At 44.8% G+C, this 121896-nt stretch overlaps 1 protein-coding gene across 9 annotated transcripts; it reads right to left on the bottom strand.

The window, feature by feature from the left end:
- Nucleotides 1-3038: 3038 nt before the first annotated feature.
- Nucleotides 3039-85121, bottom strand: PPP4R1 (protein phosphatase 4 regulatory subunit 1). Of its 9 annotated transcripts, none has more exons than XM_077270199.1 (20): nucleotides 85027-85121; nucleotides 81536-81580; nucleotides 64048-64132; nucleotides 54748-54854; nucleotides 54460-54602; nucleotides 53928-54074; nucleotides 52811-52918; nucleotides 52226-52291; nucleotides 51989-52147; nucleotides 50424-50557; nucleotides 48899-49422; nucleotides 32692-32864; nucleotides 23753-23848; nucleotides 23483-23668; nucleotides 22793-22954; nucleotides 21465-21565; nucleotides 17949-18069; nucleotides 16949-17083; nucleotides 14277-14418; nucleotides 3039-4117 (listed from the first exon to the last, which is right to left on the bottom strand). In XM_077270199.1, exons 3-20 carry the CDS (start codon nucleotides 64104-64106, stop codon nucleotides 3954-3956), a joined length of 2727 nt encoding a protein of 908 aa, XP_077126314.1. In that variant the 5' UTR covers nucleotides 64107-64132; nucleotides 81536-81580; nucleotides 85027-85121; the 3' UTR covers nucleotides 3039-3953. The 9 variants fall into 9 exon arrangements, with proteins under 9 accessions (XP_077126314.1, XP_077126313.1, XP_077126311.1 ...); XM_077270198.1 differs by having other exon boundaries at nucleotides 64048-64183; nucleotides 85027-85078; XM_077270196.1 differs by lacking the exon at nucleotides 85027-85121 and adding an exon at nucleotides 84798-85016.
- Nucleotides 85122-121896: the final 36775 nt, after the last annotated feature.

Genomic DNA, 121896 nt, shown 5'->3' with positions numbered 1-121896 from the left:
GTCCCTGAGGGAAGGAATGTCCTTATTGGGATCCCTTTCTTCCTGTACTCCAGCTGTCCAGTGGGCACAATTCCATACCAGAACATTGCAACACCAAATTCTTCGGGAACAGAAAAAACTCCTTGGCCACCTTGAATCTAATATAACCTTATTGCAAGATGTTCTAGCCTCCCTGATATGGTGGATAGTAGACATTTATCGGAGGGGGTCCCTTGGGTAATTACACCATCCCACACGTTAACTACTGATGCTAGTCCTCACGGGTGGGGCGCACATATAGGAGATAGTTTCTGCCAGGGAATATGGAATGAAGAAGAAATTCAATATTCATCTAATCTGAAAGAACTAAATGCGGTAAACTATGCATTACGTCAATTTCTTCCACAGCTTCGAGAAAATCACGTCAGAGTCTGTTCAGACAACACTACGACAGTGGCTTACTTAAACAAACCAGGCTGTACTCTATCAGACGCTCTAATGTCTTCTGCAGAGAACATCTTGATCCTGGCTGAAAAACATCTGTTGTCTCTCTGCCCTCCACATCAGGGGAGAGAACAATCAACAGGCGGACTTCCTAAGTCAACACACTCTATATCAGAATGGTGCCTAAATCCTCGGTCCCGTGCAGATCACCCAGACGTTCTAGATGCTCTTCAAATACCCTGGCAATTCAATCTAGCATATGCCTTTCCTCCGATAATTCTACTACCTCAAATCATACGGAAAATCAGAGAGGAGCAGGCCAGGATAATATTAATAGCACCATTTTGGCACAAGAGACCATGGTTCTCGTGCCTGCAATCAATGTCAGTGACAGACCCATGGGTCCTTCCCTCAATCCCAGACCTACTCTCTCAGGGACCTTTCTTCCACCCCCAAGTGGACAGCCTCCACTTGATGGCCTGGAATTTGAAAGGCAGATACTAAATTCTAGAGGTTTTTCAAGAGGTCTAATTGATACACTCCTGCTTAGCAGGAAACCATCTACTACAAAAATCTATACCAAAATATGGAAAACATTTCTTCAGTTCCATACAAGTTCCGACCCCTCAGAAATTCCAATAAGACCCATCTTAGAATTCTTACAAAAAGGGAAAGAGTTAGGTCTTTCTGTTAATATGCTAAAAGTCCAAGTATCTGCTCCAGGCGCCCTTTATGGCCATAATATTGCAGGGAATAAATGGGTGTCCCGTTTTATCACGGCCTGTGAACGAGTTACTCCTGTCCACATCCCTAGAGTATCTCCTTGGGATTTAAACCTAGTCCTAGACTTTCTTACAGAACCTCCGTTTGAGCCTATAGATACAGCGTCTCTAAAACACCTATCGTTAAAAACGGCCTTCTTAGTAGCACTAACATCGGCTAGAAGGGTCAGCGACATTCAGGCCCCTTCAATAGATCCACCTTTCCTTTTGACTTTTCACGACAGGCTAATTTTAAAACCAGACCCCTTATACCTCCCTAAGGTAGCGGGAAAATTCCATAGATCATAAGAGATACATCTTCCAACTTTCTTTAAAGACCCCTCTACTCCTGAAGAACAAAAATTTCACACTCTAGATGTCAGGAGAGTAGTTTTACAATATATTGAAAGAACTAGTAGTTGGAGGCAGTGTAGGGCTCTGTTCATATCCTTCCAGAGCAAAAAGAAAGGGTATGGAGTCACAAGAGCCACATTGTCCCAATGGATGAGACGCTATCCGGCTGGCCTACTCCATGAAAAATAAGGAACCTCTGGAGGGTATTAAAGCACATTCCACCAAAGCTATGGCATCTTCCTGGGACAAAAAGGGAAACGTTCCAATAGAGGACATATGTAAGGCGGCAACGTGGTTGGCTCCTTCTACCTTCTATAACCACTACAGGCTTGATCTTTCATCAACTTCTGACCTATACTTTGGCAGGACTATCCTCAGCACGGTGGTCCCCCCCTAGGTGTTGGTCTCTGGAAATCTCTCCAGTGGGTGCTGTCGTGGCGAAGGGTAAATAGCCGGATTACTTACCGGTAATGCTCTTTTAATGAGTCCACGACAGCACCCAGTCACATCCCTCCCTAATAAATAAAACATACCAATTGAATTACTTCCTTTGTAGAGTAAATAAGTTTAAACTATATATTGTAAATATTTGCCTAATACTGGCAGTCCTCCGGGTACTCTGAAAATTAAACTGAGGAGGAAAGGCAGACCGCCCCTTTTATTCTTCTGTAGGTTTCCTGTTCCTTGGAGCGGATCCCTATCTCTCCAGTGGGTGCTGTCGTGGACTCATTAAAAGAGCATTACCGGTAAGTAATCCGGCTATTTATTGGTATCTATTTTTATTTTTGAAATTTACCAGTAGCTGCTGCATTTTCCACCCTAGGCTTATACTCGAGTCATTAAGTTTTCTCAGTTTTTTGTGGCAAAATTAGGGGGTCGGCTTATACTCGGGTCGGCTTATACTCGAGTATATACGGTAAGAATATGAGTTACAGTGGTCTGTCAATTACTGAGCTCCATTCCCTCAGTATCCGTGGATGAATGCCATCTGGGCCAGGGGATTTGTAAATGTTTAATTTGCTCAGACGTAGGTGTACTTTTTTGTGAAAACGGATAAAAAGTGCCCGTTTAATATCTCTGCCTTTTCTTTGTCCTCTATAATTATCTTGTTATTATCGTCTTTTAAGGGGCCGAAACTGTTTTTTTTTTCTTTTTGGAATGAATGTCTTTATAAAAAAATTTTGGGATTTTTAATGTCGCTGGCAATTTGTTTCTCTGTGGATAACTTTGCTTGCTTCATTTCTTTCTTTATTACATGTCTTACTTAGATCTTTATGCAACTAAATTGAAACAATTTAGGTAGCAAATTTGGAGAACCAAGATCCGTGTCTGCGCCTATTGAGAATACACTCTAGCTGATTATCCCAGGGCCTGTAGACTGGGTTTTAGAGAGATCTTTTTTAGTATCATCCATCTTCTAGTAATACAAAAAAAAAAAAAAGAGAAATTCACATTTTCATCCCCTCAAATAAATCAAGCACACAAACGAGAGGAAAGATGTACTGAAACTTATTAATAAATTTTATTCAGACAAGCAGATAAACTTGTTTTACAACTGAGCTTTAAACAGCATGATTAAAGACTGCAGTACTCTAGGGAGTACAACAGATATGTACATTTATATGAAGACCAATAGTTAGGCACCTCATAGCTGATCCTGATAAAGTTTAAAAAAAAAAAAAAACTTGACTTGAAGCACATGAATCAACACATATCCTTCAGGTCATGACCAGCATGAAAACAAATTAGAATAGAGGTACTTAACAGCAATGTTGCCTGCCTATAAGTACAGCAATATGCTGCATTTAAGAATTAAAATCAGTATCTAATGTAGTGTTAGCACTGAGCCCTTAAGAAAGAAAAAAAAAGGGTTTACTCCCCTTTATTTCTCAGTTAACACACATCTCAAGAAGGAAACTATTCACACATTAAGAAAGTGATGGAGGAAAACCTGTAATAAAAAACCCCATTGCCCCTAATACTGGAAATTCTCTACAATAATTTGGAACAGATTAATAGAAGTCACTGGATTATGGCCCATAGATACATAACAGTGCTATAGGATATGGCAAGCCACATTAGTAGCCATTCATAAAGACAAATGGCGCATTATGGCACAAGACATATACGCAAGCACTTTAGTACCAGCTGCAGCAGTGAAAGAATTCATAAGTGAACCTTCTGAATGATGACACCCTAGAGCAGACCTTTATGCCCTCACAGATATAACGTTACTCATCAGCAAGTTCAAGTTTCATGACAGCTCAGGAAGACAGAAGACTTAAGGCTTTGGTGGCAATCCTCTGAGTTTATAGTTACTCTTCCCTCCTAAAGTAGAGTAGGAAAAACAATACAGAAAAGGCCAATAATGTGGTCAAGGGTTTGAGTTAAACCTTTCTTGGAAATTAATGCCTATTAGTAGGTGGAAGAAGCAGTGCTCATTGCATCATCTGCAAGTTTGGTGCTAGCAGGGTGTATACTGGCAAAATACTTGACATCATTATCATAATCCATCTGTAAAGCCACGATCGTCTGCTCCACAGCTTCTTGGTGAGAGTTGGCAGAGGTTAAGAAATATTCTGGGGATAGAAAAAAAATTATATGCATTACATTATAAAGAAGCTGCCTGAATTGGCAAAAATTACCCGATACCAATATTAGAAAATATAATAAAAAGAGCACAGTGGGTAACCCATAAGTATCCATATTAAAGTGTAAATTCCTCTTTACCACCAAGGTTTTGATTTTTTAGATAACAATAAAACATGGAGAAGAAATTTACCAAAACCCTCTGGCGGCTAGATATTATTAATTAGTGAACAAACCTCTCTGGTATGATTTTAAAGTGAAAAAAAATATATGTTTTTTAACCTATGAGAAGTAAATAAGCGAGTGACACAATGAGCTCTTTTATATCTGGACGATGACCATATTTGCATATCCGGAGACGTGTGCACATTTACTGCAGGCTTGTTAATATGCTCAGTGCGGGCAGGTCAATTACAACTATTAACACCACACCTAGTTTTCCCAAGTTTGATTATCAAAGAGAAAGGTGCACCATTTTAACGCAGAGTGATTTCCTGTGCAGGTTTCACTACCAAGATAAAGGCAGTTTTACAATCAGATCAGGAGTGGAAGGATGTACAGCACTAAAAAATGGTTGTGCATAATAATTTGGAACACAGTGTAATGCAAAGAGTTTAGGAGTAATAAGGTTAGAATTTTTTTGTTTGTCATTTAAACTCATTGATGGTGATGTGTGTCAGGGCTCTTTATATCACTGAAAGCAATGGCAGATACCTGTGCAAATTAGTTTGTCAGGTGTGTCCAAATAAAGGCAAGACTACTTAAGAAGGCTGTTCCATATTATTAAAGGGAACCTATCACCCCGTTTTTTAAAAATTAGATAAAAATAGTGTGAAATAGGGGCAGAGCTGGGCTTTACATTACTGCCTTTTTGGTGCCTTTACACCCCCGTTAGGCTGCCGAAATACCTTTGTGAAGTGGCCGTTTTCTGCTGTCACTCAAGTTGGTCAGGTCGGATGGGCGTGGTCACAGCGCTGTTTCTCCCCCAGATCAGGCTCATCATTACGTTGGTGGCGTAGTGGTGTGCGCATGTCCAAAGAGAAGATCCACTGCCCAGGAGATTCAAAACAGCGCGGTCTTCGTTATTCGCCGTTTACCGGTGGGCGCGGCCATCTTTCCTGTGGCTGCGCGTGCGCAGATGGAGCGCTCTGCTGCCCGGGGCTTCAGGAAAATGGCAGCGGGATTCCGCGCGTGCGCAGATGGAGATCGCGGCGGCCATTTTCCTGAAGCCCCGGGCAGCAGAGCGCTCCATCTGCGCACGCGCAGCCACAGGAAAGATGGCCGCGCCCACCGGTAAACGGCGAATAACGAAGACCGCGCTGTTTTGAATCTCCTGGGCAGTGGATCTTCTCTTTGGACATGCGCACACCACTACGCCACCAACGTAATGATGAGCCTGATCTGGGGGAGAAACAGCGCTGTGACCACGCCCATCCGACCTGACCACCTTGAGTGACAGCAGAAAACGGCCACTTCACAAAGGTATTTCGGCAGCCTAACGGGGGTGTAAAGGCACCGAAAAGGCCCTAATGTAAAGCCCAGCTCTGCCCCTATTTCACACTATTTTTATCTAATTTTTAAAAAACGGGGTGATAGGTTCCCTTTAAGCAGCCTACATTTTTTGCCAAAATGGGAAAGAAAAAGCATGTGTCGGCTGCTGAGAAGCAACAAATTGTGGAGTATTTAGGTTAAGGCATGACTACAATCAACATTGCCAAGACACTTCATCGTGATCATCGCACAATCAAGAAGTATGTAGCTGATTCCCAGCACACACGTGTGCGTGCTGATAAGGAAAAATTGAGGACTCTTTCCAACAGGCCATTGCGTAAGGTTAAAAGAGCAGCTGCAAAAATGCCTTGTCATAGCAGCAGACAAGTTTTTGAAGCTGCTGGTGCCTCCAACGTCCCCAGAACAACAAGATGCAGGGTCCTTCAGAGGCTTGCAGCTGTGCTTAAGCCATCCTGTCGACCACCTCTATCCACTGCACACAAGCAGAAACGGCTCCAGTGGGCTAAACGATACATGAAGACTGACTTCCAAACTGTTTTGTTCACCGATGAGTGCCATGCAACGCTGGATGGTCCAGATGGATGCAGTGGAGGATGGCTGGTTGATGGACACCCCATGAAAACACGGCTAAGGCGCCAACAAGGAGGAGGTGGAGTAATGTTTTGGGCTGGCATCATAGGGAGAGAGATTGTCGGCCCCTTTATGATCCCTGAAGGGGTAAAGATGAACTCCATAATCTATGTGGAGTTTCTAAAACAACACTTCCTGCCATGGTTCAAGAGGAAGAACCGTGCTTTCCGCAGCAAGATCATTTTCATGCATGATAATGCACCGTCTCATGCTGCAAAAAACACATCTGCATCTCTGGCTGCTATGGGCATAAAAGAGGACAAACTTATGGTGTGGCCACCATCTTCCCCTGACCTCAACCCCATTGAGAACCTATGGAGCATCATCAAAAGGAGTGTCTATGATGGCGGGAGGCAGTTCACATCTAAGCAACAGCTCTGGGAGGGTATTCTGTCCGCATGCAAAACAATTGAAGCAGAAACCATCCAAAAACTGACAAATTCAATGGACGAGAGGGTTCAGAAGCTTCTTTCGAACAAGGGGTCCTACGTGCAAATGTAACATCACCTAAAATAAAGTTTTCACTTGAAAACTGTTTAGTTTCATTTTGTAATAAGCTGATAATGCTTATAACTTCACAATTGACCATTTTTTTGTTCAAAATAAAAAAAAGGTTGAAAACTCTGCTGTGCATAATAATTTGGAACATGCATTTTGAGTGTTTATTTTTTTTTTTAAAAGATACTGTTTTCATAGGCAGTTTGTTCCAAAACATTGCAATTATACTAGAATAGTAGATGACTGGAAAATAACAATGACTGCAATTCAGATAGGTAATTTAGAGAAAATATGAGGAAATATTATTTGCATAATAATTTGGAACACAGTGTAAGAAAAGACATGAAATTTCAGATACCCCAATATTAAAAACATGAGACTTACATAACCACACGACTGTGGTCACTAAAGGGTTGCTATCAATGTGGGAAGTGTATTTGTAGTGAGAAAACCTTTAGGGTGTGTTTCCACGGTCAAGAAACGCTGCGTAGAGCCGCAGCGTCAAACACGCAGCGTCCAGATGTCACAGCATAGTGGAGGGGATATCCTGAAATCAGAACGCAGCATGTCTGTTTACAATGTGGCGACGCTCCGTCGCTGCACCGTAAATTTCCCATAGATAATCATTAGATGCGGTAAAATCGCATCTAATGATTAGTCACATGCGTAGGAACTGCGTAAATGCAGCTTACTACGCATGTCTCCTAATTTAAATAAGCTCTTACCTGTCCCGCCACCAGAAGTCCCGCGTCCACTGCAGTTCTCGCGATAACTTGGCTTACCGTGAGAACTGCCGTGCACGTGACCGGGGGTTATCTCCGGTCACTAGTCTGATCAGCTGATTGTGAGAACGCTGCAGTGTAGGTGATCGCTTGAGAGTTATCTCCGGTGGTCATCTACAAGCTCTGCTATGTCTGGATGTCAGGCATCCAGATGTAGAAGAGCTGGACTCTTCGTGGGACACTCGTTATTAAGGACTCAGGGAGTATACTGTTGGTTTATTTATTTTTTTCCAGGAGATGAGGGCATCGCATGGATTGAGCGTACAATAAAAATATGGTCACAACTGTGTGGTGTTTTATTTCATTAAAATACTTTATTCTACATGTGTGTGTTATTAACCCTTTCACAAGTATAGGATTAGTAATGGTAGGTATCTTATTGACGCCTCTCCATTAATAAGCTGGCTTAATGTCACCTTACAAAGCGGACATTAACCCCTTGTGCCATTTTTGGGGCGGCTGGTATTTGTAGCCGGGGGGGGGGAAGGGGGGGGAGTTTAATATCCATGGTCCCTTCCTAGGCTGTGAATATCAGCCCGCAGCTGTCTGCATAGCCTTTTTGGCTATAAATTATAGGGGGACCCCACGTCATTTATTTTGGGGGGGTCCCCCTATTTTTATAGCCAGTAAAGGCTAAATATACAGCTGTGGGCTGATATTCATAGCCTGGGAAGATCCACGGTATTAACCCCTTCAAAGGCTACAAACATCAGTCCCCCAGTCGTTGGCTTTCCCTCTCTGGAGCAGAAAATTGCGTGGGAGCCCACGCCATTTTTTTTTCACATATTTTTTTTTTAATTAAACAGTTATTGCTTTTAAGGCCGGGGTCATATTTGCGAGAAACTCACGAGTACTCGGCACTGCCACCGGCGCGTTCAGCAACATAGAAATACATGCAGACGCACACTCCGGTCCCTCGTGCCGGCGGCAGTGCCGGGTATTGAGGCGAGACTCCTGTGAGTTTCTCGCATGTGTGATCCCGGCCTAACTCTTTATTAACATTTTATTAAGTTTATTACTAAACATCGAGCTTGGTATTATCTATCTATCTATCCATCTATTTATCATCTATTATCTATCCATTGTATCATCTATCTACATATCTATTATCTACCGATATATCTATCTATAAATATATCTATCTATAGATAGATATATCTATAGATAGCTAGATAGATATATCGATAAATAGATACAATAGATAAATACGATAGATCTATACCGTATCTATCTATATCGATCTATCTATCGCTCTATCGTATCTATCTATCTATAGCTTTATCTATCCATCTATTATCTATTTTCTATCTATCCCATATCCATCTAACGCTTCTATTCTTCAATGTGGTATTTAAATGAAGAGGTTGGACAAGAAATGACATCACAATTTATTTAATTTTTTTTTGTATTACTTTATTTAGCTTACAAAAACACACACAAATCCGCATCAAAAACGCATGTAAAAATGCATCACAAACGCAGGTGACCTGCCAGTCCAGTGACCTCAGGTGCAGATTTGACCTGCGTCAAATACAGACCGTGGAAACATACCCTTAGGGTATGTGCACACGTTGCGGATTTGTGTGCGGATTTTTCCAAGCAGATTCCCAAAAATCCGCAGGTAAAACGTTCTGCATTTTATCTGTGGATTTACAGCGGTTTTTGTGCGTATTTCACCTGCGTTTTTACACCTGCGGAATCTAATTATGAAATAGATGTAAAACGCTGCGGAATCCGCACAAAGAATTGACATGCTGCGAAAAATAAACAGCAGCATTTCCGAGCGGAATTTTTCGCAGCATGTGCACTGCGGATTTGGTTTTCCATAGGTTTACATGGTACTGTAAACCGCATGGAAAACTGCTGCGAATCCGCAGCGTCAAATCCGCTGCGGATCCGCAGCCAAAATCCGCACAACCCTTGGAGGGACGAATTTGGAGAGAGATTTTGTGATCCTGGACTTTATTAACTGTCGAACACAGTGTAGTATACAAGGAGACTTGTCATTGCTGACTCGAATATATAAGAAAAACAAAGCAAAAGCTCAGACAAAAAAATCTTTTCATTAGAGATATGGAGCACAAGAGGGACACCCCACCATCTACACATATTATTGAAGTTAATGGAGTGAATATAACGTTAATGAGGTTCATGGGCATCGAAAAAGTTGCAAAACCACTGAGAGGAGGTGATTGGGATCGATTGATCCTTCAAAATGAAAAAAGGTGGATCTATCACCTCAACACAATGTCACTACAAGGCTTGAATGAGCTTTGGATGTTTTGTCTGATTCAGATACTTGTCCTCTGCCCTTATTCTGTATTCTAGTCATATCCCCTTTACCCTCGCTAAAAGAAAGTGGATCATCTGACATTAACTAACTTATGAGCAATTCATTTTTGGATGCTCTAACTTCGATATTCACCCTCTGCTCTTAGGGTACTGTCACACTCTGCAACTTTCCAACGATCACGACCAGCGATACGACCTGGCCGTGATCGTTGGAAAGTCGTTGTGTGGTCGCTGGAGAGTTGTCACACAGACCGCTCTCCAGCGACCAACGATGCCGAGGTCCCGGGTAACCAGGGTAAACATCGGGTTACTAAGCGCAGGGCCGCGCTTAGTAACCCGATGTTTACCCTGGTTACCAGCGTAAAAGTTAAAAAAAACAAACCGTACATACTCACATTCCGGTGTCCTTCAGGTCCCTTGCCGTCTGCTTCCCGCTCTGACTGAGTGCCGCCGTAAAGTGAAAGCAGATCACAGCGGTGACGTCACCGCTGTGATCTGCTCTTACTTTCCGGCCGGCAGTCAGAGCGGGAAGCAGACGGCAAGGGACCTGAAGGACACCGGAATGTGAGTATGTACGTTTTTTTTTTTTTTTTACATTTACGATAGTAACCACGGTAAACATCGGGTTACTAAGCGCGGCCCTGCGCTTAGTAACCCGATGTTTACCCTGGTTACAAGCGAACGCATCGCTGGATCGCTGTCACACACAACGATCCAGCTATGACAGCGGGAGATCCAGCGACGAAATAAAGTTCCAAACGATCTGCTACGACGTACGATTCTCAGCAGGGTCCCTGATCGCTGCTGCGTGTCAGACACAGCGATATCGTATGGATATCGCTGGAACGTCACGGATCGTACCGTCGTAGCGATCAAAGTGCCACTGTGTGACAGTACCCTAACTCTGCATACTATTCACACCTCCTTGGTAAATATTAGGCGATCTGCTGTCATCAATTAACTTCTCTTTGTTTACAATTAGTTCCTGACATCAATTAACCTCTCAGCTATTACCTCGTAACAAACTGCCAAAAATTCCTTGTAAATGTGGCCAGTTTTTTCATCAGTGTATATATTTAAGGAACATACTTTTGGAAACTAATTCATAGTCCCCTTTCAATATTGTTTCCTTCTGTACTTATTATTCAGCCTTAATAATAAAATAAGTCACTAATCAATCAATGCCATTTTATTGTAAAGAAGGGTGATATTTACCTTTAAATGCGAGAGAGGTCAAAAGATCTTATTTAAATGCGGATCTGCATTCACCATGAGTTCTATTCACGCCTTTGTTAACTAAAGAATATATTTGTTGGTTTTAACATGTCAGAGAGGTGCCAGTGACTCAAGTCTCTCCAGATTCTGGAGATGTATAGTGTAAAGGTACCTTCACACTAAACGATATCGCTAGCGATCCGTGACGTTGCAGCGTCCTGGCTAGCGATATCGTTTAGTTTGACACGCAGCAGCGATCAGGATCCTGCTGTGATATCACTGGTCGTTGAACAAAGTTCAGAACTTTATTTGGTCGTCAGACCGGCGTGTATCGTCGTGTTTGACACCAAAAGCAACGATACCAGCGATGTTTTACACTGGTAACCAGGGTAAACATCGGGTTACTAAGCGCAGGGCCACGCTTAGTAACCCGATGTTTACCCTGGTTACCAGTGTAAAATGTAAAAAAAACAAACAGTACATACTCACCTTCGCATCCCCCGGCGTCCGCTTCCCACACTGACTGAGCGCCGTAAAGTGAAAGTGAAAGTACAGCACAGCGGTGACGTCACCGCTCTGCTGTTAGGGCCGGCGCTCAGTCAGTGCAGGAAGCGGACGCCGGGGGACGCGAATGTAAGTATGTACTGTTTGTTTTTTTTTTACATTTTACGCTGGTAACCAGGGTAAACATCGGGTTACTAAGCGCGGCCCTGCGCTTAGCAACCCGATGTTTACCCTGGTTACCCGGGGGCCTCGGCATCGTTGGTCGCTGGAGAGCTGTCTGTGTGACATCTCTCCAGCGATCAAACAGCGACGCTGCAGCGATCGGCATCGTTGTCGCTATCGCTGCAGCGTCGCTTGATGTGAAGGTACCTTTAACTGGCTCACGGTGATCTCAAGTGACACTGTGTGAATAGGTGATCTGCAGATCTGTGAAGAGTGCCACATGACAGGAAGGGATGCCATGATTGTGGGGGTCTAATCTAGTGGCATGCATTTGCATATTAAACCACCGGAAATGATGTGCATAACAATGCATGGAGCAAAGGATAGTGTATCTAACTAGACGTCAGGGATTGGCTCATTGTGTTGCTTCTCAATTCAAGCGTGCACTCCAATATACAGGAAGCCGCACACATGGCATGTATAGGGTGCTTATCATGCACATGAAAACTTCATTGGAGACTAGTTTGGGACAAGTCTCCAATTACATAAGTAAGGTGTATTTATTTATATATGTGTATGTATGTACGTACACACACATATACACATAAGTGGGCACGGAAAGTTTTCAGACCCCTTTAAATGTTTCACACTGTTTCATTGCAGCCATTTGGTAAAAATCAAAAAAGTTCATTTTTTCCCCTCATTAAATGTACACTCTGCACCCCATTCTTGACTGAAAAAAACAAAACGAAATGTAAACATTTTTGCAAATTTATTAAAAAAGAAAAACTGAAATATCATATGGTCATAAGTTTTCAGACCCTTTACTCAGTACTGAGTAGACGCACCCTTTTGCGCTAGTACAGCCATGAGTCTTCTTGAGAATGATGCAACAAGTTTTTCACACCTGGATTTGGGGATCCTCTACCATTCTTCCTTGCAGATCCTCTCCAGTTCCATCAGGTTGGATGGTGAACAGTGGTGGCCAGCTATTTTCTGGTCTCTCCAGAGATGCTCAATTGGGTTTAGGTCAGGGCTCTGGCTGGGCCAGTCAAGAATGGTCAGAGTTGTTCTGAAGCCACTTCTTTGTTATTTTAGCTGTGTGCTTAGGGTCATTGTCTTGTTGGAAGGTGAACCTTCGGCCAAGTCTGAGGTTCAGAGCACTCTGGAAGAGGTTTTCTTCAAAGATATTTCTGTACTTGGCCACATTCAAGTTTCTTTAATGGCAACCAGTCGTCCTGTCCCTGCAGCTGAAAAACACTTCCATAGCATGATGCTGCCACCACGTTTCACTGTTGGGATTGTATTGGGCAGGTGATGAGCAGTGTCTGGCTTTCTCCACACATACCGCTTAGAATTATCACCAAAAAAGTCTATCTTCGTCTCATCAGACCAGAGAATCTTATTTCTCATAGTCTGGGAGTCCTTCATGTGTTTTTTAGCAAACTCTATGCAGGCTTTCATATGTCTTGCTCTGCCATAAATGCTCGACTGGTGAAGGACTGCAGTGATAATGGACTTTGTTGAACTTTCTCCCATCTCCCTACTGCGTCTCTGGAGCTCAGCCACAGTGATCTTGGGGTTCTTCTTTACCTCTCTCACTAAGGCTCTTCTCCCGTGACTGCTCAGTTTGGCTGGATGGCAAGGTCTAGGAAGATTTCTGGTGGTCCCAAACGTCTTCCATTTAAGGATTATGGAGGCCACTGTGCTCTTAGGAACCTTGAGTACTGCAGAAATTCTGTTGTAACCTTGGCCAGATCTGTGCCTTGCCACAATTCTGTCTCTGAGCTCCTTGGCCAGTTCATTTGACCTCATGATTCTCATTTGGTCTGACATGCACTGTGAGCTGTGAGGTCCTATACAGACAGGTGTGTATCTTTCCAAATCAAGTCCTCTCTGTTTAATTAAACATAGCTGGACTCCAATGAAGTAGAACCATCTGGAGGTGGATCACAAGGATATGGACAGCATGTGTCTTAAAAATGAGTGTCTGAGCAAAGGCTCTGAATACTTATGACCATGTGAGATTTCAGTTTTTCTTTTTTTAATAAATTTGCAAACATTTCTACATTTCTGTTTTTTTTTCAGTCAAGATGGGGTGCAGAGTGTACATTAATGAGAAAAAAAAATGAACTTTTTTGAATTTACAAAATGGCTGCAATGAAACAAAGAGTGAAAAATTTAAAGGGGTCTGAATACTTTCTGTACCGTGCGTGTATATGTATCTCATTTGCTAAATCTTTTGACCACCGTCAAAGTACTCCCACACAGGGACATAGACATTCTCAGTCTTTGTTTCTCTATATATTTGTTGTGTTTATGTAAGTGACATTTTTAATATTAGGGCATCCTGAATTGTAATACTTTTGAGTAAAAAAAAAAAAAAGTTACTTTTTATCTTTGCTTTTTTTGCTTTGTACTCTCTTGACGCATAGCAAAACATTGTATTGTACTTTGGATTGACAACTTGACTCCCCCAGATTCTGCTTTATTTCAATTATGTCATTAAGACATGACATGCCATAATTTGCATTATTCCAAGGTCTTCGCTCACCTTTCTCTAACAGTGTTTGCTTTAAGGTCTTTGCAAGGAGGACTCTGACATTTGGTACTCTATCAGAGGCAAGCTGCAGAAGATGAGGCATTAAATGCATAGCAAATTGCTCCATAGGAAGACAGTCATCTTCAATGAGAGCCTGTTAAGACAAAAATGACAAGTTACAGTACATGACATATTAATAGAAGAAAATACTTGGATCACAAGCATCTCATCTGCCTCTATCCTATTTTGTCACAACATTAAAAAATAGTGAAATACTACAAAGATAAAAAGCTGCTCCAACACAATGATCAACTGGAATTGGTTTAGGTCTACGTGGTAATACAGACATGCTGAGTATGTGAAAGAACAAAAAACAGAAGTAAAGGGTTGTCCTGAGCTAAATTTATCATAAATGCCAATCAACCGCAACTTTTAGACAGTCTGTCTAAGGGTACTGTCACACAGTGGCACTTTGATCGCTCCGACGGCACGATCCGTGACGTTGCAGCGTCGCTTGATTATCGCTCCAGCGTCGTAGACTGCGGTCACACTTTGCAATGCACGGCGCTGGAGCGATAATTTCATGACGTAGTTGCGATGTAGAAGTCATACGGGACATTGGGAATATCGTGCACACCTTTGTTACACGCTGCGATCATGCCGCCACAGCGGGACACTTGACGACGAAATAAAGTTTCAAACGATCTGCTACGACGTACGATTCTCAGCGGGGTCCCTGATCGCAGTAGTGTGTCAGACACAGCGATATCGTAACTATATCGCTGGAACGTCACGGACCGTGCCGTTGTAGCGACCAAAGTGCCACTGTGTGACAGTACCCTATTATTTGCTTTTGTCCATATAAAGGGGACACGCACTTCTAACTTGTGAAAGCATGAATCCCACAAGACCAAAAGATTCTCCCAGCCTCACACTCCTCTGTCTTGCCCTTTTCCTATAGTGCACCGTCTCTGCTAGGTAAGTGATGTACACTCATTTAAACGTCCACACGATATAAAAGAAAATTTCAACTATCACACCAGACCATCTTTCATTGTCCTATGGTTCAGTTCTGCAGCTTAGAAGCCTCTTTCTAGCATAGCCAACATAACTAGCGATTTGGGCTACAGAAACACTTATCGTATATACTCGAGTATAAGCCGACCCCCTAATTTTGCAACAAAAAACTGGGAAAACTTATTGACTTGAGTATAAGCCTAGGGTGGAAAATGCAGCAGCTACCAGTAAATGTCAAAAATAAAAATAAATTCCAAAAAAAGTAAAATTAATTGAGACATCAGTAGGTTAAGTGTTTTTGAATATCCATATTGAATCAGGAGCCCCATATAATGCTCCATACTGTTCATTATGGCCCCATAAGATGCTCCATACAAAATAGGCCCCATATAATGCTCCATACAGTTCATTATGGCCCCATAAGATGCCCCATATAATGCTGCATGCAGTTCTTTATGGCCCCATAGATGAGCCATATAATGCTCCATGCAGTTCTTTATGGCACCATGTAATGCTCCACATAATGCTGCATGCAGTTCTTTATGGCCCCATAAGATGCCCCATATAATGCTCCATGCAGTTATGGCCCTATAGATGCTCCATATAATGCTCCATGCAGTTATGGCCCCATAGATGCCCCATATAATGCTCCATGCAGTTATGGCCCTATAGATGCTCCATATAATGCTCCGTGCAGTTATGGCCCCATAGATGCCCCATATAATGCTCCATGCAGTTCTTTATGGCCCCATAGACGCTCCATATAGCATTGTGCCACATGTAATGCTGCTGCTGCTGCACTAAAAAAAAAAAAAAAAATATGACATACTCACCTCTCGTCGCTGCCCGCTGCTCCTCAGCGTCCCGTCTCTCCGCACTGACTGTTCAGGCAGAGGGCGGCGCGCACACTAATACGTCATCGCGCCCTCTGACCTGAACAGTCACTGCAGAGGACGCGGAAGACAAGGCGGCGGTGGAATGCGGAAAGGTGAATATGAAATACTCACCTGCTCCCGGCGCTCCTGACACAGTCCCTGCATGTCCCACGTCTCCGGGAGCGGCAGCTTCTTCCTGTAGTGAGCGGTCACCATTACCGCTCATTACAGTAATGAATATGCGGCTCCACCCCTATTGTGAGTGGAGTCCATATTCATAACTTTAATGAGCGGTACCAGTGACCGCTGAACAGGGGAAGAAGCTGCCGCTCCCGGAGATGTGGGACATGCAGGGACCGCATCAGGACCGCCGGGAGCAGGTGAGTATTTGACAGGCGTCGCTCCCCCTCACCCGCCAACCCCCCGCCTTCCATGACACGAGTATAAGCTGAGAGGGGCACTTTCAGCCCATTTTTTGGGGCTGAAAATCTCGGCTTATACTCGAGTATATACGGTATATAGTACTGGTACAGGCCAACCTTCATTCCCATGCAAAATAATGAAAAATGAGAGTCCATATCCTAATATCTGCAAACTCAGTTCAACCCACAAGACCTACTTTTTCTAGAAAGATACTTTGACCAAGCCCTGTAGCCATCACAAATTAACTCAATGTCAACACATCAATTTCATCATCTGACAAGTCACTTGTGCACTATGGCACCTTTCGAGGGCTGTCTATGTTTTACATGTTTTCTGTAGCATACCACATTTAATGAGATGTGCACCAACCTGGCAAATGAATACAAATGATTGTCGTCCTGACCATTTTGAGCTCCTGCAGAACTGCTCCACAAGCTTATTCATGAGGTCCAAGGCCAAGGTTGGGCTGGGAGCCAAGTACAACTTCTTTACCATCTCGCTAACCTGAAAAGGGAGTCATTTATAATATATTGTCGTACTGGATATTAGAGGAGCTTGCATCATCAAAAGGAATGCCAAATGGAAACATATATTGCCGGGGTGAGCAGCCTTTTAACAGCATTTTCCTCCACCCCACAATTACATAACCTTTTTTTAAACCCTTACCCTTTGCAGCTAATTTTGATTACTTTCGTTTTTCTCCTCCCCTTCTTTCAAGAGAGAATTTAATTTTTCCATCAACATAATCCCTCATCTGGTTGTTTTATTTGTGGGAAGAACTGCAGTTTTAAAATTTGACCATTCAATTTACTAATAGATTTTGTTTCCTAGAGTGAAAGTAGAGTGAAATGTTGGAAAAAACAAACAAAAAAAAAACTAATTGTTTTATTTTTGGTATTGATTTTATGGTGGTCATTGTTTAGTTAAAATGATCTAGTAACGAGATTTCCTTGGACAGTATGATTACAGTGATACCAAACGTGTATATTATTGAGAGATTTTTAAAAATGAAAAGTGGTGAAAACAACAAAACCAGATACTTAGAAAAAGACAACAAACAATTTTAGTTTTAGAAGACCGTATAAGACATGGTTATTTTTCAGTCGATGGACTTGTGTGAAAAAGGGACATGGCTTATTTGGAAAGGGGCATGACTGAAGACCCCAATAAATCGGTTTAAAATTAACCCAACTAAGCGGCGTTACGTAGTCTAAGCTTACACCATCTATATATATTAGACACGATTAGCAAATCCGATCTTATTGCTTATTTTTGGCACACTAGATAATAAGCTACCCACCAGATCTCAACAAAAGAGTCCATGTAAAAAAAAGACAGTGGATGCTGGCTTGGCAGAAAAGACACTCACCAGTTTATATGATATCCAGCGGACCGACGATACTTTGTCCCCACAGAGAGTTAAAGCAATTGGTAGTAAATAGTCAAAAATATCTCTGGCACTGTACAGCTCAAGTAGAAGAACCAACTGCCTAGAAAGAACAATCATACAAGCAAGACATGAATAGTCTTTTTATTCAAGCATATCATGCAAGGACTGTATGCTAGCAAGGCTATGGAGACCAGACCATAAAGTAGAATAATAATATCATACAGCAATATCTAAGCTCCAGATGTTCAGGAACTACAACTAACTGCACGTAAGCCTGAGTTCCATCACATCTCAAGAGCACTCTATTCCAATGTGGGAACATATGAAAAAGCATATGGTGTGCACTATACAATACTACAGCAGGCAAACATGCATGATGTGCAAATCATGTAGTGGCACTCCATTTTTTAACTATATTAAAATCATTATGTATGGCGGGCAAAGGGCAGATGCCGTGGAAAAGCAGGGAACTGTTCAGCAGCAGCACTTTGAGGCCCTTTAATTGTTCCTTGAAATGCAAGCATGCTCCTTTCACTAGTGAATACTGCGTGACATGCCATGAAGGATTATGTCCTGACGCTAGCCAATGCCAGAGTCAGGACATACTTTGTGGGAGGTGTCAGCGGCACCGGCAAAGAAAGCAGAGGAAGCCCCAGCGTCTCCTGTGATGTACAGTGAAGGAAAGAAGTATTTGATCCCTGCTGATTTTGTAAGTTTTCCCACTGAGAAAGATATGAACAGTCTATAATTTTAAGGGTAGGTTAATTTTAACATTGAGAGATAGAATATCAAAAATAAAATCCAGAAAATCACATTGTATTATTTCTATAAATTTATTTGCATTTTGCTTTGAGAAATAAGTATTTGATCCCCTACCAACCAATAACAGTTCTGGCTCCTACAGACCAGTTAGAAACTCCTAATCAACTTGTTACCTGCATTAAAGACAGCTGTCTTACATAGTCACCTTTATAAAAGACTCCTGTCCACAGACTCAATTGGACAGACTAACCTCTACAACATGGGCAAGACCAAAGAGCTTTATAATAATGTCAGGGACAAGATCATAGACCTGCACAAAGCTGGAATGGCCTACAAAGCCATAAGTAAGACGTTGGGTGAGAAGGAGACAACTGTTGGTGCAATAGAAAGAAAATAGAAGAAATACAAAATGACTGTCAATCGACATTGATCTGGGGCACTATGCAAAATCTCACGTCGTGTGGGGTATCCTTGATCATGAGGAAGGTGAGAGATCAGCCTAAAACTACACGGGGGGAACTTGTTAATGATCTCAAGGCAGCTGGGAACAGAGTCATCATAAAAACCATTGGTAACACATTACGTCGTGTACCGTAAAATCCTGAGTGACAACCTCCTTCCCTCTGCCAGGACATTAAAGGGAACCTGTCACCCCCCAGGCGTTTTTAACTAAAAGAGCCACTTGTGCAGCACTAATGCTGCATTCTGTCAAGGTGGCTCTTTTAGTTCTGGTCCCTGCAAACGCTGAAATAATCGCTTTTATAATGTGCCCCTCATACCTGAATTTGTCAGGGGGGCATGTCTTTTCCCTCTGACACAAACGCCTCCCAGCCATCCCTCAGGGCTTCCGTGCGCCACCTCCATTTCCTTCATGAATGTCCCCGGTGCCTGCGCTGTAAGTTTTTTTTCTCCCGGGCATGCACAGTTTGCGTTGCCCTTCGAACTTACAGCGCAGGCACTGGGGACGTTCATGAAGAAAATGGAGGCGGCGCCCAGGGACCCGGGTGACGGCTGGGAGGTGTTTGTGTCAGGGGGAAAAAGACATGCCCTTATTTCAGCGTTTGCAGGGACCCAAACTAAAAGAGCCACCTTGACAGAATGCAGCATTCGTGCTGCACAAGGTGGCTCTTTTAGTTAAAAACGCCTGGAGGGGGGGGGGGGGGGGGGGGGGTGACAGGTTCCCTTTAAAAATGGGTGGCGGCTGGGTCTTCCAGCAAGACAATGACCGAAAACAAAGCCAAGGCAACAAAAGAGTGGCTCAAAAAGAAGCAAATTACGGTCATGGAGTAGCCTAGCCAGTCTCCAGACCTTAATCCCATAGAAAACTTATGGCGGGAGTTGAAGCTCCCAGTTGCCAAGCGACAGCCTCAAAATCTTAATAATTTAGAGATGATCTGCAAAGAGGAGTGGACCAAAGTTCCTCCTGACATGTGAGCAAACCTCATCATTAACTACAAAAAATGTCTGACTGCTGTGCTTGCCAACAAGGGTTTTGCTACCAAGTATTAAGCCTTGTTTGCCAGAGGGATCAAATACTAATTTCTCACTGCAAAATGCAAATAAATTTATACAATGTGATTTTCCGATTTTATTTTTGATATTTTATCTTTCAATGTTAAAATTAACCTATCCTTAAAATTATAGACTGTTCATACCTTTGTCAGTGGGCAAACTTACAAAATCAGCAAGGGATCAAATAATAATTTCCTCCACTGTATATGCTGTGGTGCTAGTGCATGATTTATGAACAGCAATCTCCGTGTCTTCTATGTGATGTATATAGAGCAGCCTCAGCATCTCCTATATGATGTATATACTGCAGAACTCACACTTCTTGACTTATATAAATGTAACATGAGCAGTGATGAATTTCCCACTGTGAGGAGACCGGCAGTGGAATATACATCTGTGTTCAGAACTTACAGCTGAGAGTTTTTTTTTTTTTTTAATTCATCCCAAAGAGTCGACTGCGCTCCACACTGATGCAAATCTGCAAAAGCAGGTACGCATAGTACCATTACCATCTAACACAGACCTGAGCAAAGTGCATGCTGTATATAAGGGGCTTTGGTGGGGTTCAAAGATATATAGGGTGTGTCAGCATACTTAATTATGCTCAATATTAAGTGATACAATTAATATTAATACATTAATATGGAGTAGAATTAATTTTAAGCTATTCGTTCGGCCCTCCACAACAGTCATGGTCTCTCATGTGGCCCCTTGGGGAAATTAATTGCCCACCCCTGAGCTAACATCATATGCAAGACCAAAGATATGCGGTTCCAGGCATCACATTAAGGGGGAGTTAATTTGGTTTGACCAAATATAGCAAGATAAAATTATTTTAATAATTTTGTACGGCTTTCAAATGATGGTATAAATATCCAAATGGCCCCTGGCAGGAAAAAAAAAAAGGTTTCTACCCCTGTTGGTATGGTATGGATATTTAAAACTCTTGCTGCCCGCTACAGACAGGAGTAAACTCATGTTGTCGCTCTAGATGCATTAAAGGGCTAAACAACACACTAAACTCAAAAGTGCAAAATAGACAATGTGGAAAAAAGCTTGTGTTTTAACTTTTAGTGAATACTTGAACTAATATAATATGCAAATTGCCTCTTCTGAGAAAAAGAGGACTTCACTCTATAGCGCCACCTGTTGGAAGTAGCGATCCTACAAGTCACAATCAAATGAACTATTATAAAACATTTAGTTCCTAGATGCACATACTCTGCCAATTCTGCCCTGAAACGCCAGTTCCGACAGTTATCAGTCACCAAGAATTCCTGCAGTTGATAAAGGTATTCTCGTCTCTTGTCAGACTGAAGAAGCTAGAAAAAAAATAATAAAAGATATATATGGTCAGATCAGTATGTTTTTGAAGGTGTAACATTTTTTTAAAGTGAAAATGTCATTGTATTGATTTATTAATAGCTCCCATCTATAAGCTTAACATGTCCAAAGTGAATGCCTGGGTTCTCTCATGTAACACCACTTGCCTGTCTTGTTTCTAGTTCTGGGCCTCATGCAGGCTGAGCTTTTCATATTGGATGCTACCAGGTTCTCTGATGAGACCATTCAGTCTTGGTGACAAAGTCCAGCTCATTTCACTCAAGTGCCATGAAAATGATAAAAAGACTTCCCTACATCCTGTATTGACTACTACTAACTAAAATCTAACCAAGGATTATTTTCTGTCTTTAGTATATGCCTACCACTGACTGATGATCGTGTGGTCTGCTGCTGTTTCTAGGTTGTTGCATGCCCTTTAACATTACTGTGATACTACTGTAAGATTACTTGCCTTCAATGGGGAGATGTTTAACATGATTTTTTTAAATGATTGTTTATATAAAAAGAGGACCTGCACCAAACTATGCATGTTGAACTAGACGCACAATGTAATAGGTTCAAGCCTCTTCAATAATCTGGGTGTCTGATTAGTGCTGTGTGCCAAGCCACATATCCTACTCCATGCCCTCTAACTTTGGTAAGATTTCTGGAATCGAAACGGCCACAGTGCATTCTACCACTCCACCTTCACCTATTTCGGCAGAGCTGGGAGAAACTGGTGTAAAAACAAAAACTTTTTCGACTTTTCAATGCAATTTACACCAAAACACTGGCGAGATTGCTTTGATAAAACAAGGCCAATGTATTAGTTTTTCAGGTATTGTCCGCAGCATGTGGATGAATTTGGTAAATCCTTGCTGCTACTGTAATACTTAGATTTTCTGCCCCCAAATCCAGAAGATAAAACTGAATCACTTCTGTGTAATGTACTGACTGTGAATGGATTAGTGATCTCTGCATAACACGCAATGGATTTGTTTTCTTTTTAACATGGTCTGGCCATTTCCACTTAAGCTACTGAGCAGTCAATTATGTGCCTTTATAGGTTATTTCCACCCCACCTTTCTTCCTCATACACCTTGTTTCATTTTTTGGCCTCTTATTGTGTTTTATTTTGAACATACAAAAGAATTAAGGAGTTTTGGTAGTCTGTGAAAATGTAAACCAAAACAAATTTTGACATTTTTTAGAATGCACAAACTCACTTTTAAAAAATCATAGAGGTGTTTTAGGACGCCTATCCTGACTTCATCAAGGTCTTTTAGAAACCCATTGAAGATTGGCAGCAAGTCTGCAGCAGTAAGGGAATCACCAAGTATTAATGCTAATTCATGAATGGAAAAGGCCAATGTTCTTCGCACCTTCCACTAATCAGGAGAGAAAAAAAAAAAAGACATAAGAATCAATGACATTTCACTTGGTGCATTAGAGGGGGATGTTCACTGCTCAAGACACCCCTTCTGAAGCCGTATGTTTATTCCCAGTAAAATAAACACTTAATAGTATACTCTGGTACCATTCCATCAGTGTTGGCACTGACTCTCCCGGGGATTGCATGACATTGTTATGTCGTGCAATCCCAGCAGCCTGTCAGCGCCGGCTTTACTCCTGCATCCTTTCAATAAATCAAAACATGTGCAGCTTTCACTTCTTCCGGATGTCAATTACATCTGTAGGAGAGGAGAGTGCCTGCACTGAATGGCAGCATAGATGGCGTGACGTAAGGTCACGCTATCCCTGGGAGAGCCAGTGCAGACACTCCTGGAATGGCGCCGGAAGTAGAACTTATTATAGAGAGAGAGAGAGTTTCAGAAGGGGTTGCTCGAGTAGTGGACTACTCCTTTAAAAGTATAGCAGCGAACAGAGATCTGATATGAACGCACACAGTTATGTACCTGCATGTCTGCTGCTAGTGTTTCATAAGTGTCCCGGAGACAGTGCCAGTTTTGTCTACCCAGTGTGAGGGCCACTCCTGGAATGCTATAGGCACAATGCTTGGCAATCTCTGTGTCAACAGTCTGGGCACGGGAAGGGTCAGTCATTGATAAATACTGATCCAATAAGGCCTGAGGTACAACATCCTAGGAACACAATAGAGCCATGGATTAATATTTACTCTCTAGTTATTAGAAATGCACATGATCAAAAAGCCTCTGTCCACACACCTGCACTTTGGACTTCTTTTCCTCTTCAGGGCTATAGCTGCTACTAGTGCTCAAGTCGGAATCATTGTGGATGTAGCGCAGGGTGGACTGCATGCACTGTACATGGTCATCAAAGCCATTTTGGAGGAAGGAATAGGATACGATTAATTTGCCTTTGCACTCAGTAATTTGGAGAGCATACCCCTAAAGAGTATCCCACTTAATGTATAAATAGATGAGGGGGCTGTCACCATCTATAATTTAGGATACATACAAGAGATTTTGCTAAGGAGCTCCATCTGGTTATAGATTGCTACAGTACTATAGACAATAGGAATCACAAATGAAAGCTTTTGCTCATTAACCTTAAATGCATGCTCCCCACACTGCGTGCAGCATGAATCTGAGCCTGCCTGCAATCATGCAGCCAGCTATGGTTTTCGCTGAATCACTCCGGCACTTAGGAGAACATGTACTTTAAACCACCCGGCTGGAGACAGGACTAGTGAGGCTCTATCCCTGGCCAGCTTCTCTCAGTGCCACCCTGGTAACCGACAGGTCTCTCCCATAGTGAGAAACCCGTCAATCACCTGCAGCTGCGATGGGAAAAGCCAGCAGAGGGTGGGAACGCACTAGTCTGGTGTCCGGCTATAATCCCCACCCCAGCTGGACCTTTAAAGTATACATAATCGGAAATGCTGGAGCCTTTCAGAGAAAATCAGTGGCTGCTTGATTGCAGTCATGGTTCATGATTCCCGTGATTTGGGAAGTATGAATCAAGTGACAGGTCTGCTCCTTAAAGGGAACCGATTTGTTTTTTTATTGCCGCATTCCAGAAGGCACATTTAATCCCCCCCACCAATGTTGCTGTATGAGGGCTTTTTTTTTTTTTTCTTCAGATGAGTTTTGTCTGTGGCACAGCTTTATGAGTGCATACAACCCAATACCTATATATGGAGGAAAAATAAAAAACAAAACAAAAAAAAACACCATGGCAATTTTTTCTCCACATTTCATGTGCTAGAAAAGTAGGGAGTTAACTTTATTCCATGGCTTAGCATCATTATGGAATACATGCAATGTATATGCTTTTCTAGTACTTTTTGTGCAATAGCTGGTTAAAAAATAAAACTAAAAAATAGGTTTTGCATCATTCTGAGCGCCACATGTTTTACATTTCCCATCAACAGAGTGGTGTGTTAATTTTTGCTTGAGAAAACAAAAAATTAAACATTTTAATCATTATTCACCATTCAATACAAGTTAACAAGCAAATATTTTGGAAGTAAATTCAAAAACCGTACCAAATACATATTTTATTAATTGATTTTTTTTTTACATTTATTACTACCTTTAAAAACAAAATAAAACCACACGAAAAAAATCTTTTTGGTAGTCATATTGTTAGACCCATTACTTAAAGTGTGTGAGGGCTTGTTTTTGGCATAACAAGACGCATATTTATTGGTACCATTTTGGAATACATATGAGTGGCAGTATTGTGTGTTAACAGCATGATGTATATCTGTCATGGAGAACTCATTAACAAGTGCTCATTAAAAGGGAACCGGTCACACAATTAACGAAGCCCAAACAATGGGTAGCACGAATCAGGTCCAGGCTGCAAGACTGCAGTCAACTAGGGCTGTGGAGTCGGTAAGCCAAACCTCCGACTCCACAGAACTGCCTCAATACTGAGCATTGAGCATGTACAAAAAGTTAAATACAAGAAAACATGAAGTAACAGTAATTATTTTTGTGCAAATATATTATTTTTATTGATTGAAAAGGCACAAACAGGATTTTAAAAAAAATTGTATAAAAAAAAATGTGGGTCTCAGTCTGTATCATGTAGAGAGGTGGGAGGAGCAGTCATGAAAAATATATATATATATCTCCTTTCACAAAGTGCTAGTGCTTAAAGTGACAAGTGATATATACATATCATACACACACACACACACACACACACACACACACATACATACTGTACATACATACATACATATACCGTATATACTCGAGTATAAGCCGAGATTTTCAGCCCAAATTTTTGGGCTGAAAGTGCCCCTCTCGGCTTATACTTGAGTCACGGTCGGCGGCAGGGTCGGCGGGTGACGGGGAGAGAGGACTGTCGCATACTCACCTAGTCCCGGCGCTCCCCCTGCCCGTCCCACGGTCTCCGGGTGCCGCAGCTCTTCCCCTGTTCAGCGGTCACGTGGCTCATTAAAGTTATGAATATGGAATCCACTCCCATAGGGGTGGAGCCGCATATTCATTCCTCTAATCAGCGGTAACGGTGACCGCTGACAGAGGAAGAGGCTGCGGCACCCGGAGACAGCTGTCCGGGATAAGGAGCCAGGGACGCCGGGAGCAGGTAAGTATGTCATAGTTACCTGTCCATGTTCCACCCGCTGGGCGCCGCTCCGTATTCCCGTCCTCTTGCTCTGACTGTTCAGGTCAGAGGGCGCGATGACGTACTAGTGTGCGCGTCGCCCTCTGCCTGAACAGTCAGTGCGGAGACACGCCGAGACGGGACGCTGAGGAGCTGCGGGCAGCAAGAGAGGTGAGTATGTCGTTTTTTTTATTGCAGCAGCATTATATATTGCACAGATTTATATGGAGCATCTATGGGGCCATACTGAACGGTGCAGAGCATTATATATGGCACAGCTTTCTATGGAGCATCTATGGGGCCATACTGAACGGTGCAGAGCATTCTATATGGCACAGCTTTCTATGGAGCATCTATGGGGCATACTGAACGGTGCAGAGCATTCTATATGGCACAGCTTTCTATGGAGCATCTATGGGACCATAATGAACGGTGCAAAGCATTATATGTGGCACAGCTTTATATGGAGTATCTATGGGGCCATAATGAACGGTGCAGAGCATTATATATGGCACAGCTTTATGTGTAGCATCTATGGGGCCATAATGAACTGTGCAGAGCATTATATGTGGAACAGCTTTATATGGAGTATCTATGGGGCCATAAAGAACGGTGCAGAGCATTATATGTGGCACAGCTTTATGTGGAGCATCTATCGGGCCATAATGAACGGTGCAGAGCATTATATGTGGCACAGCTTTCTATGGAGCATCTATGGGGCCATACTGAATGGTGCAGAGCATTATATGTGGCACAGCTTTATGTGGAGCATCTATGGGACCATAATGAACGGTGCAGAGCATTATATGTGGCACAGCTTTCTATGGAGCATCTATGGGACCATAATGAACGGTGCAGAGCATTCTATATGGCACAGCTTTCTATGGAGCATCTATGGGACCATAATGAACGGTGCAGAGCATTCTATGTGGCACAGCTTTATGTGGAGCATCTATCGGGCCATAATGAACGGTGCAGAGCATTATATATGGCACAGCTTTATGTGTAGCATCTATGGGGCCATAATTTACGGTGCAGAGCATTATATGTGGCACAGCTTTATGTGAAGCATCTATGGGACCATAATGAACGGTGCAGAGCATTATATGTGGCACAGCTTTATGTGGAGCATCTATGGGGCCATAATGAATGGTGCAGAGCATTATATGTGGCACAGCTTTATGTGGAGCATCTATGGGGCCATAATGAACGGTGCAGAGCATTATATATGGCACAGCTTTATGTGGAGCATCTATGGGGCCATAATGAACGGTGCAGAGCATTATATGTGGCACAGCTTTATGTGGAGCATCTATCGGGCCATAATGAACGGTGCAGAGCATTATATATGGCACAGCTTTATGTGTAGCATCTATGGGGCCATAATTAACGGTGCAGAGCATTATATGTGGCACAGCTTTCTATGGAGCATCTATGGGGCCATACTGAATGGTGCAGAGCATTATATGTGGCACAGCTTTATGTGGAGCATCTATGGGACCATAATGAACGGTGCAGAGCATTATATGTGGCACAGCTTTCTATGGAGCATCTATGGGACCATAATGAACGGTGCAGATCATTCTATATGGCACAGCTTTCTATGGAGCATCTATGGGACCATAATGAACTGTGCAGAGCATTATATGTGGCACAGCTTTATGTGGAGCATCTATGGGGCCATAATGAATGGTGCAGAGCATTATATGTGGCACAGCTTTATGTGGAGCATCTATGGGGCCATAATGAACGGTGCAGAGCATTATATATGGCACAGCTTTATGTGGAGCATCTATGGGGCCATAATGAATGGTGCAGAGCATTATATGTGGCACAGCTTTATGTGGAGCATCTATCGGGCCATAATGAACGGTGCAGAGCATTATATATGGCACAGCTTTATGTGTAGCATCTATGGGGCCATAATTAACGGTGCAGAGCATTATATGTGGCACAGCTTTATGTGGAGCATCTATGGGACCATAATGAACGGTGCAGAGCATTATATGTGGCACAGCTTTCTATGGAGCATCTATGGGGCCATACTGAATGGTGCAGAGCATTATATATGGCACAGCTTTATGTGGAGCATCTATGGGGCCATACTGAACGGTGCAGAGCATTATATGTGGCACAGCTTTATGTGGAGCATCTATTGGGCCATAATGAATGGTGCAGAGCATTATATATGGCACAGCTTTATGTGGAGCATCTATGGGGCCATAATGAACGGTGCAGAGCATTATATGTGGCACAGCTTTATATGGAGTATCTATGGGGCCATAATGAACGGTGCAGGGCATTATATGTGGCACAGCTTTATATGGAGCATCTATGGGGCCATAATGAACGGTATGGAGCATCTATTTTTATTTTTGAAATTCACCGGTAGCTGCTGCATTTTCCACCCTAGGCTTATACTCGAGTCAACAAGTTTTCCACGTTTTTTTTGGCAAAATTGGGGGGGGGGGGGGGGTCGGCTTATACTCGAGTATATACGATAAATATATATATATATATATATATACTGTGTATATGTTTTCACGATTATTTGACCCCATGGATCCATTATATGTCCATTTTGGAAGCCGGCGACAAAATCTCGCCATACGGATGTCACACGGATGCTTACATGTGAGAAAATCGCATCCTCGCACTGCACACGGATGACACACGGATCACTGTACAGGGAACATTTCTGCAATTGTCGTCCGTGTAAAACGGACCGATTTTTTATATGTTGTGTGTGACTCCAGCCTAAAGGAGATCCCCCAACATTAAACATAATGGTATTTTACTTACTGATCAGAAGGGGTCCGATTGTCAGGACCTTGTAAAAACAGGGGCAGCAGCATTTTTTCCCCTCCACAGCAGCACTGCCATCTATCTGCAGTGTAGGGAAGCGCAACACAGCCCTATGTATGTGAATAGAGCAGCTCCCTGTACAGCAGTGCCACTTACACAGTAAAGATGATGTAGGAGAATTGACCCCATAACTGAGCGTATTTACACCATTGTACAATAATTGGGAATATCCCTTTAAAAAAAAAAAAAAAAAAGTCGTATCTGCAGACTATTTTACCTTTTTTTTTTCGCCCTTAAGTTGGATTTTTTTCTCTCCAATTTTTGTAAGGTTGTTTCCACTAATCTGTCCCATCTGGAAACAATGTACAGACTGAGTTATGTCAACGCTGCAGTTTTTTTTACTTGGAACCAGAGGTGACTCCAGGTCACCAATAAGCTGCAACCTTAGAAGGAAGACAGAGTTTTCAATGACTGTCCAATAATACGGAAAATCTGATGGTTCAGAACCTGTCCGGTCCCTTGAAGGCTGCATTCATTTATATCTTCAGTTTTAAAGTCTTAAACAGGTAAAGTTTTACTTTTATTCTACCTCCACATATGTAGCAACTATTTTATATGCACCTGCCTGAAATCGGCCGGGCAAGGAGTTTAGCAAGCTGGAAAGCCCCCAAGGCAAATGTTAGGATTTGTTTCAGCTTTGTATTAGTATGCTTTTAGGGTAGTGTGGTGCCACCTGCAGGTCATTTTTCCTTACTGCAGTTTTATGAAAATTAATGTTTAAAGTGTATTTTGTGATCACATCGTGGATGTGTGGCTTGTTTGGCTATTTTCTTGCTGAAGGGTCAAGTTTACCTTTCAAATGGTGTATCATCTGTGTGTGTGGGTGCAGTATGAACGGAGATACAAAATAATGACCAAAAAACAGTGTTTTGAAATAATATAGAAAGATTTATCCTGACTGCTCCTTCCACCTCTCTACATGATACAGATTAAGAGACCCACATTTTGTTTATCCATTCCCTTCCATATAAATGGCCTTGTTTTGATACAAATTTTTTTAATCATGTTTATGTGCCTTTTCAAATCAATAAAAATAATATATGTTGCACAAAAATAATTGGACAGTTACTCCATGTTTTCTTGTATTTAATGTTATTGAGGAGTGTCCATATGAGTATTTCCCAAGTCCTATGACTAGAGGCAGAGGACTCTAACTGATATGGTATTATAATCTACTCTGTTCTGATTTGTCTTCACATGTACATAAAGTGCAGCACAGATTCATCTCTGCTAAACGATCAGGAACAGAACACACATTTATAGGGCATTTCATAACTTTCCCAAATTCTTATGAAAAAATATTCAGCACATCCTGCATTGTACTACGGTACCCAATTTATTATATCTTTTAGGAGTTGAAGTCGGTCCTTTTCAAACCAACAGACTCCACAGCCGTGCAGTCAAGTACATCCTACTGAAACACTCTAAACTATGTCTTCTCTGTAACGCTAAAGAGTCCAGAGACCATAGGGAGAGACGAGTCCAATGCTGTGCCCGTCTGAATTATCTCCCTCTTGATTAGCTCTCTCATCATGTACACATTGGACTCTTCAAACTAGGTTTTCTGCTAAACAGAGTGTTTCAGAGTAAAGGTTCCCGTTAAAGGATACATATTCATGAATACTGATTTATCTGCAAGAAATAGTTTACCAACTATACCCGACAGACACCAGTGACGTCATGTGCGGGGGCGGCACTAGTTCTCCTGCACACCGGGTATAGGGATACCACTATGCTGCTGGCTTATTACTATTCAGACACCAGAGTGGACGCTGCGCTCATTGCACAGGGCAATGGGGGGGGAGACACTGCACAAGGGAGACAGTCGGGGACAGAAGCAGGGACCAATCCCTGGAGACAAGAGGCAGTGATGATGCTTCGTTGCAGGGTGGCAAACGAAGAAAGAGGCATGTCGGGATGTCCCAGCCTCCAACCCACCTGATGACGTTTCCAATCAGCGAGAAAAGTGCCTTTCTGCCAGCAGATGACTATTCATTTCAGTATCCCATCATGCACTGGGGATTCTCAAAGAATTGTCATAGGAAGTGGGTAATATATATAGAGAACCCCAAGTTGCAGTACAGAATGAATGGTGGGGAATTTTATCATGACTTTAAAAACTGATAACTTGTCATTTAAAGGGAACCAGTCAGCAGGATTGTGCACAGTAACCTACAGACCTTGTCAGGTTGGTGCCGTTATGCTGATTAAAATGATACCTTGGTTGATAAAATGCATCTTGTGGTGGTTGTTTAATTTTTATTTTCAGTTTTGAGTTAATGATATGCTTGTGCTCCGGGGCACCGCGCGTGCGTGAAGAGAGGGTCTACGTGGTTCTCTGATTAGGTAATAGGTATTCACCAGTATGGCTTCTGACAGGTCACTGATCCCTCAGTGACCTGCCCCCTATTTTACATAATGAATATAATATGTTTTGAGAAAAAAAAAAATTCACATCCAGCAGGCAGGTGGCAGCACTGTAGCATGATAGCGTCTATAATATCCACTTAATTATTTTATTTGGCGATATAAATGTGATCATGCTACAGAACAGGCAGAATGTGATTTTTTTTTTCTTCAAAACATTGTATTTAGTATGTAAAATAGAAGGCAAGTCAGAGAGTGATTAGTGACATGTTATAAGCCATACCGATGCAGATATAAGCAGAGCACCACAAAGCCCCGCTAACAGGCCACCCCAGAGCACGAGAATCTCTAACTGAAAACTATAAGGCCATGTTCACACTTTGCGGTTTTTACCGCGGAACCGCGGCGATTTTGATGCTGCGGGTCCGCAGCAGTTTCCATAGCGTTTCCATTTACATGTAAACCCTATGGAAACCGCAAACCGCTGAGCACATGCTGCGGGAAAAATCGCGCAGAAACGCAGCGGTTTAAAACCCGCAGCATGTCACTTCTTTGTGCAGAATCGCTGCGATTCTGCACACATAGGAATGCATTGAACCGCTTACTTCCCGCATGGGGCTGTGCCCACGTTGCGGGAAGTAAGCGGTTAATGTGCGGGTGGTACCCGGGGTGGAGGAGAGGAGACTCTCCTCCAGGCCCTGGGAACCATATTTGGGGTAAAAAAAAGAATAAAAATAAAAAATCATGTTATACTCACCTCTCAGCGCTGCAAGCGGCCGGCCGGTCAGAGTTGCTGTGCGAACAGGACCTGCGGTGACGTCGCGGTCACATGACCGTGATGACGCCCGGGTCACATGACCGTGACGTCACGAAGGTCCTTCTCGGCACAGCATCTTTGGAACCGGAGCACCGCGTGCAGCGCCGAGGAGATCCGGACATCGGAGGGTGAGTATAACCAATTTTTATTATTTTTAACATTACAATTGATGCTGCATATGCAGCATCAATAGTATAGGAGTAATCCCGCAGCGGAAACGGCGGAACAAACCGCGATAAATCTGCAGGGATAACCGCAGCGGTTTTGCCCTGCAGATTTATCAATTCTGCTGCGGGAGAACCCGCAGAGGGACACCGCAAAGTGTGAACGTGGCCTAAATAAAGATTAAACAACCACCACAAGACAGATGTCATCAACCCAGGTATCATTTTGATCAGTATAATGGCGCCAACCTGACACTGTCTGTAGATTAATCAGCACAATCCTGCTGACAGGTTCCCTTTTAAAAAGAAAAAAAAAACAAACAAACAAAACAAAAAAAACAGACTTCCTCACCTCTACAGAATCACTGATTAGAGGGATGGAGTCATCTTGTGAGACTCTGCAGTTTATCCTCCCAGACTCCATTGTGTTCTTGCGGTAGATCTGATTCAAGCGAGAGGATATTTTATCTTCCTGAGTTTCTAAGCTGGATGCTTTAAGGGCAGCAGTGAGGACATCAACTTGTGCTAGAAGACAAATGAAAATCTATATTCAATGTATTGTAAACTCTCCAGAAATCACAGGAAATGCAAGCATCTACGAAACAACCATATTAGGATGCATGACCAGTGTCTTTTAATAGATGCATGCGAGTGGTGGCTTGTTTTTCCTGCATTCATCAAACATTCTCAAATTTAAAAGGAAAAAGAAAAAATCTCCAGCATGGATCTTCTAAAAGTCAATTTATTAGAAACACTTTAAAATGCAAACATTTGCAAAAAAGAGAGATGGGGGTCGGCGTTGACCACCTGGGACCCCCATCTCTCTTTTTTGCAAATGTTTGCATTTTAAAGTGTTTCTAATAAATTGACTTTTAGAAGATCCATGCTGGAGATTTTTTCTTTTTCATTGCTGGCTCTGGACTACGCCCTTGACCAAGGCGGCTCCGTGCGTGGACATCATTGCACTGTTGAGGGATTGGTGAGCTGACTTATTTTCTTCCCATTTTTTCCTTTTTCCCTATTTTCAAATTTAAAAGGGGTCTCCTTTAGATTCCCATTAGGAGGGTTGTTCACCCCATAGGTTAAAGTCATCAAAAATCAGTTTGGTGGGTGTCCAACACCTTCACCAACGAGCTGTTGAATATTTGATTACTCAATTGAATATTTGCTGGTCAGCAGTACCCGACAGCAGCTAAGTATATGGAGCTGTGCTGTCCTGCGCCATACACCGCTTACATTCTACCACCGTTGGAGCGGATATAAGCGGATTGATGGGCGTGCCATATAGGAGACCCACACCGCTCTTATAATGGTGACCTACCTATCTCTCTCAAATATAACCTTTCTGCCAGGTGTCATTTTTGGACAGGGGTGTATATATTCTGCAATAATACAGAATATAGTTTAAAATCTCTCCCTCCTTTGAAGCTCCGCATACAGTGGCTTGCGAAAGTATTCACCCCCTGGCATTTTTTCATATTTTGCCACCTCACAACCTGGAATTTTCATTGTTTTGAGTGTTTGTATCAGTTCATGTAAAGAATATGCCTACAACTGTGAACATTTGGTTATCTTTATTTGTAAAGCAAAAACAACTAATAGGACAAAATAACTGAAAACTTCAGTATGCATAACTAGTCACCCCCCTAAAGTCAGTACTTAGTACAGCCTCCTTTTGCAACAATTACAGCTGCAAGTCACTTTGGATAAGTCTCTGCACTTTCCACATCTTGCCACTGGGATTTTTGCCCATTCCACAAGCCAAAACAGCTCCTTCAAGTTAGACGGTTTCCTCTGGTGAACAGCAATCCTCAAGTCTGACCACAGATTCTCAATTGGATTAAGTTCTGGGCTTTGACTAGGCCGCTCCAAAACATTTACACGTTTCCCCTCAAACTACTCAAATGTTGCTTTAGCAGTATGCTTTTGGTCATTGTCTTGTTGGAAGATAAACCTCCATCCCAGTCTCAAATCACAGACTGAAACAGGCTTTGCTCAAAAATATTTCGTATATCCATCTTCTCCTCGACTCAGACCATTTTCCCTATCCCTGCTGCCGAAAAGCATTCCCACAGCATGCTGCTGCTTCCACCACGTTTCACTGTGGGGATGGTGTTCTTGGTATGATGAGGTTTGTTTGTTTGGCACAAGACATGCAGTTTACCTTGGTGGCCAGAAAGTTAAATTTTTGTCACATCTGATCACAGCACCTTCATTCATACATTTGGGGAGTCTCCCACATGTCTTTTGGCAAACTCAAAACAAGCCTTATAATTTTTGTAAGTAAAGGCTTTTTTCTGCTTTTTCTTCCATAAAGCCCACCTCTATGGAATGTACTGCTTATTGTGGTCATATGGACAGATACTAGAGTCCCTGCTTGGGAACTCTGCAGCTCCTTCAGGATTACCTTTGGTCTCGGTGCTGCCTCTCTGATTAATCCCCTCCTTGGCCAGGATGAGACTTTTGGTGAGCGGCCCTCTCTTGGCTGGTTTATTGTGGCACCATGTTCTTTCCATTTGATTAGATTGAGATTAGAGGATATAGATTTTTTATTTTATTTTTTAATATAACCCAACCCTGACTTGTACTTCTCAACAACTTTGTCCCTGACTCATTTGGAGATCTCCTTGGTCTTCATGGTGTTTGGTTAGTGGTGCATCTCTGTGGCCTTTCAGAAAAAGTGTGCATATACTGACAGACCATGTGACACTTTGTTCGTGTCCCATAAATTTAAGCCTAAATTTTTCTCACTTCACCAACTTAGACTATTTAGTGCTGATGAATCACACACAAATCGGATTACAAAAATATTTAAAATACGTAAATGTAACAAAGATAGGTAAAAAGAATACTTTCATAAGGTATTTTATAGCCGAGCTTCAGTGGTGTACGAAGACGGCAGTGAGTCGGGCCCTCAGCAGGTTCATGAATGCCAAGAGAAACACCAAGGTTACTTACCGTTAGCCGGTTTATCCAGAACCCATGACAGCACACCTGAGAGATCTTTGGAGAAATGAGGGAGGGGAGGGGGAGGGACCACCGCTTGCAGCACCTTCTACCAAAGGTCAACTCAGCAGAGGAGGACAGATTCAGTCTGTAGTGTTTAAAGAAAGTAGATGATGAGGACCAGATCTGATCAATTGATACCCCCGCCTTTTCTGCCTATGAGGTAGCCACGGCCCTGGTGGAGTGAGCCTTGATGCCTTCAGGAATCAGAGCACCACTCGAAGAGTAAGAAACTAATGGCATCCCTGTTCCATTTGGCAATGGTAATATTAGGCACCCCATACCCCAAGTTCTGCTATCTTGAAAGGCCATTAATAGGGACTGGTCCTTTCTCCACTGACTGGTCATGGACATATAATCTAACATGGACCTCCTCATGTCTAATGTATGGAATTTTTCTTCCCCTGGATTTTTATGGTAATTACAAAAGGAGGGAAAAGTAATGTCTTGGCTCCTATGGAATTTAAGAACCACCTTGGGAAAATATGGTGGGTCCGGCTTTAGAACAATTAAGTCGTCATACACCTGTGTGTAGGGGGGACATATGTTCAGGGCTTGTATATCGCTCAACTTGCGGGCTGATGTTAGGGCCACTATCAAAAACGTCTTAAGTGTGAGGAAGTTCACAGATAAATCCCATATGGGCTCAAATGGATCCTTTGTTAGCGCCTCTAAAACTAGGTTCAGGTCCCATGGAGGAATTTTTGGAACTATAACCGGTCTTGATCTACTACATGATCTTATAAAACAAGACATCCATCTATTTGCTGCTAGGTTGCAATTATATAAAGGCACCAATGGCTGACACCTGCACCTTGAAAGTATTAGTTGCTAACCCTAGTTGCAACCCCAACTGCAGAAAATTCTAGAATGGGCCCAACCGGGGCTCCATTACCTAAGGTCTGCCCTAAAAATTCCAGGAATTTTTTCTATGTTCTACCATACGTTTCCTACTTTTCAACAGGGTGGAGACTAGCCCTGGTGAGAGCCCCTGCCGACTCAGTAATGCCCTCTCAAATTCCATGCTGCCAGATGAAAGCCCTTCACTTGAGAGTGGCACACCGTTCCCTTGGTAAGAAGATCCGGGATCTCTGGTAGAATCCATGGGTCGGACACGGACATTAGTCTTAGAAGGGAGAACCACAGTCTCTTCGGCCAGAATGGAGTAATGAGAATTACCCTTGCTTGATCCTCCCTGATCTTCCTCACGACTGTTGGAATCATCGCTATTGAGGGAAATGCATAGGCTACCCTGAACCTCCAAGGAATCTGAAGTTCCTCACTTTCCAGTTGTGTAAGCTGGCAAACAGATCTAGCTCTGGCTGTCCCCATGCTCGCACTATCTAATGGAAAATGTGGGAATTTAGAGACCATTCTCCCTGTCTCAATTTCTTGCAAGGAAGTCTGCTCTTGTGTTGTCGATTCCCCTTTTTTGACATGTAGTAAGGGACAGTAGGTGTTTCTCCGCTAGCTGGAGTAGGATGTTTGCTGCCATCATTAGGGTATTAGACCTTGTTCCTCCCTGATGGTGACCTGACTTGGACATGGCAACCCCGGAGGATGGGGGAAAAAGTGTCTCAAGGCTCTTTCCACAGCCCACAGGTCTTTTAAGTTCAAACCCTGACCCCTTTCTAGACGATACCAGGTCCCCTGCACTGAATAAGACCTCAGATGTGTCCCCCATCCGGAATTGCTCGCATGCGTCGTGGTAATGTCCTCCACTGGCCTTATCCATTGAACTCCTGAGGACAAATGTTCTCTTACTGTCCACCAAGACAGGGAATCCATTATTGCCGAAGAAAGATGTAACTTTCTATCTAAATGCCCTTTTAACAATTTCTGTGCAGACAGGACATCCCACTGTAGCTGCCTGAGGTGAAATTGGGCCCATCTTACTGCCAGTATACAAGATGTTAGGGGTCCTATGAAGAACATAGCTTTTCATAGTGTCATTTTCGGCCGATTTATCGCTCACAGTGCCAGGGCCATTATTTTGGCTACTTTGTCCTCTGTTAGGATAAAGATCTGGTGCTTGGAGTCCAACACAAACCCTAGAAAGGATTAAATCCTTTCCTGGTTTTAGTCTTGATTTAAGGTTATTTACCATCCAGCCCAACTCCTTCAGGACCACCGTCACCTCCCTCACCTGCTCTGCACAGTGATCTTCTGACCTTCCAACTATAAGGAAGTCGTCCAGGTACGGGATAACGGTGTTCCGAGAATGAAGGCAGACCATCACCTCCGATATTACTTTGGTAAATACTAGTGATGAGCGAGTGTACTTGTTGCTCGGGTTTTCCCGAGCACGCTCGGGTGACCGAGTATTTGTTAGTGTTCGGAGATTTAGTTTTCATCAGGCAGCTGAATGATTTACAGCTATTAGCCAGGCTGAGTACATGTGGGGGTTGCCTGGTTGCTAGGTAATCCCCACATGTAATCAAGCTGGCTAATAGCTGTAAATCATGCTGCTGAGGCTATGAAAACGTAATCTCCGAGGAGTCAAACACTCGGAGACCACCCGAGCGTGCTCAGGAAAACCCGAGCAACGAGTACACTCGTTCATCACTAGTAAATACTCTAGGAGTAATTAACAGTCCGAATGGAAAGGCTGTATACTGGTAATGCCTGACCCATCCCTGGACATACAGAGCCACCCTCAGGAATTTCTGACGGCCCCAATGGATTGGCATGTGATAAAAGGCATCCTTTAAGGGTACTGTCACACTCTGCAACTTTCCAACGATCATGACCGGCGATACGACCTGGCCGTGATCGTTGGAAAGTCGTTGTGTGGTCGCTGGAGAGCTGTCACACAGACCGCTCTCCAGCGACCAACTATGCCGAAGGCCCCGGGTAACCAGGGTAAACATCGGGTTACTAAGCGCAGGGCCGCGCTTAGTAACCCGATGTTTACCCTGGTTACCATCGTAAAAGTAAAAAAAAAAACCAAACAGTACATACTCACATTCCGGTGTCCGTCAGGTCCCTTGCAGTCTGCTTCCCGCTCTGACTGAGTGCCGCCGTAAAGTGAAAGCAGAGCACAGCAGTGACGTCACCGCTGTGCTCTGCTCTTATTTTCCGGCCGGCAGTCAGTCAGAGCGGGAAGCAGACTGCAAGGGACCCGACGGACACCGGAATGTGAGTATGTACTGTTTGTTTTTTTTTACTTTTACGATGGTAACCAGGGTAAACATCGGGTTACTAAGCGCGGCCCTGCGCTTAGTAACCCAATGTTTACCCTGGTTACAAGCGAACGCATCGTTGGATCGGTGTCACACACACCGATCCAGCGATGACAGCGGGAGATCCAGCGACGAAAGAAAGTTCCAAACGATCTGCTACGACGTACGATTCTCAGCAGGGTCCCTGATCGCCGCTGCGTGTCAGGGTACTGTCACACAGTGGCACTTTGGTCGCTACGACGGCACGATCCGTGACGTTCCAGCGATATCCATACGATATCGCAGTGTCTGACACGCTACTGCGATCAGGGACCCCGCTGAGAATCGTACGTCGTAGCAGATCGTTTGAAACTTTCTTTCGTCGTCAAGTGTCCCGCTGTGGCGGCATGATTGCATCGTGTGACAAAGGTGTGCACGATATTGTATACGATGTGCGCACAGTAACCAATGGCTTCTACATCGCAAATACGTCATGAAATTATCGCTCCAGCGTCGTGCATTGCAAAGTGTGACCGCAGTCTACGACGCTGGAGCGATAATAATACGACGCTGCAACGTCACAGATCGTGCCGTCGTAACGACCAAAGTGCCACTGTGTGACAGTACCCTTAGACACAGTGATATCGTATGGATATCGCTGGAACGTCACGGATCGTACCATCGTAGCGACAAAAGTGCCACTGTGAGACAGTACCCCAAGTCTTTCACAGCGGCAGCCACGAAACAATCCTGGAATAACAGCTGTATAGCTGTGTTCACTCACTCCATCTTGAAGGAATAATTCACAATCCATCGGATGAGCTTCCTCAGGCTGATGGTAGTCCTCAGGGAACCATCAGGCTTCTTTATCAAAAAGAAGGGGGGGAATAAAATCCCCTTCCTATTTCTTCCTCCGGGACTTCGCACAGAACCCACTTTTGTAAGAGTCTCAAGTTCTCTGCCTCCAGTGACAGCTGTTCTAGTGATTTCCTGTGGGGTGCTAATACAAAGGACTGGCTAGGTGGTATATTCAGACCGTCTTCGATGATACTTAAGGTCCAGTGGCTGGGGGAGATGTTCACCCAGGTGGGGAGAAAGATGGTGAGCCTTCCCCCCTACCTCTGAGCTGATGTCATTGGGAGGGGGTGTCTTTTTAGAAGATGTAGTTCTGTCCTTGAATTCCCAGCTATTCCTTTCTCCTGGAGGACGTCCCCTATTAAACTTCCTCCTCCGAAAAGAAGGCCTCCTAGCTTCCACCAGGAAACAAGAGAATCCTCTCTTTTTGTCGCCTGCCTTCTCCAAAAGGTCTTCTAGCTTTTGTCTGAAGAGAAACTGGCAATCACATGGGATGCAGCAGAGTCTATGCTTTGAATGCAGGTCTCCCGGACACCCCTTCAGCCATAAGGTCCATCTAGCCACATTGGATAAGCGCCGATGTAGCCGCTAACCACACAGTCTGCTCAGGTGTCTGCTAGAAAGGCCGCTGCTCCCTGCAACAGAGTCATACTGGCCAAGATCTCATCTCTCGGGACCTTACTCTTAAGTTGCTCCTCCATCTGTTGAGGCCAGACCATAAGGGAGTGGGCAGTATAAGACCCAGCTATTGCCAACTTCAGACCCCCTGCGGCTGCCTTCCAGGTGTGCCTCAGGAACCAGTCAGCTTTTTTATCCAACGGGTCTCAAAGTGCTCCGGAATCCTCAAAGGAAAGGGCTGACCTTTTAAAGAGGATTTCACTACTGCCCCGTCGATTTTAGGAATTTTATCCCAACTGAGTCTCTTTCTTCAAAGGGGTATCTCCTTTTAGAAGATGACAGCAGGCTACCAGATCTCTCTGGCTTCTTCCACTCTTTATCTATGGAATTAACAGGAAAGGTGCACTTCCTCCTTTCCTCCAGGCCCCCAAACATAATATCCTCTAGGGATTTAGGTGCTTTCTCCTCCTTCAGGCCCATTGTTGACCTGACTGCCCTAAACAGTCTACCGTATCTTCGGCCGGAAAGCAAGGTCGGAGATCGGCCACCTATAATCACTGTCAGAGGAGGAGGAGGACAGGAATTCACTATGATATTCCCCTACAGACTGTAGAAAAGCCTCGGATTCCGTGATGACAGGATTCGGAGGCTGATCAGGGATATGCAGCACCCCAGAGTCCTGGTCGTTGCAGTACTGTGGCTCCGCCACTAAGGGGAGCTATGGTACGTCTGATGGCACTGAAGGAGTTCATCTGACCAGGTATCACAGACACCAATACATTTCACAGCCGGGCCTCCAGGGGGAGCTAAGGGTTCTATTCATTAGGCCACTCCTCACATACTGGTAAAACTGGGGGTCAGGCAGGAAGTTAGAACAGAAAGCTGACTGGGTTGGAACCAGGCAACACCTTGTGGCAGAGGGTGTTGTGGGAGAAGATTCGGTAGGGTCCCTGTCAGGGGTGGGATCCTGACAGAGGCCTGGCAACTTGAGCGAACGTAACGGGACCGTGCCTGCTCAGTATAGCGGCGGTGCCCAAGGAGGGATTGGAAGCGAGATAGATTGTGCTGAGTGAGAAACGAGATCAAAGCAAGAAGGAGAATACCAGTAGGAGTCGTGCTGTGAGACCGAGGCAACATCCTACTGAGGCGCACAACCGGCGGCCGGAACGCCGAGGGAGTATTACAATATTCAGCTTCAGGCAATACTTTAAACCAACGGCAGGACAGTCAGTCTAAGGCGGGCTGTCTCACCTAAATCACCTATGCAGTCTTGGGGGGCAACTTGTGGAGAGGGGCGACTCTAGGGTCCCGGAAGAGCTCCGAGCCTACCCGTCATACGGGTGCCGTCCTAACCGTAACATCAGGGAGGGACGGAAGATTAGTAGAACATCATCTAATCGAGTTGTGAGGGAACTTAAGAAACAGACACAACAGTTGTGGGGACTTTCCGTAAGCACAGCAGGGAAGGACCGCAACACCTAGCGCTAGAAGGAAGGCACAGATTTCCACCTGCTAAGAGAACTCTGGAGGTGCCATTGGACCGGCCGGACTTGTGCAGCCTGGTTATCCGGATTCCGGACTTAGGACCCAGAGATCTTTAGTAAAGAGGTAAAGAGACTGCAACCTGGTGTCCTCGTTATTTACTACAATCTACACTGCACCGCAACATCACCGTCTACATCTATCACTGTACGCCCCTCAGCAGGGTCACGGACCGGGCCTAGCCACCGTGACAACCCCAGAGCAGAGACTCAGAGGCCCGGTACCGGGTACCCCTCGGCCCTGCAGCAGCGGGGGCGCTACAGATACATACAACGTCCCTCCTGGATACCGTGGAGTCCTGTGAACTCTGATCGGGACGGCTGCCACTTCTGACACTCGAGCAGCTGTTCCCTTTAGTGCAGACGAGCTGGTGACCAGGCACAGATACTGTTGATTGCTGCTGCTGAAAAGGCTGCAGTAGCTGCTGCTGCTGCTGTCGTCGTCCTCCTCCATGATGGGAAGCTTTGGACATAAGCGCATCTTCTGTGGTCATCCGTCCTTAAAGGGATCCACTGCGCTTCCCGCCTCCTCCGATGCGCCTCCCCCCTCCACCGGCTTCGCCATGACGCACCAAGTCTCCACGAGTCCTAGCTGCCTTTTTCGCCTACAGCACCGCCATCTTGGCCCGGAGCACCCCCCCTGATGTCACGCCCATTCCCGGCGTGTTTTGCGCGCCACGTCAGCGGAGCGTGCCCCTGGAAGTCAGGCTCACTACAGAGCTGCGGCACGTAGGCAGAGGAGGGAGAGCAGAGCGGTAGATGGAGAAGAGCTGCCTGGCCAATGACTGTGCCACCCATGCCCGCACGTGCTCCAAGGCTCACTGGACCCGCGGACAGCGCTTCCAATACCTTACGGCCGGCACACAGGCGCTCTTGCCTGTTCTTCCAGTGCCAGGACAGAAGTGGGTAAAGTAGATGAAAATAATAAAACCTTCAACCCACCCGGGTCTCAGCACGAGGGTTCCAGTCAGGACAGGAAACCCAAATGAAGCGGGGGAGAGGTACCGCCCTTTTATTTCAGGAGGTTTCCTGTCCTGGCTGGGCAGATCCCGCTCTCAGGTGTGCTGTCATGGGTGAAGGGAAAAACAAAGATGTGCATTACATTCAAATGTCGCTGTCAGAGACTGGCATGTTAGAATGATGCTAGAGACAGATGCCGGTTATCTAACATAGCCAGTATTGGCCAAGCGGACACTGCTCAGGCCCTGAACCTACTCCATGCTTAGTTTCTGCAATCACAGACACATGTGTTAATTAATTCTGCACTAAGGCAACTTTATACCTATAATGATATCAGAATATAAAGGAACCAGGAGAAATCAAACACATGTTCAGTAGTTCTAAATAAAGATAAACTGCATGGAAAATCTACAACATAGCACAAAGTAAGGCTAGGTTCACATTGCGTTAAAGCAGCCTGTTCAACACATGTGTTAAACGGACTGTGTTAACTCAAGTGCCGAAATGCGATCGCGCTAGCGCAGATAGAGCTAGCAGATGCTCTATCTGCGCTAGCGGTGACGGACCCGGAAACACTGCAGCCCACGTCCCAGGGTCCGTCACTCAATGACAGCACATCGCTAGCGCACGCCCATTATGACATGCGTAGGCAATGCGCCCAAAATAGGGGGTTAATGGCAGCGCTAATGGACTGCGTTACACCGCGTTATGCCGCGGTGTAACGCAGTCCGTCTAATGGACTGCCAGAACGCAGTATGAACCTAGCCCAAGCCATTGAATGGCATCTAGTGTCCAAACATACACTTAGGAGACTTTTTGAACACAAGACAAAATTCATAAAAATATTTCAGATCATTAGTAAGAAGCAATACTAATGTCATGGCTAGTCGTCAGAAGAGAGAATTTAAATTCATTGCTAAAGTAGCGAGTTTTCACTTCAAAATGACAACAATATGGCTTACAAGACTGACAATTGTTAAACTGCTTTATCTTATTGGCTGCCAGGACAATTCTACTAGTATAACTGTTCATACTGCTTTCCAACTTCATACAAGTGTTGTCCCTAGAATAGTGCAAGAAGAACATCTCAGTGTTAAATGTGATGCCGGCATTCAACCTGAGGCCCTTATATTCTAGTAGCGGCAGGCATTTAACTCCTCGACTTGTGAGGTCATAGTACATCACTCATCTGGTGCTTGTGTATGGAGCAGACGCAGGAGTTAAGTGTAAAACAGGCAGCATCTGCCTCACTATCAGCACTTATAGCGGAGTTATGAACATTGCTATTAACCTCTTCATACTGCTGTCAATCTCTGACAGCAGCACTTAAAAAGAGGACATTTCACAACTTTTATGTGTAACTGCATACCTCATCATAAAGGGGGTGAAGAGCTGATTAAAACTCCCCCCTCATTTTGGTGTGGAGATCTGAACTTCTAAATTTTACTGTGTCCAGTATTATTATAGCAACATTTATTCCATGGCGCTTTACATGTGAGGAGGGGTATACATAATAAAAACAAGTACAGTAATCATAATACAAGTCATAACTGGTACAGGAGAAGAGAGCAAGCTGCCCGCGAGGGCTCACAATCTACCATGGATGGGTGAGGATACAGTAGGTGAGGGTAGAGCTGTTCGTGCAGCGGTTTGGTCGATCGGTGGTTACAGCAGGTTGTAGGCTTGTCGGAAGAAGTAGGTCTTCAGGCTCTTTTTGAAGGTTTCCATGCAAATTTTCACCCTCAGATGAAGCTGCCAAATCATAAGGCGGCAGCATCATACAGGGGCAGAAAGCCAAAGCCCACAAAATGGCAAAACATGCATTTTCAACATGGTTTGGTGAGATTGCTCCATCTACCCTTATCACACAGCAGTCTAGCTCCCAATGCTTACTGTCATTACAGTGCCATGGAGAGGCAGATAACGTCAGTGTGAAGCGCAGGACATTGAGGAGAAGCTCTTGTCACACACTTGTAGAAGTCCGAGAGCACTGCATGTTACAAACTCTGCTTGCACTATGCTCTTTACCGCAGCACTCCTCTCCCACCGCTGGAACAGGAATCAACTTGAGTGTGAACAAGTGAGACATCGGTCTCCCCAGACCACGCTGGAAAAGAGTTTTCACCTTCTTTGTGGGCATATGCTTTTTTTTAACCCCTGTATGATACTGTCTTCATATGATTAGGCAGCAAAGAAAAAAAAAAAAAAAAAAAAAGGAAGCGCCCCAGAGAATTCTGTCAACTGCCTCTTGGCTGAAGGAGATTTGCACACTAGGAGCAGTGAAATTTAGCCGCTCGTATCTCCACAATGAAGTGGAAAAAATAGAAAAAAAAAGGTTTTAAACAGCTCATTTGTAATGAGGTATACCGCTCGTTGCTTACACGGGAAGAGGAGACATTACCATTACACCATCATAAAGCCCACTGTGGTCTGAATGGCTTCAGCAGCACACCAGAAAAAATGTTTTTTGATGATGCACTAAAGTCATCTAAGCACTGACGCCAATCATGGCTACACCAGCCCCAATAGTGGTATAGTAATGTCGCACAGCTAGGAGAGTACCAGATTGTTATTCTTTACTGCACCAGTGAACTTTTCATTTTGCCCAGACAACTGCTTTAATGTACGATTTGTACTAAAAGGACTATTTAGTTTCATATATTTTATTAGAGATATCAGAGTTCTTTTATCTTTTGGCTGGAGTATAGACTTCAAACACTTGTGGACCTGTCCTATAGTACACAGACAATATATTCCTGTGAATGAATAATGTATAATCTTATAGTTTCCTGCTGCGCCACTAACAGGGACATTTATCTGTCATATGTCCCCATAGATTACAGGAGAATGTTGGAGATCCCAGCAGGGAAGGGAAAACACTGACAAGCGCTGTCTGATAAAATGTCACTGACAAATGAGAATGTAATTTCATAAATTACAACATTTTCTTACAGCCATGGACAAAAGTTGAGACTCGGACAAGTTTTGTTTTTCCACAAAGTTTGCCGCTTCTGTGTTTTTAGGTCTTTTAGACAGATGTTTATATAGTATACTGAAGTATAATTATAAGGTCAGTCTGTCCTTGATGTCCTTCTTGGAGAGAAGCAGTTTTTTGCTTCCGTTCTTGACACCAGGCCAGTCTCCATAAGTCTCTGCCTCACTGAGTGCCGAGGCACCGACACCTGCCTGCTGCCACTCCTGAGCAAGCTCTGCACTGGTACTGAACCAATCCCATAGCTGAATCTTCTTTAGGAATTGATCCTGACACTTTCTGGACATTCTTGGAGACTCTGAAGCCTTCTTTAGAGCAATTGAAGCTCTCTGAAGTTACTGATGATCCAAAAAATGGTTTATTTAGGGGCAGTCATACAAGCAGCAATGTCCTTGCCTGTAGAGCACTTTCAATGCAAAATACACGACTGCACGTTTCCTTGGAGGTAACCATGGCTAACAGAAGACAATGATTTCAAGCACTAGCCCTCTCTTAAAAGCAACAAGTCTGCTCTTATAATTCTATCAACAGGACAGTGTTATCAGCTGCTTTGTCCTCATTAACAATTTCTCCAGAGCTTAGGAGAAAAAAAAAACACTGAAAACTTGTAGTAGGGCTGAAATTCTGTTGACATTGACATGGGGATTTTCATGGCAAGGAACGACTGCAATATTTTGCAATTTAACACTTCATATAAATCTAGAGTTAGTGCAAATTGCTACTATATATAGTAAAACGGAAAACTTTGTGAAAACCAAAATTTGCATCAGTCTCAAAACTTAACCATGTATATACAAGTTACAGTTTAGAGAACAAAGAAAATAAGTGAACAAATGGTTGAAGCATATGCCTTACAGGAGCAAAGCCATGCTCAGATTTTCCTTCTCCACTGTTGGCAATATGTCTTCACATCACTAGTATTCATAAATACTTTGCTTCAAAGCAGTATAGTCATATCACACCGTCATATGCTGCCTGTATTATTTACCATCCAGTTCACTTCATATTTTGAAACACTGAAAACTTCACAATAAGATACGTGGAAATGCCAGATATTATACCTGCCTTTAAGTATCTTCCAAAAGTAGGTGCTTAATAGATGAATTACAGTTGCACATAAAGTTTTTTTTTCTTTTGTTATCTACGATTAAATGCTTTTCTCATCACTTTTAATTGGGGAGCTACAGTAGTTAAAGGGGTTATCTGGTACATTTATATTGATGGGCAAATGTGAATAGTTGTGGGGGTGCACAGCTCAGTCAACCGCATTGTGGCTGATGAGGCTGGGTACTGCACGTTCACCCTTATTTGTAGGAATAGGGGGTGCATCTGCAAACCAGAATTCCAGCCACTTTGCAGGTGATGGGGCTGTGCTGTTCTGCAGCTAAGCACATCTGGTCACCAACAGCACCAGTAACAGCTAATCAGCGGGGCTGCCAGGTGTCACATCGCCATCGATCTGGTATTGATGACCTATTATCTTACAGTGAGAAAACCTGCTAGAAACAAAGTTTATTAGCTATGCATTAAAAGGAACCTAAAAAAGTGGCCTCATAAGAGGGACAAAAGGAGTGTATGATAAAAATATGTAACTGGGGATTATTGCCTGTCTGCAAAAAAAGAGAAGGGAAAAATCCCTCTACTGAAAACTGATGATATTAACCCCTTCATGACCGTGGGATTTTTCGTTTTTCCGTGTTCGTTTTTCGCTCCCCTCCTTCCCAGAGCCATAACTTTTTTAATTTTCTGTCAATTTGGCCATGTGAGGGCTTATTTTTTGCGGGATGAGTTGTACTTTTGAACGACTTCATTGGTTTTACCATGTCGTGTACTAGAAAACGGGAAAAAAATTCCAAGTGCGGTGAAATTGCAAAAAAAGTGCAATCCCACACTTGTTTTTTTGCTTGGCTTTTTTGCTAGGTTCACTAAATGCTAAAACTGACCTACCATCATGATTCTCCAGGTCAGTACGAGTTCATAGACACCTATTATTTTTTACCTAAGTGGTGAAAAAAAATTCCAAACTTTGCTAAAAAAAAAAAAAAATTGCGCCATTTTCCGATACCCGAAGCGTCTCCATTTTTCTTGATCTGGGGTCGGTTGAGGGCTTATTTTTTGCGTGCCGAGCTGGCATTTTTAATGATTCCAATTCGGTGCAGATACGTTCTTTTGATCGCCCGTTATTGCATTTTAATGCAATGTCGCGGCGACCAAAAAAACGTAATTCTGGCGTTTGGATTTTTATTTTCGTTACGCCGTTTAGCGATCAGGTTAATGCTTTTTTTTTATTGATAGATCGGGCGATTCTGAACGTGGCGATACCAAATATGTGTAGATTTGAATTTTTTTTTTATTGATTTATTTTGATTGGGGTGAAAGGGGGGTGATTTAAACTTTTATATTTTTTTCACATTTTTTTAACTTTTTTTTTTTTTTTTTTTAACTTTTGCCATGCTTCAATAGCCTCCATGGGAGGCTAGAAGCAGGCACAGCACGATCGCCTCTGCTACATAGCAGCGATCTGCTGTTCGCTGCTATGTAGCAGAAAATCAGGTGTGCTGTGAGCGCCGACCACAGGGTCTCAAGGACCTCTATGGTTACAATGGAGAAGCATCGCCGACCTCCGATCATGTGACGGGGGTCGGCGATGACGTCATTTCCGGCCGCCCGGCCGGATGCGGTAGTTAAATGCCGCTGTCTGCGTTTGACAGCGGCATTTAACAAGACTCTCGGCAAGATGATCAGTTAATATTTGTACAGAACAAGCTCCGTGAAATATGAGTACATAAAAAGAATACAACTTGTGATCCATTAGAATGGTCTAATCGGGAGGGGAAGTTGTCTACTTTGCAAGCAGGAGGCCTATGAAGCCTAACCGAGACCATATGAAGAACAAATGTCTGAGGAACAAGGTCAATGCTCCTGCTATAGAGAAAAAACCTCATGTGTGGGAAGAGCAGACAGGGAAGGATACCTTGTCCTAGGTATCACAAAAACAAGGAAGCAAATATTTAAGCACAAGATTAAATGAAGGAGTAAGAGGAAAAGTGCTGGTAGCAGTGACTGTAGCCACACTGGCACACCAATAGGACTGAAAGCCAGCATGACTTTTTTCTTTTTACGGTTGCTGCACTGTACAGCAGTTGGACAACTTCCCAACACTATTAACCTGCAGATTAACTCTATATCCATAGGTAAATGGAGTTATCCATCCTGATAGTTTCCCGTTAACCACTTATTGTCAGCCTCCTAGTGGAAGCAGCTACAACCTAGGCTATGTGCCCCAATGACATGGATGGGAAAACATGGCTGACTGCTTCAGTGAAGAGTATGTATTGAAGCTGCATGCAATATCACACAGCTTGTTGATAGGTTTGGTAGTGTTTTTAGAGACAGAAAAACTAAAAAGAAGCCTAAATTGATTACCTTTAACATCAGGATCATCTGTGTGCGGCTCCAGGTTTTCGATCATCTCCTCCAGCTCTTTTCTGGTAGCCATAGCTAAATTGGGAGAGCCGGGGGATGACACCTTCTGAACTCCTGCCTTCTTTTCTGGGCAGTGTGCTTCAGCTTGTGAATGCCGAAGTTCCAGATCTATATCGATTTCAGGAATTGGAGTCCTCCAGTAATGGAACGAATTGAATAGCTCTTGCTCAGTAACAGGGCTCTCCTGAAATTGCAAATCTAAAACTTTCGATGCTTCTGCATCAGGAGAACCCTGTTCTGGTTCAACAGAGTCAACTGAATTCTCCAAAGTGCAATGTGGAAGAAAGTCTACAGAGTTATTGGTGACCCTAAAGATTTCATCGGAAGCTGGATCATCATCCAAATTGGTTTCTAGCTTCACAGTGAAGGTAAGAGGGCTGTGGTCTGTTTCAGACCCATGTGCTGCGGCTGCATCTTCTGGGGTAGCACTCTCCGTATCTTCCAGAAGACAACTGTTCGAGGATCTGTTAAAAAGAAATACAGGGATATCAGCATTTAAGACTGAGGGAGGGAAACAAAGTAATATTGACTGTAGTGAATTGGAGAGAATAAAAAAAAAAAAGTGACTAGGACCTGCACTTTGTACCTGGTACACTCCGAGACGAGGCAGTGTTAATTTGTTTTCTTTTAAAGGGAATCTGTTACCCTCCAGGACGTATATGACATTAATATGGGCATACAGGTTATAGAAATGTTAAACTAGTCCTACCTGTATGCCTCATATCAATGGTATTGTTGCCGAGAAATGTTATATTCTTTCATTATATGCTAAGGATTTGTCCCCGGAGCCTGGAAGAAATCCTTGCCTCCCGTCTTCATTGTAATACTACTCCCATCCCATGCACGTCAGTTATGACCCCGGAATCCTGCACCCTTGCAATCCCTTTACAACACATACCTCTTCCTCCCTTCTGTGGGTGCTGCATAGTGACAGAATAAGTATGTACATTTAATGTCCCCCAATCCCCAGAGTTCTAAAAAAGCATTTGTTCAGACTGGCCTACCGCCTCAATGCATTAACCTATCACTGTGTGGCCCATACATATAAGTTAAACCATAATCAGGTTCCTCGCATCATGTTCTCATACACTTTATGCAGTTAATAGCACTCTGTGTCTGTACTTTTACATACTTAGGCTGTTAACTGGTTCATGCAGCTTTACATGAACACCCGATCCTTACACTATGGCTGGTCCGAACAACGAAAGCAATTGTTACCATCCACCTCTCGTGTCTCCCCTTTTCCTCATAGATTGTAAGCTTGTGAGCAGGGCCCTCATTCCTCTTAGTATCTGTTTTGAACTGTGATTTTTGTTATGCTGTAATGTCTATTGTCTGTACAAGTCCCCTCTATAATTTGTAAAGCGCTGCGGAATATGTTGGTGCTATATAAATAAAATTATTAATGTTATTATTATTATTGTCAATCTGCACCACCATGCACACAAAGAACTGAAGGACAAACCTCTCACTGGCTTCATCTGGCTTTACATCCTCTGCGGTTTTACATTCTTCTTCTTTAAAGTATTGACCAGAACTTGATGGATTTGCAAAAGTAGAAATAAAAGGCCCAAGAGATTGAAAGGCAGCTTGGCGTACCTGTATTAATAGAACGCAATGTTAATGGCACTAATCATTTTCTTAACTACTTTAAGTATAGTTTTCACTTTTATTGTATAATTCAATAGTACCTCTATTACAACATTGCATAGTATCATATCTTACTAAAGTAATCTTATTCCTCCTGGACTGATTGCTCTTGCTGTTAATTTATGGGTCAGATCTGCATTAGAGGGAACCTGTCAGCAGGCTTGTGCACAGTAACATACAGACACTGTCAGGTCGGCGCCGTTATACGGAATAAAATGATACCTTGGTTGATGAAATCCATCTTGTGGTTGTTTCTTAATCTTTATTTTCAGTTTTGTGTTAATGAGATTCTCGTGCCTTAAGGCGGGGTATGTGGTGCTCTGATTATATATTCATACTGAAGACTGATGACAGGTCACTGATCCCTCACTGACCTGCCCCCTAGTTTGCATAATGAATATACTAATGTGAATATTTGAAAAAAAAAATGTCACTTCATCAAAATGGTGGCGCATGTTCATTATCACTTGTCAGTTAGTGCCTATTACATTGCTGTGCTGAAAAGAGAAAAAAAATCACCATCAAAATGGTGCTGTCGGCTGCGCATTAGCACCTATCACGTTCAGATAGATGCTACTGTGCATGTGTAGTCACATCAGGGAACACAGAGGAAAGACAAAAAAAATAAAATACTATAGAGGGTAAGGCAGGGCATTAAAGTAATGAAAGCTTAGTTACTTTCAATTTAATGCCATTTATAGAATTCTATTATGTCTCTATGTAACACTTTCAGGTTAATTTATTTGACTACTTTTTTTTTTAGTGTAGATTCCTTTTTCTTTCATAAAATTAAATGGATCCAGTCACCAGATTTTCCCTATATAAACTGTCTAGATCATCATTCTGCTGTCTAAGCACTTCTCCCTTAATACCCAAGAAAACACTTTTTATAATTGTTCATCTTCATAAGCTAATTGTCACTGAGCAGTCCAATGGGCGTCTCCAACTGTTCAGCACATCGTCTATCCCCACAATAGCTTTTTATCCAGCCTTGATTGATGTGGCTGATGTCATCCCCAGTGTCTACTGTGCATCTGTTGCTATTGGACTTTTCAGTGCAGGCGCGGGAACTGAACAGATTGGGGATGATGCAGGAGATGTCAGCCTCTTCTATCAAGGCTGGCAAGACAGCGATTGCAGGGACAGGGGAGGCATTGAGCATGGTCTTGAAAAACCATTGGAACATTCGGCGCTGATTAGCATTTTCTTAGGTACGCAAGGAAGCTGTAATCTAATGAAGAGGTTGTGGGAGTGCTATTGAAGGTCATTGAAAGGTGGTGGGGACTGTTTATTAATGGAAAAATCTGGTGACAGGTTCCCTTTAAAACACAAAAAGATGACGGGTGTTCAAAATGTCAAAATGCAAACCATTAAACTTACCCATCTAGATGGGTCACTTATTAAGTTAATAAAGAGGGCAGAGAGCCTAGTCCGACGAAGCTCTTGGGAAGTCGCACACGACACAGCCATGAAACACTCGGCACAGGCTTTCCGTACACCCCATACATTGTCTGAGCACAGCTGGATAAAGCGAGGCAACTGAAACAGAGAAAAAAATAAGATGTGTTACAGATACATAACCTATAGTCACAATCATACAACTGTTATCAAACTCACCAGCATCTCCTCGGTGACTTCTTGGCCAACAACACTGCAGATATCCCCAAAATTGGCTGCACAAACCTTAAAAAGGCAGAGATGCATGTAGAAAAACATTTTGCTTGTGTCTACAACATAATTGGTATAATTAGAGTATTGGATATCATATAATTTTGCTTCTCAACCAACAGATTTCATTCTGCATTGTATCGGATTAGCAGGCTATACCTCTTTGTCAAGAGATTGCAGCCCGACTCCAAAGTGACCAAAATGCAGGGAAATGGTTGAATTGTCACACGCCTGGAAACCTACCAAATTTTATATAGGCAGCTCCCTGTAAGGGCTGAATCCTAACTGGGACATTACAGTAAGTCTACCTGTTATGCCGATGTATTACTACTTTATTAAACGGAGATTTCTTCAGGTCCTAAATTGAACAAAAAACAGGTATTGGTACTAGGGAGCTACTTCTCCTTGTAAGGCTGTGTTACATGGGACTGAATCACACCGACTGAAACAAATTTTACTTGTGCCATATGCCAAACATAGAAAACACACTGGAATGTGCAAAAACGAGCAAGAGTGAAAGTGGCGAGAACATACCTTACGGACATGAAACATTCTGCATTCACAACACATTTCACAAAACCGAGGACGTATCAGCCTCTCGGTTATATCTTTACCCACCATTGAGGCCATTTTGCACATTATCTATGAAGGAAATTATACAAAAAATGGATTACAAACTGTCACATAATTATAAAAACAAAACAAAACCCAGCAACAAAGACATCCTTACATTCACCCACTACTTTTATTGAGATAGTTGGTGAACATGTACAGGGCACATCCAAAATATACAGTATTTTGTTCTGTTTTACTAGATTTGCAGGAACGATAGGGTAGATGGACACCACACTAAGGTAAAATAGCAGTTAGCTTTAAAAGCAGGATAAGAAAAATATAGTGTAGATCTGTCCAAACAATACATGAATCTTCAGTTTACAGTCAGTTAAAAGAACTGCCGCTTCTCACGCTACGCAGAAGGTTCTCACGCTGTGACGTCAGTAATGTTACAGCAATTTAGCAGCTGTGACCTCCAATAACCTTCCTGGCCTCACCGCTTGTCCCAGCAGAGCGAGAACCGGTAGTGGCTGCAGCTCCAATCTACAGAGACTAGACAAAGGGACGGGGTTGTCTTCATGTGGTGCTCCAATAATACATGTTCTGGATGTTATTCAGCTAGAAAAAAAAAATCCATTTGAAAATGGCACCTGCGCAGTAGCAGCTATTGGTGTATAAAGCTGTGATCCGATAGCTGCTACTGCGCATGCGCTGGCGGCGCCATCTTACTGGAGAGAAAAAAAAAATTCCTCCAAGATGGTGCCGCCTGTGCAGTGGCCACTAGCTTATTTCCGGTTGTTGTTTTAAAATGGTGATGAGGGAATAAGGCCTCTTAGCGGCTGTCGTTTTAATGCGTAACGGCGGTTGTTAAGAGGTTAAGTGGCTACACTGCAAAAAATGAACCAAACTGCAGTTGCAGCAGTTACAGGCAGATGCCAGCTAAGTCACACAGCTGGCATCTGCCTGGTAATAAGCCAGATCATCTCCTGAGCTGGTTTCATATGTTCCTTACTGACCCATGATGAAAATGCATGTCACAGTTACACAAGGGTAAATAAATTATATATATATATATATATTTTATCTTAAAACTCACCGCTACGGCTTCAGTCTTGACATCATCATTGCTATCTGGGGCAGTGAGATCGATGAGCACCGGACACACTTTATTCTCCACGTCTGACCTTTCAATCAGCTCCTGTTCAAGTAACACCAGCAAAGCTGCTTGACTCGTCTTTCTAACCTGAAGCAATTATATTACACACTAGGTTAATAAAACCCAAGAAAATAAAGCCAAGAAACATTGTAGCATAATCTAGAGGTAAGCGCTATAAAATTGGAAGCCAGTATCCACATGCACTGCAATCAGTGGTGTGAAAGGCCTGGCTAGTCACTGAAAATGCAAAAGAAGCAACCATTCTATAAGAACACACTAGTACTGGCACCATCAAATTAATCACAGCAAACCCACCGTCCCTAGATTATTGCTCCATAAACAAACAATGGTCACAGAGTGTTGTGGAAAACTCGGCTGGCAGAGCAGATTAAGAAGTATGCAATTTCTGAATCTACATCTTCAACCTTAAACACTTTAAAAAAATGTATACAAAAGAAAATAAAAGTCAAACCTGGTTATTCTGGTCAGCGAGATACCGCACTACAATGGGTAGCAGATATTTGGAGAAAGCATGGGGAATTGATGGCCTGTTTTCTTGGCAGAACATAGCAAGGTGAGGCACTTGTTCCATGAGTTCAGCTCGTACTGTGGGCTCTGCACAGGAATAAGAGTATCAGTATTACATAATGGGGATTGTGTCACGTAAGTGGTCAGGAATAGGAAATGACAAGCACAATTCAAGCGGCACATATATTGCAGGACAGCTTAGAAGTGTTCAATGTCATAAATGAGCACATACCAGAATCTTCTGAGAGTTTTGTAACCCTTTCTAGCACAGCGATACAATCCTTCTCATCATCACTGACTTCTTTTAAGGTGTCCAGTAAACTTCGCGCAACCATTTGTCTGCAAAGCAAAGCAGGTAAAATTAGAAGTGTACAGCTATAATAAAAAAAAAAGGGAAAGATAAAAATTCGACATTAACCCCCGGAGCTTTTTTTGGTTTTGCGTTCTCGTTTTTCGCTCCTCTCCTTCCCAGAGCCATAACTTTTTTATTTTTTCCGTCAATATGGCCATGTGAGGGCTTATTTTAGCGGGACGAGTTGTACTTTTGAACGACACCATTGGTTTTACCATGTCATGTACTAGAAAACGGGGGGGGGAAAAAAAAAAATCCAAGTGCGGTGAAATTGCAAAAAAAAGTGCAATCCCACACTTGTTTTTTGCTTGGCTTTTTTGCTAGGTTCACTAAATGCTAAAACTGACCTGCCATTATGATTCTCCAGGTCATTACGAGTTCATAGACACCAAACATATCAAGGGTCTTTTTTATCTAAGTGGTAAAAAAATTAAAAAATTCCAAACTTAGATAAAAATAAAAAAAATAAAAAATATTGCGCAATTTTCCAATACATGTAGCGTCTCCATTTTTAGTGCTCTCGGGTTGGGTGAGGGCTTATTTTTTGCGTGCCGAGCTGACGTTTTTAATGATACCATTTCGATGCAGATTCGTTCGATAGCCCTTTATTGCCTTTCATTGACAATGTCGCAGCAATAAAAAAAAAAAAAAAGTAAATTCTGGCGTTTTGATTTTTTTCTCACTACGCCGTTTAGTGATCAGGTTAATTTTTTTTTTTTTATTGCTAGATCGGGCGATTCTGAAAGCGGCGATACCAAATATGTGTAGGTTTGATTTTTTTTTTATTGTTTTATTTTGAATGGGGCGAAAGGGGTGTGATTTGAATATATATATATATATTTTTTTTTTTTTATTTTTTTTTTAACTTTTGCCATGCTTCAATAGACTCCATGGGAGGCTAGAAGCTGGCATAACCTGATCGGCTCTGCTACATAGAGGCAATGCTCAGATCGCCCCTATGTAGCTGAATTACAGCATTGCTATGAGCGCCGACCACAGGATGGCGTTCACAGCAATCTGGCATCAACAACCATAGAGGTCTCCAGGAGACTTCTGGTTGTCATGCCGATGCATGATCACGTGACGGGGGTCAGTGGTGCGCGCATTTTCGGCCAGATGGCCGGAAGCACTTGTTGAATGCCGCTGTCAAGAGTCTGACAGCGGCATTTAACTAGTTAACAGGCGCGGGTGGATCGCGATTCTGCCCACGCCTACTGCGGGCACATGTCAGCTGTTCCAAACAACTGACATGTCGTGGCTTTGATGCGGGATCACCGCCGGAGCCCGCAAAGCGGGGGTTCTGCCATCGGATGTACTATTGTTTGATGACAGAAAGGGGTTAAGCTAAAAAAAATAAATAAAAATTATATGTGCACAGATCTAATTAGGAACAGAGTGAACATCATATGCTGCTACACGCATTCCCACCCCACCGACAGGCTCATAGCTTCAAGGGAACCTGTCACCCCCCCAGGCGGTTTTAACTAAAAGAGCCACCTTGTGCAGCAGTAATGCTGCATTCTGACAAGGTGGCTCTTTTAGTTCTGGGTGCTGTAACTGCCGAAATAATCAGTTTTGTTATTTGTCCAAAATACCTTTTCTTCAGTCAAGGAGGCAGGCCTTTCCCCCCTGCTGCAGACGCCGCACAGCCGTCAGTCATGTCTTCTTGGCGCCGCCTCCTCGCCGCTGTTTTGAAATCAGCCGGCGCCTGCGCTCTTGGGATTCACAGGCGGGGCTGGGATTCACAGGCGGGGCTGGGATTCACAGGCGGGGCTGGGATTCACAGGCGGGGCTGGGATTCACAGGCGGGGCTGGGATTCACAGGCGGGGCTGGGATTCACAGGCGGGGCTGGGATTCACAGGCGGGGCTGGGATTCACAGGCGGGGCTGGGATTCACAGGCGGGGCTGGGATTCACAGGCGGGGCTGGGATTCACAGGCGGGGCTGGGATTCACAGGCGGGGCTGGGATTCACAGGCGGGGCTGGGATTCACAGGCGGGGCTGGGATTCACAGGCGGGGCTGGGATTCACAGGCGGGGCTGGGATTCACAGGCGGGGCTGGGATTCACAGGCGGGGCTGGGATTCACAGGCGGGGCTGGGATTCACAGGCGGGGCTGGGATTCACAGGCGGGGCTGGGATTCACAGGCGGGGCTGGGATTCACAGGCGGGGCTGGGATTCACAGGCGGGGCTGGGATTCACAGGCAGGGCAGCCGCACAGGCGCAGTCAGCTAGACTGCATATGAGCACAGAGGACGGGCAGCGCTCACTGCGCCTGCCCAAGGCAGGAGAAAAGAGTGCAGGCTGATTTCAAAACAGAGGTGAGGAGGCGGCGCCCGGCGCAAAGAAGACATGACTGACGGCTGTGCGGCGTCTGCAGCAGGGGGGAAAGGCCTGCCTCCTTGACTGAAGAAGAGGTATTTTGGACAAATAAAACTGATTATTTCGGCAGTTACAGCACCCAGAACTAAAAGAGCCACCTTGTCAAAATGCAGCATTACTGCTGCACAAGGTGGCTCTTTTAGTTAAAAACGCCTGGGGGGGGGGTGACAGGTTCCCTTTCACATTATAATTTAGTGCACATTCACAATGAAGATCTTACAAAGAGAAAGGATGCCCATTTCTTGGCACAGGAGAAATCAGCTGGTCTGAGGAGAACATTTTATCCTCTTTGACCATGTAAGCTGCTTTACATTCTAACCTCTCCATGTTTTCTTTGGCCTTTAAGAGAAACTAACAGGCTTCCTAATATGGAAGAAATCAATTCAATGTCCGCTATTATTATTATTTATTTATATAGCACCATTGATTCCATGGTGCTGTATATGAGAAGGGGTTACATCAAAATACAAATATCACTTACTGTAAACAAAACTTACAATGACAGATTGGTACAGAGGGAAGAGGACCCTGCCCTTGCGGGCTTACATTCTACAGGATTATGGGGAAGGAGACAGTAGGTCGAGGGTTGCATTAGCTCCAATGGTGTTGAGGTGGCCGTGTGGTCATTACAGGTTGTAAGCTTCTTTGAAGAGATGGGTTTTCAGGTTTCTTTTGAAGGATCCAAATGTGGTGGATAACCGGACGTGTTGGGGCACAGAATTCCAGAGGATGGGGGATATTCTGGAGAAGTCTTGGGGGCGATTGGGTGAGGAGCGAATAAGCGTGGAGGAGAGAAGGAGGTCTAGGGAGGACCGGAGATTACGTGAGGGAAGATATTGAGAGATTAGTTTGGAAATATACGGAGGAGAAAGGTTATGGATGGCTTTGTAGGTCAGTGTTAGTAGTTTAAACTGGATACGCGGGGAAATTGGGAGCCAGTGAATGGATTTGCAAAGAGGGGAAGCAGGAGTGTAGCGAGGAGAGAGATTAATTAGTCGGGCAGCAGAGTTAAGGACGGACTGGAGGGGTGCGAGAGTGTTAGAAGGTAGGCCACAGAGGAGGATGTTGCAGTAGTCGAGGCGGGAGATGATTAGGGCATGCACAAGCATTTTGGTAGAGTGAGGGTTGAGGAAAGGATGGATTCTGCAAATATTTTTGAGCTGGGGGCGACAGGAGGTGGCGAGAGCTTGGATGTGCGGTTTGAAGGACAGGGCAGAATCCAGGGTTACTCCGAGGCAGCGGATTTTGGGGACAGGGGAAAGTGTGATTTCATTTATTTTGATATATAGATCAGGTAGGGAAGATACGCGAGATGGAGGAAAGATAATTAGTTCAGATTTGCCCACATGGAGCTTGAGGAAGCCAGAGGAGGAGGAGGATGATATGGTTGATAGACACTCGGATACTGGAGAGCAGAGAGGTGACATCTGGGCCAGAGAGGTAGATCTGAGTGTCATCAGCATATAGATGGTACTGGAAGCCATAGGACCTTATAAGTTGTCCCAGGCCGAGTGTATAGATTGAGAAGAGTAAGGGCCCAAGGACAGAGCCTTGAGGGACACCAACAGAGAGGGGGCGAGATGAAGAGGTAGTATGGGAGTAGGAAACGCTAAGTGCGCGGTTGTTAAGGTATGAGGAGATCCAAGATAGGGCAAGGTCTTTGACCCCAAAGGAAGAGAGGATCTGTAGTAGGAGGCAGTGGTCAACTGTATCGAAGGCAGAGGACAGGTCTAGAAGGAGGAGTATAGAGAATTGTCTGTTAGCTTTGGCTGTAAGTTGTTAGTAATTTTGGTCAGGGCAGTCTCAGTGGAATGGTGGGGACGGAAGCCAGATTGTAGGTTGTCGAAGAGAGAGTTAGATGCAAAGTGAGAGGAAAGTTCAGCATGGACGTGCTTTTTCAAGGAGTTTGGATGCAAATGGGAGCAAAGATAAGGGGCGATAGCTGGACATAGCGCTTGGGTCAAGTGATGGCTTTTTGAGGATAGGTGTGATTGTGGCATGTTTTAAAGCAGTGGGGAAGGTACCAGAAGCTAGTGATAGGTTGAAGAGATGGGTTAGGGATGGGATTAGTGTGGTGGTGAGGAGGTGGGATGGGGCCAAGTGCACAAGTGGTGAGGTGTGATTTGGAGAGAAGATGAGCAAGCTCCCCTTCAGTGATTTTGGAGAGGGAAGTTATGGGGTTTGGCCATTGGTCTGGTATACAAAGGGGTTGTGGTGGTTTGACGACAAAGATTTGCCTTGTTTGGTCGATCTTATTTTTGAAGTGCGTGGCAAAGTCCTCGGCAATGATAAGGGAACTCGGAGGGGGCAGTGGTGGGCGGAGGAGGGAGTTAAAAGTGTTGAACAACTGTTTGGGGTTGTGGGATAAGGAAGATACGAGGGTTGTGAAGTGGGCCTGTTTAGCAGAGGTGAGAGCTGATTTGAATGCGAGTGTTGCTTGTTTGAGTGCAGTGAAATCATCTTGCGAATATGTTTCCAACACCATTCTGCAATTCTGGATACTTGCCGAAGCTTTTTAGTGATGTCATTGTGCCAGGGTTGTCTACTGGTTCGTCGCACTCTGTTATGCATGACAGGGGCGACCATGTCAACAGCTGATGCAAGAGTGGCATTGTAGAAATCAGTGTGTCGTGGAGTGAGGATATGGATGTTAGTGGTAGGATAGAGTCAGAGAGTGTGTGGGTGTCTAGGTGTGCGAGGTTCTTGCGTGGGTGCGCATGTTGCTGGACAGGGGTGACAGGTGAGGAGGACAGGGATGAGAAAGTGAGTAGATGGTGGTCAGATAGAGGGAGAGGGGAGGTGGTGAAGTTAGATAGGGAGCAGAAACGGGTGAAGACAAGGTCTAATGTGTGTGAGTCTGTGTGGGTGGCTGAGGAGGACCACTGAGTAAGTCAAAAGGATGAAGTAAGGGACAGGAGTTTGGAGGCTGCTGACTGATGGGTGTCAATGTGGATGCTGAAATCACCCATGATGATGGTGGGAATGTCAGCAGAGAGAAAGTGAAGGAGCCAGGTGGAGAATTGGTCAATAAAGGCTATATAAAATACACTTAAATATGCATATATGTGTAAGGCTTTTTTTTTTTTAACAGAAACCAGGCACACTGGACTGGACAAGGTTTGTGAGCAAGGGTCGAATGGTCTTAGATATTTCTGAAAGCAACTTAAACTCCAAGTTAGGCTATATTGCACAGTGAAAGGAGCTTTTTTTAAGAAAAAAAAAAATATATATATTCTACCAAGGTTCAGAAGTTGCTCAAAAAATAAAAAGCACCTACTTGCCTACTGATCCTCTGCCTGGTGTCAGTTCTTAGTGTTGCGACCCCATGACCACTACACCCAATAAAACCAATCAGTGGTTGCAATGGTGATCAATGAGTCATTGCTGCGGCTACTGACAGGCTACATCGATCATGCGCTGGCCACTCTTGAAAAGGGTAGAAGGGTGGAAGACCTGGGCAGGAGATCAGTCTGTGAGATGTTCATTTTTGAAACTGCCCTTGATAATAATAAATACATGCAGTCCCTGACAGAAGTTATGTCGCTTATCCATATTATGTAAATAAAAGCTTATAACATTGGTTGTATAAATTATTATTTTGAAAGCTGAAACCCTCAGAAATGTGGTTTAGGTTAAGAAAATAAATTGGCATTAATACAGAAATATTGATCAGTTAATGAACACAGAATGGTCAGATTTTGGCAAGACAAACGTTTTGTCGCCTGGTCATATAATGCACACAATCCTAGTTTACATCCTCACCTGTGCTCAGTAAATGATCGGTTAATTAGTGTGTGTATAAAAAGAAACCCAGCACCCCAGCCTTTCACTTGAACTGCAACTTGAGCTCTGACAACATGCCAAAAATCCACCCTGCGACCAAAGCCTGGATGATCAAGAGGCTGAAGACCAGATCCACTGCAGTGGTGGCTGGCACCTTTAATATGTCTCAGCCTCAAGTACAAAGAATTAAAAAAAGATTTAAAGAGATTGGAGATGTGTTTGACAAGCCCAGGTCCGGCAGACCCTGCAAGACAACTGCTCAGGAGGAACATTTGTTGGTTAGAAAATCCTAAGCAAACCCCTCTTCCACTGCAGCAGAGCTCCAACAGGCCTGGTCACCCCAAGTTCCTGTGTCAACTAGAACATTTTGTAGGATTCTGTCTCGAAATGGCCTCCATGGTCGAATCAGTGCCCAGAAGCCAGCACTAAACAAAAGGCAAATAAAAAACCATGTGGCATTTGCAAAGTCCCACAGCCTGCTAAACAGATGGACGCTGGAAAAGGGGCAGAAGGTGGATTTGTCTGATGAATCTTCAGTAGAATTACACCACAGCCACCGCAAATGCTGCAGGAGACCTACTGGAGCCCGCATGGATCCAAATACACCCAGAAAACAGTTACATTTGGTGGTGGAAAGACCATGGTCTGGGGTTACATTCAGCATGGGGTGTGCAAAACATTTGCAAGGTGGAAGGCAATATCAATAGCCTAAAATATCAAGAAGTATTAGCTACCTCTTATATTCCAAATCATAAAAGGGGTCAAATTCTGCAGCAGGATGGTGCTCCATCTCAGACATCCATCTCTACAACAAAGTTCCTCCAGGAAAAAAGGAAAAAAAAGATCAAGGTGCTCACGTACTGGCCAGCCCAGTCACCAGACATGAACATCATTGAGCATGTTTGGGATAGGATGAAAGAGGAAGCTTGGAAGACAAAACCATAGAATCTAGATGAACTCTGGGAGGCATGTAAGACTGCATTCTTTGCTATTCCTGATGACTTCATTAATAAATTGTATGAATCATTGTTGAACCACATGGATGCAGTCCTTCAAGCTCATGGAAGTCACACAAAATATTAAATATGACTCTAATAGCACCACAACTTCATTCACCAAAGTTATGCAACATATCTGTATTGTAAGTTAATTATTTGTTTGAATATCACATTACTTTCTGTGGGCGACAAAACTTCTGTCTTGTGAAAATCTGACCATTTCTGTGTCCATTAACTGATCAATATTTCTGCATTGATGCCAACTTATTTTCTTAACCTAAACCACATTTCGGAGGGTTCCAGCTTTCAAAAGACTAATTTATACAACCAATGGATGAATTTAACGTCAGGTTATAAGCTTTTATTTACATAAGGCTGGTTTCACACTTGCGTTTTTGTCCGCTGCGTTTTAGTGCTAAAAAACGCATGCGTTTTTTCCCTATACTTAACATTAAAAACGCATGCGTTTTTTTGCATGCGTTTTGACGCGTTTTTGGCAACGCATGCGTTTTTTAATGCGTGCGTTTGTTTGCAGAAATGCAACCTGTAGTAATTTCTAGCGGCGTTTTTTTGCTGCAAAAAAACACATGCGTTTATTCGCGGCAAAAAAATGTATTGCTGTCTATGTAAACGCATGCGTTTTTAAGCACATGCGTTTGCTTGCGTTAAAAACACATGCGTTTTTATAGAAAAAACAAGAAAACCCTAACCCTAAGGTTAGGATCCCTAGTAACCCTAGGGATCCTAACCCTAACCCTAGCTATTTCTGTTTATAGTGGGTTTTCTAGTTGATTTTGATGATTGGCAGCTGTCACACACTTCTCAGCATGCGTTTAAAAAACGCAAACGCAGGAAAAAAACGCATGTAAACGCGGCAAAACGCCGCGTTTTTTTCTCTGCATGCAAAAACGCATGCGTCTAAAAAACACAGCGTTTGCACGCGTTTTTTCACCACATGCGGGTTTTTTTTTTTTATAAACGCTGCAGATCGAAACGCAAGTGTGAAACCAGCCTAACATGGATAAGCAACATAACTTCTGTCAGGGAGTGTAGTATGCCTTGCCTGGTGCTACATTTATAGGCTATATAAGGCTGCTTTCAGACAAGGCATAAAAATAAATGCCATTAATCCAGCCTGAAACCCTACATGAAAAATCAGTGTAGAAATCTGCACGCATTACATACAGCTTTACTACAGGGTGGGCCATGTATATGGATAAATAAAGTAGGAATAGTTGATGAAATCAACTTCCTGCTTGTGGTACATTAGTATATGGGAGGGGGAAAACTTTTCAAGATGGGTGGTGACCATGGCGGCCATTTTGAATCCAACTTTATTTTTTCCAATGGGAAGAGGGTCGTGTGACACATCAAACTTATTGAGAATTTCACAAGAAAAACAAATGGTGTGCTTGGTTTTAATGCAAGTTTATTCTTTCATGAGTTATTTACAAGTTTCTTTTTGTTTACAGCCATTGATATGTTGCAGAGGTTAACACGTGAGGAGCGGATAGAAATTGTGTTGATGTCTGGTGAACACAGTACCTGGGTCATTGCAGCAGATTTCAATGCAAGACACCCTACGCAAGAAAGCTGTCACCATTCCCATGTTATTTAGGTGAATCCATATAAATGGCCAACCCAAAAAAGTCTGCCTCATCACTGAACAAGTTCTGTGTAAACTGAGGGTCCTGTTCCAATTTTTGTTTTGCCCATTCTGCAAATTCAGCGTGCCGATCTGGCTCATCCTCGTTGAGATGCTGCAGCAGTGGCATTTTGTAAGGGTGCCATTTGTGAGTAGCTAATATCCACCGAAGGGATGTTCGACTGATGCCAGATCGCCCCTCGGAATCACCGTGCGTACAAAAGGGGGCAGGGCTTTGGGTGGAGCGGGGTATCCGCTGCATCCAAAGCGCTGCCAATTCGCCCCGTGGACACATACCCTTATAGGAAACCACAATGAAAGCTTGAAAAAAAGTCCAATGAATGAAGATGAGAACCGAAGGTATATACAGACCTGTTAAATATGTTTTCACTTGTGGCGTACTTGTCCAATCTTCCAATAGGTGTCAACATTTCATCTTGTGAGACGAAGTCCAAGGCTGAAGGTATAATAATCACATCAGACTCTGAGCTGTAGTCATCCACACCAACTATCAGAAACATCAGAAACATGGCTTGAAAAATCAAGATACATTTAACTAGGAAACGTTGGTGATAAAGTGCAGTGGTCTGTTATCCATAAAGATCAAGACCACCTGTGCCACCATGACCTGAAAAGCAACAGAACTCCATGATTTCCACTAGGAGGTCTCAGGAAAATGGCAAAATATTTCAAGCCCATATGAATGGAAGCCAGTGGCTCCCGGGAGGATTAGGCTACGTTGCCACAATGAGCTTTTATCACATTTTTGACAATGCATGTTTTCCCGGTGTCAAAAACACAGCATGTTACAGTTCCAGCAAAGTACGTGGGATTTCTAGAAATCTCATGCCCACTGTGCTACTCATTTATGCTGCATTAACTGACCCGCAGTGCCTGTTTCAAATCCACAACATGTCAATTTCTCTTGCGGGTACGCTGAATTTTGTGTGTATATTTTCTCAATAGATTTACGGAACACCCGCAGATAAAAAAAACGCATATGCATTTTTAGTGCAATTCCACGATGGAAATGCATAAAAAAAACAAAACAAAAAAAAACACATATAATCCATACTCAAGTATGTCAATAAAATTCAGTGAAACTACTAGAAAGTCTCAAAACCAAGCAAGTTTTAAAGAATAACACACGAAACAGAAAAAAACAGCAGCGTCAAAAAACACAAGTAACCCAATTTCAATAATGGGTGCAGAAATTCTGCAACATGAAAAAAAACACACCCAAAGCTCATCGTGGGAACATAGCCTAAGAGCTCATTCTCTCCTTTAAAGGGGTTGCCTACTACTAGGACAACCCCTTCTTAAACTAATAAAATAATACAGCCTATACTCACCTCCTGTGGCGGCGCAGTTCCAGTGGTGTCGGTACTTGCTCTCCCGGGGCTGTGATGCGGTGCTGTGACACGTGACGCTGGCACCACTGTCTCCGCCTTTGGACAAACTGAACATGAAGAAGTAGTCCGGGCTGCAGCTGATCCCTGGCTTCCACTTCAGTTTAGTTTGGAGTCACGCGAGACAACACCGCATCACAGCGCTGGGGAGAGCGAGTGCCGACATGACGGGAACGGAGCCGGCATGGGAGACGAGTATAGGTTTTATTATTTTATTAGGGCCGGACATTTACTTTAAGTGGTTGTCCTAGTAGTGTAAAACCCCTTTAAGCAGTTGTTTCATTAAGGCGGCCAGGAAGCATTTTAACTTTCAATCTGCAGGCAAATGGCACTTCTTTTTTGGACGATAGGTTCCCTTTAGTTATTGATCAGCATCTGCAAGGTTATGAATCTTTGTAGTGCACTCCGTTACTTTATCTTGTTTCTTTTTCTACTAAACTCCATGCTCAAAGTACAGTTTCAAATGCCTTGTTCATGCCAGTCTAGCAAATACCCATGCTCCTGTATGAGCTGCTCTGCTCTCTTTGCCCAGACACTATTTACAAGCGCTCTCTCTGTGAGAATGTGGCGAGGATAAGAGTACAGAAGCTCACACAGGAGTGCGGGTTAGTTGGTGTGAATCCATTTGCAGGACCCTATCAATCAGCCATGTTAGTGACTGCTGGACAGGAGCACTTCCACAGCCCTCAGGCACAGATTACTGGTGTGACAGATGGACCAGGAATTGATTTGCACCAACAGTAACCCTCTTAAAATAGGACTAAAATAACAATATATACGGTATTTATTATGCTTTGCTTATATAGCGCCATTAATTCTGCAGCTCCTCACATACATATATCTCATAAGACCCATCTTTTGCCAGTTTTTTGCCTCACCCATGAAAGTCATATCATAAAAGTAATTAAGCCATAAAGAGCAAAAAAACAAAAACAAAACGGCAGCATTGCCATTTCTTGAGTTGTTGCAAGTGTAAGAAAAAAAAAATGTCACCAATGCCAGTCTCACACACACAAAAAACCATTTCATCCAACTTGGTATTTTTTTCCCCCCATCTTCAGCACAATATATGATTAAGTGAATAATAAAAAGAACAGTTGTGTTTTCAGTTATGAGACACAGCAAGCTCTCATACCCTCATGTCAATGGAAAAATAACAGATCAAACCCTGAAGAAAAAAAAAAAAAGCACAAAAAAGGTTAAGCAATAGCTACCGTCTGTAGGGATGAACAAGAGCAGACCCCTCCCCATGACCAGTATGTATTTGCTGTATCACAGTTTGGTATATTTTCACGTATAGCATCTGTGTGATAATCTGCAGCCAATTTGTGGCTTAATAATGGTGGGTGCATTACTAGAGCAGGGGCTACAGGGAGAAAAGGATGTTTTATTTTTCCTTCAGCTGCTCACTTCCAGTCATTGGGGGAGGTGAAGGGAACAGTTAAGGTACCTTCACACTAAGCGACTTTGCAGCGATAACGATAGCGATCCGTGACGTTGCAGCGTCCTGGATAGCGATATCGTTGTGTTTGACATGCAGCAGCGATCTGGATCCTGCTGTGATATCGTTGGTCGTTGCTGAAAGTTCAGAACTTTATTTGGTCGTCAGATCGGCGTGTATCGTTGTGTTTGACAGCAAAAGCAACGATGCCAGCAATGTTTTACAATGGTAACCAGGGTAAATATCGGGTTACTAAGCGCAGGGCCGCGCTTAGTAACCCGATATTTACCCTGGTTACCATTGTAAAAGTAAAAAAAACAGTACATACTCACCTTCTGATGTCTGTCACGTCCCCCGGCGTCCGCGCTGCTGCTCAGAGCTTCCTGCACTGAATGTGTCAGTGCCGGCCGTAAAGCAAAGCACAGCGGTGACAACACCGCTCTGCTATTAGGGCCGGCGCTTACACAGTGCAGGGAAGCTGAAGGCGAAGGACGCGACAGACACCGGAATGTAAGTATGAAGTGTTTGTTTTTTTACATTTACACTGGTAACCAGGGTAAACATCGGGTTACTAAGTGCGGCCCTGCGCTTAGTAACCCGATGTTTACCCTGGTTACCCAGGGACCTTGGCATCGTTGGTCGCTGGAGAGCTGTCTGTGTGACAGCTCTCCAGCGACCACACAGCGACGCTGCAGCGATCGGCATCGTTGTCTATATCGCTGCAGCGTCGCTTAGTGTGACGTACCTTTAGTCATTGTTTACTATGAGGAAGTGAGCCATTTATCACTTCACAGATCATTGACAGCCTGCATGACACACTGGATAGTAAGCTGTCAGACAAGGTCCAGGGGAGAGATTACAGAGCACTCAGTGTATGGTGACTGACAACTCCCTGCACCGCCCCGATGACTGTAAGCAAGCGGCAGCAGGGAGAATATCACTTTGTTTTCTCACTGTAGCAGCGCATTCAATATGCCTGCCAGGCAAGACAATGCCATTTAACTGCAGATTGCCATTGCATCTGCAGGTAAAGTGTTTTATTAAGGTGTCAGGTTCACTGTAAAAGGTTAATGTTTGATGAGTTTAGCTTTATCGAGGTTTATGGAATCAGAAGCAGCAATGTAACAGACTTTTGTCCAAAGTGACTAACTGGACAAAGGTAATAAATAATTGTTCACCTTGCAGTATGACCTACAAATGCAGTCATTAAACTCCATTAACAGTGGAGGCAAATTAGAACATCATGTACTTTTCCATCCACAAGTGAATGCAAAAAGTGGAATGTGTCAGCAGTCAGGGCTGGTTCACATTTTATTTTTTTTTGCAGAGTACAGCAAGAAAAGTAAGGCATTAAGGCCCCCATACACATTACATAGAAGTAGGCCAAACCCTCCAATTTCAGCCGATTATTCTATGTGTATGTGGGCCTTGCCACTCTTCCCCAACAGATGATGGCAGCGAAGAGAAGGATTTGGTAAACTGAATTTCAAGGTCCAATGCCTTGGTGTATTGGGGGTGTCAGCAGAGATAACTTGTCAAAACAATTGTCAGGCCATGTGCACACGTTCAGTATTTTTCGCGTTTTTTTCGCGTTTTTTCGCTATAAAAATGTGATAAAAACGCGAAAAAATAGAATTATTCTTACCGTTAATTCGGTTTCTAGGAACCTTCCACGACGGCATACGGCATATGGAGGTTGCCTCTTTGCCCTAATGGGGAACAGGAAATGGAGAGGTTAAAAGGCCCTCCCACCTCCCTCTCACCAGTGACTTATAACTGAAAACCATAGCACCGGTTTACCTTGAATCCCAGATTTAAATCCAGGAGTATAGGGAGGGAACTAGCGCCGTCGTGGAAGGTTCCTAGAAACCGAATTAACGGTAAGAATAATTCTATTTTCTCTAGTCACCTTCCACGACGGCATATGGAGGAATACCAACTGATTGGCGCTAGGGAGGGACAACGGCCTGGAGTACTTTCCGGCCGAAGGCTAAATCCTTGTTGGGCATTACATCCAATCTGTAATGCCTGGAGAAAGTATGCAATGAAGACCATGTGGCTGCCCTGCAGATTTGCTCCGCTGATGCACCTGCTCTTTCTGCCCAGGAGACTGAGGTTGATCTAGTCGAATGAGCCTTGATTCCCACTGGAGGAGTTTTGTCTTGAGCAAGGTATGCTTCCGCTATTGCTTTCTTTATCCAGTTGGCAATAGTACTTTTGGCTACCTTTTTTCCCTTATTTTGTCCTGATGGATGGATAAATAGGTTGTGGTCAATTCTGTAAGAACTGGTTTGTTCTAAGTAAAACAATACAGTGCGCCTGACATCCAGCATATGGAATCTCTCTTCTTTGGAATTTGCAGGATTTTGGCAAAAAGAAGGTAGAATAATTTCCTGGGAGCGGTGGAAGTCCGATACGACCTTTGGAAGAAAGGAAGGGTCTAGGCGCAGTACTATAGAGTCATCTCGAATGGTTAGGTATGGTTCTCTTATTGAGAGAGCTTGTAATTCTCCCACCCTCCTTGCTGATGTAATAGCCACTAGAAAAATTGTTTTGTAGATTAGGTTTTTCTGGGAGCAGGAGGATAATGGTTCGAAGGGGGGACCTGTGAGCCCCTGTAATACTAGGTTGAGATTCCACAGTGGTACTGTTATTTGCTTCTTAGGGTTCATTCTGGAAGCTGATATCATGAATCTCTTGATCCAGCGATGATTTGCCAGATCCTGATCAAATATTGAACTGAGGGCGGACACCTGGACTTTTAAGGTGCTAGGCCTGAGGCCTATTTCTAAGCCCTTTTGCAAAAAGTCTAGAATTTTTGAAATATTCGGGTTGAAGGGATCCGGCACCTCAGGAAGACAGAAGGATGAGAATTTCTTCCAGATTTTATTATATATTGCAATGGTTACAGGTTTCCTAGATTTTTGAAGTGTGGAAACCACTGCTTCTGATAGTCCTCTGGCTCTTAATATTTGGGCTTCAGTAGCCATGCCGCCAGATTCCACTTGTGGGCATCTAGGAGATGGATTGGTCCTTGAGAAAGAAGGTCTTCTTCTATTGGAAAGTGGAGCGGCCCATCCACCTGAAGGTCCACTATCAGGTTGTACCAACTCCTCTTGGGCCACAGTGGAGCTACCAATATGGTAGGCGTTTGTTCTTCTCGCACTTTCTGTAAGACTTTCGCCAGTATTGGGATTGGTGGAAACGCATAAGCCAGTCGGAAATTCCACTTCTGGACCAGTGCATCCACTCCTTTGGAACCGTCCCTGGGGTTCAGAGAGAAGAATGCTTCGACTTTCGCATTTCGGCTGGATGCAAAGAGGTCGATTTCTGGGAGACCCCATTTGTTCACCAGCATCTCGAAGCTTCGGTTGCTCAGGCACCATTCCCCCGGATGTATGTCTTGGCGACTTAGATAGTCTGCCTGAATGTTGGACGAGCCTTTCAGGTGAACCGCTGTCAGAGATAAGAGATGTCTTTCTGCCCAGGAGCATATCCGGGCAGATATATTCTTCAGGGAATTGTTTTTTGAACTGCCCTGATGTCTGATGTGGGCCACCGTGGTCACATTGTCCGAATATATCCGAACGTGATGTCCCTTGATCAGATGACCTCCTACTAGTAGGGCTTCTTCTACAGCTTTTAGCTCTCTGTAGTTGGAAGATTTCTTGCTTGTTGACTGGTCCCAGAGACCTTGGAAAGGGGTGTGATTTATCATGGCCCCCCAGCCTCTCTGGCTGGCGTCCGTTGTTACTGTGGTCAGTGGGACTTGCGTCCAGCTGACCCCTTTTTGTAGATTTTTTGGGGACATCCACCAAGCCAGGGAGGCCTTGACACGACCTGGTGTGTACAACCTCTTGTTTAAAGAATTGGGATGACCGTCCCAATTCTGCAAGATATGTGCCTGAAGAATTCTGGAATGGGCTTGGGCCCATGGTACCGATTGAATGCAGGCTGTCATCGAGCCCACAAGAGACATGCCTACTCTGACTGTAGGGGATCTGGTGTCCCTGAACGTTTTGACCTTTGATAAAAGGGTTTGACGGTGTTCCACTGGGAGGAAGGACATTTGTTTTGCCGAGTCCAGGAGAACTCCCAGGAATTTCCTGCATTTGGAGGGTCGTAGGTGAGATTTTTCCAGATTCGGCACCCATCCAAGAGATGTCAGGATTTCGAGAGTCTTGGATACATGGGACTCCAGGGCCTGTTTGGAAGGAGCTATTATCAGAAGGTCGTCTAGGTACGGTACTATACAGACGCCTTGCTTCCGGATAAAGGAGACTACCTCCCCCATTATTTTGGAAAATACTCTTGGAGCCGAGGAAATTCCAAATGGGAGGACGTTGAATTGATAGTGCTCTATCAGACGCCCTCTCTGTACAGCGAATTTGAGGTATTGGCGATGTCTTTGGTGAATAGGGATGTGAAAGTAGGCATCTTTCAGATCGAGAGTGGCCATGAAGTAGTGTGGACCTATCAAGGGGATGGCATTCTTCACTGATTCCATCTTGAATCTTCGGTACTTTATATGCCGATTGAGATTCTTTAGATTTATAATGACCCGGGACTCGCCCGATGGCTTGGGAACCAGGAATAAGCGAGAGTAGTGGCCGTGATCCCTCTCCGATTCCGGTATCTGGGATATCGCACCTGACATCTTTAGGGCTCTGAGACCGGACGCCAATTTTGACTGATCTTTCAGGGAGGGTAGGGAGGTGACTTTTAGACCCCGTGGGGGGGAGGAAATGAATTCTATTAGGAGACCCTCTTTGATGATATTGAGGATCCAGGGGCAAGAGGTGATGTTTTGCCACTGGGAGTAAAAATTTGAAAGTCTCCCCCCCACTGGATCGAAGTCACCGTTTCTCCTGTTGAGACTGCTGCTGCTGTTGCTGAGGGATGAGGATGTTTCTCCCCCCTCCCTTCGGGTAACTCCACCTCCCGGACTTGCCTTTCCCTCTCTGAGAGGATTGGGACTGAAAGGGACGAAAAAACTTCTTTTTGGGAGTTTTTTGTTCTGGGAGGGCTTTCTTTTTATCGGTTGCTTTCTCCAAGATGTCATCAAGAGAAGGCCCGAAGACGTAGTTACCTTTAAATGGTATGGCGCATAACTTGGCTTTGGAGGTGATATCACCAGACCACATTTTTAACCACAGCGCCCTTCTGGCCGAGTTAGTCTGTACTAACGACCTTGCAGCAATTCTGATCGTTTCCATGGAAGAATCTGCTAGGAAACCTGTGGCTCTAAGGAGACTAGGAAGGGAGTCTAACAACTCAGCTCTTGAAGTGCCCTGGGATATGTGAGACTCCAGTTCACCTATCCAGCGGAATAGAGCTCTAGCCACGCATGTTGATGCGATATTAGCTTTGAGGGCTACCGAGGAGGTCTCCCATGATTTTTTTAATAGACTCTCTATCTTCCTGTCCATCGGATCCTTTAATTGTGACGAGTCCTCAAATGGAAGAGCCGTTCTTTTAGCCACTCTTGCCACCTGAGAGTCCACTTTAGGGACATCCCATTTGGTCATTTCGCCTTCTAAGGGGAATCTACGCTTCATCTCGGATGGAGTACTGAGGCGCTTTTCAGGTAATTCCCACTCTTGGTCAATCATATCGGAAATATTCTGGTGGATTGGAAACCCCACCCGTTTACCCTTAGTTATGCCACCAAACATCTGGTCCTGTATGGACTGGGGTTCTGGTTCCTCCTCCAGCCCCATAGTACTGCGTACTGCGGCTACTAAGTCCTCAATCCAGTCAGAAGAAAAGAGATATTTTCTGGCCTCAGATGTAATAGAGGATGCAGATTCCTCCTGACGACCTGAGGATGAGGCATAAGAGAGGTCTGACTCAGATTCAGAATCCTCTTCCTGGATCTTCCTTTTTTTGGCTGGAGAGTGCGGAGGGGGTGGCGGAGGGGGTGGAGGGGTAAAGGCTGCTAGGGAGGATTGCACCTCTTGCTTGACCAGGGATCGGATTTCCTCTAGTAAAGAAGGTTGCTCTGCCCTGACAACTTTGTCAGTACAGGTCCTGCAGAGTTTTTTCTCCCATGAAGGTGGCAGCTTAATGGTACAGATGGCACACTTCTTTTTAACAGTAGTTTTGGGGGTAGACCTTTCTCCCTGCAATGAGAGGGGAGAGAGAGAGTGACCAAGGATACCCCAAAGTTACTACCTAAGGACCCCTGTCCCTGCGGCACTTACTGTGGCAGGGGCAGCGCTGGGCTCTGCAAGCGCAGGGCAGGTACCGCTCTCCATGACAGGAACAGTCTTACCTGCGACGTTTTCTGGCAGGTTTTATACACGGTGGAATGCACCTGCCCCCAGCGATCACCTCTTCCCCTCCATAGTCCAGCGTGGAGGACGCCGTCCTGCACGAGACACCGCCGGCGGAAGTGCCTCCAGGGAGCGCAGAAAGGACCGGAAGTGACGCGCGCGATCACTTCCGGGTTGCCAGCAGCGTGTGTGGAGGGGAAGGAGACCGGAGAGCTCCAGGAGGACTCCGGTCAGAAACACTAGCCTGCTTTGCCCTCACGGGGGCGCGGGAAGGCTAGGCACAGGTCCCGAGGACACCGCAGCGCGGCGCGACGGGAGCAGCATAGGAGGGGAGGTAAGATACGACCCCATGCTGCCCGGTTACACACAAGCCGACGCTTGTAAGATGCAGCAGTCACCGGCCACCACTGCATATGAAGTAAACCTCTCCTGTCCCATGGGGAACAGGAAAAGACACTGGTGAGAGGGAGGTGGGAGGGCCTTTTAACCTCTCCATTTCCTGTTCCCCATTAGGGCAAAGAGGCAACCTCCATATGCCGTATGCCGTATGCCGTCGTGGAAGGTGACTAGAGAAAAACGCTTACATATGCCTCCTATTATTTTAAGTGTATTCCGCATTTTTTGTGCAAATGTAGCCTTTTTTTCCGCGAAAAAATCGCATCGCGGAAAAAAAAGCAACTTGTTCATTAAAATGCGGAATTGCAGGGGATTCCGCACACCTAGGGGTCCATTGATCTGCTTACTTCCCGCACGGGGCTGTGCACACCATGCGGGAAGTAAGCAGATTATGTGCGGTTGGTACCCAGGGTGGAGGAGAGGAGACTCTCCTCCACGCACTGGGCACCATATAAGTGGTCAAAAAATAAGAATTAAAATAAAAAACAGTCCTATACTCACCCTCGATGTCTTCCCGCCTCCACTGCACGCTGCCGTTCGGTTCCTGTAGCTGGTGTGCGGCGAAAGACCTGCCGATGACGTCACTGTCCTGTGATTGGTCGTGAGCGGTCATGTGACCGCTCACGTGACCGTGACGTCACGGAAGGTCCTGTGCGCACAGACCAGCTATAGGAAGAGGAGCCGGACGCCGGTGAGGAGATGTCTGGGTGAGTATAAGCATTTTTTTATTTTTTTTATTATTTTTAAACATTCTATCTTTTACTATAGATGCTGCATAAGCTGCATCTATAGTAAAAAGTTGGTCACACTAGTCAAACGCTATGTTTGACAAGTGTGACCAACCTGTCAGTCAGTTTTCCAAGCGATGCTACAGATCGCTTGGAAAACTTTAGCATTCTGCAAGCTAATTACGCTTGCAGAATGCAAAAAAAACGCGAAAAAAACGGAAAAAAAACGCAAAAAAAAAATATGCGGATTTCTTGCAGAAAATTTCCGGTTTTCTTCAGGAAATTTCTGCAAGAAATCCTGAACGTGTGCACATACCCTTAGGTCAACATCTAATGTGTACAGCCGGCTGTAATCTTATACGAATATCTATTCTGTATGGTATAGTCAAGAGCTTTTAAAAAGGAAACCTGTCATCAGGTTTTTCCGATATAACCTACGGCCACCATCTTTCAGCCCTGTGTTACAGCATTCTGGAATAGAAGTCTAAAGGCCCCGTCACACACAGCGACGCTGCAGCGATACAGACAACGATGCTGATCGCTGCAGCGTCGACGTTTTGTCGCTGTGTGGTCGCTGGGGAGCTGTCACACAGACAGCTCTCTCCAGCGACCAACGATCAGGGAAACGACTTCGGCATCGTTGAAACTGTCTTCAACGATGCCGAAGTCCCCCTGCAGCACCCGGGTAACCAGGGTAAACATCGGGTTACTAAGCGCCGCCGTACAGTGAGAGCAGAGCGCAGTGGTGACGTCACCGCTGTGCTGTACTTTCACTTTCACTTTGCGGCGCTCAGTCAGTGTGGGAAGCAGACGGCAAGGGACCTGACGGACATCAGATGGTGAGTATGTACTGTTTGTTTTTTTTTGGTAACCAGGGTAAACATCGGGTTACTAAGCGCGGCCCTGCGCTTAGTAACCCGATGTTTACCCTGGTTACCAGTGAAGACATCGCTGGATCGGTGTCACACACACACCGATTCAGCGATGTCAGCGGGACCTCAACGATCAAAAAACGGCCCAGGCCGTTCCGACACGACCAGCGATCTCGCAGCAGGGGCCTGATCGTTGGTACGTGTCACACATAGCGACATTGCTACTGAGGTCGCTGTTGCGTCACAAAACTTGTGACTCAGCAGCGATCTCGCTAGCGATCTCGCTATGTGTGACGGGGCCTTAAGCCACGCTGCAAAACAAAAAGATCCATTATTGTACTCCACTTAAGGCCGGCGTCACACTAGTGAGTTTTACGGACGTATGAGCGCAGAAAATACATCCGTAAAATACGCATAACAGGTGGATTACCAGTATAATAAAATATTAAAACACCCTGTGCATTTTTTTTCATTAAAATACTTTTAAATAATGTGTGTGTGTTTTATTAACCATTTTGTACTATTGGATTAATAATGGATAGGTGTCATAATTGACGCCTCTCCATTACTAATCTGGCTTAATGTCACCTTACAATAGCAAGGTGACATTAACCCTTCATTACCCCATATCCCACCACCACACGGGAATGGGAAGAGAGGCCAAGTGCCAGAATAGGCGCATCTTCCAGATGTGCCTTTTCTGGGGTGGCTGGGGGCAGATGTTTTTAGCCAAGGGGGGCCAATAACCATGGACCCTCTCTAGGCTATTAATATCTGCCCTCAGTCACTGGCTTTACCACTCTGGCGGAGAAAATTGCGCGGGAGCCCACACCAATTTTTGCCACGATTTAACCCTTTATGTTACAAGCTACAGCGCCCAAATTTTGCACATACACACTACTAACATTAGTAGTGTGGAATATGCAAAAAAAAGGGATATGAGATGGTTTACTGTATGTAAACCATGTCTCATATCCTGTCGGGTTTGTGAAGGAGAAATGAATAGCCGGCAATTGAATTGCCGGCTTTTAGGATATCTAGCGCTGATTTAAATATAAATACGGATATATATATTATAATATATATATATATATATATATATATATATATATATATATATATATATATATATATATATATATACACGGATTACATACGGAGGATGCCATGCGCAAAATACGCTGCCACACCCTGCCTACGGATGACATAGGGATCACTATTTTGGGAACATTTCTGTGTATTACGGCCGTAAAATACAGACCGTATTTTCATACGCTGAGTGTGGCGCCGGCCTAAGGGCGGTCTGGTCAACTTGGCATTACTGGTCTTGATCTGGCGACTCCTTCCTTCTTGCATTTGCCGTCCTCCTCCTCTGCTTTGTGTGGCCAACAAGTCAGACATCATCCAGTGTTAGGCTACTTTCACACTTCCGTCTTTTACAAAACGTCGCAATGCGTCGTTCTGTGTAAAAAAAGCATCCTGCAAAGTTGCCCGCAGGATGCGTTTTTTGCACATAGACTTGTATTATCGACGCATCGCGACATATGGACACACGTTCCATACGTCGTGCACTGGATGCGCCTGTATTTGGCGGGCCGTCGTATCAAAAAAACGTTCAAGGGAACGTTTTTCCGTTCATCGGGTCCTGCATTTTAAACTGCACAGGCGCGGCCGGAACTCTACCCCCTCCTCCCTGGGACTTTACAGTGGGCAGCGGACACGTTGAAACACTGCGTCCGCTGCCCACGTTGTGCTAAAAAACTTCAACGTACGTCGCGCCGACGGCCACGTACCAACGGAAGTCTGAAAGAAGCCTTACCCGACATGCTCCTGCACAGGCATACTTCTCTCAGTCCTGCTGACAGCAGAGCAAAGTGCTGTAGTGCGCATATGCTGGCGCTCTTTGGTCTTTCCCTGTCTTTGTGCAGAACAGTACTTTGCTCTGCTCTCAGCAGGGCAGAGAGAAATACGCCTACGCATGAGCACGGTGGCGGACAGTGAGCGGATGATGTAGGACGTGTCATCCACACGTAGGAGAGAAGGAGGACAGAGACTGCGAGAAGAGGTGATGGATCAAGACCAGTGGTGCCTATCAAACCAGACCGCCCTATAGGAGTGTATAATAAAAGTTTTCTTTGTTTTTTTTTTTTGCTTCGAGGGCGGCTTGGAGACATATACAGTATTCCAGGATGCAGACACCAGGGCTGAAAGGTGGTGGCTGTAGGTTATATGGGAACAACACGGCTCCCTTTAAATAGCATTGCATGATGTAGTCGCTAAACATATGGCACTATAGCCTATAGGTGACAAATGCCTTAAAAGAATGCCCAACAATGGCACCCAGAAACCTTTGACTACAATGGCATCAGTGTAACATTATTCAAGTAATGCCTTTAATCCATCTATTAAAGGGAACTGTCAATTCACTCACAGAGAATATATCTAGCTGCGGTTCATGGTTTAGGCATTGAAACACTGGCATTTCAGAGAGGATATACTTTGAAGATTTTGGTTCCATTATTGGAGCACAAACTAGTCCTGCTCCGCTCCTGGATAGCTCTTCCTAGCGCTGCTAGAAGAAATTGACGGGTCTCTTAGTGTCAAGTTATGGACCCTTTCTGGATCTCCAAAGTATATTTTCCCTGAAAAATATCAGATAGATTACATGGGATTTATTACAGCCATGTAAATTATGGGCGACAGATGCCACTGTTTGGCAACAATCACAATCTCCTTTTAAAATATACATTGGGAGATGTCAATAGGACCATACTATGATATGCTAGCAAGATAACTGGACATTAAAAAAGTTAAATTAATTCTGATTAGTATAAAGCAGGCCAAAAACCATAAATGTCTGAAGAACGAACCTGCAAACTTCAAGGATTGTACTGTTGGATTTTAACATGCACAGTTCATTTGCTTTTAGGGAAGATAGGCCAGTCACAGAGGTGTCTGGCAAAGGCTTACTCTTCCTGTGGATAGATGATAACCAGCATTCTTAATACAATCCCTTTAAGAGCATAAAGGTCCATTTACACTGAACGACCACAAACAGGTTTCCCGAGGAACACTTCACAATAATTTTGTAGTGGTTGGCAACCTGTTTACACAGGCAAATAAAACTCTCCTTTGTCAGGTGAAGTGACCTTTTGAGTTGCACCAAAAGAAAACAAACAAACAAACAAAAAAAAAAAAAACAACACACAGGCAGCAAGTATCAGATGCAGGCTGCATGATTTCAGCCAGATATGTTTGACTATGAAAAGAAAAAAACATGGTGTAAAGGGAATCTGTCCCCCCCGGGACGTATACGACCTATTAATATGGGCATACAGGTAATAGAAATATGACACTAGTCCTCCCTGTATGCCTCATATTTGCCGTCTTATTTTATTACTGTATGGTAATGATTTGTTCCAGGCTCCGGTGTGTGCAGTGCCTCCTGTCTTCATTAACATACCACCTCCTCCTATGCACGTCACATTGCCCTACAACGTGTACTGGTGGTCCCAGAATCCCGCACCTACGCCCTGCACTCCCCCCACAATCCATACCTTTCCCTCCCTTCTATGGGCAGTGTATTCAGGCTTCCATGCAGGCTAGTCACTGCAACTTCCAGCAGCAGCTTTCCCTCGGTTGCTTCAGTTGTATGACTGATCTCTCCCTATACGAGCATGCAGGGAGAGGCCTGCCACTACAGAGGAGTGAGTGAGGAGAAGCTGCCGGGGACAGGCCTGTCCAACTAGTCTCCCAAGCGGCTCAGTCTCCTATGGCTAGTAAACTATGTCTTTCTCTGAAATGAAACAGCTTTCAGAGAAACATATATGGCCGAGTCCATGCATCAAGTGTCCAATACATGCTACCTGTGGATTGGGAAACCGGTGTCATCTGTCAGGTTCATTTTAACTAGTAATCATTTTATTTTTCAGAAATAATCAGTACACATGAAAATAAGAAACTTAGCAATACGTTTTTATTAGAGAAATTTACTCAGTTCTCCTCCTGGACTGATCTTTCATTCTCAAAATTTTAAATTCATGAGCAAATTGCCTTCAGTGACTACAGACTTTCCCATTACTGAGATAGGAGATGGAAGTTGGTGTTAGAAATCCTATGGAGAACTGTAATTTTCGTCTCAGAACTGCAGAATGTCTGTCTGCGTCTCTAGCTTTTTCCTTATTCAGGAGAGAACTAAATTTGTCTGACAAGAGTATTGCAAAGTTGCATAATTTAACTAGTGATGAGCGAAGGTTCTCGGATAAGGTGTTAGCCCCTGAGCATGCTCAGTGAGTGACTTTGGTGTGCTTGAAAAATATGTTTGAGTCCCCGCGCCTGCATGTCTTGGGGCTGTTCAACAGCCACAACACAAGCAGGGATTGCCTAACAAATACATGCAGGCACGGAGGGCTCGAACATATTTTTCAAGCACACCAAAGTCACTCGGTTAGCACCCGAGCATGCCCAGATAACACCTTATACAGGCACGTTTGCTCATCACTAATCTTAATGTGTAAACTGAACAATTATAATCAGTTCCGCTTTAACATTGAGCTTGCAACACAAAGAAAGGCAATCTGTAAAGTTATGCAAATCGAGGAAGTAGCAGATCTTGCTAAAATCAGCTAATTATCAAATTTTCTAACACAAATCTAAAGTGTGGCATGTGGAAGGGGCATAAAAGCCAGATTAAAAGCAAATTGTTTTTTTATTTTTTTGACACATGAAACCTCAAAAATTGGTTCGTCTCATAAGATGATTGCATGATGGCTCCTGCTTGTTGGCTTCTACATGCCTGCTCCCCATGAGTGACTGGTCTCGTCCTATACAAACACAGAGAGAGACCTGTCAGTCTACGTCAGCGAGTACTGAGAAGCCACCAGAGATGTGCCTGACTGACTAATCTACGGTATGGCTCAGACTACAATGGCTTTTAACGTATGCTATGTTTGTCTCTCAAATGTTGAAACTTTTCAGAGTCAAATACACGTGGCTGAGATGATGCAGGCAATGTCTGATACATGTTGCCTGTAAATTGGGCAGCATGCATCGGATGTCAGGTTCCATTAAGGAGGGAACGTCACTCTGGTCTTACTCCCGGGATTATGGTGTGGGGTGGCATAATACAGTAGAGGGAGCTGGACTCCTCTAGTCTACATTCCAGGTACACTAATGGTAGGTGCACACGTTCAGTAATTGGCAAAGCTTTGGATGCAGTGCATGTCTGCTACGTCCAAAGCGCTGCCGTTAATTTAACGCAGACAATTCCGCATGTGTTGACTGAACCGTGTGGATTCACCGTGTCCAATACATTGTACAGGTTTAATTTATTTGGCAGAGACTCGCGTCTCCGCAAGATAAACAGGCATGCTGCAGTCTGGAAAGACATGCCAGATGTCTGTCTCCGCAAGTAAGCCACGGGCGTCGGTGCACGCACAGTGGACATGAGATTTCTTGAAATCCTATCCACTATGCTGTAACATCTGGACGCTGCGCAAGTACGCAATGTCCAACCCGCAGTGTTTACTGACTGTGTGCACCTACACTAACAGTTCGGTTACATTAATTTGGTCAAGGAACAGCCTTTTCTCCAACGTGTCCCATGTTTCTTAGGCTAGTTTCACACTAGCGTTAACTGCAATACGTCGCAAATGCGTCGTTTTTGCGAAACGCCGCATCCAGCAAAAGTTTTTGCTGGATACGTTGTTTCGTCATAGAGTAACATTAGCGACGCATTTGCGACGCATTTCCAAACGGTGAATCCGTTTTGCGACGCTTGGGCGTATGGTAGCGGACCGTCGGGAGAAAAAAACGCTACATGTAACGTTTTTTGCTCCCGACGGTCCGCTTTTTCCGACCGCGCATGCGCAGTCGGAACTCCGCCCCCACCTCCCCGCACTTCCCCGCACATCACAATGGGGCAGCGGATGCGTGGGAAATATGCATCCGCTGCCCCCGTTGTGCGGCGGAGACCACACTAGCGTCGGGAACGTCGGCCCGACGCGCAGCGACGGGTTGTTCCCGACGCTAGTGTGAAACTAGCCTTAGGCTACTGTGAGCAGTTTGGGTGGCATAAATGTGCTACCAAGGTCTGCAGCACGTCCAGACTTTTCTCCCATTGAGCTCATCTGGAATAATTGAAGTGAGAGCAGGAAGCAGCAGATCTTGACAGTTTGCGATTCCTCAAACAACCATTAATAACCTCATTGATAGCAGCCAAGGTGGGAAAGTGGCCTTGTTTGTGTGTATGGCGCTTGTATTCAATGCTGAATAAATTTTGTGTCCAATTTCATATCATTAACATGTCGATTCTGTGATTTCCATATCCATCAATCTCGGTCTTACAATTTAGTGATAGTTTACCAGCCTGTCCAAACTGGCAGACCGCATACTATCATGCACTCAGAGCGATCAGTAATGGATTGCTCAGTACACATAGGCTGCCACTGTTCTCTGCAGTGCAAGTCCTATACACAGGATGACCTGCTGCTGAGAAAAATGCAAACCAAAACTATATATATATATTTTAATGAACTGATTATAATGGGTAAAAAAAAAAAAAAAAGAATAAATTGTGCTGAGATATTGTTATAAATGTGCCGCTGCTGTGCACTGTGTAATGGCCGTGTCTGACTGTACAGGAGCATATTCATACATCAAATGAAGTCATGACATGAAAGAGGGCGTTTCACATTGAGAGATAAGCAGATAGTAAACTATACACGAAAATGAAACTTACATCCATCTATTTCTTCCTGAACATCATCCTGCAGCAGCGACAAATCTACGAGAAACACAGATATAATTACTGTAAGTCATGCCGATATCCTGAGGGATAGAGAGGAGAACAGGGACGGCGTGCTGCAGAGTACTGCAAACAGAAACATGTGTGGGTTACTCATGAGAAAACTACTGGTGTGGAGGGATAAGTGAGGAAGAGAACTGGAATTTGTGTTTCCAACCGGGATGAGAATGAGAGGATCTGCACATATGTGCATCATGTCTTCCATATTGCAGCATACAACATGCCGCCTAGTAATGCTGAAGAGAATCCACGGACTGATAGAGCGCCACCACTGTAGATTCGGCCAGCAGACTACACCACCGAAAGCATCACAAGTGTTAAAAGGGTTATTCCCAAAACTGAACATTAATCACCAATCCATAGGACAAGGAGAACTTACTGATTGCCGGGGGTCCAACCACATGGGCACCTGTGCTGCATTCTAGCGAGAAAGAGCCGATTCTTGGCATTGCAGAGGGTACCCCTGTCCTATAGATAGACGATAAAGGGGTATTCTTACAACTGAAAGTTAACACCTATTGATAGGACATGGTTCTGATGTCTGGGACCCCTAGCGTCGCCAAGCATGTGGTCCGTCTCCAGGGAATGCAGTGGAGGTGGGCATGTGGTCGTGAAGTTCTCTGTCCTATGGATTGGTGACAACTTTGAATTGTGGAACCCCAACCTGATACCAATATTGGGCACATTATAGAGACGATTTCAGCGTCATCCAAAAAGCCCACCCCTCTATAAAGTTCTGTAACTTTCTGAAATCTGTTGAGTTTTAATCCCTAACAATTGCTGATTGCTGCCAGTGAATGTGGCCAATCTGAGTGTACCATTGAATGGGATCCCAACCCAATGTGGGCGCCCTGCAGAAAGCTGTGGATTGTAGTCACAGGAGAAAGTAATGGACAGGACGGTCATTAACAGATGACACAGAATATTTCCACTGAACTTGACAGACAAGTTGATCCGTCCCCCCTCGCAGACACATCCTATCCGCTTCCGTCACTGTGGAAAGCGGCAGGGAAGCAAACATGGCAGCCATGAGTGTTCTCTCCGCAGTGGTCACCCTGCACATCTGACACGGGACACTACCACCCACGAGGGGTAGTAGATCTGCCCACATGCCAGAATCAGTGGTGCTCAATGTATTACATCTAGGGGGGACAAGGGACAGGAAAATGCAGATCAACAATATTTGTCCAATCTGGGCACAACAATCTACCATCTCAAAGAATACAGGGCATAAGACTGCGACCAATAACATAGGAGCAGCCAGCGGGCACAGGCAGATGCCCTGATCACCCAAAGTAAGGAGCGGTCATGGGATCCCTGACATTAAACTGCTCTTCAGTAAGATGTGGAGCATATCCAAGGGACAGGCCACCATGAGCTGGGAGCCACTGGTCACAAGGGGCACCAATGGTCTCCTGGGTGATGGCCGGACAAGAAAAAACCTGGAGGGGGCAGGGGTTCACCAATACATAGGGAGGACCTGGCCTTCTGATAGAGCACTAGGCTTGTGCCCTCCTGTCCGAGAGAACTGGCATGTCCTATTACAGGAGCAGTGACAGGCTTGTGCCAACAGGAGGGCGCAACACTGGCATCACCCACAGCCGGGCACAATACAGGAGGGCGCCACACTGGCATCACCCACAGCCGGGCACAATACAGGGGGCGCCACATTGGCATCACCCACAGCCGGGCACAATACAGGAGGGTGCAACACTGGCATCACCCACAGCCGGGCACAGTACAGGGGGCGCCACACTGGCATCACCCACAGCTGGGCACAATACAGGAGGGTGCCACACTGGCATCACCCACAGCCGGGCACGATACAGGAGGGTGCAACACTGGCATCACCCACAGCCAGGCACAATACAGGAGGGCGCCACACTGGCATCACCCACAGCCGGGCACAATACAGGAGGGTGCAACACTGGCATCACCCACAGCCGGGCACAATACAGGGGGCGCCACACTAACATCACCCACAGCCGGGCACAATACAGGAGGGTGCAACACTGGCATCACCCACAGCCGGGCACAATACAGGAGGGTGCAACACTGGCATCACCCACAGTTGGACACTATACAGGAGGGCGCCACACTGGCATCACCCACAGCCGGGCACAATACAGGAGGGCGCCACACTGGCATCACTCACAGCCGGGCACAATACAGGAGGGCGCCACACTGGCATCACCCACAGCCAGGCACAATACAGGAGGGCGCCACACTGGCATCACCCACAGCCGGGCACAATACAGGAGGGCGCCACACTGGCATCACCCACAGCCGGACACAATACAGGAGGGCGCCACACTGGCATCACCCACAGCCGGGCACAATACAGGAGGGCGCCACACTGGCATCATCCACAGCCGGGCACAATACAGGAGGGCGCCACACTGGCATCATCCACAGCCGGGCACAATACAGGAGGGCGCCACACTGGCATCACCCACAGCCGGGCACAATACAGGAGGGCGCCACACTGGCATCACCCACAGCCGGGCACAATACAGGAGGGCGCCACACTGGCATCACCCACAGCCGGGCACAATACAGGAGGGCGCCACACTGGCATCACCCACAGCCGGGCACAATACAGGAGGGCGCCACACTGGCATCACCCACAGCCGGGTACAATACAGGAGGGCGCCACACTGGCATCACCCACAGCCGGGCACAATACAGGAGGGCGCCACACTGGCATCACCCACAGCCGGGCACAATACAGGAGGGCGCCACACTGGCATCACCCACAGCCGGGCACAATACAGGAGGGCGCCACACTGGCATCACCCACAGCCGGGCACAATACAGGAGGGTGCAACACTGGCATCACCCACAGCCGGGCACAATACAGGAGGGCGCCACACTGGCATCACCCACAGCCGGGCACAATACAGGAGGGCGCCACACTGGCATCACCCACAGCCGGGCACAATACAGGAGGGCGCCACACTGGCATCACCCACAGCCGGGCACAATACAGGAGGGCGCCACACTGGCATCACCTACAGCCGGGCACGATACAAGAGTGTATGACATAACCCCGGCCACCATCCCAACTTCCTCACAGCCAGCAGCAGCCATCCTGTACACGGCACGGCACGCAGCGCCCAGCAGCCGCCACTGCCCGCACTTCCATGCCCTGCACCCGGGCACACTCCTGCAGCACATGACACCCTGCACCTCTCACCCGCCATCTTGTGCCCCGGGCCGCGCTGCTACATGGAGTCTGCAGCTTCCCCGTGTCCGCCTGTCACCCGGTAGCGCGATACGGGGAGTGTGAGCTGGATGACGGCTGTCCGCGCTGTGTCCCGGCTGTGGCGCCTGCCCGGTCACACACACATCACCCAGCTCATCCGGACACAGCGGCCACCTCTTCCTGTTGGCGCACTCCGCGCCTCCCCTTCCTGAGCACACACCTCACACCACACTACGCCGCCGCCGCCACCGCCACCTCCTACTCCTCAGGGGTCACCACCAGCCGGTGTCCGGCCAGGCCTTATGTGTGCCCGGGCTTCACTGCCTCTGGCCTGGGCCGTGTTCTGGAAACGCACCTTTTTTTAGTTTAACTTTTACATGCGTTTTTTTTTGAGAGACCTTAACGTTTGAATCCCAAGGCCATATTCACACTGAGATTTTTCACGTGGTTTTTGGAATGGATTTTGTGCACACCATGGCCCTAATTCAAGCACAATTTTGGTGTAAAAGGCGTTCAAGTCACAAAGATGTGATACAATATAGGGCCACATTCACACACTCAGTATTTTACCTCAGTAGTTGAAGCCAAAGCCAGAAGTGGGTGATAGAGGCACGTCACAACTTCTGTATTTATTATACTTTTCCTCTGATAGCTCCTCTCCTGCTTTTGGCTAAGGCTATTTTCACACGTTGTTTAGAATCTGTCACAATGCGTCAATTGGGAAAAAAACGCATCCTGCAAATTTGCCCGCAGGATACGTTTTTTTCCCATAGACATTAGTGACGGATCGCGACGTATGGCCACACGTTTCGTCGGATTTTGGCGGCCCGTCGTCTGGAAAAAACATTCAAGGGAACGTTTTTCTGTGCGTTGTATCCTGTTTTTCCATCTGCACATGCCCGGCAGGAAATCTCTCTCTCTTTCCTCCGCGGGACTGTAGACGGAAATGTGAAAGGACACACTTCTGTCGGTACGTCGCGCCGACGCTTTGTGACGGGCGACTACCGACGGAAATGTGAAAGTAGCCTTACAAATACTGAGGTAAAATACTGACCAAATACTGAACGTCTGCACGTTGCGTTTTTGCTACAGGTTTTTTATTCACATTAGAAGCTGTGTTTTATAGTACCAGCAAAGAGATATCAGAAATCTCATGCACACACTTGTGGGTTTTTTCCTGACTGAATTGGAAAACTACGTTTTTTAAAACTCCCATCATGTCACTTCATTCAGCATTTTTGCAACATTTTTTCACCCATAGAAAGCAGTGAGCAAGTGCAAAGACACAGGTATCAGGTTTTGTGCAAACAACCAAGGAAGCTGCTTCATATTTTTTGGGGGGGCACTAATCTTGCACAGGAGACAATAAAACCACAGCAAAACTTACTTTTTGTAATCGGCTTCTTTTCTGCCAAGACAGCAGGTTTTGTTGAAAAAAAAAACGCAATGTGAACGTAGCCTAAAATTGTGGTAAAGTTTTGCAATTTTTGGTGGTCTCGCACCATTTTTGCCTAGCTCTGACGGTGGGTGGGGGCATTGAAACCCCTGCTCGTTACATTTATAACAAGTGACAATGTTCAACACATCATAAATCTTACTCCAGTTTATGACAAATAAGATTCCTGGGGAGGCGCACACGAAGGAGCACGACACTACAAGCACGCCAAAATCGTTAAGCATGCATCAGGAGCGTCTGACTCCATTACACTCCCTCAAAAAGCAGTTTGAAAACCTCTAGCCTTGATGAATCGGGGGTCCATGATGCTTTTAACCACCCCTTTACCCCCAGCCTGTTTTCATCTTCCTATATAGACAAATTCTATAATTCTGACCACTGTCACTTTATGTAAAAACTAGCTGAAGAGCCCGGCGTTGCCTGGGCATAGTAAATATCTGTGGTTAGTTATAGCACCTCAGTTCTCTTATTTTCCCATCACGTCTCTCATTTTCCCCCTCACATCTTTCATTTTCCCCCTCACATCTCTCATTTTCTCCCTCACACCTCTCATTTTCCCCCTCACTCCTCTTATTTTCCCCCTCACTCCTCTCATTCCCCCCCTAACACTTGTTATTTCGACCTCACATCTGTCATTTTCCGATCACTCCACTATTTTCCCTCACTCCTCTCATTTTGCACTCACACCTTTTCATTTTCACCTCACACCTCTCATTTTCACCTCACACCTCTCATTTTCCCCTCAGTATATACTGTACATGTTTGTCATCTCCCTTATATATAGTATACACCTGTATGTCATCTCCTGTATATAGTATATACCTGTATGTCATCTCCCCTGTAAATAGTATATACCTGCTGTATGTCATCTCCTGTATATTGTACATACCTATGTGTCATCTCCTGTATATAGTATATACCTGTATGTCATCTCTTCTGTATATAGTATATACCTGTATGTCATCTCCTATATATAGTATATACCTGTATGTAATCTCCTGTATATAGTATATACCTGTATGTCATCTCCCCTGTATATAGTATATACCTGCTGTATGTCATCTCCTCTATATACCTATGTGTCATCTCTTTTATATAGTATATACCTGTATATCATCTCCTCCTGTATATAGTATATACCTGTGTGTCATCTCCTCCTGTATATAGTACATACCTGTATGTCATCTCCTCCTGTAATAGTATATACCTGTAAGTCATCTCCTCCTGTATATAGTATATACCTGTGTGTCATCTCCACTGTATATAGTATGTACCTGTAAGTCATCTCCTGTATATATCTGTGTGTCATCTCCCCTGTATATAATATGTACCTGTATGTCATCTCCTGTATATAGTATATACCTGTGTGTCATCTCCTCCTGTATTAGACCTCGTTCACACGTTATTTGGTCAGTATTTTTACCTCAGTATTTGTAAGCTAAATTGGCAGCCTGATAAATCCCCAGCCAACAGGAAGCCCTCCCCCCTGGCAGTATATATTAGCTCACACATACACATAATGGACAGGTCATGTGACTGACAGCTGCCGTATTTCCTATATGGTACATTTGTTGCTCTTGTAGTTTGTCTGCTTATTAATCAGATTTTTATTTTTGAAGGATAATACCAGACTTGTGTGTGTTTTAGGGCGAGTTTCATGTGTCAAGTTGTGTGTGTTGAGTTGCGTGTGGAGACATGCATGTAGCGACTTTTGTGAGATGAGTTTTGTGTGGCGACATGCGTGTAGCAACTTTTTGTGTGTCGAGTTGCATGTGACAGGTTAGTGTAGCAAGTTGTGTGCAGCAAGTTTTGCGCATGGCGAGTTTTGTGCTTGGCGAGTTTTATGTGTGGTGCGTTTTGAGTATGTGCAAGTTTTGTGTGAGGCAACTTTTGCATGTGTTGCAACTTTTGTGCATGTGGCAATTTTTCCACGTGTGCAAGTTTTGCGTGTGGCGAGTTTTCCATGAGGTGAGTTTTGCACGTGTGGCGAGTTTTGCATGAGCCTAGTTTTGCATGTGGCGAGTTTTGCACGTGGCGAGTTTTGAGCGGTGACTTTTGTGTTTCGACTTTTATGTAGCGAGGTTGGTGTATGTGTGGTGAAATGTGTGCTGAGGGTGATATATGTGTTCAAGCACGTGGTAGTGTGTGGCACATTTTGTGTGTGTGGTCATATCCCCTCGTGTGGTGAGTATCCCATGTCGGGGCCCCACCTTAGCAACTGTATGGTATATACTCTTTCGCACCATCGCTCTCATTCTTTAAGCCCCCCTTGTTCACATCTGGCAGCTGTCAATTTGCCTCCAACACTTTTCCTTTCACTTTTTCCCCATTATGTAGATAGGGGCAAAATTGTTTGGTGAATTGGAAAGTGCGGGGTTAAAATTTTGCCTCACAACATAGCTTATGACGCTCTCGGGGTCCAGACGTGTGACTGTGCAAAATTTTGTGGCTGTAGCTGCGACGGTGCAGATGCCAATCCCGGACATACACACATACATACACACACATTCAGCTTTATATATTAGATAACTCTGGAACGCTTCAACGGATCCCAGTTATTCTAAGGCTGCCGTCACACTATCGGTATTTGGTCAGTATTTTACATCAGTATTTGCAAGCCAAAACCAGGAGTGGGTGATAAATGCAGAAGTGGTGCATATGTTTCTATTATACTTTTCCTCTAATTGTTCCACTCCTGGTTTTGGCTTACAAATACTGATGTAAAATACTGACCAAATACTGCTAGTGTGACGGCAGCCTGAGACTGTTTTTTATGACATGTTGTACTTTACGTTAGTGGTAAATTTAGATTGATAATTTTTGTGTTTATTTGTGATATTATTGAAATTTTGGCAAAAATTTTCACATTTACCAGTAATTTTTTGTGCCCTTAAACCAGAGAGTTATGTCACACAAAATAGTCAATCCTTTTTGAAACATAATTTTTTTTGTTAGGAAGTTACAAGGGTTCAAAGTTGACCAGCGATTTCTTGTTTTTCCAACAAAATTTACAAAGCCAATTTTGTTAGGGACCACCTCACATTTGAAGTGACTATGAGGGCTCATATGACAGAAAATACCACAAAGTGGCACCATTTTAAAAACTGCACCCACAAAGTGCTCAAAATAGCATGCTATAACTTTATTAACCCTTCGGAAGGAAAAAAGTAAAATTTTACTTCTGCCCACAAAATTGTTGCTTTAGACCCAAATTTTGCATTTTCAAAAGGGCATCATGAGAAAATGGACCATACAAATTGTGCAGTTTCTCCTGAGTACACTGATAACCCCATATCTGGTGGTAAATGTTGTGAATTCTGTTGTGGGTTCTGCTCTTAGGCTCCCTCCGGTGGTTATAAGTGGTAGTGCTGCTGTTTGTCCTTCACAACAGTCATCAGCTGCTTCCACTTTGGACGGGGCTATTTAGTCTGGCTCCTTCCTTTATTGAGTGCCAGTTGTCCATTGTTTTCTAGGGATCCACATCTCTGTTTGGTTTCTCCTTCTGGATTGTCCAAATCATCAAAGATAAGTCCTGGCTCTGTTTTTGCAGTCCACATGCGCTGGACTTAATAGTTCTGTGAATTGCTATGTTTTTTTCTTGTCCAGCTTTGTCTGTGTTAAGATTTATTCAGCCAAGTTGGAAGCTCTGGAGTCACAGAGTTACCCTCCATGCCTTTAGTTAGGTGTGGAGATTTTTGTATTCTCTGTGGTGGATTTTGTAGTATTTTTTATACTGACCGCACAGTACTCTTTCCTGTCTTTTCTTTCTAGGTAGCGTGGCCTCCTTTGCTAAATTCTGTTTTCAGTCTGCGTTTGTAATTTCCCTCTCCTCTCACAGTCAATATTTGTGGGGGGCTGCCTTTCCTTTGGGAATTTTCTCTGAGGCAAGATAGTATTCCTGTTTCTTTCTTTAGGTGTAATTAGTCCTCCGGCCGTGACGAGGTGTCTAGGGAGTGACAGGAACATCCCACGGCTACTTCTAGTTGATGTGTTAAGTTCAGGGTCTGCGGTCAGTATAGAGGCCACCTACTCCAGAGCTCGTCCATGCTGCTCCTAGGCCACCAGTTCATAACAGGTAAACTAATGTTTGGATATACCAAAAAAGAAGAGAAGGAAAAGATCTCTGGTATAGAAAATCCAAATAAAATCCTTAGACCATGCTAAAGAATAAAATAAATTATTACAAGATCCAAAGAGTAAGGGTTTTTTTTTGTAAATAGATATAATTTTATTGCACACATTCAATAACAGGCAAAAAGCAAAAAGATATTCAGATAAGATATAATGGCAGCTAAAAAAGCCGATGCTAGTTAATTGTTATGATCCGGTGACCTTGGAGCCGCATGAGACTTTCTCTGGAGTAGGTGGTACCTGTACTGACCGCAAACCCTAAACTGACACAGCAACTAGAAGTAGCCGTGGGGTGTACCTAACACGTCCTAGACACCTCGACACAGCCGGAGGACTAAATACCCCTATAGATGGAAATGGGAATTCTATCTTGCCTCAGAGCAGAACCCCAAAGGATAGGCAGCCCCCCACAAATATTGACTGTGAGTATAAGAGGAAAGACACAGGCAGAAAACAGGATTTAGCAAAAGAGGCACTTCTAGCTAAATAGAAAAGGATAGGACAGAATTCTAAGCGGTCAGTATTAAAACCCTAAAAATATCCACCAGAGATAATACAAATATTCTACATCTAACTAAAGACATAGAATGTATATCTGCATCTCCAGAGAATCCAGCATGACTGACAAATTCAAACAAAGTCTAAGCTGGACAAATACACAATGAATTGCACTGAATTGTAAAGCACACTGCATGTGTGCTGCAGAGACAAAAAAACAGACACTTATCTTAGCTGAATTGACAGCAGGGCATGAGGAGCCAGACAGAGATGCAATCCCTCCAAGAACAATGGACAACTGGCAAGGACTAATGGATCCTGCACACCTAAATACCTAGTAGAGCTGCAATCAGCAGAAACACCTGCCCTGGATTACAACCCAGAGACAACTGCACTACCACCAACAACCACCGGATGGAGCCCAAGAGCAGAATTCACAACAGTTAATAACAGATGACCAATGATGCACACGTAGCACAACCGCACAGGAAAACAATTAGAATTGACCATGAAAACAGACTCTTAGACCATTAGGTCTGAATAGCACTGCCCAGAAAATACAATCAATAGGCAAATTAGCCTGTAAGTACATGGGGTAGGATTGTAGGGATTAACATTACTACCCCTGTTAAATAAGAAGCTGGAAATTTCAGTAATTGTGGACCGTAAGACCTCAAGGAAGCCATGTACACATGAAGCTAAATTGATTGCTACCTTGAGACATTGTAAATATCCTATGCAGGGGTGAGACACTCAGGAGCCTCGACGCGCGTTTCACCACCTTTGGCTTTGTCAGGAGGTGTGGTTAATTAAAAAGGACAGGATATATATGAAAAGTATGAACTCATCAGCGAATCGGAGCGCTGCCTGGCGTGATGCACCCGTGACGGAACGAGCAGGCCTATGCCACGCACGATGGGAAGGAGGACATGCATCATCACCTCCCATCGCCACGGCAACACTTCCGATCCGCGAAGCCACGGAAGAGGCACAGGGCGCGTCTGTGCAGAGACAGGTGTCGTTCCTCTGTGCCGAAGCAGGCCGCCACATACCGCACATGACAGAGGAGGTGGAAACAACTCTATCACCGCGGCAATTTACGACGCCTGCGACGGCACTGCAGGGATACAGCTCAAGCCTAAAAACAGGTAAGTATAAACAGGGTGGCACATATTAAGGAGCTGAAACTCCTAAACCCTTCATCCAATTTTAATGCGGATACCCTCAAACGAAAGCTGAAAGTCTGAACTTCAACTGCATCTGAATCGTTTTGTTTAAAATTTATTGTGGTAATGTCTAGAACCAAAATTAGAAAAAGGTTGTCTCTGTCCAAATATATATGGACCTAACTGTAATAGTGTAGCTTGATGAGAGTCCATAGAGGTCTTGCTGATGTCCATGGAACGCTGTCCAAAAATGATGATGAGTCAAAGAAAGGAAAGGATATCTTAAACGACATGAAATAACTGAAGTAGGTATAAACCTACTGTGATCAAAAAAGAGAAAATGTTAGTAAAAACGGATAATAAAATTTTATAAGCAAAAATCCCTTGCCCTAATAAAAACAACACAGAAGTGACTTGAAACTGATGGCCTCATTGAGGCCTTTTGGCGTTAGAGTGTCTAATATGACCATCCAGCGTGTTTCCTTCTGTAACAATTTCTATTTGAGATTACCGCCACGGATGCCCATATAGACATGATCAATGCCACAGACTGCAAATCCCTTCAGACTGCTGTTGTGAGCTTCAAAAAAATGTTTGGGATTAGTTTTCAGAAGATGCAGTTCCTGACAATTTACTGCATTGTTGATGTCCCTAATGTGCTCCTGCACACGCACTTTAAAAGGTCTTGTTGTCATACCAATGTATGTGCGACCACAGGGACAGCTGGCATGATAGACAACTGCCTCTGTGTTGCACGTAATGTGATGGACAATTTTGTATGTTTTATTTCCAGTTGAATTAGAGAATTCCTTTGTCCTTAAATTATATTTGCAAGCCAAATAGTCTCCGCAAGGAAATCAGCCCCATGGGGGGCCTTTCCTGTTGGTCACAAAGGGGTAATTTTTAGGAGGTACATAGTGGTCACTGCATAAGATATCGCCAAGAGTACAGGATCTACGCTAGGTGATGGAAGGATAAGGTGTCGGCTGACTTTGTAGATCTCTGTCAGCAATACTGGCCAGTGTTTTTTCAGAATTTGATTGATCTTGATCCAGTTGGAGTTATATGTAGTAATAAATCTGGGTGTTACATCTGAGATCTTATTTCTATTTTTGGATGATTGGGTTAAAAGAGTAGACCTGGCAGAATTAATTGCTCGGGAGTATCCTCTGTTGATGTCTTTATTAAGATAACCTATGCTTTTAAAGCAGCAAAACAGGTCTCTGGTTTATTTATGGAATGTCAGGTCATCTGAACAAATGCGACATCCCACAAGAATGGTCCAATTGGTATGGAACTTTTAAGTTTAGGCGGATGTGAAGACGTAAAGTGCAGGAGTGCATTTGTGGCTCTAGCTTTACGGAAAATGTCTGTACAAATAGTACCATCAGAGGATTTAAAAATTTGAAGATCTAGAAAGTCAATTGAGCTTTGACTGTATTTCCAAGTCAATTTAATATTCAATGTGTGGCACCCCAGGAGTTCGGGAACCACAGTGATGCTGCCTTCCTCTCGGTAGGGTAATGCCATGCCTGGAGACAGGAGGGATCCCTTTGGCAGGTAATCTCACATTCAACATATTCTGACTCCAGGCCAGAAGGGGAGCTCAAAACCTGGTTTTAGGGGAGCTTCCCTCAATATACATCCTGGTCTGGAGGAGGAGTTAGCTAGTCTGGTGCAGACAAGAGACACGGAAGGAGCAGAGGAGTGATTAGGAGCTAGAAGAGGCTACGATTGGGCCTCTCAAAGTTGAGCGCAATAACCGGGCATTGGGAGCCCAAGGTTGTGGGCAACTGCAAGTCCCACAAGAGAACCAGAGGGCAGAGAGTTGAAAGTAACCTGTCCACATAAAACCTGAAGTACAGCAGCATTCCAGAACCCGGAGTCACCGTATAAAGCTACCCCAGAGAAACGGCTCAAGCTGCGTACCATGCAGGCACTGTCCCAGGACAGGAGAGAACAAGGACCTTGTTAGGACACTACAGGCAGCTAAGGACTAATAGCGCAAAGTGGAAGACTCCCAATCTGGCCCGTCAAAGGGGTTTCCACCTGTCTTTAGGCTGCCTGGACTCCATCTACACCTGTTTCCGGTACCGTGGACTGAGGCTGACTACAAAAACAGTAAAACAGGTAAAGACTGCAACCCTGTGTCCTCCTTTTATTTACCGGCAACCCACCATCCTTGCCCACTACAATGGGAGCCCTGGGGACCCCGCTTCACCTGTGGGAAGCGTTACCATCTTGCTGCAGTAATATCGCCCCAGAGGACCCCTTTAAGCAGCATCGGTCCCCAGTGACCGAGAACCACAGGTGGCGTCACAAATATAAACTTAATTACAACTCCCATTTAAAGACTTCTCCCCTTTACTTGAGTGCCCAGGGCCACTGTCCTGGTTGCTGCCACCGTGACCACCCCTTTAACTGCAATCGGACCCGGTACTGAGTATCCCCACTGCCTCAAGCTTGGCATCACAAACAGGATTTCGTGCCCTGGCATCGCCAGGTACTGTGTGCCAGAGACTGACAATTTGCCTGTAAGCCGCCATTGCCGCGCCGCGTGAAGTGCGAGGGGAAGAAGGAGGTGTACCTTTGTGGGTGGAGCCAGCAAAAGAGAGCGAAGGGGAAGCGGGTGCCGCGCTGACAGGAGAGCCGCAAGTGAAGACGCCTTGCAGGAAAGCCGCAAGTGAGGACGCCGTGCAGGGAAACCGCAAGTGAGAACGCCAGGTAACCCGGAAGGAAGACCGGAAGGAGTGACTTACCGCACACAGGAGGGATCGCTGCAGACTCCGGTGGCAAGACATCAGCCCTGCAAGGTTAGCAAGGGGGAAAGGGACATGTCTGACCCGGGAGGAGAATTGGCGGCAGTCGCAGGTGCCATGATGCCCACAGGCCCCGCTGTGGTCGCAGCCGCAGGTCCCATAATGCCACCAGGCCTCGCAGTGCCCGCAGCTCCTACAAGCCGGCCAGACCCCGCCGCAGTAACAGCGGCCTGGCTGCCACAATATTCAAGGGAGTCTCATACCCTGAGTGACTTTAAGGAAAGGCTCTGCAGCCTATTTGAAGTATATTCTCTGACAGAACATCAAAAAGTCAGCATCTAACTGGCCACTAATTGGCGCAGCCCTAAGAGAAGTAAAATCCTGGCTGGATATGGAAAAAGGAACTGTTTAGCAGATATTTACCAAACTTAAAAACCACTTTTGACACCCGCACCGCTGCAGAAATCAAAATTATTTTTTTCAGGTTCAAACAAAGAGCACAGGATAGCATACGGGACTATGCCCTTAATCTCCAGGAGGCACTACGGGCCATTAAACAGGTTGACCCTAAGAACGTGCAGGAAGGAGGCAAGTTATTAAAGGAACAGTTCATTGAGGGACTCCTGTCCAGAACCCACAGGACACAGCTGCGCATCCTGGCCTTGCAAAACCCTGACCTGGACTTTGCACATTTTAAAGACAGGGCTATCCGGGTGCTGCATGAACCACCGCCCAGCCGCACAGTGCCCACTAGGCGTCCCGCAATCATGTACCACCAGGAGGTGGCATCCTTTCATCAGGCCCCCGTTGAGGCCGACTCACAGATCCTGGATAATGATCCCTCAGCAGGACTGCGCCTTCAGGTCCAGGAAATGACTAAAAGCGTAGGTGCACTAGCCAAAACCGTGCAGTCCCTGCTCCCTGCAGGAATCCCCAAAGGAGAAAATCCAGCTGGCTTCCAGTCCAGACGTCCCCTGGTGACAACAGAAGAGGATCCCACCGACCAGAGGAAGAGACAACGACCGCCATCATCAGGACGGACGACCCATCTGCCGCCGCTGCAACCAGGCAAGACACATTGCAAAGTTCTGCCATTTAAACGAGTGACCCCTGGGGCAGAAGGCCAACCCCCAGGAGTATGACAACCAGGCCAACAAAGCTGGAAAGCCAATTACGTCAGAGGACGCCCAGTCCTCCCCATTGTGATCGACGGCATCCCGATGAACGCTTTACTGGACACAGGCTCTCAGGTGACGACTATGCCTTACATTCTCTATAAATTGTATTGGGCTGACTCAGACATTACCCGTGGTCCAGATAGTGATTTCACAATAGTAGCCAGTAATGGTCAGCCTTTGCCACAGGTAGGGTACAAGGAGGTAACCATTAAAGTGGGGCGGGTAGAATTCAAGGCCCAAGGACTGGTGATTGTTGATATTGACCGACGAGAATGTAACCCCATGATGACCTTAGGTACTAATGTCATTGAAAACTGTCTTGCCGAGGTTATTGTCTAGTTACAACAGGTGGCCGAAACTGCTGGTTCCAGTGAGCAGCATGTCCTGCAAAAAGAAATCAGAGCCCTGATGCAGAGAAAACAGGTAGAATTGTCTGGTGGAGAAGTTGGCCGTGTCACATTGAGTGATCCAATCCCCATTGCAATACCACCCAGGAGTGAAATGTTAATATGGTGTCGGGCAGCAATAGGCCTCAGAGGTAAAGATTACCAGGCCCTGGTAGAACCTGTGTATTCAGATGGTAGGCCCACAATCCTGACAGCCAGAGTGGTGGTTGATGTCTGCAAGGGGAGGGTACCGGTATGTGTCCTTAACTGTGGAGAGAAAGAGGTCCACTTACCCAGATATGCCACACTTGCTAAACTGTTTACTGTCAATGATAATGCAATAAAAGCAACAGAACCCTTGGTCCCTGTTATGATCTGGTGGCCTAGGAGCAGCATGGACGAGCTCTGGAGTAGGTGGCCTCTATACTGACCGCAGACCCTGAACTTAACACCGCAACTAGAAGTAGCCGTGGGATGTTCCTGTCACTCCCTAGACACCTCGTCACAGCCGGAGGACTAATTACCCCTAAAGAAAGAAACAGGAAAACTATCTTGCCTCAGAGAAAATTCCCAAAGGAAAGACAGCCCCCCACAAATATTGACTGTGAGAGGAGAGGGAAATTACAAACGCAGACTGAAAGCAGAATTTAGCAAAGGAGGCCATGCTACCTAGAAAGAAAAGACAGGACAGAGTACTGTGCGGTCAGTATTAAAATACTACAAAAATCCACCACAGAGAATACAAAAATCTCCACACCTAACTAAAGGCATGGAGGGTAACTCTGCAACTCCAGAGCTTCCAGCTTGGCTGAATAAATCCTTACACAGACAAAGCTGGACAAGAAAAAACATAGCAATTCACTGAACCATAAAGTCCACCGCATGTGGACTGCAAAAACAAAGCCAGGACTTATCTTTGATGATTTGGACAATCCAGCAGGAGAAACCAAGCAGAGATGTGAATCCTCTAGAAAACAATGGACAACTGGCACTCACTAAAGGGTGAAGCCAGACTAAATAGCCCCGTCCGAAGTGGAAGCACCTGATGACTGCTGTGAAGGACAAACAGCAGCACTACCACTTATAACCACCGGAGGGAGCCCAAGAGCAGAACCCACAACAGAATTCACAACTACCCCCCCCCTTGAGGAGGGGTCACCGAACCCTCACCAGAGCCCCCAGGCTGATCCGGACGAGCCAAATGGAAGGCACGAACCAAATCGTCAGCATGAACATCGGAGGCAACAACCCAAGAATTATCCTCCTGGCCATAACCCTTCCACTTGACAAGATACTGAAGCCTCCGTCTTGAAAAACGAGAATCCAAGATCTTCTCCACAACATACTCCAACTCCCCATCAATCAACACCGGGGCAGGAGGATCAACAGAGGGAACCACGGGCACCACATATTTCCCCAACAAAGATCTATGAAAAACATTATGGATGGAAAAAGAGGCTGGAAGGGCCAAACGAAAAGACACTGGATTGATAATCTCAGAAATTCTATAAGGACCAATAAACCGAGGCTTGAACTTCGGGGAAGAAACCTTCATAGGAACATGACGAGAAGACAACCAGACCAAATCCCCAACCCGAAGCCGGGAACCCACACGCCGACGACGGTTGGCAAAACGCTGAGCCTCCTCCTGAGACAACACCAAATTGTCCACAACATGAGCCCAAATCTGCTGCAACCTGTCAACCACAGAGTCCACCCCAGGACAATCAGAAGACTCAACCTGCCCTGAAGAAAAACGAGGATGAAACCCAGAATTACAAAAGAATGGTGAAACCAAGGTAGCAGAACTAGCCCGATTATTAAGGGCAAACTCGGCCAATGGCAAGAAAGCCACCCAATCATCCTGATCGGCAGACACAAAACATCTCAAATAAGTTTCCAAAGTCTGGTTAGTTCGCTCGGTTTGGCCGTTTGTCTGAGGATGAAATGCGGAAGAAAAAGACAAATCAATGCCCGGCTTAGCACAAAAGGACCGCCAAAACCTAGAAACAAACTGGGAACCTCTATCGGATACAATATTCTCCGGAATGCCATGCAAATGAACCACATGCTGAAAAAACAACGGAACCAACTCAGAAGAGGAAGGCAATTTAGGCAAAGTTACCAAATGAACCATCTTAGAAAACCGGTCACAGACCACCCAGATAACAGACATCCTCTGGGAAACAGGAAGATCCGAAATAAAATCCATAGAAATATGCGTCCAAGGCCTCTCAGGGACCGGCAAAGGCAAAAGCAACCCACTGGCGCGGGAGCAGCAAGGTTTGGCCCGCGCACAAGTCCCACAGGACTGCACAAAAGAACGCACATCCCGTGACAAAGAAGGCCACCAAAAGGACCTACTAACCAAATCTCTGGTACCAAAAATCCCAGGATGGCCAGCCAACACAGAACAGTGAACCTCAGCAATCACTTTACTAGTCCATCTGTCAGGAACAAACAGTTTCCCCGCTGGACAGCGATCAGGTTTATCAGCCTGAAACTTCTGAAGAACCCGTCGCAAATCAGGGGAGATGGCAGAAAGAATCACCCCCTCCTTCAGAATACCAACCGGCTCAAGAATCCCAGGGGAATCAGGCAAAAAACTCCTAGAGAGGGCATCAGCCTTAACATTCTTAGAACCCGGAAGATACGAGACAACAAAATCAAAACGGGAGAAAAACAGGGACCATCGGGCCTGTCTAGGATTCAGCCGTTTGGCAGACTCGAGGTAAATCAGATTCTTATGATCGGTCAAGACCACAATACGGTGCTTGGCCCCCTCAAGCCAATGTCGCCACTCCTCAAATGCCCACTTCATAGCCAACAACTCACGATTGCCGACATTATAATTGCGTTCCGCAGGCGAAAACTTTAGAGAAAAGAAGGCACACGGTTTCATCAAGGAACCATCAGAATTCCTCTGAGACAAAACGGCCCCTGCCCCAATCTCAGAAGCGTCAACCTCAACCTGAAAAGGAAGAGAAACATCCGTCTGACACAACACAGGGGCAGAAGTAAATCGGCGCTTAAGCTCCTGAAAGGCAGAAACAGCCTCAGAGGACCAATTAGCTACATCAGCGCCCTTTCTCGTCAAATCGGTCAGGGGTTTAACCACACTGGAGAAGTTGGCAATGAAACGGCGATAAAAATTAGCAAAGCCCCAAAATTTCTGAAGGCTCTTCACGGATGTGGCCTGGATCCAATCATGAATGGCCTGAACCTTAACCGGATCCATTTCTATAGATGATGGAGAAAAAATGAAGCCCAAAAAAGAAACCTTCTGTACTCCAAAGAGGCACTTAGACCCCTTCACAAACAAGGCATTATCACAAAGGACCTGAAATACCATCCTGACTTGTTTCACATGAGACTCGCAATCATCTGAAAAGATCAAAATATCATCCAAATATACAATCATGAATTTATCAAGATAATTCCGAAAAATATCATGCATGAAGGACTGAAACACAGATGGGGCATTAGAGAGTCCGAATGGCATCACAAGATATTCAAAATGGCCCTCGGGCGTATTAAACGCAGTTTTCCATTCATCACCCTGCTTAATACGAACAAGATTATATGCCCCTCGAAGGTCAATCTTAGTAAACCAACTAGCCCCCTTAATCCTGGCAAACAAATCAGAAAGCAAAGGCAAAGGGTATTGGAATTTGACCGTGATCTTATTTAAGAGGCGATAATCAATACAGCGTCTCAAGGAGCCATCCTTCTTGGCAACAAAAAAAAAACCTGATCCCAATGGAGAAGATGATGGCCGAATATGCCCCTTCTCCAAAGACTCCTTTACATAGCTCCGCATGGCGGCATGTTCAGGCACAGACAGGTTGAAAAGTCGGCCCTTAGGAAACTTACAGCCTGGAATCAAGTCAATAGCACAATCACAGTCCCTATGCGGTGGAAGGGAACTGGACTTGGGCTCATCGAAAACATCCTGGAAATCCGACAGAAACTCAGGAATTTCAGGAGAGGGGGAGGAGGAAATTGACATCAGAGGAACGTCATCATGAACCCCCTGACAACCCCAACTAGTCACAGACATAGATTTCCAATCCAACACCGGATTATGTACCTGTAACCATGGAAACCCCAGCACAATAGCATCATGCAAATTATGCAACACCAGGAAACAACAATCTTCCTGATGGGCTGGCGCCATGCACATGGTTAACTGTGTCCAAAACTGAGGTTTATTTTTAGCCAATGGTGTAGCATCAATACCCCTCAAAGGGATAGGACTCCGCAAAGGCTGTAAGGGAAAACCACAACGTCTGGCAAATTCTATGTCCATCAAATTTAAAGCGGCGCCTGAATCCACAAATGCCATGACAGAGAATGACGATAATGAGCAGATCAGGGTCACAGATAACAGAAATTTAGGTTGTACAGTACTGATGGTAACGGAATTAGCGATTCTCTTGGCACGCTTAGGGCAATCAGAAATAACATGAGCAGAATCGCCGCAGTAAAAGCACAACCTATTCTGACGTCTGAATCCTTGGCGTTCAGCTCTAGACACAATCCTATCACACTGCATTGGCTCAGGACTCCGCTCGGAAGACAACGCCATAGTGTGCACAACTCTGCGCTCACGCAAGCGCCGATCAATTTGAATGGCCAGAGACATAGAATCACTCAGACCTGCAGGCGTGGGGAACCCCACCATAACATCTTTAACAGATTCAGAACGACCCTTTCTGAAAATTGCCGCCAAAGCATCCTCATTCCACTTAGTAAGCACAGACCATTTTCGAAATTTCTGGCAATATGATGCTGCCGCTTCTTGACCCTGACACAGGGCCAACAAGGTTTTCTCAGCATGATCCACAGAATTAGGTTCATTATACAATAACCCAAGCGCCTGAAAAAAGGTGTCTACATTAAGCAAGGCCAGATTCCCAGATTCCAGGGAAAATGCCCAATCCTGAGGGTCGCCACGCAACAGAGAAATGACAATTATTACCTGCTGGATGGGATCACCAGAGGAACGGGGCTTCAGAGCAAAAAGCAGTTTACAGTTATTTTTAAAGCTCAAAAATTTGGACCTGTCCCCAAAAAACAGATCGGGGGTAGGAATTCTAGGCTCTAAAACAGGAGTTTGCACGATATAATCAGAAATACCCTGTACTCTAGCAGCAAGTTGATCCACACGAGAAGCAAGTCCCTGAACAACCATGTCAGCGCCTAACTCCTGAGCCACCCAGAGGTGAAGAGGGAAAAAAAAACACAACAGAGTACAGAAAAAAAAATGGCTCAGCACTTTCCCTTCTTTTGAGATGCGGTTAACTCATTGTGGACCAGTTGTACTGTTATGATCTGGTGGCCTAGGAGCAGCATGGACGAGCTCTGGAGTAGGTGGCTTCTATACTGACCGCAGACCCTGAACTTAACACCGCAACTAGAAGTAGCCGTGGGATGTTCCTGTCACTCCCTAGACACCTCGTCACAGCCGGAGGACTAATTACCCCTAAAGAAAGAAACAGGAAAACTATCTTGCCTCAGAGAAAATTCCCAAAGGAAAGACAGCCCCCCACAAATATTGACTGTGAGAGGAGAGGGAAATTACAAACGCAGACTGAAAACAGAATTTAGCAAAGGAGGCCACGCTACCTAGAAAGAAAAGACAGGACAGAGTACTGTGCGGTCAGTATTAAAATACTACAAAAATCCACCACAGAGAATACAAAAATCTCCACACCTAACTAAAGACATGGAGGGTAACTCTGCAACTCCAGAGCTTCCAGCTTGGCTGAATAAATCCTTACACAGACAAAGCTGGACAAGAAAAAACAGCAATTCACTGAACCATAAAGTCCACTGCATGTGGACTGCAAAAACAAAGCCAGGACTTATCTTTGATGATTTGGACAATCCAGCAGGAGAAACCAAGCAGAGATGTGAATCCTCTAGAAAACAATGGACAAGTGGCACTCACTAAAGGGTGAAGCCAGACTAAATAGCCCCGTCCGAAGTGGAAGCACCTGATGACTGCTGTGAAGGACAAACAGCAGCACTACTGTCATGGTTCCCAATGGCAGGGAAACATCAGAACACAAAAATAACAGACGAGCTCTGGGAGATGAAATCTTGAGCTGACCGTGAGCTAAATCTACCACACAACTAATAGTAGCCAGGGAGCATACCTACGACTTCCTAGATGCCACGCGCCAGCCGGAGGACTAACTACGCCTGGTAGAGGAAGGAACAGACCTGACTTACCTCTAGGGAAATACCCCAAAAGATGATAGCAGCCCCCCACATGTAATAACGGTGAGTTAAGAGGAAAAGACATACACAGTATGAAAGTAGATTTAGCAAAGAGAGGTCCACTTACTAGATAGCAGAAGGATACAAAAGAGGACTTCACGGTCAACTGAAAACCCTTTCAAAAACCATCCTGAAATTACTTTAAGACTCCTGTGTCAACTCATGACACAGGAGTGGCAATTTCAGCCCGCAAGAGCTTCCAGCTACAGAGAATAACAAAAACTATATATAATAGAATACACCGGCGCTCCAAAGGGTGATGGATGTGAGGATGAACGGAGCTGCTGGTGCCTGACAGCTACTGTGCTAAGCCTGTCATATAAAAGAAAACAACTAGGTATAATAAAATATAGGTCACCGTGCTGCCTACCTCAGAGAAGGCTAAGTTTATGGTGCCCCCAAAGAAAGGAATAGAGACTTACTTGGACGTATGAGATGCCGGGAATAAGTCTGTGGGAGCAGGTCTTGAACGAGGTGGAGCTAGAAGAGAGTGGCTGCTCCTCCGTGCATAAGTGAAGATAGATCCGGTCAGCGGTGTGGGGTGGCAGGGCTGTGGGGAGCGTCCTCCCTAGTTGGCGCCTAGCCACCACGCGCGCCGGAGAGGTGAACAGGCGGCGTCTCAGACAGGGCTAGCCCTGACTAAGAAGGTCCGGAGACCTTCGAAACGCGTAGGCAATTGAGGCCCCGCTCGGCACCCGTCTCTTGCTCATTCCCCGCAGCTCCGGGTGACGTCACCCAGACCACGCCCCCCTATTCCCCGCTGCAGCGTAGCGGCGTTCTCTGTCTGAGACGCCGCCTGTTCACCTCTCCGGCGCGCGTGGTGGCTAGGCGCCAACTAGGGAGGACGCTCCCCACAGCCCTGCCACCCCACACCGCTGACCGGATCTATCTTCACTTATGCACGGAGGAGCAGCCACTCTCTTCTAGCTCCACCTCGTTCAAGACCTGCTCCCACAGACTTATTCCCGGCATCTCATACGTCCAAGTAAGTCTCTATTCCTTTCTTTGGGGGCACCATAAACTTAGCCTTCTCTGAGGTAGGCAGCGCGGTGACCTATATTTTATAATAACAAAAACTGCAAACTGGACAAAAGATACAAAACAAAAGGACAAAGTCCACTTAGCTGATCAGCAGACTAGTAGCAGGAACATGCAACCGAAGGCTCTGGTTACAATGATGACCGGCAAGGAAATGACTGGAGAGCCAGGCTAAATAGGAAACTCCCAAACACTGATGGAAGCAGGTGAACAGAAACAGCAAAGTGCAAACAAGTCACCAGTACCACCAGCAACCACCAGGGGAGCCCAAAAAGCAGATACACAACAGTACCCTCCCCTTAAGGAGGGGGCACCGAACCCTCACAAGAACCGCCAGGGCGATCTGGATGAGCCCTATGAAAGGCACGAACCAAATCCGAGGCATGAACATCAGAGGCAGTTACCCAAGAATTATCTTCCTGACCATAGCCCTTCCATTTAACCAGATATTGAAGTCTCCGTCTGGAAATACGGGAGTCCAAGATCTTCTCTACCACGTACTCCAATTCACCCTCCACCAGCACAGGAGCAGGAGGTTCAGTAGAAGGAACCACCGGTACCTCATATCTCCGCAACAACGACCGATGGAACACATTATGGATAGCGAAAGATGCCGGGAGGTCCAAACGAAAGGAAACAGGGTTAAGAATCTCCAAAATCCTATAAGGACCGATGAACCGAGGCTTAAATTTAGGAGACGAAACCCTCATAGGGACAAAACGGGAAGACAACCACACCAAGTCCCCAACACGAAGGTGAGGACCAACACGACGACGGCGGTTAGCAAACTGCTGAGTCCTCTCCTGGGACAATTCCAAATTATCCACCACTTGTCCCCAAATCCGATGCAACCGGTCCACTACCGCATCCACTCCAGGACAATCCAAAGATTCAACCTGACCAGATGAAAAACGCGGATGAAGCCCTGAATTGCAAAAGAAAGGAGAAACCAAAGTGGCAGAACTAGCCCGATTATTAAGCGCAAACTCTGCCAACGGCAGAAAGGCAACCCAATCATCCTGATCCACAGACACAAAACACCTCAAATAAGTCTCCAAAGTTTGATTAGTTCGCTCAGTCTGGCCATTGGTCTGAGGATGGAATGCAGACGAAAAAGACAAATCAATGCCCAACCTGGCACAGACTGCCCGCCAAAATCTAGACACGAACTGGGTACCCCTGTCAGAAACGATGTTTTCCGGAATACCATGCAAGCGAACCACATTTTGAAAAAACAGAGGGACCAACTCAGATGAGGAAGGCAACTTAGGCAATGGCACCAAATGAACCATTTTAGAAAAACGGTCACACACCACCCAGATGACAGACATCTTCTGAGAAACAGGGAGATCCGAGATAAAGTCCATAGAGATGTGCGTCCAAGGCCTCTTCGGAATAGGCAAGGGCAACAATAACCCACTAGCCCTAGAACAACAAGGCTTGGCCCGAGCACACACATCGCAAGACTGCACAAAAACACGCACATCTCGAGACAGAGAAGGCCACCAGAAGGATCTAGCCACCAAATCTCTGGTGCCAAAAATTCCCGGATGACCTGCCAGAGTAGAAGAATGGACTTCCGAGATGACTCTACTGGTCCAATCGTCAGGAACAAACAGTCTACCAGACGGACAACGATCAGGTCTATCCGCCTGAAATTCTTGCAAAGCACGTCGCAGATCTGGGGAGACAGCAGACAAAACTACCCCATCCTTAAGGACACCAGCAGGTTCAGAATTCCCAGGAGAGTCAGGCTCAAAACTCCTAGAAAGAGCATCTGCCTTCACATTCCTAGAACCCGGTAAGTACGAGACCACAAAATTAAACCGAGAAAAGAACAACGACCAACGTGCCTGTCTAGGATTCAGGCGCCTGGCAGACTCTAAATAAATCAGATTCTTGTGATCAGTCAAAACTACCACCTGATGTCTGGCACCCTCAAGCCAATGACGCCACTCCTCAAATGCCCACTTCATGGCCAAAAGCTCCCGATTACCAACATCATAGTTTCGCTCGGCGGCCGAAAATTTTCGAGAAAAGAATGCGCAAGGTCTCAGCACCGAGCAGTCGGAACTTTTCTGCGACAAGACCGCCCCCCGCTCCGATCTCGGAAGCATCGACCTCAACCTGAAAGGGAAGAGAAACATCAGGCTGGCGCAACACAGGGGCAGACAAAAAGCGGCGCTTAAGCTCCCTAAAGGCCTCCACAGCAGCAGGGGACCAATTGGCAACATCAGCACCCTTCTTAGTCAAATCCGTCAGAGGTTTAGCAACGCCAGAAAAACCAGCTATAAATCGACGATAAAAATTAGCAAAGCCCAAGAATTTCTGGAGACTCTTCAGAGAAGTAGGCTGCGTCCAGTCATAAATAGCCCGAACCTTGACAGGGTCCATCTCAATAGAAGAAGGGGAAAAAATGTACCCCAAAAATGAAATTTTTTGAACCCCAAAAACACACTTTGAACCCTTTACACACAAAGAATTCTCCCGCAAAACCTGAAAAACCCTCCTGACCTGCTGAACATGAGACTCCCAGTCATCAGAAAAAATCAAAATATCATCCAAATACACAATCATAAATTTATCCAAATATTCACGGAAAATATCATGCATTAAGGACTGAAAGACCGAAGGTGCATTAGAAAGGCCGAAAGGCATTACTAAATACTCAAAATGGCCCTCAGGCGTATTAAATGCGGTTTTCCACTCATCCCCCTGCTTAATTCGCACCAAATTATACGCCCCACGAAGATCAATCTTAGAGAACCACTTAGCCCCCCTTATGCGAGCAAACAAATCAGTCAGCAAAGGCAACGGATACTGATATTTGACTGTAATTTTATTCAGGAGTCAATAATCAATACAAGGCCTCAGAGAGCCATCCTTTTTAGAGACAAAGAAAAAAACGGCTCCTAAAGGTGATGACGAAGGACGAATATGTCCCTTTTCCAGGGACTCCTTAATATACTCGCGCATAGCAGCATGTTCAGGTACAGATAGGTTAAACAAACGACCCTTTGGAAATTTACTGCCAGGAATCAGATCTATGGCGCAATCACAATCCCTGTGGGGAGGGAGTGAACCAATTTTAGGCTCTTCAAAAATATCACGATAATCGGACAAAAATGCCGGAATCTCAGAGGGAATAGATGACGAAATGGACACCAAAGGTATGTCCCCATGAACCCCCCGACATCCCCAGCTTAACACAGACATAGCTTTCCAGTCAAGGACTGGGTTATGTGATTGTAACCATGGTAATCCAAGCACCAAAACATCATGTAAATTGTACAACACAAGGAAGCGAATCACCTCCTGATGGTCTGGAGTCATACGCATAGTCACTTGCGTCCAGAACTGTGGTTTATTACAAGCCAAAGGTGTAGAATCAATACCCTTCAGAGGTATAGGGACTTCCAGAGGCTCTAAATCAAACCCACAGCGCCTGGCAAAGGACCAGTCCATAAGACTCAGAGCGGCGCCAGAGTCCACATAGGCATCCACGGTAATAACTGATAATGAACAAATCAAGGTTACAGACAAAATAAATTTGGACTGCAAAGTGCCAATTGAAATAGACTTGTCAACCTTCCTAGTACGCTTGGAGCATGCTGATATAACATGAGCAGAATCACCACAATAAAAGCATAACCCATTTTTACGCCTATAATTCTGCCGCTCGCTTCTGGACATAATTCTGTCACATTGCATTTTCTCTGGCGTCTCATCAGAAGATACCGCCAAATGGTGCACGGGTTTGCGCTCCCACAAACGCCGATCAATCTGAATAGCCATTGTCATGGACTCATTCAGACCTGTAGGCGCAGGGAACCCGACCATAACATCTTTAACGGCATCAGAAAGACCCTCTCTGAAATTTGCCGCTAGGGCGCACTCATTCCACTGAGTAAGCACAGACCATTTACGAAATTTTTGGCAGTATATCTCAGCTTCATCTTGCCCTTGAGAAAGGGCTATCAAAGCTTTTTCAGCTTGAATCTCCAAATTAGGTTCCTCATAAAGCAACCCTAAAGCCAGAAAAAACGCATCCACATTGAGCAACGCAGGATTCCCTGGTGCCAATGAAAATGCCCAATTTTGAGGGTCACCTCGCAGCAAAGAGATTACAATCTTAACCTGCTGGACAGGATCTCCTGAGGAGTGAGGTCTGAGAGAAAGGAATAATTTACAATTATATTTGAAATTCAGAAACCGAGATCTATCTCCGGAAAACACCTCTGGTGTAGGGATTTTAGGTTCAGAAATAGGAGCATGAATAACAAAATCTTGTAAATTTTGCACCTTCGTAGCAAGATTATTTAAACCTGCAGCCAAACTCTGAGGATCCATCTTTAAACAGGTGAGCTCAGAGCCATTCAAGGATTATAAGGAGAGAAAGGCAAAGGCTGTAATTAGAGCTGAAATACAACTGATCCAACTATGGAGCAAGCATAGGGGAAAAAAAAAAAATTTACAGACTTCTTTTTTCTCTCCTTTCTTCTGCCAATAAGTTTAACACAGGCCGGTCATACTGTCATGGTTCCCATTTGGCAGGGAAACATCAGAACACAAAAATAACAGACGAGCTCTGGGAGATGGAATCTTGAGCTGACCGTGAGCTAAATCTACCACACAACTAATAGTAGCCAGGGAGCATACCTACGACTTCCTAGATGCCACGCGCCAGCCGGAGGACTAACTACGCCTGGTAGAGGAAGGAACAGACCTGACTTACCTCTAGGGAAATACCCCAAAAGATGATAGCAGCCCCCCACATGTAATAACGGTGAGTTAAGAGGAAAAGACATACACAGTATGAAAGTAGATTTAGCAAAGAGAGGTCCACTTACTAGATAGCAGAAGGATACAAAAGAGGACTTCACGGTCAACTGAAAACCCTTTCAAAAACCATCCTGAAATTACTTTAAGACTCCTGTGTCAACTCATGACACAGGAGTGGCAATTTCAGCCCGCAAGAGCTTCCAGCTACAGAGAATAACAAAAACTGCAAACTGGACAAAAGATACAAAACAAAAGGACAAAGTCCACTTAGCTGATCAGCAGACTAGTAGCAGGAACATGCAACCGAAGGCTCTGGTTACAATGATGACCGGCAAGGAAATGACTGGAGAGCCAGGCTAAATAGGAAACTCCCAAACACTGATGGAAGCAGGTGAACAGAAACAGCAAAGTGCAAACAAGTCACCAGTACCACCAGCAACCACCAGGGGAGCCCAAAAAGCAGATACACAACACACTACCACTTATAACCACCGGAGGGAGCCCAAGAGCAGAACCCACAACAGAATTCACAACAGGTCCCGTCCGACCAGGCGGAGGACAGTGACTCTGCAGGACAAATGGAGGATTGGTGTCAGAAGTTACACATGGGCACTGACTCTACCCCATCACACCAAGAACATGGGGCTTCCGGTTGGTCCATGAGTATGAGCGGGTATTCAGCAAACACCCATTAGATTTTGCGTAGGTAAAAGGGGTTCAACATCATATCCCCACTGGAGGTCATCCGCCCATTAAAGAGAGGTACCGGCCTGTACCTCCAGCTCACTACTAATGTGCCAAAAGTATGTTACGAGAGATGAAGGAGGCTGGGGTAATCAGAGATAGTTGTAGCCCCTGGGCAGCTCCATTAGTCCTCGTCAGGAAAAAGGATGGTACAATGAGGATGTGTGTTGATTACAGGCAGATAAACCACATTACACACAAGGATGCCTACCCGTTGCCCAGAATCGAAGAGTCATTAGCTACTTTAAAATCTCCTAACTATTTCTCCACCTTAGATCTCACTAGTGGGTATTGGCAGGTTCCCGTGGCAGAGGCGGATAGGAAAAGACTGCCTTCACGACACCGATGGGCCTCTCTGAATTCAGGTACATGCCGTTCGGACTGTGCAACGCACCAGGAACATTCCAGAGGATGATGGAGTGCTGTCTCAGGCACAAGAATTTTGAAACCGTCCTGTTGTAGCTGGATGATGTCATCGTCTTCACCAAGACATATGAAGACCACCTGAAACACCTGGCAGAGGTGTTTGAAGCTCTGTCTAACTTTGGCCTGAAGGTAGAGTCATCTAAGTGTCACCTGTTAAAGCCCAAAGTGCAGTACCTGGGCCATGTTGTAAGCGCCGAAGGAGTGGCACCAGACCCTGACAAGGTCACCGTGATCAGGGACTGGCCAAAACCCAGCAACATCCACGAAGTCCGGCAGTTCCTCGAGTTGGTAGGCTACTACCGAAGGTTCATTAAGGATTTCACTAAGATAGCCGCACCCCTGCAAGACCTGTTAGTGGGCCCATCTAAGAAGACCAAGAGCAAGGGTCCTCCGTTTGAGTGGAACGACAAGCTGGATGGATCCTTCACTCAGTTAAAGCTGGCTCTCATGGGAGATGAGGTACTGGCCTACCCTGAATATGACCAACCGTTTGTGCTTTACATGGACGCCAGCAACGTGGGATTGGGAGCAGTGCTGTCCCAGGTGCAGAAAAGCAAAGAAATAGTAATTGCCTACGCCAGCAGGAACCTTCGTCCCACTGAAAGGAACCCCGAAAACTACAGTTCCTTCAAGCTGGAGTTCCTCGCCATAGTCTGGGCGGTAACAGAGCGGTTCAAGCACTATCTGGCCTCAGCAAGATTCACCGTTTTGACGGACAACAACCCGCTGACCCACCTGGAAACTGCAAAACTAGGTGCATTGTAGCAGCGATGGATGGCCCGGTTCTCCAACTATGAATTCACCATCAAGTACCATGCAGGGCACAAGAATGCAAATGCCGATGCGCTGTCCAGGATGCCCAACTTACCAGAGGTGGAAGAAGACCTGGAAGCACTTGAAGAGATTGAGTTACCAGCTTGCCATCGCCCCGGGGCGACTCAGTACTCCCATTATGTGAGGAACAAGCGCAATAACAAGCAAGAAGCCATGGTGAATCCATTGCCCCACCATGGATGGGCAAAAACGCAGGATAGTGACCCAGCAGCCCGTCTGGTAAAAGAGCTGCTAACACAAGCAGATTCACACCCTGGTCCAGATGCTCCACAAGAAACTCAACAGCTGTGGAAGGAGAAGGGCAAATTGCTTATCTATGACGGTAAGCTATGCCGGAGAAATGTCGACCCACGTACTCACAAGTTGGTTTGGCAGGTGGTGGTCCCGAGACAAGATGCGCCAATGGTCTTGGAAGCGTACCACAATGGAGCAGGACACTTTGGATGGAAGAAGTTGGAGGTCCTACTTCGTTGAAGGTTCTACTAGATTGCCATGAGAAAAGCCATCAAAAAGTGGTGCCAAGAGTATGGCTCATGCAACCTGCGCAGAAAGGACCATGACAGTCAAAGGACTCCCCTACAGCCCATAGTCACCAAACAGCCACTTGAACTGGTAGCCTTAGACCACGTGAAGCTAACTCCAAGCCGGTCAGGCTATGTTTATGCTCTGACCATTGTGGACCATTACTCCAGATTCCTGTTAGTCGTGCGTGTCAAGGACCAGACAGCGAAGACGGCAGCCAAAGCCTTCCAACAGCACTTTTGTCGACCACATGGTTACCCTGAGAAGGTACTCACTGACCAAGGCCCAGCCTTTGAAGCAGAAGTGTTCCAGGAGTTCTGCAACCTGTACGGATGTAAGAAAATAAGAACAACGCCGTACCATCCACAGACCAATGGTATGTGTGAAAAGATGAACCAAGTGGTAATTGACTTACTTGCCTTTAGAAGAGAGAAACGTATGGCCAGATAAGTTGCCAGACTTGGTAGATCTGTACAATCACATCCCAGTGAATTCCACCAAGTGCACTCCAGCCTACCTGATGAGAGGAAGATCTAGCAAATTACCTGTTGATTTTGAAATGGGAGTCCAGAAACAACCTCACCAGATGCAGATTGGGATACTGAGCGACAACATAAATACCACCAAGTACAAGAGTGTGTGGAAAGAAGCTTGTCTCAGGCAAGACAAAAACAAGAAAAAAACTATAACCAGCATGCCCCTGCAAATCCCTTTTCACCAGGGGAACAAGTGTTAATGCAAAAAAGAAGAATGCACAAACTTGATGACCAGTGGGAAGCAGAACCATATACCATCTTACCATCAAACTTTGACAATACTAAAGTGTATCTTATAAGCAAACATGGAGGAGAAACCTTGACTGCAGTATCAAGGGATCATCTTAAAGTGTGCCCTGATAAACTGAGAGACAAGGAAAAAGACCCAGGTACTTCTTAACCCACGGAAGAAGAGGAAAAGATAATCCATACCATTCTTGGAGACTTTCCCCAGTCTTGGACTCAAGTACATCAAGCCATAGTGATACCTGTTTTGACTTTTCCCCAGTTGGAAATACCAAAGGAAAATGTTACCCAAAACCATCCTGAAGCAGAAGAGGCTCTAGCCCAGCAGGCTCAAGTAACAGACATCACACCAGCAGTAGAACCAGAGAATCCACCCTCTGCTATCGGTGAATCTGTCAGACCCATGGTGAGTCTAAGAAGTCGCAGACGGTTGCCCAGTTTACCAATACAATTCATGCCTACAAGTAACACAGACACTAGTGGGTTCACAACAGCATCAGCAGACATGTTAGACCAGGCAAGATCATCAGAAGTACCTGAACTGCGTAGGTCCACCCGTAGTACCAGAGGTCAAATCCCAGCTCGTTACAGGGACTAAAAATATGAGATGTCAATAATTGCTGTTACCTGTTTTAAACTGTTTGCTTTTGCTTATTAAAGGTTTAAAATGGACAATAGGGTAATGGACGGTGAATTGCCCCAAAAAACTGTCACTGTACATAGTTACACCCTCAAGGTGCACCCTGGTTCTACTAACATTGCCAGTGTGGGTAGGGCCTTGTTTCTTCACAGACCTGAAGCAAAAACCATCTGGCGTGGCTGAACACGGGGTCTGGATTTATGCCTTGTAGTCCACCCAAGACCTACGTTGGGTGTTTATGACGGGGCCCTCGCATCAGTACTGTTGTTTATGAATAAGGACACCCTGGTATAAGACCAGTCGTACGTTTGTAAATATGTTTGCAAGGTTTAAGCCAACAGTGCCTCCCGTAAGGGAAGAAATAGTTATATACCCTGTTTGTATGCCTTTTTCAAAATGTTTTGCACAACTAAACCTGTTTGTTTTCTTTTACCAGTCCGGGAGTACTGGATTTAATGGGGGGGGGATGTGGCACCCCAAGAGTTCGGGTACCACAGTGGTGCTGCCTTCCTCTCGGGGCGGGTAATGCCATGCCTGGAGGCAGGAAGGATCCCTTTGGCAGGTAATTTCACATTCAACATATTCTGACTCCAGGCCAGAAGGGGGAGCTCAAAACCTGGTTTTAGGGGAGCTTCCCTCAATATACATCTTGGTCTCGAGGAGGAGTTAGTTAGCCTGGTGCAGACAAGAGACAGGGAAGGAGCAGAGGAGTGATTAGGAGCTAGAGGAGGCTATGATTGGGCCTCTCAAAGCTGAGCGCAAAAACTGGCATTGGGAGCCTGAGGTTGTGGGCAACTGCAAGTCCCACAGCAGAACCAGAGGGTAGAGAGCTGAAAGTAACCTGCCCACATAAAATCTGAGGTACAGCAGCATTCCAGAGCCTTGAGTCACCGTATAAAGCGACCCCAGAGACACGGCTCAAGCTGCCTGCCATGTCAGCGCAAAGTGGAAGGCTCCCAAACTGGTCCGTCAAAGGGGTTTCCACCTGTCTTCAGGCTGCCTGGACTCCATCTACACCTGTTGCCGGTACCCTGGACTGAGGTTGACTACAACAACAGTAAACCAGGTAAAGACTGCAACCCTTTGTCCTCTGTTTATTTAGCGGCAACCCACCATCCTTTCCCACTACAATAGGAGCCCTAGGGACCCCGTTTCATCTGTGGGAAGCGTTACCATCTTGCTGCAGTAACATCACCCCAGAGGACCCCTTTAAGCAGCGTCGGTCCCCTCTGACCAAGAACCACAGGTGGCGTCATGAATATAAACTTTATTACAACTCCCCTTTAAAGACTTTTCCCCTTTACTTGAGTGCCCAGAGCCATGGACCGGGTCGCTGCCATCGTGACCACCCCTTTAACTGCGACCGGACCCGGTACCGAGTATCCCCACTACCCTGGTGGGCAACTCAAATGCATTATTATTAAGGTGACAAAGAAATGCTTAAAGTTGTGACGTGGAGCCCTGCCAGATAAAAAATACATCGTCGATATAGCGCAGCCATGAGAAGAGGGAGCTGTGACCAGGTGTGTCAAGGACCATATCCCTCTCCCACAGCCCCAGGAAAAGATTAGCATGCGAGGGCACACAGGCCGCCCCCATTGATGTTCCCTGGAGCTGTAGGAAGGGACGGTCCTTGAACACCAAAAAAATCGTGAGTCAATATAAATTGTAATAAATTCGAAATAAATTGAATCAATTCAGGTTCAAGATTAGTCATGTTTAAAAAGAATTTAACAGCCCGCATCCCGTGGCTGTGATCGATCGATGTATATAGGGACTCCATGTCGCAAGTGACAAGCCACATGTCACTATCAAGGACAAGGCCATCTAATATCTTAAGGACATCGGTAGTATCTTTTACAAAAGAAGGTAGTGTTTCAACACATTTTTGCAGATAGAAATCAATAAATCTGCAAGCTGGTTCACAAAGGCCCCCAATGCCCGAGACAATGGGTCTACCGGGTGGGCAGAGGGGGTCCTTGTGAACCTTAGGAAGCAGGTAAACGGTGGGAACAATGGGATATTCCGGTAGTAAAGCTTCCCTCATCTTGTTTGAAATAGCATCACTTTGTACTCCCTTGTCTAAAAGATAATTGAGTTCACGTTGAAAAGTGGGTAGAGGTATGGCATCCAATCGTCGGTAACATTCCCTTTTATTGAGCTATCTAAACGCCTTTGCCTCGTATAGCTGCACGGGTCAGATTACCACATTGCCCCCCTTGTCCACACGTTTGATAACAACATCCTTCATATCTTTTAGTGTTTTAATGGCTTTTCTCAAAGGAAATGGTAAGTTATCTTGAACGATATGGGGATCAAGTCCATTAAAAACATCTTTAAAGGGAACCTGTCACCCCCCAAATCGAAGGTGAGCTAAGACCACCGGCATCAGGGGCTTATCTACAGCATTCTGGAATGCTGTAGATAAGCCCCCGATGTATCCTGAAAGATGGGAAAAAGAGGTTAGATTATACTCACCTGGGCAGGCGGTCCGATCCGATGGGCGTCGCGGTCCGGTCCGAGACCTCCCATCTTCTTACGATGACGTCCTCTTCTTGTCTTCACGCTGCGGCTTCGGCGCAGGCGTACTTTGCCTGCCCTGTTGAGGGCAGAGCAAAGTACTGTAGTGCGCAGGCGCCGGGCCTCTCTGCGTTAGTTTCCCCAGACTATTGGACCCTCTCTCTATGTTATCTTGACCCTGTGAGCATGCGCCATTCATTTCAGCAAAGTCACTGCACCTCTATAGCTGAATATATGCTTCTCGGCTTCAGAGGCACACTGCACATGACCAGAAGTTCAAAATATGTTTTTTCTGATGGTAAAAACAATCAACAAACATTGATGAAAATCGGATAAAAAAACGATGGCATTTGGACTGATTTTTTTGTATGTGAGAAATAACAGATGTTTGAATAAGACTTAACATGTAGCCTTCATGTAGGGCAACATATTCAACGTGGCAGATGAGATCAGGATAAAATGCAAACCAAACTGCATGTAATATGATATTCTGCCACTAGATGGCAACTTAACTTTGGAATTACTCAAAGCAAGTGCTTTGTGCATTAAATACATTAGAAATGACAATTTAGCCTTTCTAATGTCAGAAAGAAGAGAGCTCACACAACTGCTTTTTAAGTTTCTTTACCTACTTTTAGAACAATATTGCACAAACTTACAGAATATGAGAGGATTTCTAAAAATCTGTTGCTGAAAAAGGAAATTGCTCTACCACTAACCACAAGCAGATGTTTGAGAGAACTGCCCTATTATAGGAAATACTGTGTTTAGGAGTTAAACTACGTTTTCTTAATACTATGATATTCACATTCTTGCAATGTAAAGGGTAAATATCTCAGTATACAGAATTGTCAATAATGTGTCTTAATTTTATGTTCCTTAGGTCTTCATTATCAAGTATTATTAAAACAGCTATGACAGTATAAAGGCATCAGATCCTTACACTCCCTAATGCTCATTTAGACGTCCGTGCTAATCGGTCCAAGACTGCATTTCACAGCCTGGCCGCTGGTCTTTAATCTGCTGTTGAGAGCTCCTGCGTTTAGGCTCTCAGCTGTGCACTGTTAGCCACTCCCATCTTCTATATAATCTGGGCCCTGGCTAGCTCTCATTGTCAGAGTTAGCTTTTGCTGCATGGCAGAAGGTTGTTGGTGGTTATTATTGGAGATGGTGTTTGGTGGATTTATCTGTGACAGTTGCTAATTTTTGAGTGTGTGATAATTCCCTTTCTTCTCCTACTTTTGTTGAGGGAGGATCTAAAGTGATCCTTCACGGTTGACTCAGTGATTTCCAAATTAATCTACAGGGTGTTGCTGGCAACTGAAAATGACCAGACGGAGACGTGTGCCTCTGTATGGGGGATCGAGCAGATCTCTGGCCCCCGTTTATTGTGTATGACTTTTCATAGTCATAGAAATTATACTTCAACCAATCAGCATAAAAACACGCTCACAGTTCTTAACCTATAAGAATGCAGGAAAAACTTAACCCATGAGTATACAGAAAAACCGGAAACTACATATATGGTCATATCTTCTTGGCATAGTATGTGTATTTCTAACAGGTGCCTCAGTCTTGTATAGCGATACACCCTTGAATCTATTATCTGGCTCGAGTTAGAGCATTCAAGGTCTTTATACCAATTATGAACCATAGCCTAGTTGAATAACAGGCTTGCGAACAACAAGATAAAGTTACTTCATGGCAGCTGTAACCTTTTACCTAATTAAATAACAGAATTTATCTTTAAGCAACAAGAAAATGGAGTCGAAAAGCACAAAATGGAGAACCTTTCTTAATTTGTCCCTTCACACTTTGGTTTAACCTCATCTTCCACTCCCCGGTGATTATTTCTGCTATTTATGTGTGTGTCTTTGTATGATTGGTGTTTTCCTTTATCCCTGTTTGTATTACCTCATTAGTCTGGTTGGTGTATTACGGTACTCCCCTCCTCCCTGGGTGGCGGACGGGTACAAACTGAGGGCGGATTTAGGAGCTAAGTCAAGGTATGTGGCCCCGGCGTTTTCACAATCAGAAGTAATCCGGGAAACGGGGTGAGCTAGGGCACCCCTATAGTTAAGGACAAGGAAGGAGCCCCTGTTCCTAAGACACGCGACAACAGTGACAGTCGTGGCCTGTCAGTGCACTAGCGGTCTGTGCTTGGAACGAACGGAATGGATGTCTGAATGAGCCTTAAATGGTGGCATTAGTATTAGGCTACTTTCACACTAGCGTTAACTGCATTACGTCGCAAATGCGTCGTTTTGCCGAAAAAACGCATCCTGCAAAAGTGCTTGCAGGATGCGCTTTTCTGCATTGACTAACATTAGCGACGCATTTGCGACGCAATGACACACGTCGCAACCGTCCTGCGACGGTTGCGCCGTGCTGTGGCGGACCGTCGGGAGCAAAAAACGTTACATGTAACGTTTTTTGCTCCCGACGGTCCGCTTTTTCCGACCGCGCATGCGCGGCCGGAACTCCGCCGGAACTCCGCCCCCACCTCCCCGCACTTCCCCGCACCTCACAATGGGGCAGCGGATGCGCTGGAAAAATGCATCCGCTGCCCCCGTTGTGCGGCGGGGACAACGCTAGCGTCGGGGACCTCGGCCCGACGCACGGCGACGGGCCGAGCCCGACGCTAGTGTGAAAGAAGCCTTAGATGCACATTTATAGGGTTAAAGAGAACCTAACATCATGATTTAACATATTAAGTTGAACACAGGGTCCAATTGCCAATTTAAAGTTCACAATAAAGAAGTTATTTAGATTTTGTGCAGATGCTTTGTTATATACTGTATTCATATATATATACTTGTTTTAAAAATTGTTGCACCTTGTTATTCCCTACTGCATCCTTTGCTACTCCCAGAATCATCCTGTTGAGAATGTTTTCTCGTGACATATTGTACTTCATTATAAAGGTAAAGTTTCTTTGATATTACCTGCGTTTATTTGTGAGAAAAAAAAAAACAGAAATTTGGTGAAAATTTTGAAAATTTTGCAATTTTTCAACTTTGAATTTTTATGCCCTTAAATCACAGAGTTATGTCACACAAAATACTTAATAAGTAACATTTCCCACATGTCTGCTTTACATCAGCACAATTTTGGAATCAAAATTTTAAAATTAAAAGTTGACCAGTAATTTCTCATTTTTAAAACACCTTTTTTTTAGGGACTTTTTTAGGGATAGAAAATACCCAAGTGTGACACCATTCTAAAAACTGCACCCCTCCACGTACTCAAAACCACATTCAAGAAGTTTATTAACCCTTCAGGCATTTCACAGGAATTTTTGCAATGTTTAAAAAAAAATTAACATTTAACTTTTTTTACTTCAGCTCCAATTTGTTTTATTTTACCATGGGTAACAGGAGAAATTGGACCCCAAAAATTGTTGTACAATTTGTTCTGAGTATACTGATACCCCATATGTGGGGGTAAACTACTGTTTGGGCGCATGGCAGAGCTCAGAAGGGAAGGAGCGCCATTTGACTTTTCAATGTAAAATTGACTGGAATTGAGATAGAACGCCATGTTGCGTTTGGAGAGCCCCTGATGTGCCTAAACATTGAAACCCCCCACAAGTGACACCATTTTGGAAAGTAGACCCCCTAAGGAATATATCTAGATGTGTGGTGAGAATTTTAACCAACCAATTGCTTCACAGAAGCTTATAATGTAGAGCTGTAAAAATAAAAAAAATCATATTTTTTCACAAAAATGAACTTTTTGCCCCTAATTTTTATTTTCCCAAGAGTAACAGAAGAAAGTGGACCCCAAAATTTGTTGTGCAATTTGTCCTGAGTACACTGATACCCCATATGTGGGGGTAAACCACTGTTTGGGCTCATGGCAGAGCTCGGAAGGGAAGGAGCGCTGTTTGACTTTTCAATGCAAACTTGACTGGAATTGAGATAGGACGCCATGTCGCGTTTGGAGAGCCCCTGATCTGCCCAAACATTGAAACCCCCACAAGTGACACCATTTTGGAAAGTAGACCCCCTAAGGAACTTATCTAGATGTGTGGTGAGCACTTTTACTCACCAAATGCTTCACAGAAGTTTACAATGTAGAGCCGTAAAAATAAAAAATCATATTTGTTCACAAAAATGATCTTTTTGCCCCCAATTTTTTATTTTCCCAAGGGTAACAGAAGAAATTGGACCCCAAAAGTTATTGTGCAATTTGTCCTGAGTACACCGATACCCCATATGTGGGGGTAAACCACTGTTTTGGCGCATGGCAGAGCTCGGAAGGAAAGGAGCGCCATTTTACTTTTCAATGCAAAATTGACTGGAATTGAGATGGGACGCCATGTTGCGTTTGGAGAGCCCCTGATGTGCCTAAACATTGAAACCCCCCACAAGTGACACCATTTTGGAAAGTAGACCCCTTAAGGAACTTATCTAGATGTGTGGTGAGGACTTTGACCCAACAAGTGCTTCACAGAAGTTTATAATGCAGAGCCATAAAAATAAAAAAATCATATTTTTTCACAAAAATGATCTTTTCGTCCCCAATTTTTTATTTTCCCAAGGGTAAGAGAAGAAATTAGACCACAAAAGTTGTTGTGCAATTTGTCCTGAGTACGACGATACCCCATATGTGGGGGTAAACCACTGTTTGGGCGCATGGCAGAGCTCGGAAGGGAAGGAGCGCAGTTTGACTTTTCAATGCAAAATTGACTGGAATTGAGATGGGACACCATGTCGCGTTTGGAGAGCCCCTGATGTGCCTAAACATTAAAACCCCCCACAAGTGACACCATTTTGGAAAGTAGACCCCCTAAGGAACTTATCTAGATGTGTTTTGAGAGCTTTGAACCCCCAAGTGTTTCACTACAGTTTATAACGCAGAGCCGTGAAAATAAAAAAAAATTTTTTTTCACAAAAATGATTTTTTTAGCTCCCAGTTTTGTATTTTCACAAGGGTAACAGGATAAATTGGACCTCAATAGTTGTTGTCCAATTTGTCCTGAGTACGCTGATACCCCATATGGGGGGGAAACCACTGTATGGGCGCATGGCAGAGCTCAGAAGGGAAGGAGCGCCATTTGGAATGCAGACTTAGATGGATTTGTCTGCAGGCGTCACGTTGCATTTGCAGAGCCCCTGATGTACCCAAACAGTAGAAACCCCCCACAAGTGACCCCATGTTGGAAACTAGACCTCCCAAGGAACTTATCTAGATGTGTTGTGAGAACTTTGAACCCCCAAGTGTTTCACTACAGTTTACAACGCAGAGCCGTGAAAATAAAAAATCCTTTTTTTTCCCACAAAAATGATTTTTAGCCCCCCAAATTTTTATTTTCCCAAGGATAACAAGAAAACTTGGACCCCAAAAGTTGTTGACCAATTTGTCCTGAGTACGCTGATACCCCATATGTTGGGGTAAACCCCTGTTTGGGCGCGCGGGAGAGCTCGGAAGGGAAGGAGCACTGTTTTACTTTTTTGACGCAGAATTGGCCATGTCGCGTTTGGAGAGCCCCTGATGGGCTTGAACAGTGGAAACTCCCCAATTCTACCTGAAACTCTAATCCAAACACACCCCTAACCCTAATCCCAACGCTAACCCTAACCACACCCCTAACCCTGACACACCCCTAACTCTAATCCCAACCGTAAATGTAATCCAAACCCTAACCCTAACTTTAGCCCCAACCCTAACCCTAACTTTAGCGCCAACCCTAGCCCCAACCCTAACCCTAACCCTAGCCCTAACCCTAGCCTTAACCCTAACCCTAACCCTAAACCTAGCCCTAACCCTAACCCTAATGGGAAAATGGAAATAAATACATGTTTTTAATTTCATTATTTTTCCCTAACTAAGGGGGTGATGAAGGGGGGTTTGACTTACTTTTATAGCGTTTTTTATAGCGGATTTTTATGATTGGCAGCTGTCACACACTAAAAGACGCTTTTTATGGCAAAAAAGTTTTTGCGTCTCCACATTTTGAGACCTATAATTTTTCCATATTTTGGTCCACAGAGTCATTTGAGGTCTTGTTTTTTGCGGGACGAGTTGACGTTTTTATTGGTAACATTTTCGGACACGTGACAGTTTTTGATCGCTTTTTATTCCGATTTTTGTGAGGCTGAATCACCAAAAACCAGCTATTCATGAATTTCTTTTGGGGGAGGCGTTTATACCGTTCCACGTTTGGTAAAATTGATAAAGCAGTTTTATTCTTCGAGTCAGTACGATTAAAGCGATATCTCATTTATATCTTTTTTTATGTTTTGACGATGACGATAAAAGCTATTTTATAGAAAAAATAATTATTTTGGCATCGCTTTATTCTGAGGACTATAACTTTTTTTATTTTTTTGCTTATGATGCTGTATGGTGGCTCTTTTTTTGCGGGACAAGATGATGTTTTCAGTGGTACCATGGTTATTTATATCCGTCTTTTTGATCGCGTGTTATTCCACTTTTTGTTCGGCGGTATGATAATAAAGCGTTGTTTTTTGCCTCGTTTTTTTTTTTTCCCTTACGATGTTCACTGAAGGGGTTAACTAGTGGGACAGTTTTATAGGTTGGGTCGTTACGGACGCGGCGATGCTAAATATGTGTACTTTTATTGTTTTTTTTATTTAGATAAAGAAATGTATTTATGGGAATAATATATATATATTTTTTTCTTTATTTAGGATTTTTTTTTTTTTTTTTTTTTTTTTACACATGTGGAATTTTTTATTTTTATTTTTTACTTTGTCCCGGGGGGGGGGGACATCACAGATCGCTGATCTGACAGTTTGCACAGCACTCTGTCAGATCAGCGATCTGACTTACAGCGCTGCAGGATTACCAGCGCCTACTCTGGACCCGGAAGTAGTCCCTGCAGGACTCGGATGCAGCCCCGCGGCCATTTTGGATCCAGGGCCTGCAGGGATAGGAGGTAAGAGAGGCTCGGAGCAATGCGATCACATCGCGTTGC

Source organism: Ranitomeya variabilis, chromosome 6 (genome assembly GCF_051348905.1).
Source record: "Ranitomeya variabilis isolate aRanVar5 chromosome 6, aRanVar5.hap1, whole genome shotgun sequence".
Lineage (NCBI taxonomy): Eukaryota > Metazoa > Chordata > Amphibia > Anura > Dendrobatidae > Ranitomeya > Ranitomeya variabilis.
Note: the sequence above shows the minus strand (reverse complement) of the source record. Positions and strands in the feature narration are given on the sequence as shown.

Excerpts from the sequence above, each read along its gene's own strand:
- PPP4R1 (XM_077270195.1), bottom strand. Across the intron at positions 32,865-48,898 it reads AGATGATCCTGATGTTAAAG|CACAAGTTGATGTCCTCACT; the intron begins GTAATCAATTTA and ends TTTGTCTTCTAG. Across the intron at positions 18,070-21,464 it reads TTCAGGGCAGAATTGGCAGA|GCAGTTGGTTCTTCTACTTG; the intron begins GTATGTGCATCT and ends TGTTCTTTCTAG.